This window comes from Pseudophryne corroboree, unplaced genomic scaffold, assembly GCF_028390025.1.
Source record: "Pseudophryne corroboree isolate aPseCor3 unplaced genomic scaffold, aPseCor3.hap2 scaffold_1377, whole genome shotgun sequence".
NCBI lineage: Eukaryota > Metazoa > Chordata > Amphibia > Anura > Myobatrachidae > Pseudophryne > Pseudophryne corroboree.
The window spans coordinates 1-142,085 of NW_026968003.1; the positions used below are offsets into that span (position 1 = coordinate 1).

Here is a 142,085-nt window from a genome sequence, read left to right on the forward strand (position 1 = left end):
AAAAAACAACAACAACAACAATGTTATCATAATTAATGTCATATTTTAGCTTCTGTGGTAATTTTTTACAAGCTAAACACTGCAAGACTGTTTTACAGTTGAAGCAAGGATAAAATATCAACTCTAGTGATGAGACACTTGCTGTAATGACTTCCACCCCATATGGGACTTGGACCCCCTGGCTTAGGAGGGCAGTGACTTATCCATTATGCCAGTGGTGCTTACTGATGTTCTAATTTAAGACTGATAGGTTTTTAATAGTCAATTATTTATTTTTGAGGAAAAAGTGAAGCTGTTTACTGTGTTCTTTGCATTACCAAGTCCAGCAAGAAATGTGCTGGTACTATCCAGAGCTGTCAGTATGGATTATCATGCTATATTGCAGAAAATCAATTTGATGCAACTGCTTTACCAACAGTATGTTAATCTTTTCCATTGCTGTTTTGTTGGCTGACTGAAGGAAGATATGCAGTGCATTTGAACCAAAGCAGATGTGTGCTGACAACTTAAATGCACAATCATGTTTGTGTTTTTTCTTTCTTTCTTCCATCCTTTGTAATATCATATTAAATATTAAGGTAGCAGTTTATAATCAATGACTAATGACATAAGAAAAGGAAAAAAAATAGTATACAAAAATACTCCAGGTGAGGCTTGAACTCACAACCTCGGCATTGCTCAACAGATACCATCTTATAATTACCACACGCTGACCAATTGCGCCACTGGAGCACTTTGCAGCTTTGATTGGTAATGCTAGATGTGGATTTTATTTAATACAATCAGTACAGTCATAAGAATTGAAAAAGAAAATCATTTTTGGTGATGAATGATGAGCAACAAAGGAACATGCATGCCAGATGGTACTTGAATAAGCTGTCCACGGTGATAGAAAAGGTTTAAAAAACAACAACAACAACAACAATGTTATCATAATTAATGTCATATTTTAGCTTCTGTGGTAATTTTTTACAAGCTAAACACTGCAAGACTGTTTTACAGTTGAAGCAAGGATAAAATATCAACTCTAGTGATGAGACACTTGCTGTAATGACTTCCACCCCATATGGGACTTGGACCCCCTGGCTTAGGAGGGCAGTGACTTATCCATTATGCCAGTGGTGCTTACTGATGTTCTAATTTAAGACTGATAGGTTTTTAATAGTCAATTATTTATTTTTGAGGAAAAAGTGAAGCTGTTTACTGTGTTCTTTGCATTACCAAGTCCAGCAAGAAATGTGCTGGTACTATCCAGAGCTGTCAGTATGGATTATCATGCTATATTGCAGAAAATCAATTTGATGCAACTGCTTTACCAACAGTATGTTAATCTTTTCCATTGCTGTTTTGTTGGCTGACTGAAGGAAGATATGCAGTGCATTTGAACCAAAGCAGATGTGTGCTGACAACTTAAATGCACAATCATGTTTGTGTTTTTTCTTTCTTTCTTCCATCCTTTGTAATATCATATTAAATATTAAGGAAGCAGTTTATAATCAATGACTAATGACATAAGAAAAGGAAAAAAAAACAGTATACAAAGATGCTCTAGGTGAGGCTTGAACTCACAACCTCGGCATTGCTCAACAGATACTGTCTTATAAATACCGTGCGCTGACCAATTGCGCCACTGGAGCACTTTGCAGCTTTGATTGGTAATGCTAGATGTGGATTTTATTTAATACAATCAGTACAGTCATAAGAATTGAAAAAGAAAATCATTTTTGGTGATGAATGATGAGCAACAAAGGAACATGCATGCCAGATGGTACTTGAATAAGCTGTCCACGGTGATAGAAAAGGTTTAAAAAAACAACAACAACAACAACAACAACAACAATGTTATCTTAATTAATGTCATATTTTAGCTTCTGTGGTCATTTTTTACAAGCTAAACACTGCAAGACTGTTTTACTGTTGAAGCAAGGATAAAATATCAACTCTAGTGATGAGACACTTGCTGTAATGACTTCCACCCCATATGGGACTTGGACCCCCTGGCTTAGGAGGGCAGTGACTTATCCATTATGCCAGTGGTGCTTACTGGTGTTCTTATTTAAGACTGTTAGGTTTTTAATAGTCAATTATTTATTTTTGAGGAAAAAGTGTAGCTGTTTACTGTGTTCTTTGCATTACCAAGTCCAGCAAGAAATGTGCTGGTACTATCCAGAGCTGTCAGTATGGATTATCATGCTATATTGCAGAAAATCAATTTGATGCAACTGCTTTACCAACAGTATGTTAATCTTTTCCATTGCTGTTTTGTTGGCTGACTGAAGGAAGATATGCAGTGCATTTGAACCAAAGCAGATGTGTGCTGACAACTTAAATGCACAATCATGTTTGTGTTTTTTCTTTCTTTCTTCCATCCTTTTGAATATCATATTAAATATTAAGGTAGCAGTTTATAATCAATGACTAATGACATAAGAAAAGGAAAAAAAAAACAGTATACAAAGATGCTCTAGGTGAGGCTAGAACTCACAACCTCGGCATTGCTCAACAGATACTGTCTTATAAATACAGTGCGCTGACCAATTGCGCCACTGGAGCACTTTGCAGCATTGATTGGTTATGCTAGATGTGGATTTTATTCAATACAATCAGTACAGTCATAAGAATTGAAAAAGAAAATCATTTTTGGTGATGAATGATGAGCAACAAAGGAACATGCATGCCAGATGGTACTTGAATAAGCTGTCCACGGTGATAGAAAAGGTTTAAAAAACAACAACAACAATGTTATCATAATTAATGTCATATTTTAGCTTCTGTGGTCATTTTTTACAAGCTAAACACTGCAAGACTGTTTTACTGTTGAAGCAAGGATAAAATATCAACTCTAGTGATGAGACACTTGCTGTAATGACTTCCACCCCATATGGGACTTGGACCCCCTGGCTTAGGAGGGCAGTGACTTATCCATTATGCCAGTGGTGCTTACTGGTGTTCTTATTTAAGACTGTTAGGTTTTTAATAGTCAATTATTTATTTTTGAGGAAAAAGTGAAGCTGTTTACTGTGTTCTTTGCATTACCAAGTCCAGCAAGAAATGTGCTGGTACTATCCAGAGCTGTCAGTATGGATTATCATGCTATATTGCAGAAAATCAATTTGATGCAACTGCTTTACCAACAGTATGTTAATCTTTTCCATTGCTGTTTTGTTGGCTGACTGAAGGAAGATATGCAGTGCATTTGAACCAAAGCAGATGTGTGCTGACAACTTAAATGCACAATCATGTTTGTGTTTTTTCTTTCTTTCTTCCATCCTTTGTAATATCATATTAAATATTAAGGTAGCAGTTTATAATCAATGACTAATGACATAAGAAAAAGAAAAAAAAACAGTATACAAAGATGCTCACAACCTCGGCATTGCTCAACAGATACCGTCTTATAAGTACCACGCACTGACCAATTGCGCCACTGGAGCACTTTGCAGCTTTGATTGGTAATGCTAGATGTGGATTTTATTTAATACAATCAGTACAGTCATAAGAATTGAAAAAGAAAATCATTTTTGGTGATGAATGATGAGCAACAAAGGAACATGCATGCCAGATGGTACTTGAATAAGCTGTCCACGGTGATAGAAAAGGTTTAAAAAAACAACAACAACAACAACAACAACAACAACAACAATGTTATCTTAATTAATGTCATATTTTAGCTTCTGTGGTCATTTTTTACAAGCTAAACACTGCAAGACTGTTTTACTGTTGAAGCAAGGATAAAATATCAACTCTAGTGATGAGACACTTGCTGTAATGACTTCCACCCCATATGGGACTTGGACCCCCTGGCTTAGGAGGGCAGTGACTTATCCATTATGCCAGTGGTGCTTACTGGTGTTCTTATTTAAGACTGTTAGGTTTTTAATAGTCAATTATTTATTTTTGAGGAAAAAGTGTAGCTGTTTACTGTGTTCTTTGCATTACCAAGTCCAGCAAGAAATGTGCTGGTACTATCCAGAGCTGTCAGTATGGATTATCATGCTATATTGCAGAAAATCAATTTGATGCAACTGCTTTACCAACAGTATGTTAATCTTTTCCATTGCTGTTTTGTTGGCTGACTGAAGGAAGATATGCAGTGCATTTGAACCAAAGCAGATGTGTGCTGACAACTTAAATGCACAATCATGTTTGTGTTTTTTCTTTCTTTCTTCCATCCTTTTGAATATCATATTAAATATTAAGGTAGCAGTTTATAATCAATGACTAATGACATAAGAAAAGGAAAAAAAAAACAGTATACAAAGATGCTCTAGGTGAGGCTAGAACTCACAACCTCGGCATTGCTCAACAGATACTGTCTTATAAATACAGTGCGCTGACCAATTGCGCCACTGGAGCACTTTGCAGCATTGATTGGTTATGCTAGATGTGGATTTTATTCAATACAATCAGTACAGTCATAAGAATTGAAAAAGAAAATCATTTTTGGTGATGAATGATGAGCAACAAAGGAACATGCATGCCAGATGGTACTTGAATAAGCTGTCCACGGTGATAGAAAAGGTTTAAAAAACAACAACAACAATGTTATCATAATTAATGTCATATTTTAGCTTCTGTGGTCATTTTTTACAAGCTAAACACTGCAAGACTGTTTTACTGTTGAAGCAAGGATAAAATATCAACTCTAGTGATGAGACACTTGCTGTAATGACTTCCACCCCATATGGGACTTGGACCCCCTGGCTTAGGAGGGCAGTGACTTATCCATTATGCAAGTGGTGCTTACTGATGTTCTTATTTAAGACTGTTAGGTTTTTAATAGTCAATTATTTATTTTTGAGGAAAAAGTGAAGCTGTTTACTGTGTTCTTTGCATTACCAAGTCCAGCAAGAAATGTGCTGGTACTATCCAGAGCTGTCAGTATGGATTATCATGCTATATTGCAGAAAATCAATTTGATGCAACTGCTTTACCAACAGTATGTTAATCTTTTCCATTGCTGTTTTGTTGGCTGACTGAAGGAAGATATGCAGTGCATTTGAACCAAAGCAGATGTGTGCTGACAACTTAAATGCACAATCATGTTTGTGTTTTTTCTTTCTTTCTTCCATCCTTTGTAATATCATATTAAATATTAAGGTAGCAGTTTATAATCAATGACTAATGACATAAGAAAAAGAAAAAAAAACAGTATACAAAGATGCTCACAACCTCGGCATTGCTCAACAGATACCGTCTTATAAGTACCACGCACTGACCAATTGCGCCACTGGAGCACTTTGCAGCTTTGATTGGTAATGCTAGATGTGGATTTTATTTAATACAATCAGTACAGTCATAAGAATTGAAAAAGAAAATCATTTTTGGTGATGAATGATGAGCAACAAAGGAACATGCATGCCAGATGGTACTTGAATAAGCTGTCCACGGTGATAGAAAAGGTTTAAAAAACAACAACAACAACAACAACAACAACAACAACAATGTTATCTTAATTAATGTCATATTTTAGCTTCTGTGGTCATTTTTTACAAGCTAAACACTGCAAGACTGTTTTACTGTTGAAGCAAGGATAAAATATCAACTCTAGTGATGAGACACTTGCTGTAATTACTTCCACCCCATATGAGACTTGGACCCCCTGGCTTAGGAGGGCAGTGACTTATCCATTATGCCAGTGGTGCTTACTGGTGTTCTTATTTAAGACTGTTAGGTTTTTAATAGTCAATTATTTATTTTTGAGGAAAAAGTGTAGCTGTTTACTGTGTTCTTTGCATTACCAAGTCCAGCAAGAAATGTGCTGGTACTATCCAGAGCTGTCAGTATGGATTATCATGCTATATTGCAGAAAATCAATTTGATGCAACTGCTTTACCAACAGTATGTTAATCTTTTCCATTGCTGTTTTGTTGGCTGACTGAAGGAAGATATGCAGTGCATTTGAACCAAAGCAGATGTGTGCTGACAACTTAAATGCACAATCATGTTTGTGTTTTTTCTTTCTTTCTTCCATCCTTTTGAATATCATATTAAATATTAAGGTAGCAGTTTATAATCAATGACTAATGACATAAGAAAAGGAAAAAAAAAAACAGTATACAAAGATGCTCTAGGTGAGGCTAGAACTCACAACCTCGGCATTGCTCAACAGATACTGTCTTATAAATACAGTGCGCTGACCAATTGCGCCACTGGAGCACTTTGCAGCATTGATTGGTTATGCTAGATGTGGATTTTATTCAATACAATCAGTACAGTCATAAGAATTGAAAAAGAAAATCATTTTTGGTGATGAATGATGAGCAACAAAGGAACATGCATGCCAGATGGTACTTGAATAAGCTGTCCACGGTGATAGAAAAGGTTTAAAAAACAACAACAACAATGTTATCATAATTAATGTCATATTTTAGCTTCTGTGGTCATTTTTTACAAGCTAAACACTGCAAGACTGTTTTACTGTTGAAGCAAGGATAAAATATCAACTCTAGTGATGAGACACTTGCTGTAATGACTTCCACCCCATATGGGACTTGGACCCCCTGGCTTAGGAGGGCAGTGACTTATCCATTATGCAAGTGGTGCTTACTGATGTTCTTATTTAAGACTGTTAGGTTTTTAATAGTCAATTATTTATTTTTGAGGAAAAAGTGAAGCTGTTTACTGTGTTCTTTGCATTACCAAGTCCAGCAAGAAATGTGCTGGTACTATCCAGAGCTGTCAGTATGGATTATCATGCTATATTGCAGAAAATCAATTTGATGCAACTGCTTTACCAACAGTATGTTAATCTTTTCCATTGCTGTTTTGTTGGCTGACTGAAGGAAGATATGCAGTGCATTTGAACCAAAGCAGATGTGTGCTGACAACTTAAATGCACAATCATGTTTGTGCTTTTTCTTTCTTTCTTCCATCGTTTGTAATATCATATTAAATATTAAGGTAGCAGTTTATAATCAATGACTAATGACATAAGAAAAGGAAAAAAAACAGTATACAAAGATGCTCCAGGTGAGGCTTGAACTCACAAGCTTGGCATTGCTCAACAGATACTGTCTTATAAGTACCGCGCGCTGACCAATTGCACCACTGGAGCACTTTGCAGCATTAGTTGGTTTTGCTAGATGTGGATTTTATTCAATACAATCAGTGCAGTCATAAGAATTGAAAAAGAAAATCATTTTTGGTGATGAATGATGAGCAACAAAGGAACATGCATGCCAGATGGCACTTGAATAAGCTGTCCACGGTGATAGAAAAGGTTTAAAAAACAACAACAACAATGTTATTATAATTAATGTCATATTTTAGCTTCTGTGGTCATTTTTTGCAAGCTAAACACTGCAAGACTGTTTTACAGTTGAAGCAAGGATAAAATATCAACTCTAGTGATGAGACACTTGCTGTAATGACTTCCAACTCCGACGGGACTTAAACCCACAAGCACTGGCTTAGGAGAACAGTTCCTTATCCATTATGCCAGTGGTGCTTACTGATGTCCTTATTTAAGACTGATAGGTTTTTAATAGTCAATTATTTATTTTTGAATAAAATTGAAGCTGTTTACTGTGTTCTTTGCATTACCAAGTCCTGGAAGAAATGTGCTGGTACTATCCAGAGCTGTCAGTATGGATTATCATGCTATATTGCAGAAAATCAATTTAATGCAACTGCTTTACCAACAGTATGTTAATCTTTTCCATTGCTGTTTTGTTGGCTGACTGAAGGAAGATATGCAGTGCATTTGAACCAAAGCAGATGTGTGCTGACAACTTAAATGCACAATCATGTTTGTGTTTTTTCTTTCTTTCTTCCATCCTTTGTAATATCATATTAAATATTAAGGTAGCAGTTTATAATCAATGACTAATGACATAAGAAAAGGAAAAAAAATAGTATACAAAGATACTCCAGGTGAGGCTTGAACTCACAACCTCGGCATTGCTCAACAGATACCATCTTATAAGTACCACGCGCTGACCAATTGCGCCACTGGAGCAATTTTCAGCTTTGATTGGTAATGCTAGATGTGGATTTTATTTAATACAATCAGTACAGTCATAAGAATTGAAAAAGAAAATCATTTTTGGTGATGAATGATGAGCAACAAAGGAACATGCATGCCAGATGGTACTTGAATAAGCTGTCCACGGTGATAGAAAAGGTTTAAAAAACAACAACAACAACAACAACAATGTTATCTTAATTAATGTCATATTTTAGCTTCTGTGGTCATTTTTTACAAGCTAAACACTGCAAGACTGTTTTACTGTTGAAGCAAGGATAAAATATCAACTCTAGTGATGAGACACTTGCTGTAATGACTTCCACCCCATATGGGACTTGGACCCCCTGGCTTAGGAGGGCAGTGACTTATCCATTATGCCAGTGGTGCTTACTGATATTCTTATTTAAGACTGTTAGGTTTTTAATAGTCAATTATTTATTTTTGAGGAAAAAGTGAAGCTGTTTACTGTGTTCTTTGCATTACTAAGTCGAACAAGAAATGTGCTGGTACTATCCAGAGCAGTCAGTATGGATTATCATGCTATATTGCAGAAAATCAATTTGATGCAACTGCTTTACCAACAGTATGTTAATCTTTTCCATTGCTGTTTTGTTGGCTGACTGAAGGAAGATATGCAGTGCATTTGAACCAAAGCAGATGTGTGCTGACAACTTAAATGCACAATCATGTTTGTGTTTTTTCTTTCTTTCTTCCATCCTTTGTAATATCATATTAAATATTAAGGAAGCAGTTTATAATCAATGACTAATGACATAAGAAAAGGAAAAAAAAAACAGTATACAAAGATGCTCCAGGTGAGGCTTGAACTCACAACCTCGACATTGCTCAACAGATACTATTTTATAAATACCGTGCGCTGACCAATTGCGCCACTGGAGCACTTTGCAGCATTGATTGGTTATGCTAGATGTGGATTTTATTCAATACAATCAGTACAGTCATAAGAATTGAAAAAGAAAATAATTTTTGGTGATGAATGATGAGCAACAAAGGAACATGCATGCCAGATGGTACTTGAATAAGCTATCCACGGTGATAGAAAAGGTTTAAAAAACAACAACAACAATGTTATCATAATTAATGTCATATTTTAGCTTCTGTGGTCATTTTTTACAAGCTAAACACTGCAAGACTGTTTTACAGTTGAAGCAAGGATAAAATATCAACTCTAGTGATGAGACACTTGCTGTAATGACTTCCAACTCAGACGGGACTTAAACCCACAAGCACTGGCTTAGGAGAACAGTGCCTTATCCATTATGCCAGTGGTGCTTACTGATGTCCTTAATTAAGACTGATAGGTTTTTAATAGTCAATTATTTATTTTTGAATAAAATTGAAGCTGTTTACTGTGTTCTTTGCATTACCAAGTCCTGGAAGAAATGTGCTGGTACTATCCAGAGCTGTCAGTATGGATTATCATGCTATATTGCAGAAAATCAATTTGATGCAACTGCTTTACCAACAGTATGTTAATCTTTTCCATTGCTGTTTTGTTGGCTGACTGAAGGAAGATATGCAGTGCATTTGAACCAAAGCAGATGTGTGCTGACAACTTAAATGCACAATCATGTTTGTGTTTTTTCTTTCTTTCTTCCATCCTTTGTAATATCATATTAAATATTAAGGTAGCAGTTTATAATCAATGACTAATGACATAAGAAAAGAAAAAAAAACAGCATACAAATATGCTCCAGGTAAGGCTTGAACTCACAACCTCGGCATTGCTCAACATATACTGTCTTATAAGAACCGCGCGCTGACCAATTGCACCACTGAAGCACTTTGCAGCATTAGTTGGTTTTGCTAGATGTGGATTTTATTCAATACAATCAGTACAGTCATAAGAATTGAAAAAGAAAATCATTTTTGGTGATGAATGATGAGCAACAAAGGAACATGCATGCCAGATGGCACTTGAATAAGCTGTCCACGGTGATAGAAAAGGTTTAAAAAACAACAACAACAATGTTATCATAATTAATGTCATATTTTAGCTTTTGTGGTCATTTTTTGCAAGCTAAACACTGCAAGACTGTTTTACAGTTGAAGCAAGGATAAAATATCAACTCTAGTGATGAGACACTTGCTGTAATGACTTCCAACTCAGACGGGACTTAAACCCACAAGCACTGGCTTAGGAGAACAGTGCCTTATCCATTATGCCAGTGGTGCTTACTGATGTCCTTAATTAAGACTGATAGGTTTTTAATAGTCAATTATTTATTTTTGAATAAAATTGAAGCTGTTTACTGTGTTCTTTGCATTACCAAGTCCTGGAAGAAATGTGCTGGTACTATCCAGAGCTGTCAGTATGGATTATCATGCTATATTGCAGAAAATCAATTTGATGCAACTGCTTTACCAACAGTATGTTAATCTTTTCCATTGCTGTTTTGTTGGCTGACTGAAGGAAGATATACAGTGCATTTGAACCAAAGCAGATGTGTACTGACAACTTAAATGCACAATCATGTTTGTGTTTTTTCTTTCTTTCTTCCATCCTTTGTAATATCATATTAAATATTAAGGTAGCAGTTTATAATCAATGACTAATGACATAAGAAAAGGGAAAAAAACAGTATACAAAGATGCTCCAGGTGAGGCTTGAACTCACAACCTCGGCATTGCTCAACAGATACTGTCTTATAAGTACCGTGCGCTGACCAATTGCACTACTGGAGCACTTTGCTGCATTGATTGGTTATGCTAGATTTGGATTTTATTCAATACAATCAGTACAGTCATAAGAATTGAAAAAGAAAATCATTTTTGGTGATGAATGATGAGCAACAAAGGAACATGCATGCCAGATGGTACTTGAATAAGCTGTCCACGGTGATAGAAAAGGTTTAAAAAACAACAACAACAATGTTATCATAATTAATGTCATATTTTAGCTTCTGTGGTCATTTTTTACAAGCTAAACACTGCAAGACTGTTTTACTGTTGAAGCAAGGATAAAATATCAACTCTAGTGATGAGACACTTGCTGTAATGACTTCCACCCCATATGGGACTTGGACCCCCTGGCTTAGGAGGGCAGTGACTTATCCATTATGCAAGTGGTGCTTACTGATGTTCTTATTTAAGACTGTTAGGTTTTTAATAGTCAATTATTTATTTTTGAGGAAAAAGTGAAGCTGTTTACTGTGTTCTTTGCATTACCAAGTCCAGCAAGAAATGTGCTGGTACTATCCAGAGCTGTCAGTATGGATTATCATGCTATATTGCAGAAAATCAATTTGATGCAACTGCTTTACCAACAGTATGTTAATCTTTTCCATTGCTGTTTTGTTGGCTGACTGAAGGAAGATATGCAGTGCATTTGAACCAAAGCAGATGTGTGCTGACAACTTAAATGCACAATCATGTTTGTGCTTTTTCTTTCTTTCTTCCATCGTTTGTAATATCATATTAAATATTAAGGTAGCAGTTTATAATCAATGACTAATGACATAAGAAAAGGAAAAAAAACAGTATACAAAGATGCTCCAGGTGAGGCTTGAACTCACAAGCTTGGCATTGCTCAACAGATACTGTCTTATAAGTACCGCGCGCTGACCAATTGCACCTCTGGAGCACTTTGCAGCATTAGTTGGTTTTGCTAGATGTGGATTTTATTCAATACAATCAGTGCAGTCATAAGAATTGAAAAAGAAAATCATTTTTGGTGATGAATGATGAGCAACAAAGGAACATGCATGCCAGATGGCACTTGAATAAGCTGTCCACGGTGATAGAAAAGGTTTAAAAAACAACAACAACAATGTTATTATAATTAATGTCATATTTTAGCTTCTGTGGTCATTTTTTGCAAGCTAAACACTGCAAGACTGTTTTACAGTTGAAGCAAGGATAAAATATCAACTCTAGTGATGAGACACTTGCTGTAATGACTTCCAACTCCGACGGGACTTAAACCCACAAGCACTGGCTTAGGAGAACAGTTCCTTATCCATTATGCCAGTGGTGCTTACTGATGTCCTTATTTAAGACTGATAGGTTTTTAATAGTCAATTATTTATTTTTGAATAAAATTGAAGCTGTTTACTGTGTTCTTTGCATTACCAAGTCCAGGAAGAAATGTGCTGGTACTATCCAGAGCTGTCAGTATGGATTATCATGCTATATTGCAGAAAATCAATTTAATGCAACTGCTTTACCAACAGTATGTTAATCTTTTCCATTGCTGTTTTGTTGGCTGACTGAAGGAAGATATGCAGTGCATTTGAACCAAAGCAGATGTGTGCTGACAACTTAAATGCACAATCATGTTTGTGTTTTTTCTTTCTTTCTTCCATCCTTTGTAATATCATATTAAATATTAAGGTAGCAGTTTATAATCAATGACTAATGACATAAGAAAAGGAAAAAAAATAGTATACAAAGATACTCCAGGTGAGGCTTGAACTCACAACCTCGGCATTGCTCAACAGATACCATCTTATAAGTACCACGCGCTGACCAATTGCGCCACTGGAGCAATTTTCAGCTTTGATTGGTAATGCTAGATGTGGATTTTATTTAATACAATCAGTACAGTCATAAGAATTGAAAAAGAAAATAATTTTTGGTGATGAATGATGAGCAACAAAGGAACATGCATGCCAGATGGTACTTGAATAAGCTGTCCACGGTGATAGAAAAGGTTTAAAAAACAACAACAACAACAATGTTATCTTAATTAATGTCATATTTTAGCTTCTGTGGTCATTTTTTACAAGCTAAACACTGCAAGACTGTTTTACTGTTGAAGCAAGGATAAAATATCAACTCTAGTGATGAGACACTTGCTGTAATGACTTCCACCCCATATGGGACTTGGACCCCCTGGCTTAGGAGGGCAGTGACTTATCCATTATGCCAGTGGTGCTTACTGATGTTCTTATTTAAGACTGTTAGGTTTTTAATAGTCAATTATTTATTTTTGAGGAAAAAGTGAAGCTGTTTACTGTGTTCTTTGCATTACCAAGTCCAACAAGAAATGTGCTGGTACTATCCAGAGCTGTCAGTATGGATTATCATGCTATATTGCAGAAAATCAATTTGATGCAACTGCTTTACCAACAGTATGTTAATCTTTTCCATTGCTGTTTTGTTGGCTGACTGAAGGAAGATATGCAGTGCATTTGAACCAAAGCAGATGTGTGCTGACAACTTAAATGCACAATCATGTTTGTGTTTTTTCTTTCTTTCTTCCATCCTTTGTAATATCATATTAAATATTAAGGAAGCAGTTTATAATCAATGACTAATGACATAAGAAAAGGAAAAAAAAACAGTATACAAAGATGCTCCAGGTGAGGCTTGAACTCACAACCTCGACATTGCTCAACAGATACTATCTTATAAATACCGTGCGCTGACCAATTGCGCCACTGGAGCACTTTGCAGCATTGATTGGTTATGCTAGATGTGGATTTTATTCAATACAATCGGTACAGTCATAAGAATTGAAAAAGAAAATAATTTTTGGTGATGAATGATGAGCAACAAAGGAACATGCATGCCAGATGGTACTTGAATAAGCTGTCCACGGTGATAGAAAAGGTTTAAAAAACAACAACAACAATGTTATCATAATTAATGTCATATTTTAGCTTCTGTGGTCATTTTTTACAAGCTAAACACTGCAAGACTGTTTTACAGTTGAAGCAAGGATAAAATATCAACTCTAGTGATGAGACACTTGCTGTAATGACTTCCACCCCATATGGGACTTGGACCCCCTGGCTTAGGAGGGCAGTGACTTATCCATTATGCCAGTGGTGCTTACTGATGTTCTAATTTAAGACTGTTAGGTTTTTAATAGTCAATTATTTATTTTTGAGGAAAAAGTGAAGCTGTTTACTGTGTTCTTTGCATTACCAAGTCCAGCAAGAAATGTGCTGGTACTATCCAGAGCTGTCAGTATGGATTATCATGCTATATTGCAGAAAATCAATTTGGTGCAACTGCTTTACCAACAGTATGTTAATCTTTTCCATTGCTGTTTTGTTGGCTGACTGAAGGAAGATATGCAGTGCATTTGAACCAAAGCAGATGTGTGCTGACAACTTAAATGCACAATCATGTTTGTGTTTTTTCTTTCTTTCTTCCATCCTTTGTAATATCATATTAAATATTAAGGTAGCAGTTTATAATCAATGACTAATGACATAAGAAAAGAAAAAAAAACAGCATACAAATATGCTCCAGGTGAGGCTTGAACTCACAACCTCGGCATTGCTCAACAGATACCATCTTATAAGTACCACGCGCTGACCAATTGCGCCACTGGAGCAATTTTCAGCTTTGATTGGTAATGCTAGATGTGGATTTTATTTAATACAATCAGTACAGTCATAAGAATTGAAAAAGAAAATAATTTTTGGTGATGAATGATGAGCAACAAAGGAACATGCATGCCAGATGGTACTTGAATAAGCTGTCCACGGTGATAGAAAAGGTTTAAAAAACAACAACAACAACAATGTTATCTTAATTAATGTCATATTTTAGCTTCTGTGGTCATTTTTTACAAGCTAAACACTGCAAGACTGTTTTACTGTTGAAGCAAGGATAAAATATCAACTCTAGTGATGAGACACTTGCTGTAATGACTTCCACCCCATATGGGACTTGGACCCCCTGGCTTAGGAGGGCAGTGACTTATCCATTATGCCAGTGGTGCTTACTGATGTTCTTATTTAAGACTGTTAGGTTTTTAATAGTCAATTATTTATTTTTGAGGAAAAAGTGAAGCTGTTTACTGTGTTCTTTGCATTACCAAGTCCAACAAGAAATGTGCTGGTACTATCCAGAGCTGTCAGTATGGATTATCATGCTATATTGCAGAAAATCAATTTGATGCAACTGCTTTACCAACAGTATGTTAATCTTTTCCATTGCTGTTTTGTTGGCTGACTGAAGGAAGATATGCAGTGCATTTGAACCAAAGCAGATGTGTGCTGACAACTTAAATGCACAATCATGTTTGTGTTTTTTCTTTCTTTCTTCCATCCTTTGTAATATCATATTAAATATTAAGGAAGCAGTTTATAATCAATGACTAATGACATAAGAAAAGGAAAAAAAAACAGTATACAAAGATGCTCCAGGTGAGGCTTGAACTCACAACCTCGACATTGCTCAACAGATACTATCTTATAAATACCGTGCGCTGACCAATTGCGCCACTGGAGCACTTTGCAGCATTGATTGGTTATGCTAGATGTGGATTTTATTCAATACAATCGGTACAGTCATAAGAATTGAAAAAGAAAATAATTTTTGGTGATGAATGATGAGCAACAAAGGAACATGCATGCCAGATGGTACTTGAATAAGCTGTCCACGGTGATAGAAAAGGTTTAAAAAACAACAACAACAATGTTATCATAATTAATGTCATATTTTAGCTTCTGTGGTCATTTTTTACAAGCTAAACACTGCAAGACTGTTTTACAGTTGAAGCAAGGATAAAATATCAACTCTAGTGATGAGACACTTGCTGTAATGACTTCCACCCCATATGGGACTTGGACCCCCTGGCTTAGGAGGGCAGTGACTTATCCATTATGCCAGTGGTGCTTACTGATGTTCTAATTTAAGACTGTTAGGTTTTTAATAGTCAATTATTTATTTTTGAGGAAAAAGTGAAGCTGTTTACTGTGTTCTTTGCATTACCAAGTCCAGCAAGAAATGTGCTGGTACTATCCAGAGCTGTCAGTATGGATTATCATGCTATATTGCAGAAAATCAATTTGGTGCAACTGCTTTACCAACAGTATGTTAATCTTTTCCATTGCTGTTTTGTTGGCTGACTGAAGGAAGATATGCAGTGCATTTGAACCAAAGCAGATGTGTGCTGACAACTTAAATGCACAATCATGTTTGTGTTTTTTCTTTCTTTCTTCCATCCTTTGTAATATCATATTAAATATTAAGGTAGCAGTTTATAATCAATGACTAATGACATAAGAAAAGAAAAAAAAACAGCATACAAATATGCTCCAGGTGAGGCTTGAACTCACAACCTCGGCATTGCTCAACATATACTGTCTTATAAGAACCGCGCGCTGACCAATTGCACCACTGGAGCACTTTGCAGCATTAGTTGGTTTTGCTAGATGTGGATTTTATTCAATACAATCAGTACAGTCATAAGAATTGAAAAAGAAAATCATTTTTGGTGATGAATGATGAGCAACAAAGGAACATGCATGCCAGATGGCACTTGAATAAGCTGTCCACGGTGATAGAAAAGGTTTAAAAAACAACAACAACAATGTTATCATAATTAATGTCATATTTTAGCTTTTGTGGTCATTTTTTGCAAGCTAAACACTGCAAGACTGTTTTACAGTTGAAGCAAGGATAAAATATCAACTCTAGTGATGAGACACTTGCTGTAATGACTTCCAACTCAGACGGGACTTAAACCCACAAGCACTGGCTTAGGAGAACAGTGCCTTATCCATTATGCCAGTGGTGCTTACTGATGTCCTTAATTAAGACTGATAGGTTTTTAATAGTCAATTATTTATTTTTGAATAAAATTGAAGCTGTTTACTGTGTTCTTTGCATTACCAAGTCCTGGAAGAAATGTGCTGGTACTATCCAGAGCTGTCAGTATGGATTATCATGCTATATTGCAGAAAATCAATTTGATGCAACTGCTTTACCAACAGTATGTTAATCTTTTCCATTGCTGTTTTGTTGGCTGACTGAAGGAAGATATACAGTGCATTTGAACCAAAGCAGATGTGTACTGACAACTTAAATGCACAATCATGTTTGTGTTTTTTCTTTCTTTCTTCCATCCTTTGTAATATCATATTAAATATTAAGGTAGCAGTTTATAATCAATGACTAATGACATAAGAAAAGGGAAAAAAACAGTATACAAAGATGCTCCAGGTGAGGCTTGAACTCACAACCTCGGCATTGCTCAACAGATACTGTCTTATAACTACCGTGCGCTGACCAATTGCACCACTGGAGCACTTTGCTGCATTGATTGGTTATGCTAGATTTGGATTTTATTCAATACAATCAGTACAGTCATAAGAATTGAAAAAGAAAATCATTTTTGGTGATGAATGATGAGCAACAAAGGAACATGCATGCCAGATGGCACTTAAATAAGATGTCCACGGTGATAGAAAAGGTTTAAAAAACAACAACAACAATGTTATCATAATTAATGTCATATTTTAGCTTCTGTGGTCATTTTTTACAAGCTAAACACTGCAAGACTGTTTACAGTTGAAGCAAGGATAAAATATCAACTCTAGTGATGAGACACTTGCTGTAATGACTTCTACCCCATATGGGACTTGGACCCCCTGGCTTAGGAGGGCAGTGACTTATCCATTATGCCAGTGGTGCTTACTGATGTTCTTATTTAAGACTGTTAGGTTTTTAATAGTCAATTATTTATTTTTGAGGAAAAAGTGAAGCTGTTTACTGTGTTCTTTGCATTACCAAGTCCAGCAAGAAATGTGCTGGTACTATCCAGAGCTGTCAGTATGGATTATCATGCTATATTGCAGAAAATCAATTTGATGCAACTGCTTTACCAACAGTATGTTAATCTTTTCCATTGCTGTTTTGTTGGCTGACTGAAGGAAGATATGCAGTGCATTTGAACCAAAGCAGATGTGTGCTGACAACTTAAATGCACAATCATGTTTGTGTTTTTTCTTTCTTTCTTCCATCCTTTGTAATATCATATTAAATATTAAGGAAGCAGTTTATAATCAATGACTAATGACATAAGAAAAGGAAAAAAAAAACAGTATACAAAGATGCTCCAGGTGAGGCTTGAACTCACAACCTCGACATTGCTCAACAGATACTATCTTATAAATACCGTGCGCTGACCAATTGCGCCACTGGAGCACTTTGCAGCATTGATTGGTTATGCTAGATGTGGATTTTATTCAATACCATCAGTACAGTCATAAGAATTGAAAAAGAAAATAATTTTTGGTGATGAATGATGAGCAACAAAGGAACATGCATGCCAGATGGTACTTGAATAAGCTGTCCACGGTGATAGAAAAGGTTTAAAAAACAACAACAACAACAATGATATCATAATTAATGTCATATTTTAGCTTCTGTGGTCATTTTTTACAAGCTAAACACTGCAAGACTGTTTTACAGTTGAAGCAAGGATAAAATATCAACTCTAGTGATGAGACACTTGCTGTAATGACTTCCACCCCATATGGGACTTGGACCCCCTGGCTTAGGAGGGCAGTGACTTATCCATTATGCCAGTGGTGCTTACTGATGTTCTAATTTAAGACTGTTAGGTTTTTAATAGTCAATTATTTATTTTTGAGGAAAAAGTGAAGCTGTTTACTGTGTTCTTTGCATTACCAAGTCCAGCAAGAAATGTGCTGGTACTATCCAGAGCTGTCAGTATGGATTATCATGCTATATTGCAGAAAATCAATTTGATGCAACTGCTTTACCAACAGTATGTTAATCTTTTCCATTGCTGTTTTGTTGGCTGACTGAAGGAAGATATGCAGTGCATTTGAACCAAAGCAGATGTGTGCTGACAACTTAAATGCACAATCATGTTTGTGTTTTTTCTTTCTTTCTTCCATCCTTTGTAATATCATATTAAATATTAAGGTAGCAGTTTATAATCAATGACTAATGACATAAGAAAAGAAAAAAAAACAGCATACATAGATGCTCCAGGTGAGGCTTGAACTCACAACCTCGGCATTGCTCAACATATACTGTCTTATAAGAACCGCACGCTGACCAATTGCACCACTGGAGCACTTTGCAGCATTGGTTGGTTTTGCTAGATGTGGATTTTATTCAATACAATCAGTACAGTCATAAGAATTGAAAAAGAAAATCATTTTTGGTGATGAATGATGAGCAACAAAGGAACATGCATGCCAGATGGCACTTGAATAAGCTGTCCACGGTGATAGAAAAGGTTTAAAAAAACAACAACAACAATGTTATCATAATTAATGTCATATTTTAGCTTTTGTGGTCATTTTTTGCAAGCTAAACACTGCAAGACTGTTTTACAGTTGAAGCAAGGATAAAATATCAACTCTAGTGATGAGACACTTGCTGTAATGACTTCCAACTCAGACGGGACTTAAACCCACAAGCACTGGCTTAGGAGAACAGTGCCTTATCCATTATGCCAGTGGTGCTTACTGATGTCCTTAATTAAGACTGATAGGTTTTTAATAGTCAATTATTTATTTTTGAATAAAATTGAAGCTGTTTACTGTGTTCTTTGCATTACCAAGTCCTGGAAGAAATGTGCTGGTACTATCCAGAGCTGTCAGTATGGATTATCATGCTATATTGCAGAAAATCAATTTGATGCAACTGCTTTACCAACAGTATGTTAATCTTTTCCATTGCTGTTTTGTTGGCTGACTGAAGGAAGATATACAGTGCATTTGAACCAAAGCAGATGTGTACTGACAACTTAAATGCACAATCATGTTTGTGTTTTTTCTTTCTTTCTTCCATCCTTTGTAATATCATATTAAATATTAAGGTAGCAGTTTATAATCAATGACTAATGACATAAGAAAAGGGAAAAAAACAGTATACAAAGATGCTCCAGGTGAGGCTTGAACTCACAACCTCGGCATTGCTCAACAGATACTGTCTTATAAGTACCGTGCGCTGACCAATTGCACCACTGGAGCACTTTGCTGCATTGATTGGTTATGCTAGATTTGGATTTTATTCAATACAATCAGTACAGTCATAAGAATTGAAAAAGAAAATCATTTTTGGTGATGAATGATGAGCAACAAAGGAACATGCATGCCAGATGGCACTTAAATAAGATGTCCACGGTGATAGAAAAGGTTTAAAAAACAACAACAACAATGTTATCATAATTAATGTCATATTTTAGCTTCTGTGGTCATTTTTTACAAGCTAAACACTGCAAGACTGTTTTACAGTTGAAGCAAGGATAAAATATCAACTCTAGTGATGAGACACTTGCTGTAATGACTTCTACCCCATATGGGACTTGGACCCCCTGGCTTAGGAGGGCAGTGACTTATCCATTATGCCAGTGGTGCTTACTGATGTTCTTATTTAAGACTGTTAGGTTTTTAATAGTCAATTATTTATTTTTGAGGAAAAAGTGAAGCTGTTTACTGTGTTCTTTGCATTACCAAGTCCAGCAAGAAATGTGCTGGTACTATCCAGAGCAGTCAGTATGGATTATCATGCTATATTGCAGAAAATCAATTTGATGCAACTGCTTTACCAAAAGTATGTTAATCTTTTCCATTGCTGTTTTGTTGGCTGACTGAAGGAAGATATGCAGTGCATTTGAACCAAAGCAGATGTGTGCTGACAACTTAAATGCACAATCATGTTTGTGTTTTTTCTTTCTTTCTTCCATCCTTTGTAATATCATATTAAATATTAAGGAAGCAGTTTATAATCAATGACTAATGACATAAGAAAAGAAAAAAAAAAACAGTATACAAAGATGCTCCAGGTGAGGCTTGAACTCACAACCTCGACATTGCTCAACAGATACTATCTTATAAATACCGTGCGCTGACCAATTGCGCCACTGGAGCACTTTGCAGCATTGATTGGTTATGCTAGATGTGGATTTTATTCAATACAATCAGTACAGTCATAAGAATTGAAAAAGAAAATAATTTTTGGTGATGAATGATGAGCAACAAAGGAACATGCATGCCAGATGGTACTTGAATAAGCTGTCCACGGTGATAGAAAAGGTTTAAAAAACAACAACAACAACAATGTTATCATAATTAATGTCATATTTTAGCTTCTGTGGTCATTTTTTACAAGCTAAACACTGCAAGACTGTTTTACAGTTGAAGCAAGGATAAAATATCAACTCTAGTGATGAGACACTTGCTGTAATGACTTCCACCCCATATGGGACTTGGACCCCCTTGCTTAGGAGGGCAGTGACTTATCCATTATGCCAGTGGTGCTTACTGATGTTCTAATTTAAGACTGTTAGGTTTTTAATAGTCAATTATTTATTTTTGAGGAAAAAGTGAAGCTGTTTACTGTGTTCTTTGCATTACCAAGTCCAGCAAGAAATGTGCTGGTACTATCCAGAGCTGTCAGTATGGATTATCATGCTATATTGCAGAAAATCAATTTGATGCAACTGCTTTACCAACAGTATGTTAATCTTTTCCATTGCTGTTTTGTTGGCTGACTGAAGGAAGATATGCAGTGCATTTGAACCAAAGCAGATGTGTGCTGACAACTTAAATGCACAATCATGTTTGTGTTTTTTCTTTCTTTCTTCCATCCTTTGTAATATCATATTAAATATTAAGGTAGCAGTTTATAATCAATGACTAATGACATAAGAAAAGAAAAAAAAACAGCATACAAAGATGCTCCAGGTGAGGCTTGAACTCACAACCTCGGCATTGCTCAACATATACTGTCTTATAAGAACCGCGCGCTGACCAATTGCACCACTGGAGCACTTTGCAGCATTAGTTGGTTTTGCTAGATGTGGATTTTATTCAATACAATCAGTACAGTCATAAGAATTGAAAAAGAAAATCATTTTTGGTGATGAATGATGAGCAACAAAGGAACATGCATGCCAGATGGCACTTGAATAAGCTGTCCACGGTGATAGAAAAGGTTTAAAAAACATCAACAACAATGTTATCATAATTAATGTCATATTTTAGCTTTTGTGGTCATTTTTTGCAAGCTAAACACTGCAAGACTATTTTACAGTTGAAGCAAGGATAAAATATCAACTCTAGTAATGAGACACTTGCTGTAATGACTTCCAACTCAGACGGGACTTAAACCCACAAGCACTGGCTTAGGAGAACAGTGCCTTATCCATTATGCCAGTGGTGCTTACTGATGTCCTTAATTAAGACTGATAGGTTTTTAATAGTCAATTATTTATTTTTGAATAAAATTGAAGCTGTTTACTGTGTTCTTTGCATTACCAAGTCCTGGAAGAAATGTGCTGGTACTATCCAGAGCTGTCAGTATGGATTATCATGCTATATTGCAGAAAATCAATTTGATGCAACTGCTTTACCAACAGTATGTTAATCTTTTCCATTGCTGTTTTGTTGGCTGACTGAAGGAAGATATACAGTGCATTTGAACCAAAGCAGATGTGTACTGACAACTTAAATGCACAATCATGTTTGTGTTTTTTCTTTCTTTCTTCCATCCTTTGTAATATCATATTAAATATTAAGGTAGCAGTTTATAATCAATGACTAATGACATAAGAAAAGGGAAAAAAACAGTATACAAAGATGCTCCAGGTGAGGCTTGAACTCACAACCTCGGCATTGCTCAACAGATACTGTCTTATAAGTACCGTGCGCTGACCAATTGCACCACTGGAGCACTTTGCTGCATTGATTGGTTATGCTAGATTTGGATTTTATTCAATACAATCAGTACAGTCATAAGAATTGAAAAAGAAAATCATTTTTGGTGATGAATGATGAGCAACAAAGGAACATGCATGCCAGATGGCACTTAAATAAGATGTCCACGGTGATAGAAAAGGTTTAAAAAACAACAACAACAATGTTATCATAATTAATGTCATATTTTAGCTTCTGTGGTCATTTTTTACAAGCTAAACACTGCAAGACTGTTTTACAGTTGAAGCAAGGATAAAATATCAACTCTAGTGATGAGACACTTGCTGTAATGACTTCTACCCCATATGGGACTTGGACCCCCTGGCTTAGGAGGGCAGTGACTTATCCATTATGCCAGTGGTGCTTACTGATGTTCTTATTTAAGACTGTTAGGTTTTTAATAGTCAATTATTTATTTTTGAGGAAAAAGTGAAGCTGTTTACTGTGTTCTTTGCATTACCAAGTCCAGCAAGAAATGTGCTGGTACTATCCAGAGCAGTCAGTATGGATTATCATGCTATATTGCAGAAAATCAATTTGATGCAACTGCTTTACCAAAAGTATGTTAATCTTTTCCATTGCTGTTTTGTTGGCTGACTGAAGGAAGATATGCAGTGCATTTGAACCAAAGCAGATGTGTGCTGACAACTTAAATGCACAATCATGTTTGTGTTTTTTCTTTCTTTCTTCCATCCTTTGTAATATCATATTAAATATTAAGGAAGCAGTTTATAATCAATGACTAATGACATAAGAAAAGAAAAAAAAAACAGTATACAAAGATGCTCCAGGTGAGGCTTGAACTCACAACCTCGACATTGCTCAACAGATACTATCTTATAAATACCGTGCGCTGACCAATTGCGCCACTGGAGCACTTTGCAGCATTGATTGGTTATGCTAGATGTGGATTTTATTCAATACAATCAGTACAGTCATAAGAATTGAAAAAGAAAATAATTTTTGGTGATGAATGATGAGCAACAAAGGAACATGCATGCCAGATGGTACTTGAATAAGCTGTCCACGGTGATAGAAAAGGTTTAATAAACAACAACAACAATGTTATCATAATTAATGTCATATTTTAGCTTTTGTGGTCATTTTTTGCAAGCTAAACACTGCAAGACTATTTTACAGTTGAAGCAAGGATAAAATATCAACTCTAGTAATGAGACACTTGCTGTAATGACTTCCAACTCAGACGGGACTTAAACCCACAAGCACTGGCTTAGGAGAACAGTGCCTTATCCATTATGCCAGTGGTGCTTACTGATGTCCTTAATTAAGACTGATAGGTTTTTAATAGTCAATTATTTATTTTTGAATAAAATTGAAGCTGTTTACTGTGTTCTTTGCATTACCAAGTCCTGGAAGAAATGTGCTGGTACTATCCAGAGCTGTCAGTATGGATTATCATGCTATATTGCAGAAAATCAATTTGATGCAACTGCTTTACCAACAGTATGTTAATCTTTTCCATTGCTGTTTTGTTGGCTGACTGAAGGAAGATATACAGTGCATTTGAACCAAAGCAGATGTGTACTGACAACTTAAATGCACAATCATGTTTGTGTTTTTTCTTTCTTTCTTCCATCCTTTGTAATTTCATATTAAATATTAAGGTAGCAGTTTATAATCAATGACTAATGACATAAGAAAAGGGAAAAAAACAGTATACAAAGATGCTCCAGGTGAGGCTTGAACTCACAACCTCGGCATTGCTCAACAGATACTGTCTTATAAGTACCGTGCGCTGACCAATTGCACCACTGGAGCACTTTGCTGCATTGATTGGTTATGCTAGATTTGGATTTTATTCAATACAATCAGTACAGTCATAAGAATTGAAAAAGAAAATCATTTTTGGTGATGAATGATGAGCAACAAAGGAACATGCATGCCAGATGGCACTTAAATAAGATGTCCACGGTGATAGAAAAGGTTTAAAAAACAACAACAACAATGTTATCATAATTAATGTCATATTTTAGCTTCTGTGTTCATTTTTTACAAGCTAAACACTGCAAGACTGTTTTACAGTTGAAGCAAGGATAAAATATCAACTCTAGTGATGAGACACTTGCTGTAATGACTTCTACCCCATATGGGACTTGGACCCCCTGGCTTAGGAGGGCAGTGACTTATCCATTATGCCAGTGGTGCTTACTGATGTTCTTATTTAAGGCTGTTAGGTTTTTAATAGTCAATTATTTATTTTTGAGGAAAAAGTGAAGCTGTTTACTGTGTTCTTTGCATTACCAAGTCCAGCAAGAAATGTGCTGGTACTATCCAGAGCTGTCAGTATGGATTATCATGCTATATTGCAGAAAATCAATTTGATGCAACTGCTTTACCAACAGTATGTTAATCTTTTCCATTGCTGTTTTGTTGGCTGACTGAAGGAAGATATGCAGTGCATTTGAACCAAAGCAGATGTGTGCTGACAACTTAAATGCACAATCATGTTTGTGTTTTTTCTTTCTTTCTTCCATCCTTTGTAATATCATATTAAATATTAAGGAAGCAGTTTATAATCAATGACTAATGACATAAGAAAAGGAAAAAAAAAACAGTATACAAAGATGCTCCAGGTGAGGCTTGAACTCACAACCTCGACATTGCTCAACAGATACTATCTTATAAATACCGTGCGCTGACCAATTGCGCCACTGGATCACTTTGCAGCATTGATTGGTTATGCTAGATGTGGATTTTATTCAATACAATCAGTACAGTCATAAGAATTGAAAAAGAAAATAATTTTTGGTGATGAATGATGAGCAACAAAGGAACATGCATGCCAGATGGTACTTGAATAAGCTGTCCACGGTGATAGAAAAGGTTTAAAAAACAACAACAACAACGTTATCATAATTAATGTCATATTTTAACTTCTGTGGTCATTTTTTACAAGCTAAACACTGCAAGACTGTTTTACAGTTGAAGCAAGGATAAAATATCAACTCTAGTGATGAGACACTTGCTGTAATGACTTCCACCCCATATGGGACTTGGACCCCCTGGCTTAGGAGGGCAGTGACTTATCCATTATGCCAGTGGTGCTTACTGATGTTCTAATTTAAGACTGTTAGGTTTTTAATAGTCAATTATTTATTTTTGAATAAAATTGAAGCTGTTTACTGTGTTCTTTGCATTACCAAGTCCTGGAAGAAATGTGCTGGTACTATCCAGAGCTGTCAGTATGGATTATCATGCTATATTGCAGAAAATCAATTTGATGCAACTGCTTTACCAACAGTATGTTAATCTTTTCCATTGCTGTTTTGTTGGCTGACTGAAGGAAGATATACAGTGCATTTGAACCAAAGCAGATGTGTAGTGACAACTTAAATGCACAATCATGTTTGTGTTTTTTCTTTCTTTCTTCCATCCTTTGTAATATCATATTAAATATTAAGGTAGCAGTTTATAATCAATGACTAATGACATAAGAAAAGGGAAAAAAACAGTATACAAAGATGCTCCAGGTGAGGCTTGAACTCACAACCTCGGCATTGCTCAACATATACTGTCTTATAAGTACCGTGCGCTGACCAATTGCACCACTGGAGCACTTTGCTGCATTGATTGGTTATGCTAGATTTGGATTTTATTCAATACAATCAGTACAGTCATAAGAATTGAAAAAGAAAATCATTTTTGGTGATGAATGATGAGCAACAAAGGAACATGCATGCCAGATGGCACTTAAATAAGATGTCCACGGTGATAGAAAAGGTTTAAAAAACAACAACAACAATGTTATCATAATTAATGTCATATTTTAGCTTCTGTGGTCATTTTTTACAAGCTAAACACTGCAAGACTGTTTTACAGTTGAAGCAAGGATAAAATATCAACTCTAGTGATGAGACACTTGCTGTAATGACTTCTACCCCATATGGGACTTGGACCCCCTGGCTTAGGAGGGCAGTGACTTATCCATTATGCCAGTGGTGCTTACTGATGTTCTTATTTAAGACTGTTAGGTTTTTAATAGTCAATTATTTATTTTTGAGGAAAAAGTGAAGCTGTTTACTGTGTTCTTTGCATTACCAAGTCCAGCAAGAAATGTGCTGGTACTATCCAGAGCAGTCAGTATGGATTATCATGCTATATTGCAGAAAATCAATTTGATGCAACTGCTTTACCAAAAGTATGTTAATCTTTTCCATTGCTGTTTTGTTGGCTGACTGAAGGAAGATATGCAGTGCATTTGAACCAAAGCAGATGTGTGCTGACAACTTAAATGCACAATCATGTTTGTGTTTTTTCTTTCTTTCTTCCATCCTTTGTAATATCATATTAAATATTAAGGAAGCAGTTTATAATCAATGACTAATGACATAAGAAAAGAAAAAAAAAACAGTATACAAAGATGCTCCAGGTGAGGCTTGAACTCACAACCTCGACATTGCTCAACAGATACTATCTTATAAATACCGTGCGCTGACCAATTGCGCCACTGGAGCACTTTGCAGCATTGATTGGTTATGCTAGATGTGGATTTTATTCAATACAATCAGTACAGTCATAAGAATTGAAAAAGAAAATAATTTTTGGTGATGAATGATGAGCAACAAAGGAACATGCATGCCAGATGGTACTTGAATAAGCTGTCCACGGTGATAGAAAAGGTTTAAAAAACAACAACAACAACAACAATGTTATCATAATTAATGTCATATTTTAGCTTCTGTGGTCATTTTTTACAAGCTAAACACTGCAAGACTGTTTTACAGTTGAAGCAAGGATAAAATATCAACTCTAGTGATGAGACACTTGCTGTAATGACTTCCACCCCATATGGGACTTGGACCCCCTTGCTTAGGAGGGCAGTGACTTATCCATTATGCCAGTGGTGCTTACTGATGTTCTAATTTAAGACTGTTAGGTTTTTAATAGTCAATTATTTATTTTTGAGGAAAAAGTGAAGCTGTTTACTGTGTTCTTTGCATTACCAAGTCCAGCAAGAAATGTGCTGGTACTATCCAGAGCTGTCAGTATGGATTATCATGCTATATTGCAGAAAATCAATTTGATGCAACTGCTTTACCAACAGTATGTTAATCTTTTCCATTGCTGTTTTGTTGGCTGACTGAAGGAAGATATGCAGTGCATTTGAACCAAAGCAGATGTGTGCTGACAACTTAAATGCACAATCATGTTTGTGTTTTTTCTTTCTTTCTTCCATCCTTTGTAATATCATATTAAATATTAAGGTAGCAGTTTATAATCAATGACTAATGACATAAGAAAAGAAAAAAAAACAGCATACAAAGATGCTCCAGGTGAGGCTTGAACTCACAACCTCGGCATTGCTCAACATATACTGTCTTATAAGAACCGCGCGCTGACCAATTGCACCACTGGAGCACTTTGCAGCATTAGTTGGTTTTGCTAGATGTGGATTTTATTCAATACAATCAGTACAGTCATAAGAATTGAAAAAGAAAATCATTTTTGGTGATGAATGATGAGCAACAAAGGAACATGCATGCCAGATGGCACTTGAATAAGCTGTCCACGGTGATAGAAAAGGTTTAAAAAACAACAACAACAATGTTATCATAATTAATGTCATATTTTAGCTTTTGTGGTCATTTTTTGCAAGCTAAACACTGCAAGACTATTTTACAGTTGAAGCAAGGATAAAATATCAACTCTAGTAATGAGACACTTGCTGTAATGACTTCCAACTCAGACGGGACTTAAACCCACAAGCACTGGCTTAGGAGAACAGTGCCTTATCCATTATGCCAGTGGTGCTTACTGATGTCCTTAATTAAGACTGATAGGTTTTTAATAGTCAATTATTTATTTTTGAATAAAATTGAAGCTGTTTACTGTGTTCTTTGCATTACCAAGTCCTGGAAGAAATGTGCTGGTACTATCCAGAGCTGTCAGTATGGATTATCATGCTATATTGCAGAAAATCAATTTGATGCAACTGCTTTACCAACAGTATGTTAATCTTTTCCATTGCTGTTTTGTTGGCTGACTGAAGGAAGATATACAGTGCATTTGAACCAAAGCAGATGTGTACTGACAACTTAAATGCACAATCATGTTTGTGTTTTTTCTTTCTTTCTTCCATCCTTTGTAATATCATATTAAATATTAAGGTAGCAGTTTATAATCAATGACTAATGACATAAGAAAAGGGAAAAAAACAGTATACAAAGATGCTCCAGGTGAGGCTTGAACTCACAACCTCGGCATTGCTCAACAGATACTGTCTTATAAGTACCGTGCGCTGACCAATTGCACCACTGGAGCACTTTGCTGCATTGATTGGTTATGCTAGATTTGGATTTTATTCAATACAATCAGTACAGTCATAAGAATTGAAAAAGAAAATCATTTTTGGTGATGAATGATGAGCAACAAAGGAACATGCATGCCAGATGGCACTTAAATAAGATGTCCACGGTGATAGAAAAGGTTTAAAAAACAACAACAACAATGTTATCATAATTAATGTCATATTTTAGCTTCTGTGGTCATTTTTTACAAGCTAAACACTGCAAGACTGTTTTACAGTTGAAGCAAGGATAAAATATCAACTCTAGTGATGAGACACTTGCTGTAATGACTTCTACCCCATATGGGACTTGGACCCCCTGGCTTAGGAGGGCAGTGACTTATCCATTATGCCAGTGGTGCTTACTGATGTTCTTATTTAAGACTGTTAGGTTTTTAATAGTCAATTATTTATTTTTGAGGAAAAAGTGAAGCTGTTTACTGTGTTCTTTGCATTACCAAGTCCAGCAAGAAATGTGCTGGTACTATCCAGAGCAGTCAGTATGGATTATCATGCTATATTGCAGAAAATCAATTTGATGCAACTGCTTTACCAAAAGTATGTTAATCTTTTCCATTGCTGTTTTGTTGGCTGACTGAAGGAAGATATGCAGTGCATTTGAACCAAAGCAGATGTGTGCTGACAACTTAAATGCACAATCATGTTTGTGTTTTTTCTTTCTTTCTTCCATCCTTTGTAATATCATATTAAATATTAAGGAAGCAGTTTATAATCAATGACTAATGACATAAGAAAAGAAAAAAAAACAGTATACAAAGATGCTCCAGGTGAGGCTTGAACTCACAACCTCGACATTGCTCAACAGATACTATCTTATAAATACCGTGCGCTGACCAATTTCGCCACTGGAGCACTTTGCAGCATTGATTGGTTATGCTAGATGTGGATTTTATTCAATACAATCAGTACAGTCATAAGAATTGAAAAAGAAAATAATTTTTGGTGATGAATGATGAGCAACAAAGGAACATGCATGCCAGATGGTACTTGAATAAGCTGTCCACGGAGATAGAAAAGGTTTAATAAACAACAACAACAATGTTATCATAATTAATGTCATATTTTAGCTTTTGTGGTCATTTTTTGCAAGCTAAACACTGCAAGACTATTTTACAGTTGAAGCAAGGATAAAATATCAACTCTAGTAATGAGACACTTGCTGTAATGACTTCCAACTCAGACGGGACTTAAACCCACAAGCACTGGCTTAGGAGAACAGTGCCTTATCCATTATGCCAGTGGTGCTTACTGATGTCCTTAATTAAGACTGATAGGTTTTTAATAGTCAATTATTTATTTTTGAATAAAATTGAAGCTGTTTACTGTGTTCTTTGCATTACCAAGTCCTGGAAGAAATGTGCTGGTACTATCCAGAGCTGTCAGTATGGATTATCATGCTATATTGCAGAAAATCAATTTGATGCAACTGCTTTACCAACAGTATGTTAATCTTTTCCATTGCTGTTTTGTTGGCTGACTGAAGGAAGATATACAGTGCATTTGAACCAAAGCAGATGTGTACTGACAACTTAAATGCACAATCATGTTTGTGTTTTTTCTTTCTTTCTTCCATCCTTTGTAATTTCATATTAAATATTAAGGTAGCAGTTTATAATCAATGACTAATGACATAAGAAAAGGGAAAAAAACAGTATACAAAGATGCTCCAGGTGAGGCTTGAACTCACAACCTCGGCATTGCTCAACAGATACTGTCTTATAAGTACCGTGCGCTGACCAATTGCACCACTGGAGCACTTTGCTGCATTGATTGGTTATGCTAGATTTGGATTTTATTCAATACAATCAGTACAGTCATAAGAATTGAAAAAGAAAATCATTTTTGGTGATGAATGATGAGCAACAAAGGAACATGCATGCCAGATGGCACTTAAATAAGATGTCCACGGTGATAGAAAAGGTTTAAAAAACAACAACAACAATGTTATCATAATTAATGTCATATTTTAGCTTCTGTGTTCATTTTTTACAAGCTAAACACTGCAAGACTGTTTTACAGTTGAAGCAAGGATAAAATATCAACTCTAGTGATGAGACACTTGCTGTAATGACTTCTACCCCATATGGGACTTGGACCCCCTGGCTTAGGAGGGCAGTGACTTATCCATTATGCCAGTGGTGCTTACTGATGTTCTTATTTAAGGCTGTTAGGTTTTTAATAGTCAATTATTTATTTTTGAGGAAAAAGTGAAGCTGTTTACTGTGTTCTTTGCATTACCAAGTCCAGCAAGAAATATGCTGGTACTATCCAGAGCTGTCAGTATGGATTATCATGCTATATTGCAGAAAATCAATTTGATGCAACTGCTTTACCAACAGTATGTTAATCTTTTCCATTGCTGTTTTGTTGGCTGACTGAAGGAAGATATGCAGTGCATTTGAACCAAAGCAGATGTGTGCTGACAACTTAAATGCACAATCATGTTTGTGTTTTTTCTTTCTTTCTTCCATCCTTTGTAATATCATATTAAATATTAAGGAAGCAGTTTATAATCAATGACTAATGACATAAGAAAAGGAAAAAAAAAACAGTATACAAAGATGCTCCAGGTGAGGCTTGAACTCACAACCTCGACATTGCTCAACAGATACTATCTTATAAATACCGCGCGCTGACCAATTGCGCCACTGGATCACTTTGCAGCATTGATTGGTTATGCTAGATGTGGATTTTATTCAATACAATCAGTACAGTCATAAGAATTGAAAAAGAAAATAATTTTTGGTGATGAATGATGAGCAACAAAGGAACATGCATGCCAGATGGTACTTGAATAAGCTGTCCACGGTGATAGAAAAGGTTTAAAAAACAACAACAACAACGTTATCATAATTAATGTCATATTTTAGCTTCTGTGGTCATTTTTTACAAGCTAAACACTGCAAGACTGTTTTACAGTTGAAGCAAGGATAAAATATCAACTCTAGTGATGAGACACTTGCTGTAATGACTTCCACCCCATATGGGACTTGGACCCCCTGGCTTAGGAGGGCAGTGACTTATCCATTATGCCAGTGGTGCTTACTGATGTTCTAATTTAAGACTGTTAGGTTTTTAATAGTCAATTATTTATTTTTGAGGAAAAAGTGAAGCTGTTTACTGTGTTCTTTGCATTACCAAGTCCAGCAAGAAATGTGCTGGTACTATCCAGAGCTGTCAGTATGGATTATCATGCTATATTGCAGAAAATCAATTTGATGCAACTGCTTTACCAACAGTATGTTAATCTTTTCCATTGCTGTTTTGTTGGCTGACTGAAGGAAGATATGTAGTGCATTTGAACCAAAGCAGATGTGTGCTGACAACTTAAATGCACAATCATGTTTGTGTTTTTCTTTCTTTCTTCCATCCTTTGTAATATCATATTAAATATTAAGGTAGCAGTTTATAATCAATGACTAATGACATAAGAAAAGAAAAAAAAACAGCATACAAAGATGCTCCAGGTGAGGCTTGAACTCACAACCTCGGCATTGCTCAACATATACTGTCTTATAAGAACCGCGCGCTGACCAATTGCACCACTGGAGCACTTTGCAGCATTGATTGGTTTTGCTAGATGTGGATTTTATTCAATACAATCAGTACAGTCATAAGAATTGAAAAAGAAAATAATTTTTGGTGATGAATGATGAGCAACAAAGGAACATGCATGCCAGATGGCACTTGAATAAGCTGTCCACGGTGATAGAAAAGGTTTAAAAAACATCAACAACAATGTTATCATAATTAATGTCATATTTTAGCTTTTGTGGTAATTTTTTGCAAGCTAAACACTGCAATACTGTTTTACAGATGAAGCAAGGATAAAATATCAACTCTAGTGATGAGACACTTGCTGTAATGACTTCCAACTCAAACGGGACTTAAACCCACAAGCACTGGCTTAGGAGAACAGTGCCTTATCCATTATGCCAGTGGTGCTTACTGATGTCCTTAATTAAGACTGATAGGTTTTTAATAGTCAATTATTTATTTTTGAATAAAATTGAAGCTGTTTACTGTGTTCTTTGCATTACCAAGTCCTGGAAGAAATGTGCTGGTACTATCCAGAGCTGTCAGTATGGATTATCATGCTATATTGCAGAAAATCAATTTGATGCAACTGCTTTACCAACAGTATGTTAATCTTTTCCATTGCTGTTTTGTTGGCTGACTGAAGGAAGATATACAGTGCATTTGAACCAAAGCAGATGTGTACTGACAACTTAAATGCACAATCATGTTTGTGTTTTTTCTTTCTTTCTTCCATCCTTTGTAATATCATATTAAATATTAAGGTCGCAGTTTATAATCAATGACTAATGACATAAGAAAAGGGAAAAAAACAGCATACAAAGATGCTCCAGGTGAGGCTTGAACTCACAACCTCGGCATTGCTCAACAGATACTGTCTTATAAGTACCGTGCGCTGACCAATTGCACCACTGGAGCACTTTGCTGCATTGATTGGTTATGCTAGATTTGGATTTTATTCAATACAATCAGTACAGTCATAAGAATTGAAAAAGAAAATCATTTTTGGTGATGAATGATGAGCAACAAAGGAACATGCATGCCAGATGGCACTTAAATAAGATGTCCACGGTGATAGAAAAGGTTTAAAAAACAACAACAACAATGTTATCATAATTAATGTCATATTTTAGCTTCTGTGGTCATTTTTTACAAGCTAAACACTGCAAGACTGTTTTACAGTTGAAGCAAGGATAAAATATCAACTCTAGTGATGAGACACTTGCTGTAATGACTTCTACCCCATATGGGACTTGGACCCCCTGGCTTAGGAGGGCAGTGACTTATCCATTATGCCAGTGGTGCTTACTGATGTTCTTATTTAAGACTGTTAGGTTTTTAATAGTCAATTATTTATTTTTGAGGAAAAAGTGAAGCTGTTTACTGTGTTCTTTGCATTACCAAGTCCAGCAAGAAATGTGCTGGTACTATCCAGAGCTGTCAGTATGGATTATCATGCTATATTGCAGAAAATCAATTTGATGCAACTGCTTTACCAACAGTATGTTAATCTTTTCCATTGCTGTTTTGTTGGCTGACTGAAGGAAGATATGCAGTGCATTTGAACCAAAGCAGATGTGTGCTGACAACTTAAATGCACAATCATGTTTGTGCTTTTTCTTTCTTTCTTCCATCCTTTGTAATATCATATTAAATATTAAGGAAGCAGTTTATAATCAATGACTAATGACATAAGAAAAGGAAAAAAAAACAGTATACGAAGATGCTCCAGGTGAGGCTTGAACTCACAACCTCGGCATTGCTCAACAGATACTATCTTATAAATACCGTGCGCTGACCAATTGCGCCACTGGAGCACTTTTCAGCATTGATTGGTTATGCTAGATGTGGATTTTATTCAATACAATCAGTACAGTCATAAGAATTGAAAAAGAAAATAATTTTTGGTGATGAATGATGAGCAACAAAGGTACATGCATGCCAGATGGTACTTGAATAAGCTGTCCACGGTGATAGAAAAGGTTTAAAAAACAACAACAACAATGTTATCATAATTAATGTCATATTTTAGCTTCTGTGGTCATTTTTTACAAGCTAAACACTGCAAGACTGTTTTACAGTTGAAGCAAGGATAAAATATCAACTCTAGTGATGAGACACTTCCTGTAATGACTTCCACCCCATATGGGACTTGGACCCACTGGCTTGGGAGGGCAGTGACTTATCCATTATGCCAGTGGTGCTTACTGATGTTCTAATTTAAGACTGTTAGGTTTTTAATAGTCAATTATTTATTTTTGAGGAAAAAGTGAAGCTGTTTACTGTGTTCTTTGCATTACCAAGTCCAGCAAGAAATGTGCTGGTACTATCCAGAGCTGTCTGTATGGATTATCATGCTATATTGCAGAAAATCAATTTGATGCAACTGCTTTACCAACAGTATGTTAATCTTTTCCATTGCTGTTTTGTTGGCTGACTGAAGGAAGATATGCAGTGCATTTGAACCAAAGCAGATGTGTGCTGACAACTTAAATGCACAATCATGTTTGTGTTTTTTCTTTCTTTCTTCCATCCTTTGTAATATCATATTAAATATTAAGGTAGCAGTTTATAATCAATGACTAATGACATAAGAAAAGAAAAAATAACAGCATACAAAGATGCTCCAGGTGAGGCTTGATCTCACAACCTCGGCATTGCTCAACATATACTGTCTTATAAGTACCGCGCTCTGACAAATTGCACCACTGGAGCACTTTGCAGCATTAGTTGGTTTTGCTAGATGTGGATTTTATTCAATACAATCAGTACAGTCATAAGAATTGAAAAAGAAAATCATTTTTGGTGATGAATGATGAGCAACAAAGAAACATGCATGCCAGATGGCACTTGAATAAGCTGTCCACGGTGATAGAAAAGGTTTAAAAAACAACAACAACAACAATGTTATCATAATTAATGTCATATTTTAGCTTTTGTGGTCATTTTTTGCAAGCTAAACACTGCAAGACTGTTTTACAGTTGAAGCAAGGATAAAATACCAAATCTAGTGATGAGACACTTGCTGTAATGACTTCCAACTCAGACGGGACTTAAACCCACAAGCACTGGCTTAGGAGAACAGTGCCTTATCCATTATGCCAGTGGTGCTTACTGATGTCCTTAATTAAGACTGATAGGTTTTTAATAGTCAATTATTTATTTTTGAATAAAATTGAAGCTGTTTACTGTGTTCTTTGCATTACCAAGTCCAGCAAGAAATGTGCTAGTGCTATCCAGAGCTGTCAGTATGGATTATCATGCTATATTGCAGAAAATCAATTTGATGCAACTGCTTTACCAACAGTATGTTAATCTTTTCCATTGCTGTTTTGTTGGCTGACTGAAGGAAGATATGCAGTGCATTTGAACCATAGCAGATGCGTGCTGACAACTTAAATGCACAATCATGTTTGTGTTTTTTCTTTCTTTCTTCCATCCTTTGTAATATCATATTAAATATTAAGGTAGCAGTTTATAATCAATGACTAATGACATAAGAAAAGGGAAAAAAACAGTATACAAAGATGCTCCAGGTAAGGCTTGAACTCACAACCTCGGCATTGCTCAACAGATACCGTCTTATAAATACTGCACGCTGACCAATTGCGCCACTGGAGCACTTTGCAGCATTGATTGGTTATGCTAGATGTGGATTTTATTCAATACAATCAGTACAGTCATAAGAATTGAAAAAGAAAATCATTTTTGGTGATGAATGATGAGCAACAAAGGAACATGCATGCCAGATGGTACTTGAATAAGCTGTCCACGGTGATAGAAAAGGTTTAAAAAACAACAACAACAATGTTATCATAATTAATGCCATACTTTAGCTTCTGTGGTCATTTTTTACAAGCTAAACACTGCAAGACTGTTTTACTGTTGAAGCAAGGATAAAATATCAACTCTAGTGATGAGACACTTGCTGTAATGACTTCTACCCCATATGGGACTTGGACCCCCTGGCTTAGGAGGGCAGTGACTTATCCATTATGCCAGTGGTGCTTACTGATGTTCTAATTTAAGACTGTTAGGTTTTTAATAGACAATTATTTATTTTTGAGGAAAAAGTGAAGCTGTTTACTGTGTTCTTTGCATTACCAAGTCCAGCAAGAAATGTGCTGGTACTATCCAGAGCTGTCAGTATGGATTATCATGCTATATTGCAGAAAATCAATTTGATGCAACTGCTTTACCAACAGTATGTTAATCTTTTCCATTGCTGTTTTGTTGGCTGACTGAAGGAAGATATGCAGTGCATTTGAACCAAAGCAGATGTGTACTGACAACTTAAATGCACAATCATGTTTGTGTGTTTTCTTTCTTTCTTCCATCCTTTGTAATATCATATTAAATATTAAGGTAGCAGTTTATAATCAATGACTAATGACATAAGAAAAGGGAAAAAAACAGTATACAAAGATGCTCCAGGTGAGGCTTGAACTCACAACCTCGGCATTGCTCAACAGATACTGTCTTATAAGTACCGTGCGCTGACCAATTGCACCACTGGAGCACTTTGCTGCATTAATTGGTTATGCTAGATTTGGATTTTATTCAATACAATCAGTACAGTCATAAGAATTGAAAAAGAAAATCATTTTTGGTGATGAATGATGAGCAACAAAGGAACATGCATGCCAGATGGCACTTAAATAAGATGTCCACGGTGATAGAAAAGGTTTAAAAAACAACAACAACAATGTTATCATAATTAATGTCATATTTTAGCTTCTGTGGTCATTTTTTACAAGCTAAACACTGCAAGACTGTTTTACAGTTGAAGCAAGGATAAAATATCAACTCTAGTGATGAGACACTTGCTGTAATAAATTCCAACTCAGACGGGACTTAAACCCACAACCACTGGCTTAGGAGTACAGTGCCTTATCCATTATGCCAGTGGTGCTTACTGATGTCCTTATTTAAGACTGATAGGTTTTTAATAGTCAATTATTTATTTTTGAGGAAAAAGTGAAGCTGTTTACTGTGTTCTTTGCATTACCAAGTCCTGCAAGAAATGTGCTAGTGCTATCCAGAGCTGTCAGTATGGATTATCATGCTATATTGCAGAAAATCAATTTGATGCAACTGCTTTACCAACAGTATGTTAATCTTTTCCATTGCTGTTTTGTTGGCTGACTGAAGGTAGATATGCAGTGCATTTGAATCATAGCAGATGCGTGCTGACAACTTAAATGCACAATCATGTTTGTGTTTTTTCTTTCTTTCTTCCATCCTTTGTAATATCATATTAAATATTAAGGTAGCAGTTTATAATCAATGACTAATGACATAAGAAAAGGGAAAAAAACAGTATACAAAGATGCTCCAGGTGAGGCTTGAACTCACAACCTCGGCATTGCTCAACAGATACCGTCTTATAAGTACCGCACGCTGACCAATTGCGCCACTGGAGCACTTTGCAGCATTGATTGGTTATGCTAGATGTGGATTTTATTCAATACAATCAGTACAGTCATAAGAATTGAAAAAGAAAATCATTTTTGGTGATGAATGATGAGCAACAAAGGAACATGCATGCCAGATGGTACTTGAATAAGCTGTCCACGGTGATAGAAAAGGTTTAAAAAACAACAACAACAATGTTATCATAATTAATGTCATATTTTAGCTTCTGTGGTCATTTTTTACAAGCTAAACACTGCAAGACTGTTTTACAGTTGAAGCAAGGATAAAATATCAACTCTAGTGATGAGACACTTGCTGTAATGACTTCCACCCCATATGGGACTTGGACCCCCTGGCTTAGGAGGGCATTGACTTATCCATTATGCCAGTGGTGCTTACTGATGTTCTTATTTAAGACTGTTAGGTTTTTAATAGTCAATTCTTTATTTTTGAGGAAAAAGTGAAGCTGTTTACTGTGTTCTTTGCATTACCAAGTCCAGCAAGAAATGTGCTGTTACTATCCAGAGCTGTCAGTATGGATTATCATGCTATATTGCAGAAAATCAATTTGATGCAACTGCTTTACCAACAGTATGTTAATCTTTTCCATTGCTGTTTTGTTGGCTGACTGAAGGAAGATATGCAGTGCATTTGAACCAAAGCAGATGTGTGCTGACAAGTTAAATGCACAATCATGTTTGTGTTTTTTTTCTTTCTTTCTTCCATCCTTTGTAATATCATATTAAATATTAAGGAAGCAGTTTATAATCAATGACTAATGACATAAGAAAAGGAAAAAAAAAATAGTATACAAAGATGCTCCAGGTGAGGCTTGAACTCACAACCTCGGCATTGCTCAACAGATACTGTCTTATAAATACTGCGTGCTGACCAATTGCACCACTGGATCACTTTGCAGCATTAATTGGTTATGCTAGATGTGGATTTTATTCAATACAATCAGTACAGTCATAAGAATTGAAAAGAAAATCATTTTTGGTGATGAATGATGAGCAACAAAGGAACATGCATGCCAGATGGTACTTGAATAAGCTGTCCACGGTGATAGAAAAGGTTTAAAAAACAACAACAACAATGTTATCATAATTAATGCCATACTTTAGCTTCTGTGGTCATTTTTTACAAGCTAAACACTGCAAGACTGTTTTACTGTTGAAGCAAGGATAAAATATCAACTCTAGTGATGAGACACTTGCTGTAATGACTTCTACCCCATATGGGACTTGGACCCCCTGGCTTAGGAGGGCAGTGACTTATCCATTATGCCAGTGGTGCTTACTGATGTTCTAATTTAAGACTGTTAGGTTTTTAATAGTCAATTATTTATTTTTGAGGAAAAAGTGAAGCTGTTTACTGTGTTCTTTGCATTACCAAGTCCAGCAAGAAATGTGCTGGTACTATCCAGAGCTGTCAGTATGGATTATCATGCTATATTGCAGAAAATCAATTTGATGCAACTGCTTTACCAACAGTATGTTAATCTTTTCCATTGCTGTTTTGTTGGCTGACTGAAGGAAGATATGCAGTGCATTTGAACCAAAGCAGATGTGTGCTGACAACTTAAATGCACAATTATGTTTGTGTTTTTTCTTTCTTTCTTCCATCCTTTGTAATATCATATTAAATATTAAGGTAGCAGTTTATATTCAATGACTAATGACATAAGAAAAGGAAAAAAAAACAGTATACAAAGATGCTCCAGGTGAGGCTTGAACTCACAACCTCGGCATTGCTCAACAGATACCGTCTTATTAGTACCACGCGCTGACCAATTGCGCCACTGGAGCACTTTGCAGCTTTGATTGGTTATGCTAGATGTGGATTTTATTTAATACAATCAGTACAGTCATAAGAATTGAAAAAGAAAATCATTTTTGGTGATGAATGATGAGCAACAAAGGAACATGCATGCCAGATGGTACTTAAATAAGCTGTCCACGGTGATAGAAAAGGTTTAAAAAAACAACAACAACAACAACAACAATGTTATCTTAATTAATGTCATATTTTAGCTTCTGTAGTCATTTTTTACAAGCTAAACACTGCAAGACTGTTTTACTGTTGAAGCAAGGATAAAATATCAACTCTAGTGATGAGACACTTGCTGTAATGACTTCCACCCCATATGGGACTTGGACCCCCTGGCTTAGGAGGGCAGTGACTTATCCATTATGCCAGTGGTGCTTACTGGTGTTCTTATTTAAGACTGTTAGGTTTTTAATAGTCAATTATTTATTTTTGAGGAAAAAGTGAAGCTGTTTACTGTGTTCTTTGCATTACCAAGTCCAGCAAGAAATGTGCTGGTACTATCCAGAGCTGTCAGTATGGATTATCATGCTATATTGCAGAAAATCAATTTGATGCAACTGCTTTACCAACAGTATGTTAATCTTTTCCATTGCTGTTTTGTTGGCTGACTGAAGGAAGATATGCAGTGCATTTGAACCAAAGCAGATGTGTGCTGACAACTTAAATGCACAATCATGTTTGTGTTTTTTCTTTCTTTCTTCCATCCTTTGTAATATCATATTAAATATTAAGGAAGCAGTTTATAATCAATGACTAATGACATAAGAAAAGGAAAAAAAACAGTATACAAAGATACTCCAGGTGAGGCTTGAACTCACAACCTCGGCATTGCTCAACAGATTCTGTCTTATAAATACCGCACGCTGACCAATTGCGCCACTGGATCACTTTGCAGCATTAATTGGTTATGCTAGATGTGGATTTTATTCAATACAATCAGTACAGTCATAAGAATTGAAAAGAAAATCATTTTTGGTGATGAATGATGAGCAACAAAGGAACATGCATGCCAGATGGTACTTGAATAAGCTGTCCACGGTGATAGAAAAGGTTTAAAAAACAACAACAACAACAACAATGTTATCATAATTAATGTCATATTTTAGCTTCTGTGGTCATTTTTTACAAGCTAAACACTGCAAGACTGTTTTACTGTTGAAGCAAGGATAAAATATCAACTCTAGTGATGAGACACTTGCTGTAATGACTTCCACCCCATATGGGACTTGGACCCCCTGGCTTAGGAGGGCAGTGACTTATCCATTATGCCAGTGGTGCTTACTGATGTTCTTATTTAAGACTGATAGGTTTTTAATAGTCAATTATTTATTTTTGAGGAAAAAGTGAAGCTGTTTACTGTGTTCTTTGCATTACCAAGTCCAGCAAGAAATGTGCTAGTGCTATCCAGAACTGTGAGTATGGATTATCATGCTATATTGCAGAAAATCAATTTGATGCAACTGCTTTACCAACAGTATGTTAATCTTTTCCATTGCTGTTTTGTTGGCTGACTGAAGGAAGATATGCAGTGCATTTGAACCATAGCAGATGCGTGCTGACAACTTAAATGCACAATCATGTTTGTGTTTTTTCTTTCTTTCTTCCATCCTTTGTAATATATTAAATATTAAGGAAGCAGTTTATAATCAATGACTAATGACATAAGAAAAGGAAAAAAAAACAGTATACAAAGATGCTCCAGGTGAGGCTTGAATTCACAACCACGGCATTGCTCAACAGATACTGTCTTATAAGTACCGCACTCTGACCAATTGCGCCACTGGAGCACTTTGCAGCATTAATTGGTTATGCTAGATGTGGATTTTATTCAATACAATCAGTACAGTCATAAGAATTGAAAAAGAAAATCATTTTTGGTGAGGAATGATGAGCAACAAAGGAACATGCATGCCAGATGGCACTTGAATAAGCTGTCCACGGTGATAGAAAAGGTTTAAAAAACAACAACAACAATGTTATCATAATTAATGTCATATTTTAGCTTCTGTGGACATTTTTTACAAGCGAAACACTGCAAGACTGTTTTACAGTTGAAGCAAGGATAAAATATCAACTCTAGTGATGAGACACTTGCTGTAATGACTTCCACCCCATATGGGACTTGGACCCCCTGGCTTAGGAGGGCAGTGACTTATCCATTATGCCAGTGGTGCTTACTGATGTTCTTATTTAAGACTGTTAGGTTTTTAATAGTCAATTATTTATTTTTGAGGAAAAAGTGAAGCTGTTTACTGTATTATTTGCATTACCAAGTCCAGCAAGAAAAGTTCTGGTACTATCCAGAGCTGTCAGTATGGATTATCATGCTATATTGCAGAAAATCAATTTGATGCAACTGCTTTACCAACAGTATGTTAATCTTTTCCATTGCTGTTTTGTTGGCTGACTGAAGGAAGATATGCAGTGCATTTGAACCAAAGCAGATGTGTGCTGACAACTTAAATGCACAAACATGTTTGTGTTTTTTCTTTCTTTCTTCCATCCTTTGTAATATCATATTAAATATTAAGGTAGCAGTTTATAATCAATGACTAATGACATAAGAAAAGGAAAAAAACAGTATACAAAAATGCTGCAGGCGAGGTTTGAACTCACAACTTCAGCATTGCTCAACAGATACTGTCTTACAAGTACCACGCGCTGACCAATTGCGCCACTGGAGCACTTTGAAGCATTGATTGGTTATGCTAGATGTGGATTTTATGCAATACAATCAGTACAGTCATAAGAATTGAAAAAGAAAATCATTTTTGGTGATGAATGATGAGCAACAAAGGAACATGCATGCCAGATGGCACTTGAATAAGCTGTCCACGGTGATAGAAAAGGTTTAAGAAACAACAACAACAACAACAACAATGTTATCATAATTAATGTCATATTTTAGCTTCTGTGGTCATTTTTTACAAGCTAAACACTGCAAGACTGTTTTACAGTTGAAGCAAGGATAAAATATCAACTCTAGTGATGAGACACTTGCTGTAATGACTTCCACCCCATATGGGACTTGGACCCCCTGGCTTAGGAGGGCAGTGACTTATCCATTATGCCAGTGGTGCTTACTGATGTTCTTATTTAAGACTGTTAGGTTTTTAATAGTCAATTCTTTATTTTTGAGGAAAAAGTGAAGCTGTTTACTGTGTTCTTTGCATTACCAAGTCCTGCAAGAAATGTGCTGGTACTATCCAGAGCTGTCAGTATGGATTATCATGCTATATTGCAGAAAATCAATTTGATGCAACTGCTTTACCAACAGTATGTTAATCTTTTCCATTGCTGTTTTGTTGGCTGACTGAAGGAAGATATGCAGTGCATTTGAACCAAAGCAGATGTGTGCTGACAACTTAAATGCACAATCATGTTTGTGTTTTTTCTTTCTTTCTTTCGTCCTTTGTAATATCATATTAAATATTAAGGTAGCAGTTTATAATCAATGACTAATGACATAAGAAAAGGAAAAAAAAACTGTATACAAAGATGCTTCAGGAAAGCCTGAACTCATAACCTCGGCATTGCTCAACAGATACTGTCTTATAATTACCGCGCGCTGACCAATTGCGCCACTGGATCACTTTGCAGCATTAATTGGTTATGTTAGATGTGGATTTTATTCAAAGGAAATTTAATTTAGAGTGTTTAACCACTCCAACTCCTGGCGCAAATATTGTATTAAGTTAAATTAATTAATTACACATCAGCTGCAAATACTGAGGGATCGCTAACTCCCCCAAACAACTAGACACAAAATATAAACAAAATGTGTATTTGCGCTTGGTGTATAATTAGTAATAAGATAAAAAGATAAAAATGTCAAAAAATAAATACACAGGTGTCTGCTTGAATCAAAATCAACACACGTGGAACTTGCTGATATAATTAAAAATAAACAAATTTATTAACATACACAATTAAAACCCATCTATAGAGGGAAGCTCAGACACATTCATATGTATTCAGATTACTTTGCCACTTTGTAAAAGAACTTAAAACACTGTAGCTTGTGAATTGCCACAGAGACCTGTATGGTCTAATAGAATCAATTGAACGGATTGCAATAGTTACTTCAGCCTTTAGAAATTGGTTAATACTCCCGTCCTCTATGCTACTGGCGTCCCAGTGCAGAGGTAATGCTGCTGATAATAATTACCTGACCTGCGGGAAGGTTCAGTCTCGCAGCACAGGAGAAACCGGGGAATCTTCTCAGCGTCCGCCGCCGGCACTATCACGGTGCAGATGTCACTGTCCTGGCGGGCGAGTGCAGATGCTGCAGGGGTATGCTGACCTGGCGTCCCGGTAGAAGAGATCCAAGGCTGAATTCAAATCAACCGCTGCATGCGGAAACGGCAAATAGCAATCAGTACGTGTGCAGACTGAGCAGGGAAGATGACGTCAACGCGTTTCGTCCCGTCACACTCGGGACTTCCTCAAGACGATATGGCTCCTTCTGTATTAGCCCGTATTTAACTCCCCATAAGGACCGCCTTTATAATCATTAGAAGCACCAGTGTGCATACATAATTAATTAATTATATTAAACAGCACCTGCTCAGTCTGCACACGTACTGATTGCTATTTGCCGTTTCCGCATGCAGCGGTTGATTTGAATTCAGCCTTGGATCTCTTCTACCGGGACGCCAGGTCAGCATACCCCTGCAGCATCCGCACTCGCCCGCCAGGACAGTGACATCTGCACCGTGATAGTGCCGGCGGCGGACGCTGAGAAGATTCCCCGGTTTCTCCTGTGCTGCGAGACTGAACCTTCCCGCAGGTCGGGTAATTATTATTAGCAGCATTACCTCTGCTCTGGGACGCCAGTAGCATAGAGGACGGGAGTATTAACCAATTTCTAAAGGCTGAAGTAACTATTGCAATCCGTTCAATTGATTCTATTAGACCATACAGGTCTCTGTGGCAATTCACAAGCTACAGTGTTTTAAGTTCTTTTACAAAGTGGCAAAGTAATCTGAATACATATGAATGTGTCTGAGCTTCCCTCTATAGATGGGTTTTAATTGTGTATGTTAATAAATTTGTTTATTTTTAATTATATCAGCAAGTTCCACGTGTGTTGATTTTGATTCAAGCAGACACCTGTGTATTTATTTTTTGACATTTTTATCTTTTTATCTTATTACTAATTATACACCAAGCGCAAATACACATTTTGTTTATATTTTGTGGATTTTATTCAATACAATCAGTACAGTCATAAGAATTGAAAAAGAAAATCATTTTTGGTGATGAATGATGAGCAACAAAGGAACATGCATGCCAGATGGCACTTGAATAAGCTGTCCACGGTGATAGAAAAGGTTTAAAAAACAACAACAACAACAATGTTATCATAATTAATGTCATATTTTAGCTTCTGTGGTCATTTTTTACAAGCTAAACACTGCAAGACTGTTTTACTGTTGAAGCAAGGATAAAATATCAACTCTAGTGATGAGACACTTGCTGTAATGACTTCCACCCCATATGGGACTTGGACCCCCTGGCTTAGGAGGGCAGTGACTTATCCATTATGCCAGTGGTGCTTACTGATGTTCTTATTTAAGACTGTTAGGTTTTTAATAGTCAATTATTTATTTTTGAGGAAAAAGTGAAGCTGTTTACTGTGTTCTTTGCATTACCAAGTCCTGCAAGAAATGTGCTGGTACTATCCAGAGCTGTCAGTATGGATTATCATGCTATATTGCAGAAAATCAATTTGATGCAACTGCTTTACCAACAGTATGTTAATCTTTTCCATTGCTGTTTTGTTGGCTGACTGAAGGAAGATATGCAGTGCATTTGAACCAAAGCAGATGTGTGCTGACAACTTAAATGCACAATCATGTTTGTGTTTTTTCTTTCTTTCGTCCTTTGTAATATCATATTAAATATTAAGGTAGCAGTTTATAATCAATGACTAATGACATAAGAAAAGGAAAAAAAAACTGTATACAAAGATGCTTCAGGAAATCTTGAACTCACAACCTCGGCATTGCTCAACAGATACTGTCTTATAATTACCGCGCGCTGACCAATTGCGCCACTGGATCACTTTACAGCATTAATTGGTTATGTTAGATGTGGATTTTATTCAATACAATCAGTACAGTCATAAGAATTGAAAAAGAAAATCATTTTTGGTGATGAATGATGAGCAACAAAGGAACATGCATGCCAGATGGCACTTGAATAAGCTGTCCACGGTGATAGAAAACGATTAAAAAACAACAACAACAATGTTATCATAATTAATGTCATATTTTAGCTTCTGTGGTCATTTTTTACAAGCTAAACACTGCAAGACTGTTTTACAGTTGAAGCAAGGATAAAATATCAACTCTAGTGATCAGACACTTGCTGTAATGACTTCCACCCCATATGGGACTTGGACCCCCTGGCTTAGGAGGGCAGTGACTTATCCATTATGCCAGTGGTGCTTACTGATGTTCTTATTTAAGACTGTTAGGTTTTTAATAGTCAATTATTTATTTTTGAGGAAAAAGTGAAGCTGTTTACTGTGTTCTTTGCATTATAAAGTCCAGCAAGAAATGTGCTGGCTCTATCCAGAGCTGTCAGTATGGATTATCATGCTATATTGCAGAAAATCAATTTGATGCAACTGCTTTACCAACAGTATGTTAATATTTTCCATTGCTGTTTTGTTGGCTGACTGAAGGAAGATATGCAGTGCATTTGAACCAAAGCAGATGTGTGCTGACAACTTAAATGCACAATCATGTTTGTGTTTTTTTCTTTCTTTCTTCCATCCTTTGTAATATCATATTAAATATTAAGGTAGCAGTTTATAATCAATGACAAATGACATAAGAAAAGGAAAAAAACAGTATACAAAAATGCTCCAGGCAAGGTTTGAACTCACAACTTCAGCATTGCTCAACAGATACTATCTTATAAGTACCACGCGCTGACCAATTGCACCACTGGAGCACTTTGCAGCATTTATTGTTTATGCTAGATGTGGATTTTATGCAATACAATCAGTACAGTCATAAGAATTGAAAAAGAAAATCATTTTTGGTGATGAATGATGAGCAACAAAGGAACATGCATGCCAGATGGCACTTGAATAAGCTGTCCACGGTGATAGAAAAGGTTTAAAAAACAACAACAACAATGTTATCATAATTAATGTCATATTTTAGCTTCTGTGGTCATTTTTTACAAGCTAAACACTGCAAGACTGTTTTACAGTTGAAGCAAGGATAAAATATCAACTCTAGTGATGAGACACTTGCTGTAATGACTTCCACCCCATATGGGACTTGGACCCCCTGGCTTAGGAGGGCAGTGACTTATCCATTATGCCAGTGGTGCTTACTGATGTTCTAATTTAAGACTGTTAGGTTTTTAATAGTCAATTATTTATTTTTGAGGAAAAAGTGAAGCTGTTTACTGTGTTCTTTGCATTACCAAGTCCTGCAAGAAATGTGCTGGTACTATCCAGAGCTGTCAGTATGGATTATCATGCTATATTTCAGAAAATCAATTTGATGCAACTGCTTTACCAACAGTATGTTAATCTTTTCCATTGCTGTTTTGTTGGCTGACTGAAGGAAGATATGCAGTGCATTTGAACCAAAGCAGATGTGTGCTGACAAGTTAAATGCACAATCATGTTTGTGTTTTTTCTTACTTTCTTTCGTCCTTTGTAATATCATATTAAATATTAAGGTAGCAGTTTATAATCAATGACTAATGACATAAGAAAAGGAAAAAAAACAGTATACAAAGATGTTCCAGGTGAGGCTTGAACTCACATCCTCGGCATAGCTAAACAGATGCCGTCTTATAACTACCGCGCGCTGACCAATTGCGCCACTGGAGCACTTTGCAGCATTGTTTGGTTATGCTAGATGTGGATTTTATACAATGCAATCAGTACAGTCATAAGAATTGAAAAAGAAAATCATTTTTGGTAAAGAATGATGAGCAACAAAGGAACATGCTTGCCAGATGGTACTTAAATAAGCTGTCCACGGTGATAGAAAATGTTTAAAAAAAACAACAACAATGTTATCATAATAAATGTCATATTTTAGCTTCTGTGGTCATTTTTTGCAAGCTAAACACTGCAAGACTGTTTTACAGTTGAAGCAAGGATAAAATATCAACTCTAGTGATGAGACACTTGCTGTAATGACTTCCACCCCATATGGAACTTGGACCCCCTGTCTTAGGAGGGCAGTGACTTATCCATTTTGCCAGTGGTGCTTACTGATGTTCTTATTTAAGACTGTTAGGTTTTTAATAGTCAATTATTTATTTTTGAGGAAAAAGGGAAGCTGTTTACTGTGTTCTTTGCATTACCAAGTCCAGCAAGAAATGTGCTGGTACTATCCAGAGCTGTCAGTATGGATTATCATGCTATATTGCAGAAAATCAATTTGATGCAACTGCTTTACCAACAGTATGTTAATCTTTTCCATTGCTGTTTTGTTGGCTGACTGAAGGAAGATATGCATTGCATTTGAACCAAAGCAGATGTGTGCTGACAACTTAAATGCACAATCATGTTTGTGTTTTTTCTTTCTTTCTTCCATCCTTTGTAATATCATATTAGATATTAAGGTAGCAGTTTATAATCAATGACTAATGACATAAGAAAAGGAAAAAAACAGTATATAAAAATGCTGCAGGCGAGGTTTGAACTCACAACTTCAGCATTGCTCAACAGATACTGTTTTATAAGTACCACGCGCTGACCAATTGCGCCACTGGAGCACTTTGCAGCATTGATTGGTTATGCTAGATGTGGATTTTATGCAATACAATCAGTACAGTCATAAGAATTGAAAAAGAAAATCATTTTTGGTGATGAATGATGAGCAACAAAGGAACATGCATGCCAGATGGCACTTGAATAAGCTGTCCACGGTGATAGAAAAGGTTTAAAAACAACAACAACAACAACAACAACAACAATGTTATCATAATTAATGTCATATTTTAGCTTCTGTGGTCATTTTTTACAAGCTAAACACTGCAAGACTGTTTTACAGTTGAAGCAAGGATAAAATATCAACTCTAGTGATCAGACACTTGCTGTAATGACTTCCACCCCATATGGGACTTGGACCCCCTGGCTTAGGAGGGCAGTGACTTATCCATTATGCCAGTGGTGCTTACTGATGTTCTTATTTAAGACTGTTAGGTTTTTAATAGTCAATTATTTATTTTTGAGGAAAAAGTGAAGCTGTTTACTGTGTTCTTTGCATTACCAAGTCCTGCAAGAAATGTGCTGGTACTATCCAGAGCTGTCAGTATGGATTATCATGCTATATTGCAGAAAATCAATTTGATGCAACTGCTTTACCAACAGTATGTTAATCTTTTCCATTGCTGTTTTGTTGGCTGACTGAAGGAAGATATGCAGTGCATTTGAACCAAAGCAGATGTGTGCTGACAACTTAAATGCACAATCATGTTTGTGTTTTTTCTTTTTTTCTTTCGTCCTTTGTAATATCATATTAAATATTAAGGTAGCAGTTTATAATCAATGACTAATGACATAAGAAAAGGAAAAAAAAACTGTGTACAAAGATGCTTCAGGTGAGGAATGAACTCACAAGCTCGGCATTGCTCAACAGATACTATCTTATAAGTACCACGCGCTGACCAATTGCACCACTGGAGCACTTTGCAGCATTTATTGTTTATGCTAGATGTGGATTTTATGCAATACAATCAGTACAGTCATAAGAATTGAAAAAGAAAATCATTTTTGGTGATGAATGATGAGCAACAAAGGAACATGCATGCCAGATGGCACTTGAATAAGCTGTCCACGGTGATAGAAAAGGTTTAAAAAACAACAACAACAATGTTATCATAATTAATGTCATATTTTAGCTTCTGTGGTCATTTTTTACAAGCTAAACACTGCAAGACTGTTTTACAGTTGAAGCAAGGATAAAATATCAACTCTAGTGATGAGACACTTGCTGTAATGACTTCCACCCCATATGGGACTTGGACCCCCTGGCTTAGGAGGGCAGTGACTTATCCATTATGCCAGTGGTGCTTACTGATGTTCTAATTTAAGACTGTTAGGTTTTTAATAGTCAATTATTTATTTTTGAGGAAAAAGTGAAGCTGTTTACTGTGTTCTTTGCATTACCAAGTCCTGCAAGAAATGTGCTGGTACTATCCAGAGCTGTCAGTATGGATTATCATGCTATATTTCAGAAAATCAATTTGATGCAACTGCTTTACCAACAGTATGTTAATCTTTTCCATTGCTGTTTTGTTGGCTGACTGAAGGAAGATATGCAGTGCATTTGAACCAAAGCAGATGTGTGCTGACAAGTTAAATGCACAATCATGTTTGTGTTTTTTCTTACTTTCTTTCGTCCTTTGTAATATCATATTAAATATTAAGGTAGCAGTTTATAATCAATGACTAATGACATAAGAAAAGGAAAAAAAACAGTATACAAAGATGTTCCAGGTGAGGCTTGAACTCACATCCTCGGCATAGCTAAACAGATACCGTCTTATAACTACCGCGCGCTGACCAATTGCGCCACTGGAGCACTTTGCAGCATTGTTTGGTTATGCTAGATGTGGATTTTATACAATGCAATCAGTACAGTCATAAGAATTGAAAAAGAAAATCATTTTTGGTGATGAATGATGAGCAACAAAGGAACATGCTTGCCAGATGGTACTTAAATAAGCTGTCCACGGTGATAGAAAATGTTTAAAAAAAACAACAACAATGTTATCATAATAAATGTCATATTTTAGCTTCTGTGGTCATTTTTTGCAAGCTAAACACTGCAAGACTGTTTTACAGTTGAAGCAAGGATAAAATATCAACTCTAGTGATGAGACACTTGCTGTAATGACTTCCACCCCATATGGAACTTGGACCCCCTGTCTTAGGAGGGCAGTGACTTATCCATTTTGCCAGTGGTGCTTACTGATGTTCTTATTTAAGACTGTTAGGTTTTTAATAGTCAATTATTTATTTTTGAGGAAAAAGGGAAGCTGTTTACTGTGTTCTTTGCATTACCAAGTCCAGCAAGAAATGTGCTGGTACTATCCAGAGCTGTCAGTATGGATTATCATGCTATATTGCAGAAAATCAATTTGATGCAACTGCTTTACCAACAGTATGTTAATCTTTTCCATTGCTGTTTTGTTGGCTGACTGAAGGAAGATATGCATTGCATTTGAACCAAAGCAGATGTGTGCTGACAACTTAAATGCACAATCATGTTTGTGTTTTTTCTTTCTTTCTTCCATCCTTTGTAATATCATATTAGATATTAAGGTAGCAGTTTATAATCAATGACTAATGACATAAGAAAAGGAAAAAAACAGTATATAAAAATGCTGCAGGCGAGGTTTGAACTCACAACTTCTACATTGCTCAACAGATACTGTTTTATAAGTACCACGCGCTGACCAATTGCGCCACTGGAGCTATTTGCAGCATTGATTGGTTATGCTAGATGTGGATTTTATGCAATACAATCAGTACAGTCATAAGAATTGAAAAAGAAAATCATTTTTGGTGATGAATGATGAGCAACAAAGGAACATGCATGCCAGATGGCACTTGAATAAGCTGTCCACGGTGATAGAAAAGGTTTAAAAACAACAACAACAACAACAACAACAATGTTATCATAATTAATGTCATATTTTAGCTTCTGTGGTCATTTTTTACAAGCTAAACACTGCAAGACTGTTTTACAGTTGAAGCAAGGATAAAATATCAACTCTAGTGATGAGACACTTGCTGTAATGACTTCCACCCCATATGGGACTTGGACCCCCTGGCTTAGGAGGGCAGTGACTTATCCATTATGCCAGTGGTGCTTACTGATGTTCTTATTTAAGACTGTTAGGTTTTTAATAGTCAATTATTTATTTTTGAGGAAAAAGTGAAGCTGTTTACTGTGTTCTTTGCATTACCAAGTCCTGCAAGAAATGTGCTGGTACTATCCAGAGCTGTCAGTATGGATTATCATGCTATATTGCAGAAAATCAATTTGATGCAACTGCTTTACCAACAGTATGTTAATCTTTTCCATTGCTGTTTTGTTGGCTGACTGAAGGAAGATATGCAGTGCATTTGAACCAAAGCAGATGTGTGCTGACAACTTAAATGCACAATCATGTTTGTGTTTTTTCTTTCTTTCTTTCGTCCTTTGTAATATCATATTAAATATTAAGGTAGCAGTTTATAATCAATGACTAATGACATAAGAAAAGGAAAAAAAAACTGTGTACAAAGATGCTTCAGGTGAGGAATGAACTCACAAGCTCGGCATTGCTCAACAGATACTGTGTTATAATTACCGCGCGCTGACCAATTGCACCACTGGATCACTTTGCAGCATTTATTGGTTATGTTAGATGTGGATTTTATTCAATACAATCAGTACAGTCATAAGAATTGAAAAAGAAAATCATTTTTGGTGATGAATGATGAGCAACAAAGGAACATGCATGCCAGATGGCACTTGAATAAGCTGTCCACGGTGATAGAAAAGGTTTAAAAAAACAACAACAACAATGTTATCATAATTAATGTCATATTTTAGCTTCTGTGGTCATTTTTTACAAGCTTAACACTGCAAGACTGTTTTACAGTTGAAGCAAGGATACAATATCAACTCTGGTGATGAGACACTTGCTGTAATGACTTCCACCCCATATGGGACTTGGACCCCCTGTCTTAGGAGGGCAGTGACTTATCCATTTTGCCAGTGGTGCTTACTGATGTTCTTATTTAAGACTGTTAGGTTTTTAATAGTCAATTATTTATTTTTGAGGAAAAAGGGAAGCTGTTTACTGTGTTCTTTGCATTACCAAGTCCAGCAAGAAATGTGCTGGTACTATCCAGAGCTGTCAGTATGGATTATCATGCTATATTGCAGAAAATCAATTTGATGCAACTGCTTTACCAACAGTATGTTAATCTTTTCCATTGCTGTTTTGTTGGCTGACTGAAGGAAGACATGCATTGCATTTGAACCAAAGCAGATGTGTGCTGACAACTTAAATGCACAATCATGTTTGTGTTTTTTCTTTCTTTCTTCCACCCTTTGTAATATCATATTAAATATTAAGGTAGCAGTTTATAATCAATGACTAATGACATATGAAAAGGAAAAAAACAGTATACAAAAATGCTCAAGGCAAGGTTTGAACTCACAACTTCAGCATTGCTCAACAGATACTATCTTATAAGTACCACGCGCTGACCAATTGCGCCACTGGAGCACTTTGCAGCATTGATTGGTTATGCTAGATGTGGATTTTATGCAATACAATCAGTACAGTCATAAGAATTGAAAAAGAAAATCATTTTTAGTGATGAATGATGAGCAACAAAGGAACATGCTTGCCAGATGGTACTTAAATAAGCTGTCCACGGTGATAGAAAATGTTTAAAAAAAACAACAACAATGTTATCATAATAAATGTCATATTTTAGCTTCTGTGGTCATTTTTTGCAAGCTAAACACTGCAAGACTGTTTTACAGTTGAAGCAAGGATAAAATATCAACTCTAGTGATGAGACACTTGCTGTAATGACTTCCACCCCATATGGAACTTGGACCCCCTGTCTTAGGAGGGCAGTGACTTATCCATTATGCCAGTGGTGCTTACTGATGTTCTTATTTAAGACTGTTAGGTTTTTAATAGTCAATTATTTATTTTTGAGGAAAAAGTGAAGCTGTTTACTGTGTTCTTTGCATTACCAAGTCCAGCAAGAAATGTGCTGGTACTATCCAGAGCTGTCAGTATGGATTATCATGCTATATTGCAGAAAATCAATTTGATGCAACTGCTTTACCAACAGTATGTTAATCTTTTCCATTGCTGTTTTGTTGGCTGACTGAAGGAAGATATGCATTGCATTTGAACCAAAGCAGATGTGTGCTGACAACTTAAATGCACAATCATGTTTGTGTTTTTTCTTTCTTTCTTCCATCCTTTGTAATATCATATTAGATATTAAGGTAGCAGTTTATAATCAATGACTAATGACATAAGAAAAGGAAAAAAACAGTATACAAAAATGCTGCAGGCGAGGTTTGAACTCACAACTTTAGCATTGCTCAACAGATACTGTCTTATAAGTACCACGCGTTGACCAATTGCGCCACTGGAGCACTTTGCAGCATTGATTAGTTATGCTAGATGTGGATTTTATGCAATACAATCAGTACAGTCATAAGAATTGAAAAAGAAAATCATTTTTGGTGATAAATGATGAGGAACAAAGGAACATGCATGCCAGATGGCACTTGAATAAGCTGTCCACGGTGATAGAAAAGGTTTAAAAAACAACAACAACAACAATGTTATCTTAATTAATGTCATATTTTAGCTTCTGTGGTCATTTTTTACAAGCTAAACACTGCAAGACTGTTTTACAGTTGAAGCAAGGATAAAATATCAACTCTAGTGATGAGACACTTGCTGTAATGACTTCCACCCCATATGGGACTTGGACCCCCTGGCTTAGGAGGGCAGTGACTTATCCATTATGCCAGTGGTGCTTACTGATGTTCTTATTTAAGACTGTTAGGTTTTTAATAGTCAATAATTTATTTTTGAGGAAAAAGTGAAGCTGTTTACTGTGTTCTTTGCATTACCAAGTCCTGCAAGAAATGTGCTGGTACTATCCAGAGCTGTCAGTATGGATTATCATGCTATATTGCAGAAAATCAATTTGATGCAACTGCTTTACCAACAGTATGTTAATCTTTTCCATTGCTGTTTTGTTGGCTGACTGAAGGAAGATATGCAGTGCATTTGAACCAAAGCAGATGTGTGCTGACAAGTTAAATGCACAATCATGTTTGTGTTTGTTTTTTCTTTCTTTCTTCCATCCTCTGTAATATCATATTAAATATTAAGGAAGCAGTTTATAATCAATGACTAATGACATAAGAAAAGGAAAAAAAACAGTATACAAAGATGTTCCAGGTGAGGCTTGAACTCACATTCTCGGCATAGCTAAACAGATACTGTCTTATAACTACCGCGCGCTGACCAATTGCGCCACTGGAGCACTTTGCAGCATTGTTTGGTTATGCTAGATGTGGATTTTATACAATGCAATCAGTACAGTCATAAGAATTGAAAAAGAAAATCATTTTTGGTGATGAATGATGAGCAACAAAGGAACATGCTTGCCAGATGGTACTTAAATAAGCTGTCCACGGTGATAGAAAATGTTTAAAAAAAACAACAACAATGTTATCATAATAAATGTCATATTTTAGCTTCTGTGGTCATTTTTTGCAAGCTAAACACTGCAAGACTGTTTTACAGTTGAAGCAAGGATAAAATATCAACTCTAGTGATGAGACACTTGCTGTAATGACTTCCACCCCATATGGAACTTGGACCCCCTGTCTTAGGAGGGCAGTGACTTATCCATTTTGCCAGTGGTGCTTACTGATGTTCTTATTTAAGACTGTTAGGTTTTTAATAGTCAATTATTTATTTTTGAGGAAAAAGGGAAGCTGTTTACTGTGTTCTTTGCATTACCAAGTCCAGCAAGAAATGTGCTGGTACTATCCAGAGCTGTCAGTATGGATTATCATGCTATATTGCAGAAAATCAATTTGATGCAACTGCTTTACCAACAGTATGTTAATCTTTTCCATTGCTGTTTTGTTGGCTGACTGAAGGAAGATATGCATTGCATTTGAACCAAAGCAGATGTGTGCTGACAACTTAAATGCACAATCATGTTTGTGTTTTTTCTTTCTTTCTTCCATCCTTTGTAATATCATATTAGATATTAAGGTAGCAGTTTATAATCAATGACTAATGACATAAGAAAAGGAAAAAAACAGTATACAAAAATGCTGCAGGCGAGGTTTGAACTCACAACTTTAGCATTGCTCAACAGATACTGTCTTATAAGTACCACGCGCTGACCAATTGCGCCACTGGAGCACTTTGCAGCATTGATTGGTTATGCTAGATGTGGATTTTATGCAATACAATCAGTACAGTCATAAGAATTGAAAAAGAAAATCATTTTTGGTGATGAATGATGAGGAACAAAGGAACATGCATGCCAGATGGCACTTGAATAAGCTGTCCACGGTGATAGAAAAGGTTTAAAAAACAACAACAACAACAACAACAATGTTATCATAATTAATGTCATATTTTAGCTTCTGTGGTCATTTTTTACAAGCTAAACACTGCAAGACTGTTTTACAGTTGAAGCAAGGATAAAATATCAACTCTAGTGATGAGACACTTGCTGTAATGACTTCCACCCCATATGGGACTTGGACCCCCTGGCTTAGGAGGGCAGTGACTTATCCATTATGCCAGTGGTGCTTACTGATGTTCTTATTTAAGACTGTTAGGTTTTTAATAGTCAATAATTTATTTTTGAGGAAAAAGTGAAGCTGTTTACTGTGTTCTTTGCATTACCAAGTCCAGCAAGAAATGTGCTGGTACTATCCAGAGCTGTCAGTATGGATTATCATGCTATATTGCAGAAAATCAATTTGATGCAACTGCTTTACCAACAGTATGTTAATCTTTTCCATTGCTGTTTTGTTGGCTGACTGAAGGAAGATATGCAGTGCATTTGAACCAAAGCAGATGTGTGCTGACAAGTTAAATGCACAATCATGTTTGTGTTTGTTTTTTCTTTCTTTCTTCCATCCTCTGTAATATCATATTAAATATTAAGGAAGCAGTTTATAATCAATGACTAATGACATAAGAAAAGGAAAAAAAACAGTATACAAAGATGTTCCAGGTGAGGCTTGAACTCACATTCTCGGCATAGCTAAACAGATACTGTCTTATAACTACCGCGCGCTGACCAATTGCGCCTCTGGAGCACTTTGCAGCATTGTTTGGTTATGCTAGATGTGGATTTTATACAATGCAATCAGTACAGTCATAAGAATTGAAAAAGAAAATCATTTTTGGTGATGAATGATGAGCAACAAAGGAACATGCTTGCCAGATGGTACTTAAATAAGCTGTCCACGGTGATAGAAAATGTTTAAAAAAAACAACAACAATGTTATCATAATAAATGTCATATTTTAGCTTCTGTGGTCATTTTTTGCAAGCTAAACACTGCAAGACTGTTTTACAGTTGAAGCAAGGATAAAATATCAACTCTAGTGATGAGACACTTGCTGTAATGACTTCCACCCCATATGGAACTTGGACCCCCTGTCTTAGGAGGGCAGTGACTTATCCATTTTGCCAGTGGTGCTTACTGATGTTCTTATTTAAGACTGTTAGGTTTTTAATAGTCAATTATTTATTTTTGAGGAAAAAGGGAAGCTGTTTACTGTGTTCTTTGCATTACCAAGTCCAGGAAGAAATGTGCTGGTACTATCAAGAGCTGTCAGTATGGATTATCATGCTATATTGCAGAAAATCAATTTGATGCAACTGCTTTACCAACAGTATGTTAATCTTTTCCATTGCTGTTTTGTTGGCTGACTGAAGGAAGATATGCATTGCATTTGAACCAAAGCAGATGTGTGCTGACAACTTAAATGCACAATCATGTTTGTGTTTTTTCTTTCTTTCTTCCATCCTTTGTAATATCATATTAGATATTAAGGTAGCAGTTTATAATCAATGACTAATGACATAAGAAAAGGAAAAAAACAGTATATAAAAATGCTGCAGGCAAGGTTTGAACTCACAACTTCAGCATTGCTCAACAGATACTGTCTTATAAGTACCGCGCGCTGACCAATTGCGCCACTGGAGCACTTTGCAGTATTGATTGGTTATGCTAGATGTGGATTTTATGCAATACAATCAGTACAGTCATAAGAATTGAAAAAGAAAATCATTTTTGGTGATGAATGATGAGCAACAAAGGAACATGCATGCCAGATGGCACTTGAATAAGCTGTCCACGGTGATAGAAAAGATTTAAAAAACAACAACAACAACAACAACAACAATGTTATCATAATTAATGTCATATTTTAGCTTCTGTGGTCATTTTTTACAAGCTAAACACTGCAAGACTGTTTTACAGTTGAAGCAAGGATAAAATATCAACTCTAGTGATGAGACACTTGCTGTAATGACTTCCACCCCATATGGGACTTGGACCCCCTGGCTTAGGAGGGCAGTGACTTATCCATTATGCCAGTGGTGCTTACTGATGTTCTTATTTAAGACTGTTAGGTTTTTAATAGTCAATTATTTATTTTTGAGGAAAAAGTGAAGCTGTTTACTGTGTTCTTTGCATTACCAATTCCTGCAAGAAATGTGCTGGTACTATCCAGAGCTGTCAGTATGGATTATCATGCTATATTGCAGAAAATCAATTTGATGCAACTGCTTTACCAACAGTATGTTAATCTTTTCCATTGCTGTTTTGTTGGCTGACTGAAGGAAGATATGCAGTGCATTTGAACCAAAGCAGATGTGTGCTGACAACTTAAATGCACAATCATGTTTGTGTTTTTTCTTTCTTTCTTTCGTCCTTTGTAATATCATATTAAATATTAAGGTAGCAGTTTATAATCAATGACTAATGACATAAGAAAAGGAAAAAAACAGTATACAAAAATGCTGCAGGCGAGGTTTGAACTCACAACTTCAGCATTGCTCAACAGATACTGTTTTATTAGTACCACGCGCTGACCAATTGCGCCACTGGAGCACTTTGCAGCATTGATTGGTTATGCTAGATGTTTATTTTATGCAATACAATCAGTACAGTCATAAGAATTGAAAAAGAAAATCATTTTTGGTGATGAATGATGAGCAACAAAGGAACATGCATGCCAGATGGCACTTGAATAAGCTGTCCACGGTGATAGAAAAGGTTTAAAAAACAACAACAACAACAACAACAATGTTATCATAATTAATGTCATATTTTAGCTTCTGTGGTCATTTTTTACAAGCTAAACACTGCAAGACTGTTTTACAGTTGAAGCAAGGATAAAATATCAACTCTAGTGATGAGACACTTGCTGTAATGACTTCCACCCCATATGGGACTCGGACCCCCTGGCTTAGGAGGGCAGTGACTTATCCATTATGCCAGTGGTGCTTACTGATGTTCTAATTTAAGACTGTTGGGTTTTTAATAGTCAATTATTTATTTTTGAGGAAAAAGTGAAGCTGTTTACTGTGTTCTTTGCATTACCAAGTCCTGCGAGAAATGTGCTGGTACTATCCAGAGCTGTCAGTATGGATTATCATGCTATATTGCAGAAAATCAATTTGATGCAACTGCTTTACCAACAGTATGTTAATCTTTTCCATTGCTGTTTTGTTGGCTGACTGAAGGAAGATATGCAGTGCATTTGAACCAAAGCAGATGTGTGCTGACAACTTAAATGCACAATCATGTTTGTGTTTTTTCTTTCTTTCTTTCGTCCTTTGTAATATCATATTAAATATTAAGGTAGCAGTTTATAATCAATGACTAATGACATAAGAAAAGGAAAAAAAAACTGTGTACAAAGATGCTTCAGGTGAGGCTTGAACTCACAAGCTCGGCATTGCTCAACAGATACTGTGTTATAATTACCGCGCGCTGACCAATTGCACCACTGGATCACTTTGCAGCATTTGTTGGTTATGTTAGATGAGGATTTTATTCAATACAATCAGTACAGTCATAAGAATTGAAAAAGAAAATCATTTTTGGTGATGAATGATGAGCAACAAAGGAACATGCATGCCAGATGGCACTTGAATAAGCTGTCCACGGTGATAGAAAAGGTTTAAAAAACAACAACAACAACAATGTTATCATAATTAATGTCATATTTTAGCTTCTGTGGTCATTTTTTACAAGCTAAACACTGCAAGACTGTTTTACAGTTGAAGCAAGGATACAATATCAACTCTGGTGATGAGACACTTGCTGTAATGACTTCCACCCCATATGGGACTTGGACCCCCTGGCTTAGGAGGGCAGTGACTTATCCATTATGCCAGTGGTGCTTACTGATGTTCTTATTTAAGACTGTTAGGTTTTTAATAGTCAATTATTTATTTTTGAGGAAAAAGTGAAGCTGTTTACTGTGTTCTTTGCATTACCAAGTCCAGCAAGAAATGTGCTGGTACTATCCAGAGCTGTCAGTATGGATTATCATGCTATATTGCAGAAAATCAATTTGATGCAACTGCTTTACCAACAGTATGTTAATCTTTTCCATTGCTGTTTTGTTGGCTGACTGAAGGAAGATATGCAGTGCATTTGAACCAAAGCAGATGTGTGCTGACAACTTAAATGCACAATCATGTTTGTGTTTTTTCTTTCTTTCTTCCACCCTTTGTAATATCATATTAAATATTAAGGTAGCAGTTTATAATCAATGACTAATGACATAAGAAAAGGAAAAAAACAGTATACAAAAATGCTCCAGGTAAGGTTTGAACTCACAACTTCAGCATTGCTCAACAGATACTATCTTATAAGTACCACGCGCTGACCAATTGCGCCACTGGAGCACTTTGCAGCATTGATTGGTTATGCTAGATGTGGATTTTATGCAATACAATCAGTACAGTCATAAGAATTAAAAAAGAAAATCATTTTTGGTGATGAATGATGAGGAACAAAGGAACATGCATGACAGATGACACTTGAATAAGCTGTCCACGGTGATAGAAAAGGTTTAAAAAACAACAACAACAACAACAACAACAACAACAACAATGTTATCATAATTAATGTCATATTTTAGCTTCTGTGGTCATTTTTTACAAGCTAAACACTGCAAGACTGTTTTACAGTTGAAGCAAGGATAAAATATCAACTCTAGTGATGAGACACTTGCTGTAATGACTTCCACCCAATATGGGACTTGGACCCCCTGGCTTAGGAGGGCAGTGACTTATCCATTATGCCAGTGGTGCTTACTGATGTTCTAATTTAAGACTGTTGGGTTTTTAATAGTCAATTATTTATTTTTGAGGAAAAAGTGAAGCTGTTTACTGTGTTCTTTGCATTACCAAGTCCTGCGAGAAATGTGCTGGTACTATCCAGAGCTGTCAGTATGGATTATCATGCTATATTGCAGAAAATCAATTTGATGCAACTGCTTTACCAACAGTATGTTAATCTTTTCCATTGCTGTTTTGTTGGCTGACTGAAGGAAGATATGCAGTGCATTTGAACCAAAGCAGATGTGTGCTGACAACTTAAATGCACAATCATGTTTGTGTTTTTTCTTTCTTTCTTTCGTCCTTTGTAATATCATATTAAATATTAAGGTAGCAGTTTATAATCAATGACTAATGACATAAGAAAAGGAAAAAAAAACTGTGTACAAAGATGCTTCAGGTGAGGCTTGAACTCACAAGCTCGGCATTGCTCAACAGATACTGTGTTATAATTACCGCGCGCTGACCAATTGCACCACTGGATCACTTTGCAGCATTTGTTGGTTATGTTAGATGTGGATTTTATTCAATACAATCAGTACAGTCATAAGAATTGAAAAAGAAAATCATTTTTGGTGATGAATGATGAGCAACAAAGGAACATGCATGCCAGATGGCACTTGAATAAGCTGTCCACGGTGATAGAAAAGGTTTAAAAAACAACAACAACAACAACAACAATGTTATCATAATTAATGTCATATTTTAGCTTCTGTGGTCATTTTTTACAAGCTAAACACTGCAAGACTGTTTTACAGTTGAAGCAAGGATACAATATCAACTCTGGTGATGAGACACTTGCTGTAATGACTTCCACCCCATATGGGACTTGGACCCCCTGGCTTAGGAGGGCAGTGACTTATCCATTATGCCAGTGGTGCTTACTGATGTTCTTATTTAAGACTGTTAGGTTTTTAATAGTCAATTATTTATTTTTGAGGAAAAAGTGAAGCTGTTTACTGTGTTCTTTGCATTACCAAGTCCAGCAAGAAATGTGCTGGTACTATCCAGAGCTGTCAGTATGGATTATCATGCTATATTGCAGAAAATCAATTTGATGCAACTGCTTTACCAACAGTATGTTAATCTTTTCCATTGCTGTTTTGTTGGCTGACTGAAGGAAGATATGCAGTGCATTTGAACCAAAGCAGATGTGTGCTGACAACTTAAATGCACAATCATGTTTGTGTTTTTTCTTTCTTTCTTCCACCCTTTGTAATATCATATTAAATATTAAGGTAGCAGTTTATAATCAATGACTAATGACATAAGAAAAGGAAAAAAACAGTATACAAAAATGCTCCAGGTAAGGTTTGAACTCACAACTTCAGCATTGCTCAACAGATACTATCTTATAAGTACCACGCGCTGACCAATTGCGCCACTGGAGCACTTTGCAGCATTGATTGGTTATGCTAGATGTGGATTTTATGCAATACAATCAGTACAGTCATAAGAATTAAAAAAGAAAATCATTTTTGGTGATGAATGATGAGGAACAAAGGAACATGCATGACAGATGACACTTGAATAAGCTGTCCACGGTGATAGAAAAGGTTTAAAAAACAACAACAACAATGTTATCATAATTAATGTCATATTTTAGCTTCTGTGGTCATTTTTTACAAGCTAAACACTGCAAGACTGTTTTACAGTTGAAGCAAGGATAAAATATCAACTCTAGTGATCAGACACTTGCTGTAATGACTTCCACCCCATATGGGACTTGGACCCCCTGGCTTAGGAGGGCAGTGACTTATCCATTATGCCAGTGGTGCTTACTGATGTTCTTATTTTAGACTGTTAGGTTTTTAATAGTCAATTATTTATTTTTGAGGAAAAAGTGAAGCTGTTTACTGTGTTCTTTGCATTATAAAGTCCAGCAAGAAATGTGCTGGTTCTATCCAGAGCTGTCAGTATGGATTATCATGCTATATTGCAGAAAATCAATTTGATGCAACTGCTTTACCAACAGTATGTTAATCTTTTCCATTGCTGTTTTGTTGGCTGACTGAAGGAAGATATGCAGTGCATTTGAACCAAAGCAGATGTGTGCTGACAACTTAAATGCACAATCATGTTTGTGTTTTTTCTTACTTTCTTTCGTCCTTTGTAATATCATATTAAATATTAAGGTAGCAGTTTATAATCAATGACTAATGACATAAGAAAAGGAAAAAAAACAGTATACAAAGATGTTCCAGGTGAGGCTTGAACTCACATCCTCGGCATAGCTAAACAGATACTGTCTTATAACTACCGCGCGCTGACCAATTGCGCCACTGGAGCACTTTGCAGCATTGTTTGGTTATGCTAGATGTGGATTTTATACAATGCAATCAGTACAGTCATAAGAATTAAAAAAGAAAATCATTTTTGGTGATGAATGATGAGCAACAAAGGAACATGCTTGCCAGATGGTACTTAAATAAGCTGTCCACGGTGATAGAAAATGTTTAAAAAAAACAACAACAATGTTATCATAATAAATGTCATATTTTAGCTTCTGTGGTCATTTTTTGCAAGCTAAACACTGCAAGACTGTTTTACAGTTGAAGCAAGGATAAAATATCAACTCTAGTGATGAGACACTTGCTGTAATGACTTCCACCCCATATGGAACTTGGACCCCCTGTTTTAGGAGGGCAGTGACTTATCCATTTTGCCAGTGGTGCTTACTGATGTTCTTATTTAAGACTGTTAGGTTTTTAATAGTCAATTATTTATTTTTGAGGAAAAAGTGAAGCTGTTTACTGTGTTCTTTGCATTACCAAGTCCAGCAAGAAATGTGCTGGTACTATCCAGAGCTGTCAGTATGGATTATCATGCTATATTGCAGAAAATCAATTTGATGCAACTGCTTTACCAACAGTATGTTAATCTTTTCCATTGCTGTTTTGTTGGCTGACTGAAGGAAGATATGCATTGCATTTGAACCAAAGCAGATGTGTGCTGACAACTTAAATGCACAATCATGTTTGTGTTTTTTCTTTCTTTCTTCCATCCTTTGTAATATCATATTAGATATTAAGGTAGCAGTTTATAATCAATGACTAATGACATAAGAAAAGGAAAAAAACAGTATATAAAAATGCTGCAGGCAAGGTTTGAACTCACAACTTCAGCATTGCTCAACAGATACTGTCTTATAAGTACCACGCGCTGACCAATTGCGCCACTGGAGCACTTTGCAGTATTGATTGGTTATGCTAGATGTGGATTTTATGCAATACAATCAGTACAGTCATAAGAATTGAAAAAGAAAATCATTTTTGGTGATGAATGATGAGCAACAAAGGAACATGCATGCCAGATGGCACTTGAATAAGCTGTCCACGGTGATAGAAAAGGTTTAAAAAACAACAACAACAACAACAACAATGTTATCATAATTAATGTCATATTTTAGCTTCTGTGGTCATTTTTTACAAGCTAAACACTGCAAGACTGTTTTACAGTTGAAGCAAGGATAAAATATCAACTCTAGTGATGAGACACTTGCTGTAATGACTTCCACCCCATATGGGACTTGGACCCCCTGGCTTAGGAGGGCAGTGACTTATCCATTATGCCAGTGGTGCTTACTGATGTTCTTATTTAAGACTGTTAGGTTTTTAATAGTCAATTATTTATTTTTGAGGAAAAAGTGAAGCTGTTTACTGTGTTCTTTGCATTACCAAGTCCTGCAAGAAATGTGCTGGTACTATCCAGAGCTGTCAGTATGGATTATCATGCTATATTGCAGAAAATCAATTTGATGCAACTGCTTTACCAACAGTATGTTAATCTTTTCCATTGCTGTTTTGTTGGCTGACTGAAGGAAGATATGCAGTGCATTTGAACCAAAGCAGATGTGTGCTGACAACTTAAATGCACAATCATGTTTGTGTTTTTTCTTTCTTTCTTTCGTCCTTTGTAATATCATATTAAATATTAAGGTAGCAGTTTATAATCAATGACTAATGACATAAGAAAAGGAAAAAAACAGTATACAAAAATGCTGCAGGCGAGGTTTGAACTCACAACTTCAGCATTGCTCAACAGATACTGTCTTATTAGTACCACGCGCTGACCAATTGCGCCACTGGAGCACTTTGCAGCATTGATTGGTTATGCTAGATGTTTATTTTATGCAATACAATCAGTACAGTCATAAGAATTGAAAAAGAAAATCATTTTTGGTGATGAATGATGAGCAACAAAGGAACATGCATGCCAGATGGCACTTGAATAAGCTGTCCACGGTGATAGAAAAGGTTTAAAAAACAACAACAACAACAATGTTATCATAATTAATGTCATATTTTAGCTTCTGTGGTCATTTTTTACAAGCTAAACACTGCAAGACTGTTTTACAGTTGAAGCAAGGATACAATATCAACTCTAGTGATGAGACACTTGCTGTAATGACTTCCACCCCATATGGGACTTGGACCCCCTGGCTTAGGAGGGCAGTGACTTATCCATTATGCCAGTGGTGCTTACTGATGTTCTTATTTAAGACTGTTAGGTTTTTAATAGTCAATTATTTATTTTTGAGGAAAAAGTGAAGCTGTTTACTGTGTTCTTTGCATTACCAATTCCTGCGAGAAATGTGCTGGTACTATCCAGAGCTGTCAGTATGGATTATCATGCTATATTGCAGAAAATCAATTTGATGCAACTGCTTTACCAACAGTATGTTAATCTTTTCCATTGCTGTTTTGTTGGCTGACTGAAGGAAGATATGCAGTGCATTTGAACCAAAGCAGATGTGTGCTGACAACTTAAATGCACAATCATGTTTGTGTTTTTTCTTTCTTTCTTTCGTCCTTTGTAATATCATATTAAATATTAAGGTAGCAGTTTATAATCAATGACTAATGACATAAGAAAAGGAAAAAAAACTGTGTACAAAGATGCTTCAGGTGAGGCTTGAACTCACAAGCTCGGCATTGCTCAACAGATACTGTGTTATAATTACCGCGCGCTGACCAATTGCACCACTGGATCACTTTGCAGCATTTATTGGTTATGTTAGATGTGGATTTTATTCAATACAATAAGTACAGTCATAAGAATTGAAAAAGAAAATCATTTTTGGTGATGAATGATGAGCAACAAAGGAACATGCATGCCAGATGGCACTTGAATAAGCTGTCCACGGTGATAGAAAAGGTTTAAAAAACAACAACAACAACAATGTTATCATAATTAATGTCATATTTTAGCTTCTGTGGTCATTTTTTACAAGCTAAACACTGCAAGACTGTTTTACAGTTGAAGCAAGGATACAATATCAACTCTGGTGATGAGACACTTGCTGTAATGACTTCCACCCCATATGGGACTTGGACCCCCTGGCTTAGGAGGGCAGTGACTTATCCATTATGCCAGTGGTGCTTACTGATGTTCTTATTTAAGACTGTTAGGTTTTTAATAGTCAATTATTTATTTTTGAGGAAAAAGTGAAGCTGTTTACTGTGTTCTTTGCATTACCAAGTCCAGCAAGAAATGTGCTGGTACTATCCAGAGCTGTCAGTATGGATTATCATGCTATATTGCAGAAAATCAATTTGATGCAACTGCTTTACCAACAGTATGTTAATCTTTTCCATTGCTGTTTTGTTGGCTGACTGAAGGAAGATATGCAGTGCATTTGAACCAAAGCAGATGTGTGCTGACAACTTAAATGCACAATCATGTTTGTGTTTTTTCTTTCTTTCTTCCATCCTTTGTAATATCATATTAAATATTAAGGTAGCAGTTTATAATCAATGACTAATGACATAAGAAAAGGAAAAAAACAGTATACAAAAATGCTCCAGGTGATGTTTGAATTTACAACTTCAGCATTGCTCAACAGATACTGTCTTATAAGTACCACGCGCTGACCAATTGCGCCACTGGAGCACTTTGCAGCATTGATTGGTTATGCTAGATGTGGATTTTATTCAATACAATCAGTACAGTCATAAGAATTGAAAAAGAAAATCATTTTTGGTGATGAATGATGAGCAACAAAGGAACATGCATGCCAGATGGCACTTGAATAAGCTGTCCACGGTGATAGAAAAGGTTTAAAAAACAACAACAACAATGATATCATAATTAATGTCATATTTTAGATTCTGTGGTCATTTTTTACAAGCTAAACACTGCAAGACTGTTTTACAGTTGAAGCAAGGATAAAATATCAACTCTAGTGATGAGACACTTGCTGTAATGACTTCCACCCCATATGGGACTTGGACCCCCTGGCTTAGGAGGGCAGTGACTTATCCATTATGCCAGTGGTGCTTACTGATGTTCTTATTTAAGACTGATAGGTTTTTAATAGTCAATTATTTATTTTTGAGGAAAAAGTGAAGCTGTTTACTGTGTTCTTTGCATTACCAAGTCCAGCAAGAAATGTGCTGGTACTATCCAGAGCTGTCAGTATGGATTATCATGCTATATTGCAGAAAATCAATTTGATGCAACTGCTTTACCAACAGTATGTTAATCTTTTCCATTGCTGTTTTGTTGGCTGACTGAAGGAAGATATGCAGTGCATTTGAACCAAAGCAGATGTGTGCTGACAACTTAAATGCACTATCATGTTTGTGTTTTTTCTTTCTTTCTTCCATCCTTTGTAATATAATATTAAATATTAAGGTAGCAGTTTATAATCAATGACTAATGACATAAGAAAAGGAAAAAAAAACAGTATACAAAGATGCCCCAGGTGAGGCTTGAACTCACAACCTCGGCATTGCTCAACAAATACTGTCTTACAAGAACCATGCGCTGACCAATTGCGCCACTGGAGCACGTTACAGCATTGATTGGTTATGCTAGATGTGGATTTTATTTAATACAATCAGTACAGTCATAAGAATTGAAAAAGAAAATCATTTTTGGTGATGAATGATGAGCAACTAAGGAACATGCATGCCAGATGGCACTTGAATAAGCTCTCCACGGTGATAGAAAAGGTTTAAAAAACAACAACAACAATGTTATCATAATTAATGTCATATTTTAGCTTCTGTGGTCATTTTTTACAAGCTAAATACTGCAAGACTGTTTTACAGTTGAAGCAAGGATAAAATATCAACTCTAGTGATGAGACACTTGCTGTAATGACTTCCACCCCATATGGGACTTGGACCCCCTGGCTTAGGAGGGCAGTGACTTATCCATTATGCCAGTGTTGCTTACTGATGTCCTTATTTAAGACTGATAGGGTTTTAATAGTCAATTATTTATTTTTGAAAAAAATTGAAGCTGTTTACTGTGTTCTTTGCATTACCAAGTCCAGCAAGAAATGTGCTGGTACTATCCAGAGCTGTCAGTATGGATTATCATGCTATATTGCAGAAAATCAATTTAATGCAACTGCTTTACCAACAGTATGTTAATCTTTTCCATTGCTGTTTTGTTGGCTGACTGAAGGAAGATATGCAGTGCATTTGAACCAAAGCAGATGTGTGCTGACAACTTAAATGCACTATCATGTTTGTGTTTTTTCTTTCTTTCTTCCATACTTTGTAATATCATATTAAATATTAAGGTAGCAGTTTATAATCAATGACTAATGACATAAGAAAAGGAAAAAAAAAGTATTCAAAGATGCTCCAGGTGAGGCTTGAACTCACAACCTTGGCATTGCTCAACAGATACTGTTTTATAAGTACCATGCGCTGACCAATTGCGCCACTGGAGCACTTTGCAGCATTGGCTGGTTATGCTAGATGTGGATTTTATTTAATACAATCAGTACAGTCATAAGAATTGAAAAAGAAAATCATTTTTGGTGATGAATGATGAGCAACAAAGGAACATGCATGCCAGATGGCACTTGAATAAGCTGTCCACGGTGATAGAAAAGGTTTAAAAAACAACAACAACAACAACAACAACAACAACAATGTTATCATAATTAATGTCATATTTTAGCTTCTGTGGTCATTTTTTACAAGCTAAACACTGCAAGACTGTTTTACAGTTGATGCAAGGATAAAATATCAACTCTAGTGATGAGACACTTGCTGTAAAGACTTCCACCCCATATGGGACTTGGACCCCCTTGCTTTGGAGGGCAGTGACTTATCCATTATGCCAGTGGTGCTTACCGATGTTCTAATTTAAGACTGTTAGGTTTTTAATAGTCAATTATTTATTTTTGAGGAAAAAGTGAAGCTGTTTACTGTGTTCTTTGCATTACCAAGTCCAGCAAGAAATGTGCTGGTACTATCCAGAGCTGTCAGTATGGATTATCATGCTATATTGCAGAAAATCAATTTGATGCAACTGCTTTACCAACAGTATGTTAATCTTTTCCATTGCTGTTTTGTTGGCTGACTGAAGGAAGATATGCAGTGCATTTGAACCAAAGCAGATGTGTGCTGACAACTTAAATGCACAATCATGTTTGTGTTTTTTCTTTCTTTCTTCCATCCTTTGTAATATCATATTAAATATTAAGGTAGCAGTTTATAATCAATGACTAATGACATAAGAAAAGGAAAAAAACAGTATACAAAAATGCTCCAGGTGATGTTTGAATTTACAACTTCAGCATTGCTCAACAGATACTGTCTTATAAGTACCACGCGCTGACCAATTGCGCCACTGGAGCACTTTGCAGCATTGATTGGTAATGCTAGATGTGGATTTTATGCAATACAATCAGTACAGTCATAAGAATTGAAAAAGAAAATCATTTTTGGTGATGAATGATGAGCAACAAAGGAACATGCATGCCAGATGGCACTTGAATAAGCTGTCCACGGTGATAGAAAAGGTTTAAAAAACAACAACAACAACAATGATATCATAATTAATGTCATATTTTAGATTCTGTGGTCATTTTTTACAAGCTAAACACTGCAAGACTGTTTTACAGTTGAAGCAAGGATAAAATATCAACTCTAGTGATGAGACACTTGCTGTAATGACTTCCACCCCATATGGGACTTGGACCCCCTGGCTTAGGAGGGCAGTGACTTATCCATTATGCCAGTGGTGCTTACTGATGTTCTTATTTAAGACTGATAGGTTTTTAATAGTCAATTATTTATTTTTGAGGAAAAAGTGAAGCTGTTTACTGTGTTCTTTGCATTACCAAGTCCAGCAAGAAATGTGCTGGTACTATCCAGAGCTGTCAGTATGGATTATCATGCTATATTGCAGAAAATCAATTTGATGCAACTGCTTTACCAACAGTATGTTAATCTTTTCCATTGCTGTTTTGTTGGCTGACTGAAGGAAGATATGCAGTGCATTTGAACCAAAGCAGATGTGTGCTGACAACTTAAATGCACTATCATGTTTGTGTTTTTTCTTTCTTTCTTCCATCCTTTGTAATATAATATTAAATATTAAGGTAGCAGTTTATAATCAATGACTAATGACATAAGAAAAGGAAAAAAAAAACAGTATACAAAGATGCTCCAGGTGAGGCTTGAACTCACAACCTCGGCATTGCTCAACAGATACTGTCTTACAAGCACCATGCGCTGACCAATTGCGCCACTGGAGCACTTTGCAGCATTGATTGGTTATGCTAGATGTGGATTTTATTTAATACAATCAGTACAGTCATAAGAATTGAAAAAGAAAATCATTTTTGGTGATGAATGATGAGCAACTAAGGAACATGCATGCCAGATGGCACTTGAATAAGCTCTCCACGGTGATAGAAAAGGTTTAAAAAACAACAACAACAATGTTATCATAATTAATGTCATATTTTAGCTTCTGTGGTCATTTTTTACAAGCTAAATACTGCAAGACTGTTTTACTGTTGAAGCAAGGATAAAATATCAACTCTAGTGATGAGACACTTGCTGTAATGACTTCCATCTCAGACAGACTTGAACTTACAACCACTGGCTTAGGAGAACAGTGCCTTATCCATTATGCCAGTGTTGCTTACTGATGTCCTTATTTAAGACTGATAGGGTTTTAATAGTCAATTATTTATTTTTGAAAAAAATTGAAGCTGTTTACTGTGTTCTTTGCATTACCAAGTCCAGCAAGAAATGTGCTGGTACTATCCAGAGCGGTCAGTATGGATTATCATGCTATATTGCAGAAAATCAATTTGATGCAACTGCTTTACCAACAGTATGTTAATCTTTTCCATTGCTGTTTTGTTGGCTGACTGAAGGAAGATATGCAGTGCATTTGAACCAAAGCAGATGTGTGCTGACAACTTAAATGCACTATCATGTTTGTGTTTTTTCTTTCTTTCTTCCATACTTTGTAATATCATATTAAATATTAAGGTAGCAGTTTATAATCAATGACTAATGACATAAGAAAAGGAAAAAAAAAGTATTCAAAGATGCTCCAGATGAGGCTTGAACTCACAACCTTGGCATTGCTCAACAGATACTGTTTTATAAGTACCATGCGCTGACCAATTGCGCCACTGGAGCACTTTGCAGCATTGGCTGGTTATGCTAGATGTGGATTTTATTTAATACAATCAGTACAGTCATAAGAATTGAAAAAGAAAATCATTTTTGGTGATGAATGATGAGCAACAAAGGAACATGCATGCTAGATGGCACTTGAATAAGCTGTCCACGGTGATAGAAAAGGTTTAAAAAACAACAACAACAACAACAACAACAATGTTATCATAATTAATGTCATATTTTAGCTTCTGTGGTCATTTTTTACAAGCTAAACACTGCAAGACTGTTTTACAGTTGATGCAAGGATAAAATATCAACTCTAGTGATGAGACACTTGCTGTAGTGACTTCCACCCCATATGGGACTTGGACCCCCTGGCTTAGGAGGGCAGTGACTTATCCATTATGCCAGTGGTGCTTACTGATGTTCTTATTTAAGACTGTTAGGTTTTTAATAGTCAATTATTTATTTTTGAGGAAAAAGTGAAGCTGTTTACTGTGTTCTTTGCATTACCAAGTCAAGCAAGAAATGTGCTGGTACTATCCAGAGCTGTCAGTATGGATTATCATGCTATATTGCAGAAAATCAATATGATGCAACTGCTTTACCAACAGTATGTTAATCTTTTCCATTGCTGTTTTGTTGGCTGACTGAAGGAAGATATGCAGTGCATTTGAACCAAAGCAGATGTGTGCTGACAACTTAAATGCACAATCATGTTTGTGTTTTTTCTTTCTTTCTTCCATCCTTTGTAATATCATATTAAATATTAAGGCAGCAGTTTATAATCAATGACTTATGACATAAGAAAAGGAAAAAAAAACAGTATACAAAGATGCTCCAGGTGAGGCTTGAACTCACAACCTCGGCATTGCTCAACAGATACTGTCTTATAAGTACCGTGTGCTGACTAATTGTGCCACTGGAGCACTTTGCAGCATTATTTGGTTATGCTAGATGTGGATTTTATTCAATACAATCAGTACAGTCTTAAGAATTGAAAAAGAAAATCATTTTTGGTGATGAATGATGAGCAACAAAGGAACATGCATGCCAGATGGCATTTGAATAAGCTGTCCACTGTGATAGAAAAGGTTTAAACAACAACAACAACAACAACAACAATGTTATCATAATTAATGTCATATTTTAGCTTCTGTGGTCATTTTTTACAAGCTAAACACTGCAAGACTGTTTTACAGTTGAAGCAAGGATAAAATATCAACTCTAGTGATGAGACACTTGCTGTAATGACTTCCAACTCAGACGGGACTTAAACCCACAACCACTGGCTTAGGAGAACAGTGCCTTATCCATTATGCCAGTGTTGCTTACTGATGTCCTTATTTAAGACTGATAGGGTTTTAATAGTCAATTATTTATTTTTAAAAAAAAATTGAATCTGTTTACTGTGTTCTTTGCATTACCAAGTCCAGCAAGAAATGTGCTGGTTCTATCCAGAGCTGTCAGTATGGATTATCATGCTATATTGCAGAAAATCAATTTGATGCAACTGCTTTACCAACAGTATGTTAATCTTTTCCATTGCTGTTTTGTTGGCTGACTGAAGGAAGATATGCAGTGCATTTGAACCAAAGCAGATGTGTGCTGACAACTTAAATGCACAATCATGTTTGTGTGTTTTCTTTCTTTCTTCCATCCTTTGTAATATCATATTAAATATTAAGGCTACCAGTTTATAATCAATGACTAATGACATAAGAAAAGGAAAAAAAAACTGTATACAAAGATGCTCCAGGTGAGGCTTGAACTCACAACCTCGGCATTGCTCAACAGATACTGTCTTATAAGTACCGCGTGCTGACCAATTGCGCCACTGGAGCGCTTTGCAACATTGATTGGTTATGCTAGATGTGGATTTTATTCAATGCAATCAGTACAGTCATAAGAATTGAAAAAGAAAATCATTTTTGGTGATGAATGATGAGCAACTAAGGAACATGCATGCCAGATGGTACTTAAATAAGCTGTCCACGGTGATAGAAAATGTTAAAAAAAAAACAACAACAATGTTATCATAATAAATGTCATATTTTAGCTTCTGTGGTCATTTTTTACAAGCTAAACACTGCAAGACTGTTTTACAGTTGAAGCAAGGATAAAATATCAACTCTAGTGATGAGACACTTGCTGTAAATAACTTCCAACTCAGACGGGACTTAAACCCACAATCACTGGCTTAGGAGAACAGTGCCTTATCCATTATGCCAGTGTTGCTTACTGATGTCCTTATTTAAGACTGATAGGGTTTTAATAGTCAATAATTTATTTTTGAAAAAAATTGAAGCTGTTTACTGTGTTCTTTGCATTACTAAGTCCAGCAAGAAATGTGCTGGTACTATCCAGAGCTGTCAGTATGGATTATCATGCTATATTGCAGAAAATCAATTTGATGCAACTGCTTTACCAACAGTATGTTAATCTTTTCCATTGCTGTTTTGTTGGCTGACTGAAGGAAGACATGCAGTGCATTTGAACCAAAGCAGATGTGTGCTGACAACTTAAATGCACTATCATGTTTGTGTTTTTTCTTTCTTTCTTCCATACTTTGTAATATCATATTAAATATTAAGGTAGCAGTTTATAATCAATGACTAATGACATAAGAAAAGAAAAAAAAAAGTATTCAAAGATGCTCCAGGTGAGGCTTGAACTCACAACCTTGGCATTGCTCAACAGATACTGTTTTATAAGTACCATGCGCTGACCAATTGCGCCACTGGAGCACTTTGCAGCATTGGCTGGTTATGCTAGATGTGGATTTTATTTAATACAATCAGTACAGTCATAAAAATTGAAAAAGAAAATCATTTTTGGTGATGAATGATGAGCAACAAAGGAACATGCATGCCAGATGGCACTTGAATAAGCTGTCCACGGTGATAGAAAAGGTTTAAAAAACAACAACAACAATGTTATCATAATTAATGTCATATTTTAGCTTCTGTGGTCATTTTTTACAAGCTAAACACTGCAAGACTGTTTTACAGTTGAAGCAAGGATAAAATATCAACTCTAGTGATGAGACACTTGCTGTAGTGACTTCCACCCCATATGGGACTTGGACCCCCTGGCTTAGGAGGGCAGTGACTTATCCATTATGCCAGTGGTGCTTACTGATGTTCTTATTTAAGACTGTTAGGTTTTTAATAGTCAATTATTTATTTTTGAGGAAAAAGTGAAGCTGTTTACTGTGTTCTTTGCATTACCAAGTCCAGCAAGAAATGTGCTGGTACTATCCAGAGCTGTCAGTATGGATTATCATGCTATATTGCAGAAAATCAATATGATGCAACTGCTTTACCAACAGTATGTTAATCTTTTCCATTGCTGTTTTGTTGGCTGACTGAAGGAAGATATGCAGTGCATTTGAACCAAAGCAGATGTGTGCTGACAACTTAAATGCACAATCATGTTTGTGTTTTTTCTTTCTTTCTTCCATCCTTTGTAATATCATATTAAATATTAAGGTAGCAGTTTATAATCAATGACTAATGACATAAGAAAAGGAAAAAAAAACAGTATAAAAAGATGCTCCAGGTGAAGCTTGAACTCACAACCTCGGCATTGCTCAACAGATACTGTCTTATAAGTACCGTGTGCTGACTAATTGTGCCACTGGAGCACTTTGCAGCATTAATTGGTTATGCTAGATGTGGATTTTATTCAATACAATCAGTACAGTCTTAAGAATTGAAATAGAAAATCATTTTTGGTGATGAATGATGAGCAACAAAGGAACATGCATGCCAGATGGCATTTGAATAAGCTGTCCACTGTGATAGAAAAGGTTTAAAAAACAACAACAACAACAACAACAACAACAACAACAACAACAACAACAACAATGTTATCATAATTAATGTCATATTTTAGCTTCTGTGGTCATTTTTTACAAGCTAAACACTGCAAGACTGTTTTACAGATGAAGCAAGTATAAAATATCAACTCTAGTGATGAGACACTTGCTGTAATGACTTCCAACTCAGATGGGACTTAAACCCACAATCACTGGCTTAGGAGAACAGTGCCTTACCCATTATGCCAGTGGTGCTTACTGATGTCCTTATTTAAGACTGATAGGTTTTTAATAGTCAATTATTTATGTTTGAAAAAAATTGAAGCTGTTTACTGTGTTCTTTGCATTACCAAGTCCAGCAAGAAATGTGCTGGTACTATCCAGAGCTGTCAGTATGGATTATCATGCTATATTGCAGAAAATCAATTTGATGCAACTGCTTTACCAACAGTATGTTAATCTTTTCCATTGCTGTTTTGTTGGCTGACTGAAGGAAAATATGCAGTGCATTTGAACCAAAGCAGATGTGTGCTGACAACTTAAATGCACAATCATGTTTGTGTATTTTCTTTCTTTCTTCCATCCTTTGTAATATCATATTAAATATTAAGGCTACAAGTTTATAATCAATGACTAATCACATAAGAAAAGGAAAAAAAAACAGTATACAAAGATGCTCCAGGTGAGGCTTGAACTCACAACCTCGGCATTGCTCAACAGATACTGTCTTATAAGTACCGCGTGCTGACCAATTGCGCCACTGGAGCGCTTTGCAACATTGGTTGGTTATGCTAGATGTGGATTTTATTCAATGCAATCAGTACAGTCATAAGAATTGAAAAAGAAAATCATTTTTGGTGATGAATGATGAGCAACAAAGGAACATGCATGCCAGATGGTACTTAAATAAGCTGTCCACGGTGATAGAAAATGTAAAAAAAAAAAACAACAGCAATGTTATTATAATAAATGTCATATTTTAGCTTCTGTGGTCATTTTTTACAAGCTAAACACTGCAAGACTGTTTTACAGTTGAAGCAAGGATAAAATATAAACTCTAGTGATGAGACACTTGCTGTAATGACTTCCAACTCAGACGGGACTTAAACCCACAATCACTGGCTTAGGAGAACAGTGCCTTACCCATTATGCCAGTGGTGCTTACTGATGTCCTTATTTAAGACTGATAGGTTTTTAATAGTCAATTATTTATGTTTGAAAAAAATTGAAGCTGTTTACTGTGTTCTTTGAATTACCAAGTCCAGCAAGAAATGTGCTGGTACTACCCAGAGCTGTCAGTATGGATTATCATGCTATATTGCAGAAAATCAATTTGATGCAACTGCTTTACCAACAGTATGTTATTCTTTTCCATTGCTGTTTTGTTGGCTGACTGAAGGAAGATATGCAGTGCATTTGAACCAAAGCAGATGTGTACTGACAACTTAAATGCACAATCATGTTTGTGTATTTTCTTTCTTTCTTCCATCCTTTGTAATATCATATTAAATATTAAGGCTACAAGTTTATAATCAATGACTAATGACATAAGAAAAGGAAAAAAGAATTATACAAAGATGCTCCAGGTGAGGCTTGAACTCACAACTTTGGCATTGCTCAACAGATACTGTTTTATAAGTACCATGCGCTGACCAATTGCGCCACTGGAGCACTTTGCAGCATTGGCTGGTTATGCTAGATGTGGATTTTATTTAATACAATCAGTACAGTCATAAGAATTGAAAAAGAAAATCATTTTTGGTGATGAATGATGAGCAACAAAGGAACATGCATGCCAGATGGTACTTAAATAAGCTGTCCACGGTGATAGAAAATGTTAAAAAAAAACCAACAACAATGTTATCATAATAAATGTCATATTTTAGCTTCTGTGGTCATTTTTTACAAGCTAAACACTGCAAGACTGTTTTACAGTTGAAGCAAGGATAAAATATCAACTCTAGTGATGAGACACTTGCTGTAAATAACTTCCAACTCAGACGGGACTTAAACCCACAATCACTGGCTTAGGAGAACAGTGCCTTACCCATTATGCCAGTGGTGCTTACTGATGTCTTTATTTAAGACTGATAGGTTTTTAATAGTCAATTATTTATGTTTGAAAAAAATTGAAGCTGTTTACTGTGTTCTTTGCATTACCAAGTCCAGCAAGAAATGTGCTGGTACTATCCAGAGCTGTCAGTATGGATTATCATGCTATATTGCAGAAAATCAATTTGATGCAACTGCTTTACCAACAGTATGTTATTCTTTTCCATTGCTGTTTTGTTGGCTGACTGAAGGAAGATATGCAGTGCATTTGAACCAAAGCAGATGTGTACTGACAACTTAAATGCACAATCATGTTTGTGTATTTTCTTTCTTTCTTCCATCCTTTGTAATATCATATTAAATATTAAGGCTACAAGTTTATAATCAATGACTAATGACATAAGAAAAGGAAAAAAAACAGTATACAAAGATGCTCCAGGTGAGGCTTGAACTCACAACCTCAGCATTGCTCAACAGATACTGTCTTATAAGTACCGCGCGCTGACCAATTGCACCACTGTAGCGCTTTGCAAAATTGATTGGTTATGCTAGATGTGGATTTTATTCAATGCAATCAGTACAGTCATAAGAATTGAAAAAGAAAATCATTTTTGGTGATGAATGATGAGCAACAAAGGAACATGCATGCCAGATGGTACTTAAATAAGATGTCCACGGTGATAGAAAATGTTTAAAAAAAACAACAACAATGTTATCATAATAAATGTCATATTTTAGCTTCTGTGGTCATTTTTTGCAAGCTAAACACTGCAAGACTGTTTTACAGTCAAAGCAAGGATAAAATATCAATTCTAGTGATGAGACACTTGCTGTAATGACTTCCACCCCATATGGAACTTGGACCCCTGTCTTAGGAGGGCAGTGACTTATCCATTATGCCAGTGGTGCTTACTGATGTTCTTATTTAAGACTGTTAGGTTTTTAATAGTCAATTATTTATTTTTGAGGAAAAAGTGAAGCTGTTTACTGTGTTCTTTGCATTACCAAGTCCAGCAAGAAATGTGCTGGTACTATCCAGAGCTGTCAGTATGGATTATCATGCTATATTGCAGAAAATCAATTTGATGCAACTGCTTTACCAACAGTATGTTAATCTTTTCCATTGCTGTTTTGTTGGCTGACTGAAGGAAGATATGCAGTGCATTTGAACCAAAGCAGATGTGTGCTGACAACTTAAATGCACAATCATGTTTGTGTTTTTTCTTTCTTTCTTCCATCCTTTGTAATATCATATTAAATATTAAGGTAGCAGTTTATAATCAATGACTAATGACATAAGAAAAGGAAAAAAAACAGTATACAAAGATGTTCCAGGTGAGGCTTGAAGTCACATCCTCGGCATTGCTCAACAGATACTGTCTTATAAGTGCCGCCCCACTGGAGCACTTTGCAGCATTAGTTGGTTATGCTAGATGTGGATTTTATTCAATACAATCAGTACAGTCATAAGAATTGAAAAAGAAAATAATTTTTGGTGATGAATGATGAGCAACAAAGGAACATGCATGCCAGATGGCACTTGAATAAGCTGTCCACGGTGATAGAAAAGGTTTAAAAACAACAACAATGTTATCATAATTAATGTCATATTTTAGCTTCTGTGGTCATTTTTTACAATTTAAACACTGCAAGACTGTTTTACAGTTGAAGCAAGGATAAAATATCAACTCTAGTGATGAGACACTTGCTGTAATGACTTCCAACTCAGACAGACTTGAACTTACAACCACTGGCTTAGGAGAACAGGGCCTTATCCATTATGCCAGTGTTGCTTACTGATGTTCTTATTTAAGACTGATAGGGTTTTAATAGTCAATTATTTATTTTTGAAAAAAATTGAAGCTGTTTACTGTGTTCTTTGCATTACCAAGTCCAGCAAGAAATGTGCTGGTACTATCCAGAGCTGTCAGTATGGATTATCATGCTATATTGCAGAAAATCAATTTGATGCAACTGCTTTACCAACAGTATGTTAATCTTTTCCATTGCTGTTTTGTTGGCTGACTGAAGGAAGATATGCAGTGCATTTGAACCAAAGCAGATGTGTGCTGACAACTTAAATGCACTATCATGTTTGTGTTTTTTCTTTCTTTCTTCCATACTTTGTAATATCATATTAAATATTAAGGTAGCAGTTTATAATCAATGACTAATGACATAAGAAAAGGAAAAAAGAAGTATACAAAGATGCTCCAGGTGAGGCTTGAACTCACAACCTTGGCATTGCTCAACAGATACTGTTTTATAAGTACCATGCGCTGACCAATTGCGCCACTGGAGCACTTTGCAGCATTGGCTGGTTATGCTAGATGTGGATTTTATTTAATACAATCAGTACAGTCATAAGAATTGAAAAAGAAAATCATTTTTGGTGATGAATGATGAGCAACAAAGGAACATGCATGCCAGATGGCACTTGAATAAGCTGTCCACGGTGATAGAAAAGGTTTAAAAAACAACAACAACAATGTTATCATAATTAATTTCATATTTTAGCTTCTGTGGTCATTTTTTACAAGCTAAACACTGCAAGACTGTTTTACAGTTGAAGCAAGGATAAAATATCAACTCTAGTGATGAGACACTTGCTGTAGTGACTTCCACCCCATATGTGACTTGGACCCCCTGGCTTAGGAGGGCAGTGACTTATCCATTATGCCAGTGGTGCTTACTGATGTTCTTATTTAAGACTGTTAGGTTTTTAATAGTCAATTATTTATTTTTGAGGAAAAAGTGAAGCTGTTTACTGTGTTCTTTGCATTACCAAGTCCAGCAAGAAATGTGCTGGTACTATCCAAAGCTGTCAGTATGGATTATCATGCTATATTGCAGAAAATCAATATGATGCAACTGCTTTACCAACAGTATGTTAATCTTTTCCATTGCTGTTTTGTTGGCTGACTGAAGGAAGATATGCAGTGCATTTGAACCAAAGCAGATGTGTGCTGACAACTTAAATGCACAATCATGTTTGTGTTTTTTCTTTTTTTCTTCCATCCTTTGTAATATCATATTAAATATTAAGGTAGCAGTTTATAATCAATGACTTATGACATAAGAAAAGGAAAAAAAACAGTATACAAAGATGCTCCAGGTGAGGCTTGAACTCACAACCTCGGCATTGCTCAACAGATACTGTCTTATAAGTACCGTGTGCTGACTAATTGAGCCACTGGAGCACTTTGCAACATTAATTGGTTATGCTAGATGTGGATTTTATTCAATACAATCAGTACAGTCTTAAGAATTGAAAAAGAAAATCATTTTTGGTGATGAATGATGAGCAACAAAGGAACATGCATGCCAGATGGCATTTGAATAAGCTGTCCACTGTGATAGAAAAGGTTTAAAAAACAACAACAACAGCAACAACAACAATGTTATCATAATTAATGTCATATTTTAGCTTCTGTGGTCATTTTTTACAAGCTAAACACTGCAAGACTGTTTTACAGTTGAAGCAAGGATAAAATATTAACTCTAGTGATGAGACACTTGCTGTAATGACTTCCAACTCAGACGGGACTTAAACCCACAATCACTGGCTTAGGAGAACAGTGCCTTACCCATTATGCCAGTGGTGCTTACTGATGTCCTTATTTAAGACTGATAGGTTTTTAATAGTCAATTATTTATGTTTGAAAAAAATTGAAGCTGTTTACTGTGTTCTTTGCATTACCAAGTCCAGCAAGAAATGTGCTGGTACTATCCAGAGCTGTCAGTATGGATTATCATGCTATATTGCAGAAAATCAATTTGATGCAACTGCTTTACGAACAGTATGTTATTCTTTTCCATTGCTGTTTTGTTGGCTGACTGAAGGAAGATATGCAGTGCATTTGAACCAAAGCAGATGTGTACTGACAACTTAAATGCACAATCATGTTTGTGTATTTTCTTTCTTTCTTCCATCCTTTGTAATATTATATTAAATATTAAGGCTACAAGTTTATAATCAATGACTAATGACATAAAAAAAGGAAAAAAAACTGTATACAAAGATGCTCCAGGTGAGGCTTGAACTCACAACCTCGGCATTGCTCAACAGATACTGTCTTATAAGTACCGCGCGCTGACCAATTGCACCACTGGAGCGCTTTGCAACATTGATTGGTTATGCTAGATGTGGATTTTATTCAATGCAATCAGTACAGTCATAAGAATTGAAAAAGAAAATCATTTTTGGTGATGAATGATGAGCAACAAAGGAACATGCATGCCAGATGGTACTTAAATAAGATGTCCACGGTGATAGAAAGTGTTTAAAAAAAACAACAACAATGTTATCATAATAAATGTCATATTTTAGCTTCTGTGGTCATTTTTTGCAAGCTAAACACTGCAAGACTGTTTTACAGTCGAAGCAAGGATAAAATATCAATTCTAGTGATGAGACACTTGCTGTAATGACTTCCACCCCATATGGAACTTGGCCCCACTGTCTAAGGAGGGCAGTGACTTATCCATTATGCCAGTGGTGCTTACTGATGTTCTTATTTAAGACTGTTAGGTTTTTAATAGTCAATTATTTATTTTTGAGGAAAAAGTGAAGCTGTTTACTGTGTTCTTTGCATTACCAAGTCCAGCTAGAAATGTGCTGGTACTATCCAGAGCTGTCAGTATGGATTATCATGCTATATTGCAGTAAATCAATTTGATGCAACTGCTGTACCAACAGTATGTTAATCTTTTCCATTGCTGTTTTGTTGGCTGACTAAAGGAAGATATGCAGTGCATTTGAACCAAAGCAGATGTGTGCTGACAACTTAAATGCACAATCATGTTTGTGTTTTTTCTTTCTTTCTTCCATCCTTTGTAATATCATATTAAATATTAAGGTAGCAGTTTATAATCAATGAGTAATGACATAAAAAAAGGAAAAAAAAACATTATACAAAGCTGCTCCAGGAGAGGCTTGACCTCAAAACCTCGGCATTGCTCAACAGATACTGTATTATAAGTACCACGCGCTGACCAATTGCGCCACTGGAGCACTTTGCAGCATTAATTGGTTATGCTAGATGTGGATTTTATTCAATACAATCAGTACAGTCATAAGAATTGAAAAAGAAAATCATTTTTGGTGATGAATGATGAGCAACAAAGGAACATGCATGCCAGATGGCACTTGAATAAGCTGTCCACTGTGATAGAAAAGGTTTAAAAAACAACAACAACAACAATGTTATCATAATTAATGTCATATTTTAGCTTCTGTGGTCATTTTTTACAAGCTAAACACTGCAAGACTGTTTTACAGTTGAAGCAAGGATAAAATATAAACTCTAGTGATGAAACACTTGCTGTAATGACTTCCAACTTAGACGGGACTTAAACCCACAACCACTGGCTTAGGAGAACAGTGCCTTATCCATTATGCCAGTGGTGCTTACTGATGTCCTTATTTAAGACTGATAGGGTTTTAATAGTCAATTATTTATTTTTGAAAAAAAATTGAAGCTGTTTACTGTGTTCTTTGCATTACCAAGTCCAGCAAGAAATGTGCTGGTACTATCCAGAGCTGTCAGTATGGATTATCATGCTATATTGCAGAAAATCAATTTGATGCAACTGCTTTACCAACAGTATGTTATTGTTTTCCATTGCTGTTTTGTTGGCTGACTGAAGGAAGATATGCAGTGAATTTGAACCAAAGCAGATGTGTGCTGACAACTTAAATGCACAATCATGTTTGTGTGTTTTCTTTCTTCCATCCTTTGTAATATCATATTAAATATTAAGGCTACAAGTTTATAATCAATGACTAATGACATAAGAAAAGGAAAAAAAACAGTATACAAAGATGCTTCAGGTGAGGCTTGCACTCACAACCTCGGCATTGCTCAACAGATACTGTCTTATAAGTACCGCGTGCTGACCAACTACGCCACTGGAGCGCTTTGCGACATTTATTGGTTATGCTAGATGTGGATTTTATTCAATGCAATCAGTACAGTCATAAGAATTAAAAAAGAAAATCATTTTTGGTGATAAATGATGAGCAACAAAGGAACATGCATGCCAGATGGTACTTAAATAAGATGTCCACGGTGATAGAAAATGTTTTAAAAAAACAACAACAATGTTATCATAATAAATGTCATATTTTAGCTTCTGTGGTCATTTTTTGCAAGCTAAACACTGCAAGACTGTTTTACAGTTGAAGCAAGGATAAAATATCAACTCTAGTGATGAGACACTTGCTGTAATGACTTCCAACTCAGACGGGACTTAAACCTACAACCACTGGCTTAAGAGAACAGTGCCTTATCCATTATGCAAGTGGTGTTTACTGATGTCCTTATTTAAGACAGTTTGGTTTTTAATAGTCAATTATTTATTTTTGAAAAAAAGTGAAGCTGTTTACTGTGTTCTTTGCATTACCAAGTCCAGCAAGAAATGTGCTGGTACTATCCAGAGCTGTAAGTATGGATTATCATGCTATATTGCAGAAAATCAATTTGATGCAACTGCTTTACCAACAGTATGTTAATCTTTTCCATTGCTGTTTTGTTTGCTGACTGAAGGAAGATATGCAGTGCATTTGAACCAAAGCAGATGTGTGCTGACAACTTAAATGCACAATCATGTTTGTGTTTTTTCTTTCTTTCTTCAATCCTTTGTAATATCATATTAAATATTAAGGTAGCAGTTTATAACTAATGACATAAGAAAAGGAAAAAAAACAGTATACAAATATGCTCCAGGTGAGGCTTGACCTCACAACCTTGGCATTGCTCAACAGATACTGTCTTATAAGTTTTGCACGCTGACCAATTGCGCCAGTGGAGCACTTTGCAGCATTAATTGGTTATGCTAGATGTGGATTTTATTCAATACAATCAGTACATTCATAAGAATTGAAAAAGAAAATAATTTATGGTGATGAATGATGAGCAACAAAGGAACATGCATGCCAGATGGCACTTGAATAAGCTGTCCACGGTGATAGAAAAGGTTTAAAAAACAACAACAACAACAACAACAATGTTATCATAATTAATGTCATATTTTAGCTTCTGTGGTCATTTTTTACAAGCTAAACACTGCAAGACTGTTTTACAGTTGAAGCAAGGATAAAATATCAACTCTAGTGATGAGACACTTGCTGTAATGACTTCCAACTCAGACGGGACTTAAACCCACAACCACTGGCTTAGGAGAACAGTGCCTTATCCATTATGCCAGTGGTGCTTACTGATGTCCTTATTTAAGACTGTTAGGTTTTTAATAGTCAATTATTTATTTTTGAAAAAAAGTGAAGCTGTTTACTGTGTTCTTTGCATTACCAAGTCCAGCAAGAAATGTGCTGGTACTATCCAGAGCTGTCAGTATGGATTATCATGCTATATTGCAGAAAATCAATTTGATGCAACTGCTTTACCAACAGTATGTTAATCTTTTCCATTGCTGTTTTGTTGGCTGACTGAAGGAAGATATGCAGTGCATTTGAACCAAAGCAGATGTGTGCTGACAACTTAAATGCACAATCATGTTTGTGTTTTTTCTTTCTTTCTTCCATCCTTTGTAATATCATATTAAATATTAAGGTAACAGTTTATAATCAATGAGTAATGACAAAAAAAAGGAAAAAAAAACATTATACAAAGCTGCTCCAGGAGAGGCTTGACCTCACAACCTCGGCATTGCTCAACAGATACTGTATTATAAGTACCACGCGCTGACCAATTGCGCCACTGGAGCACTTTGCAGCATTAATTGGTTATGCTAGATGTGGATTTTATTCAATACAATCAGTACAGTCATAAGAATTGAAAAAGAAAATCATTTTTGGTGATGAATGATGAGCAACAAAGGAACATGCATGCCAGATGGCACTTGAATAAGCTGTCCACTGTGCTAGAAAAGGTTTAAAAAACAACAACAACAATGTTATCATAATTAATGTCATATTTTAGCTTCTGTGGTCATTTTTTACAAGCTAAACACTGCAAGACTGTTTTACAGTTGAAGCAAGGATAAAATATAAACTCTAGTGATGAGACACTTGCTGTAATGACTTCCAACTTAGACGGGACTTAAACCCACAACCACTGGCTTAGGAGAACAGTGCCTTATCCATTATGCCAGTGGTGCTTACTGATGTCCTTATTTAAGACTGATAGGGTTTTAATAGTTAATTATTTATTTTTGAAAAAAAATTGAAGCTGTTTACTGTGTTCTTTGCATTACCAAGTTCAGCAAGAAATGTGCTGGTACTATCCAGAGCTGTCAGTATAGATTATCATGCTATATTGCAGAAAATCAATTTGATGCAACTGCTTTACCAACAGTATGTTATTGTTTTCCATTGCTGTTTTGTTGGCTGACTGAAGGAAGATATGCAGTGAATTTGAACCAAAGCAGATGTGTGCTGACAACTTAAATGCACAATCATGTTTGTGTGTTTTCTTTCTTCCATCCTTTGTAATATCATATTAAATATTAAGGCTACAAGTTTATAATCAATGACTAATGACATAAGAAAAGGAAAAAAAACAGTATACAAAGATGCTCCAGGTGAGGCTTGCACTCACAACCTCGGCATTGCTCAACAGATACTGTCTTATAAGTACCGCGTGCTGACCAACTGCGCCACTGGAGCGCTTTGCGACATTTATTGGTTATGCTAGATGTGGATTTTATTCAATGCAATCAGTACAGTCATAAGAATTAAAAAAGAAAATAATTTTTGGTGATAAATGATGAGCAACAAAGGAACATGCATGCCAGATGGCACTTGAATAAGCTGTCCACTGTGATAGAAAATGTTTTAAAAAAACAACAACAATGTTATCATAATAAATGTCATATTTTAGCTTCTGTGGTCATTTTTTGCAAGCTAAACACTGCAAGACTGTTTTACAGTCGAAGCAAGGATAAAATATAAATTCTAGTGATGAGACACTTGCTGTAATGACTTCTACCCCATATGGAACTTGGACCCCCTGTCTTAGGAGGGCAGTGACTTATCCATTATGCCAGTGGTGCTTACTGATGTTCTTATTTAAGACTGTTAGGTTTTTAATAGTCAATTATTTATTTTTGAGGAAAAAGTGAAGCTGTTTACTGTGTTCTTTGCATTACCAAGTCCAGCAAGAAATGTGCTGGTACTATCCAGAGCTGTCAGTATGGATTATCATGCTATATTGCAGAAAATCAATTTGATGCAACTGCTTTACCAACAGTATGTTAATCTTTTCCATTTCTGTTTTGTTGGCTGACTGAAGGAAGATATGCAGTGCATTTGAACCAAAGCAGATGTGTGCTGACAACTTAAATGCACAATCATGTTTGTGTTTTTTCTTTCTTTCTTCCATCCTTTGTAATATCATATTAAATATTAAGGTAGCAGTTTATAATCAATGACTACTAATGACATAAAAAAAGGAAAAAAAAACATTATACAAAGCTGCTCCAGGAGAGGTTTGAACTCACAACCTCGGTATTGCTCAACAGATACTGTATTATAAGTACCACGCGCTGACCAATTGCGCCACTGGAGCACTTTGCAGCATTAATTGGTTATGCTAGATGTGGATTTTATTCAATACAATCAGTACAGTCATAAGAATTGAAAAAGAAAATCATTTTTGGTGATGAATGATGAGCAACAAAGGAACATGCATGCCAGATGGCACTTGAATAAGCTGTCCACTGTGATAGAAAAGGTTTAAAAAACAACAACAACAATGTTATCATAATTAATGTCATATTTTAGCTTCTGTGGTCATTTCTTACAAGCTAAACACTGCAAGACTGTTTTACAGTTGAAGCAAGGATAAAATATAAACTCTAGTGATGAGACACTTGCTGTAATGACTTCCAACTCAGACGGGACTTAAACCCACAACCACTGGCATAGGAGAACAGTGCCTTATCCATTATACCAGTGGTGCTTACTGATGTCCTTATTTAAGACTGATAGGGTTTTAATGGTCAATTATTTATTTTTGAAAAAAAATTGAAGCTGTTTACTGTGTTCTTTGCATTACCAAGTCCAGCAAGAAATGTGCTGGTACTATCCAGAGCTGTCAGTATGGATTATCATGCTATATTGCAGAAAATCAATTTGATTCAACTGCTTTACCAACAGTATGTTATTCTTTTCCATTGATGTTTTGTTGGCTGACTGAAGGAAGATATGCAGTGCATTTGAACCAAAGCAGATGTGTGCTGACAACTTAAATGCACAATCATGTTTGTGTGTTTTCTTTCTTTCTTCCATCCTTTGTAATATCATATTAAATATTAAGGCTACAAGTTTATAATCAATGACTAATGACATAAGAAAAGGAAAAAAAACAGTATACAAAGATGCTCCAGGTGAGGCTTGCACTCACAACCTCGGCATTGCTCAACAGATACTGTCTTATAAGTACCGCGTGCTGACCAACTGCGCCACTGGAGCGCTTTGCGACATTGATTGGTTATGCTAGATGTGGATTTTATTCAATGCAATCAGTACAGTCATAAGAATTGAAAAAGAAAATCATTTTTGGTGATGAATGATGAGCAACAAAGGAACATGCATGCCAGATGGTACTTAAATAAGATGTCCACAGTGATAGAAAATGTTTAAAAAAAACAACAACAACAATGTTATCATAATAAATGTCATATTTAATCTTCTGTGGTCATTTTTTGCAAGCTAAACACTGCAAGACTGTTTTACAGTCGAAGCAAGGATACAATATCAATTCTAGTGATGAGACACTTGCTGTAATGACTTCCACCCCATATGGAACTTGGACCCCCTGTCTAAGGAGGGCAGTGACTTATCCATTATGCCAGTGGTGCTTACTGATGTTCTTATTTAAGACTGTTAGGTTTTTAATAGTCAATTATTTATTTTTGAGGAAAAAGTGAAGCTGTTTACTGTGTTCTTTGCATTACCAAGTCCAGCAAGAAATGTGCTGGTACTATCCAGAGCTGTCAGTATGGATTATCATGCTATATTGCAGTAAATCAATTTGATGCAACTGCTGTACCAACAGTATGTTAATCTTTTCCATTGCTGTTTTGTTGGCTGACTGAAGGAAGATATGCAGTGCATTTGAACCAAAGCAGATGTGTGCTGACAACTTAAATGCACAATCATGTTTGTGTTTTTTCTTTCTTTCTTCCATCCTTTGTAATATCATATTAAATATTAAGGTAGCAGTTTATAATCAATGAGTAATGACATAAAAAAAGGAAAAAAAAACATTATACAAAGCTGCTCCAGGAGAGGCTTGACCTCACAACCTCGGCATTGCTCAACAGATACTGTATTATAAGTACCACGCGCTGACCAATTGCGCCACTGGAGCACTTTGCAGCATTAATTGGTTATGCTAGATGTGGATTTTATTCAATACAATCAGTACAGTCATAAGAATTGAAAAAGAAAATCATTTTTGGTGATGAATGATGAGCAACAAAGGAACATGCATGCCAGATGGCACTTGAATAAGCTGTCCACTGTGATAGAAAAGCTTTAAAAAACAACAACAACAATGTTATCATAATTAATGTCATATTTTAGCTTCTGTGGTCATTTTTTACAAGCTAAACACTGCAAGACTGTTTTACAGTTGAAGCAAGGATAAAATATAAACTCTAGTGATGAGACACTTGCTGTAATGACTTCCAACTTAGACGGGACTTAAACCCACAACCACTGGCTTAGGAGAACAGTGCCTTATCCATTATGCCAGTGGTGCTTACTGATGTCCTTATTTAAGACTGATAGGGTTTTAATAGTCAATTAATTATTTTTGAAAAAGAATTGAAGCTGTTTACTGTGTTCTTTGCATTACCAAGTCCAGCAAGAAATGTGCTGGTACTATCCAGAGCTGTCAGTATGGATTATCATGCTATATTGCAGAAAATCAATTTGATGCAACTGCTTTACCAACAGTATGTTATTGTTTTCCATTGCTGTTTTGTTGGCTGACTGAAGGAAGATATGCAGTGAATTTGAACCAAAGCAGATGTGTGCTGACAACTTAAATGCACAATCATGTTTGTGTGTTTTCTTTCTTCCATCCTTTGTAATATCATATTAAATATTAAGGCTACAAGTTTATAATCAATGACTAATGACATAAGAAAAGGAAAAAAAACAGTATACAAAGATGCTCCAGGTGAGGCTTGCACTCACAACCTCGGCATTGCTCAACAGATACTGTCTTATAAGTACCGCGTGCTGACCAACTGCGCCACTGGAGCGCTTTGCGACATTTATTGGTTATGCTAGATGTGGATTTTATTCAATGCAATCAGTACAGTCATAAGAATTAAAAAAGAAAATCATTTTTGGTGATAAATGATGAGCAACAAAGGAACATGCATGCCAGATGGTACTTAAATAAGATGTCCACGGTGATAGAAAATGTTTTAAAAAAACAACAACAATGTTATCATAATAAATGTCATATTTTAGCTTCTGTGGTCATTTTTTGCAAGCTAAACACTGCAAGACTGTTTTACAGTTGAAGCAAGGATAAAATATCAACTCTAGTGATGAGACACTTGCTGTAATGACTTCCAACTCAGACGGGACTTAAACCTACAACCACTGGCTTAAGAGAACAGTGCCTTATCCATTATGCAAGTGGTGTTTACTGATGTCCTTATTTAAGACAGTTAGGTTTTTAATAGTCAATTATTTATTTTTGAAAAAAAGTGAAGCTGTTTACTGTGTTCTTTGCATTACCAAGTCCAGCAAGAAATGTGCTGGTACTATCCAGAGCTGTAAGTATGGATTATCATGCTATATTGCAGAAAATCAATTTGATGCAACTGCTTTACCAACAGTATGTTAATCTTTTCCATTGCTGTTTTGTTGGCTGACTGAAGGAAGATATGCAGTGCATTTGAACCAAAGCAGATGTGTGCTGACAACTTAAATGCACAATCATGTTTGTGTTTTTTCTTTCTTTCTTCAATCCTTTGTAATATCATATTAAATATTAAGGTAGCAGTTTATAACTAATGACATAAGAAAAGGAAAAAAAACAGTATACAAATATGCTCCAGGTGAGGCTTGATCTCACAACCTCGGCATTGCTCAACAGATACTGTCTTATAAGTTTTGCACGCTGACCAATTGCGCCACTGGAGCACTTTGCAGCATTAATTGGTTATGCTAGATGTGGATTTTATTCAATACAATCAGTACATTCATAAGAATTGAAAAAGAAAATAATTTATGGTGATGAATGATGAGCAACAAAGGAACATGCATGCCAGATGGCACTTGAATAAGCTGTCCACGGTGATAGAAAAGGTTTAAAAAACAACAACAACAATGTTATCATAATTAATGTCATATTTTAGCTTCTGTGGTCATTTCTTACAAGCTAAACACTGCAAGACTGTTTTACAGTTGAAGCAAGGATAAAATATCAACTCTAGTGATGAGACACTTGCTGTAATGACTTCCAACTCAGACAGGACTTAAACCCACAACCACTGGTTTAGGAGAACAGTGCCTTATCCATTATGCCAGTGGTGCTTACTGATGTCCTTATTTAAGACTGATAGGTTTTTAATAGTCAATTATTTATTTTTGAAAAAAAGTGAAGCTGTTTACTGTGTTCTTTGCATTACCAAGTCCAGCAAGAAATGTGCTGGTACTATCCAGAGCTGTCAGTATGGATTATCATGCTATATTGCAGAAAATCAATTTGATGCAACTGCTTTACCAACAGTATGTTAATCTTTTCCATTGCTGTTTTGTTGGCTGACTGAAGGAAGATATGCAGTGCATTTGAACCAAAGCAGATGTGTGCTGACAACTTAAATGCACAATCATGTTTGTGTTTTTTCTTTCTTTCTTCCATCCTTTGTAATATCATATTAAATATTAAGGTAGCAGTTTATAATCAATGAGTAATGACATAAAAAAAGGAAAAAAAAACATTATACAAAGCTGCTCCACGAGAGGCTTGACCTCACAACCTCGGCATTGCTCAACAGATACTGTATTATAAGTACCACGCGCTGACCAATTGCGCCACTGGAGCACTTTGCAGCATTAATTGGTTATGCTAGATGTGGATTTTATTCAATACAATCAGTACAGTCATAAGAATTGAAAAAGAAAATCATTTTTGGTGATGAATGATGAGCAACAAAGGAACATGCATGCCAGATGGCACTTGAATAAGCTGTCCACTGTGATAGAAAAGGTTTAAAAAACAACAACAACAATGTTATCATAATTAATGTCATATTTTAGCTTCTGTGGTCATTTTTTACAAGCTAAACACTGCAAGACTGTTTTACAGTTGAAGCAAGGATAAAATATAAACTCTAGTGATGAGACACTTGCTGTAATGACTTCCAACTTAGACGGGACTTAAACCCACAACCACTGGCTTAGGAGAACAGTGCCTTATCCATTATGCCAGTGGTGCTTACTGATGTCCTTATTTAAGACTGATAGGGTTTTAATAGTCAATTATTTATTTTTGAAAAAAAATTTAAGCTGTTTACTGTGTTCTTTGCATTACCAAGTTCAGCAAGAAATGTGCTGGTACTATCCAGAGCTGTCAGTATGGATTATCATGCTATATTGCAGAAAATCAATTTGATGCAACTGCTTTACCAACAGTATGTTATTGTTTTCCATTGCTGTTTTGTTGGCTGACTGAAGGAAGATATGCAGTGCATTTGAACCAAAGCAGATGTGTGCTGACAACTTAAACGCACAATCATGTTTGTGTGTTTTCTTTCTTTCTTCCATCCTTTGTAATATCATATTAAATATTAAGGCTACAAGTTTATAATCAATGACTAATGACATAAGAAAAGGAAAAAAAAACAGTATATAAAGATGCTCCAGGTGAGGCTTGAACTCACAACCTCGGCATTGCTCAACAGATATTGTCTTATAAGTACCACGTGCTGACCAACTGCGCCACTGGAGCGCTTTGCGACATTGATTGGTTATGCTAGATGTGGATTTTATTCAATGCAATCAGTACAGTCATAAGAATTGAAAAAGAAAATCATTTTTGGTGATGAATGATGAGCAACAAAGGAACATGCATGCCAGATGGTACTTAAATAAGATGTCCACGGTGATAGAAAATGTTTAAAAAAACAACAACAATGTTATCATAATAAATGTCATACTTTAGCTTCTGTGGTCATTTTTTGCAAGCTAAACACTGCAAGACTGTTTTACAGTCGAAGCAAGGATAAAATATCAATTCTAGTGATGAGACACTTGCTGTAATGACTTCCACCCCATATGGAACTTGGACCCCCTGTCTTAGGAGGGCAGTGACTTATCCATTATGCCAGTGGTGCTTACTGATGTTCTTATTTAAGACTGTTAGGTTTTTAATAGTCAATTATTTATTTTTGAGGAAAAAGTGAAGCTGTTTACTGTGTTCTTTGCATTACCAAGTCCAGCAAGAAATGTGCTGGTACTATCCAGAGCTGTCAGTATGGATTATCATGCTATATTGCAGAAAATCAATTTGATGCAACTGCTTTACCAACAGTATGTTATTCTTTTCCATTGCTGTTTTGTTGGCTGACTGAAGGAAGATATGCAGTGCATTTGAACCAAAGCAGATGTGTGCTGACAACTTAAATGCACAATCATGTTTGTGTTTTTTCTTTCTTTCTTCCATCCTTTGTAATATCATATTAAATATTAAGGTAGCAGTTTATAATCAATGACTAATGACATAAAAAAAGGAAAGAAAACAATTATACAAAGCTGCTCCAAGTGAGGCTTGAACTCACAACCTCGGCATTGCTCAACAGATACTGTCTTATAAGTACCGCGCGCTGACCAATTGCGCCACTGGAGCACTTTGCAGCATTCATTGGTTATGCTAGATGTGGATTTTATTCAATACAATCAGTACAGTCATAAGAATTGAAAAAGAAAATCATTTTTGGTGATGAATGATGAGCAACAAAGGAACATGCATGCCAGATGGCACTTGAATAAGCTGTCCACTGTGATAGAAAAGGTTTAAAAAACAACAACAACAATGTTATCCTAATTAATGTCATATTTTAGCTTCTGTGGTCATTTTTTACAAGCTAAACACTGCAAGACTGTTTTACAGTTGAAGCAAGGATAAAATATCAACTCTAGTGATGAGACACTTGCTGTAATGACTTCCAACTCAGACGGGACTTAAACCCACAACCACTGGCTTAGGAGAACAGTGCCTTATCCATTATGCCAGTGGTGCTTACTGACGTCCTTATTTAAGACTGATAGGTTTTTAATAGTCAATTATTTATTTTTTAAAAAAAGTGAAGCTGTTTACTGTGTTCTTTGCATTACCAAGTCCAGCAAGAAATGTGCTGGTACTATCCAGAGCTGTCAGTATGGATTATCATGCTATATTGCAGAAAATCAATTTGATGCAACTGCTTTACCAACAGTATGTTAATCTTTTCCATTGCTGTTTTGTTGGCTGACTGAAGGAAGATATACAGTGCATTTGAACCAAAGCAGATGTGTGCTGACAACTTAAATGCACAATCATGTTTGTGTGTTTTCTTTCTTTCTTCCATCCTTTGTAATATCATATTAAATATTAAGGTAGCAGTTTATAATCAATGACTAATGACATGAAAAAAGGAAAAAAAACATTATACAAAGCTCCTCCAGGAGAGGCTTTCACTCACAACCTCGGCATTGCTCAACAGATACTGTATTATAAGTACCACGCGCTGACCAATTGCGCCACTGGAGCACTTTGCAGCATTAATTGGTTATGCTAGATGTGGATTTTATTCAATACAATCAGTACAGTCATAAGAATTGAAAAAGAAAATCATTTTTGGTGATGAATGATGAGCAACAAAGGAACATGCATGCCAGATGGCACTTGAATAAGCTGTCCACTGTGATAGAAAAGGTTTAAAAAACAACAACAACAATGTTATCATAATTAATGTCATATTTTAGAATGTCATATTTTAGCTTCTGTGGTCATTTTTTACAAGCTAAACACTGCAAGACTGTTTTACAGTTGAAGCAAGGATAAAATATAAACTCTAGTGATGAGACACTTGCTGTAATGACTTCCAACTCAGACGGGACTTAAACCCACAACCACTGGCTTAGGAGAACAGTGCCTTATCCATTATGCCAGTGGTGCTTACTGATGTCCTTATTTAAGACTGATAGGTTTTTAATAGTCAATTATTTATTTTTGAAAAAAAGTGAAGCTGTTTACTGTGTTCTTTGCATTACCAAGTCCAGCAAGAAATGTGCTGGTACTATCCAGAGCTGTCAGTATGGATTATCATGCTATATTGCAGAAAATCAATTTGATGCAACTGCTTTACCAACAGTATGTTAATCTTTTCCATTGCTGTTTTGTTGGCTGACTGAAGGAAGATATGCAGTGCATTTGAACCAAAGCAGATGTGTGCTGACAACTTAAATGCACAATCATGTTTGTGTTTTTTCTTTCTTTCTTCCATCCTTTGTAATATCATATTAAATATTAAGGTAGCAGTTTATAATCAATGACTAATGACATAAAAAAAGGAAAAAAAACATAATACAAAGCTGCTCCAGGAGAGGCTTGAACTCACAACCTCGGCATTGCTCAACAGATACTGTATTATAAGTACCACGCGCTGACCAATTGCGCCACTGGAGCACTTTGCAGCATCAATTGGTTATGCTAGATGTGGATTTTATTCAATATAATCAGTACAGTCAAAAGAATTGAAAAAGAAAATCATTTTTGGTGATGAATGATGAGCAACAAAGGAACATGCATGCCAGATGGCACTTGAATAAGCTGTCCACTGTGATAGAAAAGGTTTAAAAAAACAACAACAACAATGTTATCATAATTAATGTCATATTTTAGCTTCTGTGGTCATTTTTTACAAGCTAAACACTGCAAGACTGTTTTACAGTAGAAGCAAGGATAAAATATCAACTCTAGTGATGAGACACTTGCTGTAATGACTTCCAACTCAGACGGGACTTAAACCTACAACCACTGGCTTAGGAGAACAGTGCCTTATCCATTATGCCAGTGGTGCTTACTGATGTCCTTATTTAAGACAGTTAGGTTTTTAATAGTCAATTATTTATTTTTTGAAAAAAAGTGAAGCTGTTTACTGTGTTCTTTGCATTACCAAGTCCAGCAAGAAATGTGCTGGTACTATCCAGAGCTGTCAGTATGGATTATCATGCTATATTGCAGAAAATCAATTTGATGCAACTGCTTTACCAACAGTATGTTAATCTTTTCCATTGCTGTTTTGTTGGCTGACTGAAGGAAGATATGCAGTGCATTTGAACCAAAGCAGATGTGTGCTGACAACTTAAATGCACAATCATGTTTGTGTTTTTTCTTTCTTTCTTTCTTCCATCCTTTGTAATATCATATTAAATATTAAGGTAGCAGTTTATAATCAATGACTAATGACATAAAAAAAGGAAAAAAAAACATTATACAAAGCTGCTCATGGAGAGGCTTTCACTCACAACCTCGGCATTGCTCAACAGATACTGTATTATAAGTACCACGCGCTGACCAATTGCGCCACTGGAGCACTTTGCAGCATTAATTGGTTATGCTAGATGTGGATTTTATTCAATACAATCAGTACAGTCATAAGAATTGAAAAAGAAAATCATTTTTGGTGATGAATGATGAGCAACAAAGGAACATGCATGCCAGATGGCACTTGAATAAGCTGTCCACTGTGATAGAAAAGGTTTAAAAAACAACAACAACAATGTTATCCTAATTAATGTCATATTTTAGCTTCTGTGGTCATTTTTTACAAGCTAAACACTGCAAGACTGTTTTACAGTTGAAGCAAGGATAAAATATAAACTCTAGTGATGAGACACTTGCTGTAATGACTTCCAACTCAGACGGGACTTAAACCCACAACCACTGGCTTAGGAGAACAGTGCCTTATCCATTATGCCAGTGGTGCTTACTGATGTCCTTATTTAAGACTGATAGGTTTTTAATAGTCAATAATTTATTTTTGAAAAAAAGTGAAGCTGTTTACTGTGTTCTTTGCATTACCAAGTCCAGCAAGAAATGTGCTGGTACTATCCAGAGCTGTCAGTATGGATTATCATGCTATATTGCAGAAAATCAATTTGATGCAACTGCTTTACCAACAGTATGTTAATCTTTTCCATTGCTGTTTTGTTGGCTGACTGAAGGAAGATATGCAGTGCATTTGAACCGAAGCAGATGTTTGCTGACAACTTAAATGCACAATCATGTTTGTGTTTTTTCTTTCTTTCTTCCATCCTTTGTAATATCATATTAAATATTAAGGTAGCAGTTTATAATCGATGACTAATGACATAAAAAAAGGAAAAAAAAACATTATACAAAGCTGCTCCAGGTGAGGCTTGAACTCACAACCGCGGCATTGCTCAACAGACACTGTATTATAAGTACCACGCGCTGAGCAATTGCGCCACTGGAGCACTTTGCAGCATTAATTGGTTATGCTAGATGTGGATTTTATTCAATACAATCAGTACAGTCATAAGAATTGAAAAAGAAAATCATTTTTGGTGATGAATGATGAGCAACAAAGGAACATGCATGCCAGATGGCACTTGAATAAGCTGTCCACTGTGATAGAAAAGGTTTAAAAAACAACAACAACAATGTTATCATAATTAATGTCATATTTTAGCTTCTGTGGTCATTTTTTACAAGCTAAACATTGCAAGATTGTTTTACAGTTGAAGCAAGGATAAAATATAAACTCTAGTGATGAGACACTTGCTGTAATGACTTCCAACTCAGACGGGACTTAAACCCACAACCACTGGCTTAGGAGAACAGTGCCTTATCCATTATGCCAGTGGTGCTTACTGATGTCCTTATTTAAGACTGATAGGGTTTTAATAGTCAATTACTTATTTTTGAAAAAAAATTGAAGCTGTTTACTGTGTTCTTTGCATTACCAAGTCCAGCAAGAAATGTGCTGGTACTATCCAGAGCTGTCAGTATGGATTATCATGCTATATTGCAGAAAATCAATTTGATGCAACTGCTTTACCAACAGTATGTTATTCTTTTCCATTGCTGTTTTGTTGGCTGACTGAAGGAAGATATGCAGTGCATTTGAACCAAAGCAGATGTGTGCTGACAACTTAAATGCACAATCATGTTTGTGTGTTTTCTTTCTTTCTTCCATCCTTTGTAATATCATATTAAATATTAAGGCTACAAGTTTATAATCAATGACTAATGACATAAGAAAAGGAAAAAAAAACAGTATACAAAGCTGCTCCAGGTGAGGCTTGAACTCACAACCTCGGCATTGCTCAACAGATACTGTCTTATAAGTACCGCGTGCTGACCAACTGCGCCACTGGAGCGCTTTGCAACATTGTTTGGTTATGCTAGATGTGGATTTTATTCAATGCAATCAGTACAGTCATAAGAATTGAAAAAGAAAATCATTTTTGGTGATGAATGATGAGCAACAAAGGAACATGCATGCCAGATGGTACTTAAATAAGATGTCCACGGTGATAGAAAATGTTTAAAAAAAACAACAACAATGTTATCATAATAAATGTCATATTTTAGCTTCTGTGGTCATTTTTTGCAAGCTAAACACTGCAAGACTGTTTTACAGTCGAAGCAAGGATAAAATATCAATTCTAGTGATGAGACACTTGCTGTAATGACTTCCACCCCATATGGAACTTGGACCCCCTGTCTTAGGAGGGCAGTGACTTATCCATTATGCCAGTGGTGCTTACTGATGTTCTTATTTAAGACTGTTAGGTTTTTAATAGTCAATTATTTATTTTTGAAGAAAAAGTGAAGCTGTTTACTGTGTTCTTTGCATTACCAAGTCCAGCAAGAAATGTGCTGGTACTATCCAGAGCTGTCAGTATGGATTATCATGCTATATTGCAGAAAATCAATTTGATGCAACTGCTTTACCAACAGTATGTTAATCTTTTCCATTGCTGTTTTGTTGGCTGACTGAAGGAAGATATGCAGTGCATTTGAACCAAAGCAGATGTGTGCTGACAACTTAAATGCACAATCATGTTTGTGTTTTTTCTTTCTTTCTTCCATCCTTTGTAATATCATATTAAATATTAAGGTAGCAGTTTATAATCAATGACTAATGACATAAAAAAAGGAAAAAAAAAACATTATTCAAAGCTGCTCTAAGTGAGGCTTGAACTCACAACATCGGCATTGCTCAACAGATACTGTCTTATAAGTACCGCGCGCTGACCAATTACGCCACTGGAGCACTTTGCAGCATTAATTGGTTATGCTAGATGTGGATTTTATTCAATACAATCAGTACAGTCATAAGAATTGAAAAAGAAAAACATTTTTGGTGATGAATGATGAGCAACAAAGGAACATGCATGCCAGATGGCACTTGAATAAGCTGTCCACTGTGATAGAAAAGGTTTAAAAAACAACAACAACAATGTTATCCTAATTAATGTCATATTTTAGCTTCTGTGGTCATTTTTTACAAGCTAAACACTGCAAGACTGTTTTACAGTTGAAGCAAGGATAAAATATAAACTCTAGTGATGAGACACTTGCTGTAATGACTTCCAACTCAGACGGGACTTAAACCCACAACCACTGGCTTAGGAGAACAGTGCCTTATCCATTATGCCAGTGGTGCTTACTGATGTCCTTATTTAAGACTGTTAGGTTTTTAATAGTCAATTATTTATTTTTGAAAAAAGTGAAGCTGTTTACTGTGTTCTTTGCATTACCAAGTCCAGCAAGAAATGTGCTGGTACTATCCAGAGCTGTCAGTATGGATTATCATGCTATATTGCAGAAAATCTATTTGATGCAACTGCTTTACCAACAGTATGTTAATCTTTTCCATTGCTGTTTTGTTGGCTGACTGAAGGAAGATATGCAGTGCATTTGAACCAAAGCAGATGTGTGCTGACAACTTAAATGCACAATCATGTTTGTGTGTTTTCTTTCTTTCTTCCATCCTTTGTAATATCATATTAAATATTAAGGTAGCAGTTTATAATCAATGACTAATGACATAAAAAAAGGAAAAAAAAACATTATACAAAGCTGCTCTAGGTGAGGCTTGAACGCACAACCTCGGCATTACTCAACAGATACTGTATTATAAGTACCACACGCTGACCATTTGCACCACTGGAGCACTTTGCAGCATTAGTTGGTTATGCTAGATGTGGATTTTATTCAATACAATCAGTACAGTCATAAGAATTGAAAAAGAAAATCATTTTTGGTGATGAATGATGAGCAACAAAGGAACATGCATGCCAGATGGCACTTGAATAAGCTGTCCACTGTGATAGAAATGGTTTAAAAAACAACAACAACAACAACAACAACAATGTTATCCTAATTAATGTCATATTTTAGCTTCTGTGGTCATTTTTTACAAGCTAAACACTGCAAGACTGTTTTACAGTTGAAGCAAGGATAAAATATCAACTCTAGTGATGAGATACTTGCTGTAATGACTTCCAACTCAGACGGGACTTAAACCCACTACCACTGGCTTAGGAGAACAGTGCCTTATCCATTATGCCAGTGGTGCTTACTGATGTCCTTATTTAAGACTGTTAGGTTTTTAATAGTCAATTATTTATTTTTGAAAAAAAGTGAAGCTGTTTACTGTGTTCTTTGCATTACCAAGTCCAGCAAGAAATGTGCTGGTACTATCCAGAGCTGTAAGTATGGATTATCATGCTATATTGCAGAAAATCAATTTGATGCAACTGCTTTACCAACAGTATGTTAATCTTTTCCATTGCTGTTTTGTTGGCTGACTGAAGGAAGATATGCAGTGCATTTGAACCAAAGCAGATGTGTGCTGACAACTTAAATGCACAATCATGTTTGTGTTTTTTCTTTCTTTCTTACATCCTTTGTATTATCATATTAAATATTAAGGTAGCAGTTTATAATCAATGACTAATGACATAAAAAAAGGAAAAAAAAAACATTATTCAAAGCTGCTCCAAGTGAGGCTTGAACTCACAACATCGGCATTGCTCAACAGATACTGTCTTATAAGTACCGCGCGCTGACCAATTACGCCACTGGAGCACTTTGCAGCATTAATTGGTTATGCTAGATGTGGATTTTATTCAATACAATCAGTACAGTCATAAGAATTGAAAAAGAAAAACATTTTTGGTGATGAATGATGAGCAACAAAGGAACATGCATGCCAGATGGCACTTGAATAAGCTGTCCACTGTGATAGAAAAGGTTTAAAAAACAACAACAACAATGTTATCCTAATTAATGTCATATTTTAGCTTCTGTGGTCATTTTTTACAAGCTAAACACTGCAAGACTGTTTTACAGTTGAAGCAAGGATAAAATATCAACTCTAGTGATGAGACACTTACTGTAATGACTTCGAACTCAGACGGGACTTAAACCCACCACCACTGGCTTAGGAGAACAGTGCCTTATCCATTATGCCAGTAGTGCTTACTGATGTCCTTATTTAAGACTGATAGGTTTTTAATAGTCAATTATTTATTTTTGAAAAAAAGTGAAGCTGTTTACTGTGTTCTTTGCATTACCAAGTCCAGCAAGAAATGTGCTGGTACTATCCAGAGCTGTCAGTATGGATTATCATGCTATATTGCAGAAAATCAATTTGATGCAACTGCTTTACCAACAGTATGTTAATCTTTTCCATTGCTGTTTTGTTGGCTGATTGAAGGAAGATATGCAGTGCATTTGAACCAAAGCAGATGTGTGCTGACAACTTAAAAGCACAATCATGTTTGTGTTTTTTCTTTCTTTCTTCCATCCTTTGTAATATCATATTAAATATTAAGGTAGCGGTTTATAATCAATGACTAATGACATAAAAAAAGGAAAAAAAAACATTATACAGAGCTGCTCTAGGTGAGGCTTGAACTCACAACCTAGGCATTGCTCAACAGATACTGTATTATAAGTACCACATGCTGACCAATTGCACCACTGGAGCACTTTGCAGCATTAATTGGTTATGCTAGATGTGGATTTTATTCAATACAATCAGTACAGTCATAAGAATTGAAAAAGAAAATCATTTTTGGTGATGAATGATGAGCAACAAAGGAATATGCATGCCAGATGGCACTTGAATAAGCTGTCCACTGTGATAGAAAAGGTTTAAAAAACAACAACAACAATGTTATCCTAATTAATGTCATATTTTAGCTTCTGTGGTCATTTTTTACAAGCTAAACACTGCAAGACTGTTTTACAGTTGAAGCAAGGATAAAATATCAACTCTAGTGATGAGACACTTGCTGTAATGACTTCCAACTCAGACGGGACTTAAACCCACTACCACTGGCTTAGGAGAACAGTGCCTTATCCATTATGCCAGTGGTACTTACTGTTGTCCTTATTTAAGACTGTTAGATTTTTAATAGTCAATTATTTATTTTTGAAAAAAAGTGAAGCTGTTTACTGTGTTCTTTGCATTACCAAGTCCAGCAAGAAATGTGCTGGTACTATCCAGAGCTGTAAGTATTTATTATCATGCTATATTGCAGAAAATCAATTTGATGCAACTGCTTTACCAACAGTATGTTAATCTTTTCCATTGCTGTTTTGTTGGCTGACTGAAGGAAGATATGCAGTGCATTTGAACCAAAGCAGATGTGTGCTGACAACTTAAATGCACAATCATGTTTGTGTTTTTTCTTTCTTTCTTTCTTTCTTCCATCCTTTGTAATATCATATTAAATATTAAGGTAGCAGTTTATAATCAATGACTAATGACATAAAAAAAGGAAAAAAAAAACATTATACAAAGCTGCTCCAGGAGAGGCTTTCACTCACAACCTCGGCATTGCTCAACAGATACTGTATTATAAGTACCACGCGCTGACCAATTGCGCCACTGGAGCACTTTGCAGCATTAATAGGTTATGCTAGATGTGGATTTTATTCAATACAATCAGTACAGTCATAAGAATTGAAAAAGAAAATCATTTTTGGTGATGAATGATGAGCAACAAAGGAACATGCATGCCAGATGGCACTTGAATAAGCTGTCCACTGTGATAGAAAAGGTTTAAAAAACAACAACAACAATGTTATCCTAATTAATGTCATATTTTAGCTTCTGTGGTCATTTTTTTACAAGCTAAACACTGCAAGACTGTTTTACAGTTGAAGCAAGGATAAACTATAAACTCTAGTGATGAGACACTTGCTGTAATGACTTCCAACTCAGACGGGACTTAAACCCACAACCACTGGCTTAAGAGAACAGTGCCTTATCCATTATGCCAGTGGTGCTTACTGATGTCCTTATTTAAGATTGATAGGTTTTTAATAGTCAATAATTTATTTTTGAAAAAAAGTGAAGCTGTTTACTGTGTTCTTTGCATTACCAAGTCCAGCAAGAAATGTGCTGGTACTATCCAGAGCTGTCAGTATGGATTATCATGCTATATTGCAGAAAATCAATTTGATGCAACTGCTTTACCAACAGTATGTTAATCTTTTCCATTGCTGTTTTGTTGGCTGACTGAAGGAAGATATGCAGTGCATTTGAACCGAAGCAGATGTGTGCTGACAACTTAAATGCACAATCATGTTTGTGTTTTTTCTTTCTTTCTTCCATCCTTTGTAATATCATATTAAATATTAAGGTAGCAGTTTATAATAGATGACTAATGACATAAAAAAAGGAAAAAAAAACATTACACAAAGCTGCTCCAGGTGAGGCTTGAACTCACAACCTCGGCATTGCTCAACAGACACTGTATTATAAGTACCACGCGCTGAGCAATTGCGCCACTGGAGCACTTTGCAGCATTAATTGGTTATGCTAGATATGGATTTTATTCAATACAATCAGTACAGTCATAAGAATTGAAAAAGAAAATCATTTTTGGTGATGAATGATGAGCAACAAAGGAACATGCATGCCAGATGGCACTTGAATAAGCTGTCCACTGTGATAGAAAAGGTTTAAAAAACAACAACAACAATGTTATCATAATTAATGTCATATTTTAGCTTCTGTGGTCATTTTTTACAAGCTAAACATTGCAAGATTGTTTTACAGTTGAAGCAAGGATAAAATATAAACTCTAGTGATGAGACACTTGCTGTAATGACTTCCAACTCAGACGGGACTTAAACCCACAACCACTGGCTTAGGAGAACAGTGCCTTATCCATTATGCCAGTGGTGCTTACTGATGTCCTTATTTAAGACTGATAGGGTTTTAATAGTCAATTATTTATTTTTGAAAAAAAATTGAAGCTGTTTACTGTGTTCTTTGCATTACCAAGTCCAGCAAGAAATGTGCTGGTACTATCCAGAGCTGTCAGTATGGATTATCATGCTATATTGCAGAAAATCAATTTGATGCAACTGCTTTACCAACAGTATGTTATTCTTTTCCATTGCTGTTTTGTTGGCTGACTGAAGGAAGATATGCAGTGCATTTGAACCAAAGCAGATGTGTGCTGACAACTTAAATGCACAATCATGTTTGTGTGTTTTCTTTCTTTCTTCCATCCTTTGTAATATCATATTAAATATTAAGGCTACAAGTTTATAATCAATGACTAATGACATAAGAAAAGGAAAAAAAACAGTATACAAAGATGCTCCAGGTGAGGCTTGAACTCACAACCTCGGCATTGCTCAACAGATACTGTCTTATAAGTACCGCGTGCTGACCAACTGCGCCACTGGAGCGCTTTGAGACATTGATTGGTTATGCTAGATGTGGATTTTATTCAATGCAATCAGTACAGTCATAAGTATTGAAAAAGAAAATCATTTTTGGTGATGAATGATGAGCAACAAAGGAACATGCATGCCATATGGTACTTAAATAAGATGTCCACGGTGATAGAAAATGTTTAAAAAAAACAACAACAATGTTATCATAATAAATGTCATATTTTAGCTTCTGTGGTCATTTTTTGCAAGCTAAACACTGCAAGACTGTTTTACAGTCGAAGCAAGGATAAAATATAAATTCTAGTGATGAGACACTTGCTGTAATGACTTCCACCCCATATGGAACTTGGACCCCCTGTCTTAGGAGGGCAGTGACTTATCCATTATGCCAGTGGTGCTTACTGATGTTCTTATTTAAGACTGTTAGGTTTTTAATAGTCAATTATTTATTTTTAAGAAAAAGTGAAGCTGTTTACTGTGTTCTTTGCATTACCAAGTCCAGCAAGAAATGTGCTGGTACTATCCAGAGCTGTCAGTATGGATTATCATGCTATATTGCAGAAAATCAATTTGATGCAACTGCTTTACCAACAGTATGTTAATCTTTTCCATTGCTGTTTTGTTGGCTGACTGAAGGAAGATATGCAGTGCATTTGAACCAAAGCAGATGTGTGCTGACAACTTAAATGCACAATCATGTTTGTGTTTTTTCTTTCTTTCTTCCATCCTTTGTAATATCATATTAAATATTAAGGTAGCAGTTTATAATCAATGACTAATGACATAAAAAAAGGAAAAAAAAAACATTATTCAAAGCTGCTCCAAGTGAGGCTTGAACTCACAATATCGGCATTGCTCAACAGATACTGTCTTATAAGTACCGCGCGCTGACCAATTACGCCACTGGAGCACTTTGCAGCATTAATTGGTTATGCTAGATGTGGATTTTATTCAATACAATCAGTACAGTCATAAGAATTGAAAAAGAAAAACATTTTTGGTGATGAATGATGAGCAACAAAAGAACATGCATGCCAGATGGCACTTGAATAAGCTGTCCACTGTGATAGAAAAGGTTTAAAAAACAACAACAATGTTATCCTAATTAATGTCATATTTTAGCTTCTGTGGTCATTTTTTACAAGCTAAACACTGCAAGACTGTTTTACAGTTGAAGCAAGGATAAAATATAAACTCTAGTGATGAGACACTTGCTGTAATGACTTCCAACTCAGACGGGACTTAAACCCACAACCACTGGCTTAGGAGAACAGTGCCTTATCCATTATGCCAGTGGTGCTTACTGATGTCCTTATTTAAGACTGTTAGGTTTTTAATAGTCAATTATTTATTTTTGAAAAAAGTGAAGCTGTTTACTGTGTTCTTTGCATTACCAAGTCCAGCAAGAAATGTGCTGGTACTATCCAGAGCTGTAAGTATGGATTATTATGCTATATTGCAGAAAATCAATTTGATGCAACTGCTTTACCAACAGTACAGTATGTTAATCTTTTCCATTGCTGTTTTGTTGGCTGACTGAAGGAAGATATGCAGTGCATTTGAACCAAAGCAGATGTGTGCTGACAACTTAAATGCACAATCATGTTTGTGTTTTTTCTTTCTTTCTTCCATCCTTTGTAATATCATATTAAATATTAAGGTAGCAGTTTATAATCAATGACTAATGACATAAGAAAAGGAAAAAAAAAAAACATTATACAAAGCTGCTCTAGGTGAGGCTTGAACTCACAACCTAGGCATTGCTCAACAGATACTGTATTATAAGTACCACATGCTGACCAATTGCACCACTGGAGCACTTTGCAGCATTAATTGGTTATGCTAGATGTGGATTTTATTCAATACAATCAGTACAGTCATAAGAATTGAAAAAGAAAATCATTTTTGGTGATGAATGATGAGCAACAAAGGAACATGCATGCCAGATGGCACTTGAATAAGCTGTCCACTGTGATAGAAAAGGTTTAAAAAACAACAACAACAATGTTATCCTAATTAATGTCATATTTTAGCTTCTGTGGTCATTTTTTACAAGCTAAACACTGCAAGACTGTTTTACAGTTGAAGCAAGGATAAAATATCAACTCTAGTGATGAGACACTTGCTGTAATGACTTCCAACTCAGACGGGACTTAAACCCACTACCACTGGCTTAGGAGAACAGTGCCTTATCCATTATGCCAGTGGTACTTACTGTTGTCCTTATTTAAGACTGTTAGATTTTTAATAGTCAATTATTTATTTTTGAAAAAAAGTGAAGCTGTTTACTGTGTTCTTTGCATTACCAAGTCCAGCAAGAAATGTGCTGGTACTATCCAGAGCTGTAAGTATTTATTATCATGCTATATTGCAGAAAATCAATTTGATGCAACTGCTTTACCAACAGTATGTTAATCTTTTCCATTGCTGTTTTGTTGGCTGACTGAAGGAAGATATGCAGTGCATTTGAACCAAAGCAGATGTGTGCTGACAACTTAAATGCACAATCATGTTTGTGTTTTTTCTTTCTTTCTTTCTTCCATCCTTTGTAATATCATATTAAATATTAAGGTAGCAGTTTATAATCAATGACTAATGACATAAAAAAAGGAAAAAAAAAACATTATACAAAGCTGCTCCAGGAGAGGCTTTCACTCACAACCTCGGCATTGCTCAACAGATACTGTATTATAAGTACCACGCGCTGACCAATTGCGCCACTGGAGCACTTTGCAGCATTAATAGGTTATGCTAGATGTGGATTTTATTCAATACAATCAGTACAGTCATAAGAATTGAAAAAGAAAATCATTTTTGGTGATGAATGATGAGCAACAAAGGAACATGCATGCCAGATGGCACTTGAATAAGCTGTCCACTGTGATAGAAAAGGTTTAAAAAACAACAACAACAATGTTATCCTAATTAATGTCATATTTTAGCTTCTGTGGTCATTTTTTTACAAGCTAAACACTGCAAGACTGTTTTACAGTTGAAGCAAGGATAAACTATAAACTCTAGTGATGAGACACTTGCTGTAATGACTTCCAACTCAGACGGGACTTAAACCCACAACCACTGGCTTAAGAGAACAGTGCCTTATCCATTATGCCAGTGGTGCTTACTGATGTCCTTATTTAAGATTGATAGGTTTTTAATAGTCAATAATTTATTTTTGAAAAAAAGTGAAGCTGTTTACTGTGTTCTTTGCATTACCAAGTCCAGCAAGAAATGTGCTGGTACTATCCAGAGCTGTCAGTATGGATTATCATGCTATATTGCAGAAAATCAATTTGATGCAACTGCTTTACCAACAGTATGTTAATCTTTTCCATTGCTGTTTTGTTGGCTGACTGAAGGAAGATATGCAGTGCATTTGAACCGAAGCAGATGTGTGCTGACAACTTAAATGCACAATCATGTTTGTGTTTTTTCTTTCTTTCTTCCATCCTTTGTAATATCATATTAAATATTAAGGTAGCAGTTTATAATAGATGACTAATGACATAAGAAAAGGAAAAAAAACAGTATACAAAGATGCTCCAGGTGAGGCTTGAACTCACAACCTCGGCATTGCTCAACAGATACTGTCTTATAAGTACCGCGTGCTGACCAACTGCGCCACTGGAGCGCTTTGAGACATTGATTGGTTATGCTAGATGTGGATTTTATTCAATGCAATCAGTACAGTCATAAGTATTGAAAAAGAAAATCATTTTTGGTGATGAATGATGAGCAACAAAGGAACATGCATGCCATATGGTACTTAAATAAGATGTCCACGGTGATAGAAAATGTTTAAAAAAAACAACAACAATGTTATCATAATAAATGTCATATTTTAGCTTCTGTGGTCATTTTTTGCAAGCTAAACACTGCAAGACTGTTTTACAGTCGAAGCAAGGATAAAATATAAATTCTAGTGATGAGACACTTGCTGTAATGACTTCCACCCCATATGGAACTTGGACCCCCTGTCTTAGGAGGGCAGTGACTTATCCATTATGCCAGTGGTGCTTACTGATGTTCTTATTTAAGACTGTTAGGTTTTTAATAGTCAATTATTTATTTTTAAGAAAAAGTGAAGCTGTTTACTGTGTTCTTTGCATTACCAAGTCCAGCAAGAAATGTGCTGGTACTATCCAGAGCTGTCAGTATGGATTATCATGCTATATTGCAGAAAATCAATTTGATGCAACTGCTTTACCAACAGTATGTTAATCTTTTCCATTGCTGTTTTGTTGGCTGACTGAAGGAAGATATGCAGTGCATTTGAACCAAAGCAGATGTGTGCTGACAACTTAAATGCACAATCATGTTTGTGTTTTTTCTTTCTTTCTTCCATCCTTTGTAATATCATATTAAATATTAAGGTAGCAGTTTATAATCAATGACTAATGACATAAAAAAAGGAAAAAAAAAACATTATTCAAAGCTGCTCCAAGTGAGGCTTGAACTCACAATATCGGCATTGCTCAACAGATACTGTCTTATAAGTACCGCGCGCTGACCAATTACGCCACTGGAGCACTTTGCAGCATTAATTGGTTATGCTAGATGTGGATTTTATTCAATACAATCAGTACAGTCATAAGAATTGAAAAAGAAAAACATTTTTGGTGATGAATGATGAGCAACAAAAGAACATGCATGCCAGATGGCACTTGAATAAGCTGTCCACTGTGATAGAAAAGGTTTAAAAAACAACAACAACAATGTTATCCTAATTAATGTCATATTTTAGCTTCTGTGGTCATTTTTTACAAGCTAAACACTGCAAGACTGTTTTACAGTTGAAGCAAGGATAAAATATAAACTCTAGTGATGAGACACTTGCTGTAATGACTTCCAACTCAGACGGGACTTAAACCCACAACCACTGGCTTAGGAGAACAGTGCCTTATCCATTATGCCAGTGGTGCTTACTGATGTCCTTATTTAAGACTGTTAGGTTTTTAATAGTCAATTATTTATTTTTGAAAAAAGTGAAGCTGTTTACTGTGTTCTTTGCATTACCAAGTCCAGCAAGAAATGTGCTGGTACTATCCAGAGCTGTAAGTATGGATTATTATGCTATATTGCAGAAAATCAATTTGATGCAACTGCTTTACCAACAGTACAGTATGTTAATCTTTTCCATTGCTGTTTTGTTGGCTGACTGAAGGAAGATATGCAGTGCATTTGAACCAAAGCAGATGTGTGCTGACAACTTAAATGCACAATCATGTTTGTGTTTTTTCTTTCTTTCTTCCATCCTTTGTAATATCATATTAAATATTAAGGTAGCAGTTTATAATCAATGACTAATGACATAAGAAAAGGAAAAAAAAAAAACATTATACAAAGCTGCTCTAGGTGAGGCTTGAACTCACAACCTAGGCATTGCTCAACAGATACTGTATTATAAGTACCACATGCTGACCAATTGCACCACTGGAGCACTTTGCAGCATTAATTGGTTATGCTAGATGTGGATTTTATTCAATACAATCAGTACAGTCATAAGAATTGAAAAAGAAAATCATTTTTGGTGATGAATGATGAGCAACAAAGGAACATGCATGCCAGATGGCACTTGAATAAGCTGTCCACGGTGATAGAAAAGGTTTAAAAAACAACAACAACAATGTTATCCTAATTAATGTCATATGTTAGCTTCTGTGGTCATTTTTTACAAGCTAAACACTGCAAGACTGTTTTACAGTTGAAGCAAGGATAAAATATCAACTCTAGTGATGAGACACTTGCTGTAATGACTTCCAACTCAGACGGGACTTAAACCCACTACCACTGGCTTAGGAGAACAGTGCCTTATCCATTATGCCAGTGGTGCTTACTGATGTCCTTATTTAAGACTGTTAGGTTTTTAATAGTCAATTATTTATTTTTGAAAAAAAGTGAAGCTGTTTACTGTGTTCTTTGCATTACCAAGTCCAGCAAGAAATGTGCTGGTACTATCCAGAGCTGTAAGTATGGATTATCATGCTATATTGCAGAAAATCAATTTGATGCAACTGCTTTACCAACAGTATGTTAATCTTTTCCATTGCTGTTTTGTTGGCTGACTGAAGGAAGATATGCAGTGCATTTGAACCAAAGCAGATGTGTGCTGACAACTTAAATGCACAATCATGTTTGTGTTTTTTCTTTCTTTCTTCCATCCTTTGTAATATCATATTAAATATTATGGTAGCAGTTTATAATCAATGACTAATGACATAAGAAAAGGGAAAAAAAAACAGTATACAAAGAAGCTCCAGGTGAGGCTTGAACTCACAACCTCGGCATTGCTCAACAGATACTGTCTTATAAGTACCGCGCGCTGACCAATTGCGCCACTGGAGCTCTATGCAGCATTAATTGGTTATGCTAGATGTGGATTTTATTCAATACAATCAGTACAGTCATAAGAATTGAAAAAGAAAATCATTTTTGGTGATGAATGATGAGCAACAAAGGAACATGCATGCCAGATGGCACTTGAATAAGCTGTCCACGGTGACAGAAAAGGTTTAAAAAACAACAACAACAATGTTATCATAATAAATGTCACATTTTAGCTTCTGTGGTCATTTTTTACAAGCTAAACACTGCAAGACTGTTTTACAGTTGAAGCAAGGATAAAATATCAACTCTAGTGATGAGACACTTGCTGTAATGACTTCCAACTCAGACGGGACTTAAACCCACAACCACTGGCTTAAGAGAACAGTGCCTTATCCATTATGCCAGTGGTGCTTACTGATGTCCTTATTTAAGACTGATAGGTTTTTAATAGTCAATAATTTATTTTTGAAAAAAAGTGAAGCTGTTTACTGTGTTCTTTGCATTACCAAGTCCAGCAAGAAATGTGCTGGTACTATCCAGAGCTGTCAGTATGGATTATCATGCTATATTGCAGAAAATCAATTTGATGCAACTGCTTTACCAACAGTATGTTAATCTTTTCCATTGCTGTTTTGTTGGCTGACTGAAGGAAGATATGCAGTGCATTTGAACCAAAGCAGATGTGTGCTGACAACTTAAATGCACAATCATGTTTGTGTTTTTTCTTTCTTTCTTCCATCCTTTGTAATATCATATTAAATACTAAGGTAGCAGTTTATAATCAATGACTAATGACATAAGTAAAGGAAAAAAAACATTATACAAAGATGCTCCAGGTGAGGCTTGAACTCTCAACCTTGGCATTGCTCAACAGATACTGTCTTATAAGTTTTGCGCGCTGACCAATTGCGCCACTGGAGCACTTTGCAGCATTAATTGGTTATGCTAGATGTGGATTTTATTCAATACAATCAGTACATTCATAAGACTTGAAAAAGAAAATCATTTTCGGTGATGAATGATGAGCAACAAAGGAACATGCATGCCAGATGGCACTTGAATAAGCTGTCCACGGTGATAGAAAAGGTTTAAAAAACAACAACAACAACAACAACAACAACAACAATGTTATCATAATAAATGTCATATTTTAGCTTCTGTGGTCATTTTTTACAAGCTAAACACTGCAAGACTGTTTTACAGTTGAAGCAAGGATAAAATATCAACTCTAGTGATGAGACACTTGCTGTAATGACTTCGAACTCAGACGGGACTTAAACCCACCACCACTGGCTTAGGAGAACAGTGCCTTATCCATTATGCCAGTGGTGCTTACTGATGTCCTTATTTAAGACTGATAGGTTTTTAATAGTCAATTATTTATTTTTGAAAAAAAGTGAAGCTGTTTACTGTGTTCTTTGCATTACCAAGTCCAGCAAGAAATGTGCTGGTACTATCTAGAGCTGTCAGTATGGATTATCATGCTATATTGCAGAAAATCAATTTGATGCAACTGCTTTACCAACAGTATGTTAATCTTTTCCATTGCTGTTTTGTTGGCTGACTGAAGGAAGATATGCAGTGCATTTGAACCAAAGCAGATGTGTGCTGACAACTTAAATGCACAATCATGTTTGTGTTTTTTCTTTCTTTCTTCCATCCTTTGTAATATCATATTAAATATTAAGGTAGCAGTTTATAATCAATGACTAATGACATAAGAAAAGGAAAAAAAAACAGTATACAAAGATGCTCCAGGTGAGGCTTGAACTCATAACCTCGGCATTGCTCAACAGATACTGTCTTATAAGTACCGCAAGATGACCAATTGCGCCACTGGAGCTCTTTGCAGCTTTAACTGGTTATGCTAGATGTGGATTTTATTCAATACAATCAGTACAGTCATAAGAATTGAAAAAGAAAATCATTTTTGGTGATGAATGATGAGCAACAAAGGAACATGCATGCCAGATGGCACTTGAATAAGCTGTCCACAGTGATAGAAAAGGTTTAGTCCACAGTGATAGAAAAGGTTTAAAAAACAACAACAACAATGTTATCATAATTAATGTCATATTTTAGCTTCTGTGGTCACTTTTTACAAGCTAAACACTGCAAGACTGTTTTACAGTTGAAGCAAGGATAAAATATCAATTCTACTGATGAGACACTTGCTGTAACGACTTCCAACTCAGATGGGACTTAAACCCACAACCACTGGCTTACGAGAACAGTGCCTTATCCATTATGCCAGTGGTGCTTACTGATGTCCTTGTTTAAGACTGATAGGTTTTTAATAGTCAATTATTTATTTTTTGAAAAAATATGAAGCTGTTTACTGTGTTCTTTGCTTTACCAAGTCCAGCAAGAAATGTGCTGGTACTATCCAGAGCTGTCAGTATGGATTATCATGCTATATTGCAGAAAATCAATTTGATGCAACTGCTTTACCAACAGTATGTTATTCTTTTCCATTGCTGTTTTGTTGGCTGACTGAAGGAAGATATGCAGTGCATTTGAACCAAAGCAGATGTGTGCTGACAACTTAAATGCACAATCATGTTTGTGTGTTTTCTTTCTTTCTTCCATCCTTTGTAATATCATATTAAATATTAAGGCTACAAGTTTATAATCAATGACTAATGACATAAGAAAAGGAAAAAAAAACAGTATACAAAGATGCTCCAGGTGAGGCTTGAACTCACAACCTCAGCATTGCTCAACAGATACTGTCTTATAAGTACCGCGCGATGACCAATTGCGCCACTGGAGCGCTTTGCAACATTGATTGGTTATGCTAGATGTGGATTTTATTCAATGCAATCAGTACAGTCATAAGAATTGAAAAAGAAAATCATTTTTGGTGATGAATGATGAGCAACAAAGGAACATGCATGCCAGATGGTACTTAAATAAGATGTCCACGGTGATAGAAAATGTTTAAAAAAAACAACAACAATGTTATCATAATAAATGTCATATTTTAGCTTCTGTGGTCATTTTTTGCAAGCTAAACACTGCAAGACTGTTTTACAGTCGAAGCAAGGATAAAATATCAATTCTAGTGATGAGACACTTGCTGTAATGACTTCCACCCCATATGGAACTTGGACCCCTGTCTTAGGAGGGCAGTGACTTATCCATTATGCCAGTGGTGCTTACTGATGCTCATATTTAAGACTGTTAGGTTTTTAATAGTCAATTATTTATTTTTGAGGAAAAAGTGAAGCTGTTTACTGTGTTCTTTGCATTACCAAGTCCAGCAAGAAATGTGCTGGTACTATCCAGAGCTGTCAGTATGGATTATCATGCTATATTGCAGAAAATCAATTTGATGCAACTGCTTTACCAACAGTATGTTAATCTTTTCCATTGCTGTTTTGTTGGCTGACTGAAGGAAGATATGCAGTGCATTTGAACCAAAGCAGATGTGTGCTGACAACTTAAATGCACAATCATGTTTGTGTTTTTTCTTTCTTTCTTCCATCCTTTGTAATATCATATTAAATATTAAGGTAGCAGTTTATAATCAATGACTAATGACATAAGAAAAGGAAAAAAAAAACAGTACACAAAGATGCTCCAAGTGAGGCTTGAACTCACAACCTTGGGATTGCTCAACAGATACTGTCTTATAAGTTTCGCGCGCTGACCAAATGCGCCAGTGGAGCATTTTGCAGCATTAATTGGTTATGCTAGATGTGGATTTTATTCAATACAATCAGTACATTCATAAGAATTGAAAAAGAAAATCATTTTCAGTGATGAATGATGAGCAACAAAGGAACATGCATGCCAGATGGCACTAGAATAAGCTGTCCACGGTGATAGAAAAGGTTTAAAAAACAACAACAACAATGTTATCATAATAAATGTCATATTTTAGCTTATGTGGTCATTTTTTACAAGCTAAACACTGCAAGACAGTTTTACAGTTGAAGCAAAGATAAAATATCAACTCTAGTGATGAGACACTTGCTGTAATGACTTCCAACTCAGACGGGACTTAAACCCACAACCACTGGCTTAGGAGAACAGTGCCTTATCCATTATGCCAGTGGTGCTTACTGATGTCATTATTTAAGACTGATAGGTTTTTAATAGTCAATTATTTATTTTTGAAAAAAAGTGAAGCTGTTTACTGTGTTCTTTGCATTACCAAGTCCAGCAAGAAATGTGCTGGTACTATCCAGAGCTGTCAGTATGGATTATCATGCTATATTGCAGAAAATCAATTTGATGCAACTGCTTTACCAACAGTATATTAATCTTTTCCATTGCTGTTTTGTTGGCTGACTGAAGGAAGATATGCAGTGCATTTGAACCAAAGCAGATGTGTGCTGACAACTTAAATGCACAATCATGTTTGTGTTTTTTCTTTCTTTCTTCCATCCTTTGTAATATCATATTAAATATTAAGGTAGCAGTTTATAATCAATGACTAATGACATAAAAAAAGGAAAAAAAAAACATTGTACAAAGCTGCTCCAAGTGAGGATTGAACTCACCACCTTGGCATTGCTCAACAGATACTGTCTTATAAGTACTGCGCGCTGACCAATTGCGCCACTGGAGCACTTCGCAGCATTATTTGGTTATGCTAGATGTGGATTTTATTCAATACAATCAGTACATTCATAAGAATTGAAAAAGAAAATCATTTTCAGTGATGAATGATGAGCAACAAAGGAACATGCATGCCAGATGGCACTTAAATAAGCTGTCCACGGTGATAGAAAAGGTTTAAAAAACAACAACAACAATGTTATCATAATAAATGTCATATTTTAGCTTATGTGGTCATTTTTTACAAGCTAAACACTGCAAGACTGTTTTACAGTTGAAGCAAAGATAAAATATCAACTCTAGTGATGAGACACTTGCTGTAATGACTTCCAAATCAGACGGGACTTAAACCCACAACCACTGGCTTAGGAGAACAGTGCCTTATCCATTATGCCAGTGGTGCTTACTGATGTCATTATTTAAGACTGATAGGTTTTTAATAGTCAATTATTTATTTTTGGAAAAAAGTGAAGCTGTTTACTGTGTTCTTTGCATTACCAAGTCCAGCAAGAAATGTGCTGGTACTATCCAGAGCTGTCAGTATGGATTATCATGCTATATTGCAGAAAATCAATTTGATGCAACTGCTTTACCAACAGTATATTAATCTTTTCCATTGCTGTTTTGTTGGCTGACTGAAGGAAGATATGCAGTGCATTTGAACCAAAGCAGATGTGTGCTGACAACTTAAATGCACAATCATGTTTGTGTTTTTTCTTTCTTTCTTCCATCCTTTGTAATATCATATTAAATATTAAGGTAGCAGTTTATAATCAATGACTAATGACATAAAAAAAGGAAAAAAATAACATTATATAAAGCTGCTCCAAGTGAGGATTGAACTCACCACCTCGGCATTGCTCAACAGATACTGTCTTATAAGTACCGCGCGCTGACCAATTGCGCCACTGGAGCACTTTGCAGCATTAATTGGTTATGCTAGATGTGGATTTTATTCAATACAATCAGTACATTCATAAGAATTGAAAAAGAAAATAATTTTCAGTGATGAATGATGAGCAACAAAGGAACATGCATGCCAGATGGCACTTGAATAAGCTGTCCACGGTGATAGAAAAGGTTTAAAAAACAACAACAACAATGTTATCATAATAAATGTCATATTTTAGCTTATGTGGTCATTTTTTACAAGCTAAACACTGCAAGACTGTTTTACAGTTGAAGCAAAGATAAAATATCAACTCTAGTGATGAGACACTTGCTGTAATGACTTCCAACTCAGACGGGACTTAAACCCACAACCACTGGCTTAGGAGAACAGTGCCTTATCCATTATGCCAGTGGTGCTTACTGATGTCATTATTTAAGACTGATAGGTTTTTAATAGTCAATTATTTATTTTTGAAAAAAAGTGAAGCTGTTTACTGTGTTCTTTGCATTACCAAGTCCAGCAAGAAATGTGCTGGTACTATCCAGAGCTGTCAGTATGGATTATCATGCTATATTGCAGAAAATCAATTTGATGCAACTGCTTTACCAACAATATATTAATCTTTTCCATTGCTGTTTTGTTGGCTGACTGAAGGAAGATATGCAGTGCATTTGAACCAAAGCAGATGTGTGCTGACAACTTAAATGCACAATCATGTTTGTGTTTTTTCTTTCTTTCTTCCATCCTTTGTAATATCATATTAAATATTAAGCTAGCAGTTTATAATCAATGACTAATGACATAAAAAAAGGAAAAAAAAACATTATACAAAGCTGCTCCAAGTAAGGGTTGAACTCACCACCTCAGCATTGCTCAACAGATACTGTCTTATAAGTACCGCGCGCTGACCAATTGCGCCACTGGAGCACTTTGCAGCATTAATTGGTTATGCTAGATGTGGATTTTATTCAATACAATCAGTACATTCATAAGAATTGAAAAAGAAAATAATTTTCAGTGATGAATTATGAGCAACAAAGGAACATGCATGCCAGATGGCACTTGAATAAGCTGTCCACGGTGATAGAAAAGGTTTAAAAAACAAAAACAACAATGTTATCATAATAAATGTCATATTTTAGCTTATGTGGTCATTTTTTACAAGCTAAACACTGCAAGACTGTTTTACAGTTGAAGCAAAGATAAAATATCAACTCTAGTGATGAGACACTTGCTGTAATGACTTCCAACTCAGACGGGACTTAAACCCACAACCACTGGCTTAGGAGAACAGTGCCTTATCCATTATGCCAGTGGTGCTTACTGATGTCATTATTTAAGACTGATAGGTTTTTAATAGTCAATTATTTATTTTTGAAAAAAAGTGAAGCTGTTTACTGTGTTCTTTGCATTACCAAGTCCAGCAAGAAATGTGCTGGTACAATCCAGAGCTGTCAGTATGGATTATCATGCTATATTGCAGAAAATCAATTTGATGCATCTGCTTTACCAACAGTATATTAATCTTTTCCATTGCTGTTTTGTTGGCTGACTGAAGGAAGATATGCAGTGCATTTGAACCAAAGCAGATGTGTGCTGACAACTTAAATGCACAATCATGTTTGTGTTTTTTCTTTCTTTCTTCCATCCTTTGTAATATCATATTAAATACTAAGGTAGCAGTTTATAATCAATGACTAATGACATAAGTAAAGGAAAAAAAACATTATACAAAGATGCTCCAGGTGAGGCTTGAACTCTCAACCTTGGCATTGCTCAACAGATACTGTCTTATAAGTTTCGCGCGCTGACCAATTGCGCCACTGGAGCACTTTGCAGCATTAATTGGTTATGCTAGATGTGGATTTTATTCAATACAATCAGTACATTCATAAGAATTGAAAAAGAAAATCATTTTCGGTGATGAATGATGAGCAACAAAGGAACATGCATGCCAGATGGCACTTGAATAAGCTGTCCACGGTGATAGAAAAGGTTTAAAAAACAACAACAACAACAACAACAACAACAACAACAACAACAATGTTATCATAATAAATGTCATATTTTAGCTTCTGTGGTCATTTTTTACAAGCTAAACACTGCAAGACTGTTTTACAGTTGAAGCAAGGATAAAATATCAACTCTAGTGATGAGACACTTGCTGTAATGACTTCGAACTCAGACGGGACTTAAACCCACCACCACTGGCTTAGGAGAACAGTGCCTTATCCATTATGCCAGTGGTGCTTACTGATGTCCTTATTTAAGACTGATAGGTTTTTAATAGTCAATTATTTATTTTTGAAAAAAAGTGAAGCTGTTTACTGTGTTCTTTGCATTACCAAGTCCAGCAAGAAATGTGCTGGTACTATCTAGAGCTGTCAGTATGGATTATCATGCTATATTGCAGAAAATCAATTTGATGCAACTGCTTTACCAACAGTATGTTAATCTTTTCCATTGCTGTTTTGTTGGCTGACTGAAGGAAGATATGCAGTGCATTTGAACCAAAGCAGATGTGTGCTGACAACTTAAATGCACAATCATGTTTGTGTTTTTTCTTTCTTTCTTCCATCCTTTGTAATATCATATTAAATATTAAGGTAGCAGTTTATAATCAATGACTAATGACATAAGAAAATGAAAAAAAACAGTATACAAAGATGCTCCAGGTGAGGCTTGAACTCATAACCTCGGCATTGCTCAACAGATACTGTCTTATAAGTACCGCAAGATGACCAATTGCGCCACTGGAGCTCTTTGCAGCTTTAACTGGTTATGCTAGATGTGGATTTTATTCAATACAATCAGTACAGTCATAAGAATTGAAAAAGAAAATCATTTTTGGTGATGAATGATGAGCAACAAAGGAACATGCATGCCAGATGGCACTTGAATAAGCTGTCCACAGTGATAGAAAAGGTTTAGTCCACAGTGATAGAAAAGGTTTAAAAAACAACAACAACAATGTTATCATAATTAATGTCATATTTTAGCTTCTGTGGTCACTTTTTACAAGCTAAACACTGCAAGACTGTTTTACAGTTGAAGCAAGGATAAAATATCAATTCTACTGATGAGACACTTGCTGTAACGACTTCCAACTCAGATGGGACTTAAACCCACAACCACTGGCTTACGAGAACAGTGCCTTATCCATTATGCCAGTGGTGCTTACTGATGTCCTTGTTTAAGACTGATAGGTTTTTAATAGTCAATTATTTATTTTTTGAAAAAATATGAAGCTGTTTACTGTGTTCTTTGCTTTACCAAGTCCAGCAAGAAATGTGCTGGTACTATCCAGAGCTGTCAGTATGGATTATCATGCTATATTGCAGAAAATCAATTTGATGCAACTGCTTTACCAACAGTATGTTATTCTTTTCCATTGCTGTTTTGTTGGCTGACTGAAGGAAGATATGCAGTGCATTTGAACCAAAGCAGATGTGTGCTGACAACTTAAATGCACAATCATGTTTGTGTGTTTTCTTTCTTTCTTCCATCCTTTGTAATATCATATTAAATATTAAGGCTACAAGTTTATAATCAATGACTAATGACATAAGAAAAGGAAAAAAAAACAGTATACAAAGATGCTCCAGGTGAGGCTTGAACTCACAACCTCAGCATTGCTCAACAGATACTGTCTTATAAGTACCGCGCGATGACCAATTGTGCCACTGGAGCGCTTTGCAACATTGATTGGTTATGCTAGATGTGGATTTTATTCAATGCAATCAGTACAGTCATAAGAATTGAAAAAGAAAATCATTTTTGGTGATGAATGATGAGCAACAAAGGAACATGCATGCCAGATGGTACTTAAATAAGATGTCCACGGTGATAGAAAATGTTTAAAAAAAACAACAACAATGTTATCATAATAAATGTCATATTTTAGCTTCTGTGGTCATTTTTTGCAAGCTAAACACTGCAAGACTGTTTTACAGTCGAAGCAAGGATAAAATATCAATTCTAGTGATGAGACACTTGCTGTAATGACTTCCACCCCATATGGAACTTGGACCCCCTGTCTTAGGAGGGCAGTGACTTATCCATTATGCCAGTGGTGCTTACTGACGTCCTTATTTAAGACTGATAGGTTTTTAATAGTCAATTATTTATTTTTTTAAAAAAGTGAAGCTGTTTACTGTGTTCTTTGCATTACCAAGTCCAGCAAGAAATGTGCTGGTACTATCCAGAGCTGTCAGTATGGATTATCATGCTATATTGCAGAAAATCAATTTGATGCAACTGCTTTACCAACAGTATGTTAATCTTTTCCATTGCTGTTTTGTTGGCTGACTGAAGGAAGATATGCAGTGCATTTGAACCAAAGCAGATGTGTGCTGACAACTTAAATGCACAATCATGTTTGTGTGTTTTCTTTCTTTCTTCCATCCTTTGTAATATCATATTAAATATTAAGGTAGCAGTTTATAATCAATGACTAATGACATGAAAAAAGGAAAAAAAACATTATACAAAGCTCCTCCAGGAGAGGCTTTCACTCACAACCTCGGCATTGCTCAACAGATACTGTATTATAAGTACCACGCGCTGACCAATTGCGCCACTGGAGCACTTTGCAGCATTAATTGGTTATGCTAGATGTGGATTTTATTCAATACAATCAGTACAGTCATAAGAATTGAAAAAGAAAATCATTTTTGGTGATGAATGATGAGCAACAAAGGAACATGCATGCCAGATGGCACTTGAATAAGCTGTCCACTGTGATAGAAAAGGTTTAAAAAACAACAACAACAATGTTATCATAATTAATGTCATATTTTAGAATGTCATATTTTAGCTTCTGTGGTCATTTTTTACAAGCTAAACACTGCAAGACTGTTTTACAGTTGAAGCAAGGATAAAATATAAACTCTAGTGATGAGACACTTGCTGTAATGACTTCCAACTCAGACGGGACTTAAACCCACAACCACTGGCTTAGGAGAACAGTGCCTTATCCATTATGCCAGTGGTGCTTACTGATGTCCTTATTTAAGACTGATAGGTTTTTAATAGTCAATTATTTATTTTTGAAAAAAAGTGAAGCTGTTTACTGTGTTCTTTGCATTACCAAGTCCAGCAAGAAATGTGCTGGTACTATCCAGAGCTGTCAGTATGGATTATCATGCTATATTGCAGAAAATCAATTTGATGCAACTGCTTTACCAACAGTATGTTAATCTTTTCCATTGCTGTTTTCTTGGCTGACTGAAGGAAGATATGCAGTGCATTTGAACCAAAGCAGATGTGTGCTGACAACTTAAATGCACAATCATGTTTGTGTTTTTTCTTTCTTTCTTCCATCCTTTGTAATATCATATTAAATATTAAGGTAGCAGTTTATAATCAATGACTAATGACATAAAAAAAGGAAAAAAAAACATAATACAAAGCTGCTCCAGGAGAGGCTTGAACTCACAACCTCGGCATTGCTCAACAGATACTGTATTATAAGTACCACGCGCTGACCAATTGCGCCACTGGAGCACTTTGCAGCATCAATTGGTTATGCTAGATGTGGATTTTATTCAATATAATCAGTACAGTCAAAAGAATTGAAAAAGAAAATCATTTTTGGTGATGAATGATGAGCAACAAAGGAACATGCATGCCAGATGGCACTTGAATAAGCTGTCCACTGTGATAGAAAAGGTTTAAAAAAACAACAACAACAATGTTATCATAATTAATGTCATATTTTAGCTTCTGTGGTCATTTTTTACAAGCTAAACACTGCAAGACTGTTTTACAGTAGAAGCAAGGATAAAATATCAACTCTAGTGATGAGACACTTGCTGTAATGACTTCCAACTCAGACGGGACTTAAACCTACAACCACTGGCTTAGGAGAACAGTGCCTTATCCATTATGCCAGTGGTGCTTACTGATGTCCTTATTTAAGACAGTTAGGTTTTTAATAGTCAATTATTTATTTTTTGAAAAAAAGTGAAGCTGTTTACTGTGTTCTTTGCATTACCAAGTCCAGCAAGAAATGTGCTGGTACTATCCAGAGCTGTCAGTATGGATTATCATGCTATATTGCAGAAAATCAATTTGATGCAACTGCTTTACCAACAGTATGTTAATCTTTTCCATTGCTGTTTTGTTGGCTGACTGAAGGAAGATATGCAGTGCATTTGAACCAAAGCAGATGTGTGCTGACAACTTAAATGCACAATCATGTTTGTGTTTTTTCTTTCTTTCTTTCTTCCATCCTTTGTAATATCATATTAAATATTAAGGTAGCAGTTTATAATCAATGACTAATGACATAAAAAAAGGAAAAAAAAACATTATACAAAGCTGCTCATGGAGAGGCTTTCACTCACAACCTCGGCATTGCTCAACAGATACTGTATTATAAGTACCACGCGCTGACCAATTGCGCCACTGGAGCACTTTGCAGCATTAATTGGTTATGCTAGATGTGGATTTTATTCAATACAATCAGTACAGTCATAAGAATTGAAAAAGAAAATCATTTTTGGTGATGAATGATGAGCAACAAAGGAACATGCATGCCAGATGGCACTTGAATAAGCTGTCCACTGTGATAGAAAAGGTTTAAAAAACAACAACAACAATGTTATCCTAATTAATGTCATATTTTAGCTTCTGTGGTCATTTTTTACAAGCTAAACACTGCAAGACTGTTTTACAGTTGAAGCAAGGATAAAATATAAACTCTAGTGATGAGACACTTGCTGTAATGACTTCCAACTCAGACGGGACTTAAACCCACAACCACTGGCTTAGGAGAACAGTGCCTTATCCATTATGCCAGTGGTGCTTACTGATGTCCTTATTTAAGACTGATAGGTTTTTAATAGTCAATAATTTATTTTTGAAAAAAAGTGAAGCTGTTTACTGTGTTCTTTGCATTACCAAGTCCAGCAAGAAATGTGCTGGTACTATCCAGAGCTGTCAGTATGGATTATCATGCTATATTGCAGAAAATCAATTTGATGCAACTGCTTTACCAACAGTATGTTAATCTTTTCCATTGCTGTTTTGTTGGCTGACTGAAGGAAGATATGCAGTGCATTTGAACCGAAGCAGATGTTTGCTGACAACTTAAATGCACAATCATGTTTGTGTTTTTTCTTTCTTTCTTCCATCCTTTGTAATATCATATTAAATATTAAGGTAGCAGTTTATAATCGATGACTAATGACATAAAAAAAGGAAAAAAAAACATTATACAAAGCTGCTCCAGGTGAGGCTTGAACTCACAACCGCGGCATTGCTCAACAGACACTGTATTATAAGTACCACGCACTGAGCAATTGCGCCACTGGAGCACTTTGCAGCATTAATTGGTTATGCTAGATGTGGATTTTATTCAATACAATCAGTACAGTCATAAGAATTGAAAAAGAAAATCATTTTTGGTGATGAATGATGAGCAACAAAGGAACATGCATGCCAGATGGCACTTGAATAAGCTGTCCACTGTGATAGAAAAGGTTTAAAAAACAACAACAACAATGTTATCATAATTAATGTCATATTTTAGCTTCTGTGGTCATTTTTTACAAGCTAAACATTGCAAGATTGTTTTACAGTTGAAGCAAGGATAAAATATAAACTCTAGTGATGAGACACTTGCTGTAATGACTTCCAACTCAGACGGGACTTAAACCCACAACCACTGGCTTAGGAGAACAGTGCCTTATCCATTATGCCAGTGGTGCTTACTGATGTCCTTATTTAAGACTGATAGGGTTTTAATAGTCAATTACTTATTTTTGAAAAAAAATTGAAGCTGTTTACTGTGTTCTTTGCATTACCAAGTCCAGCAAGAAATGTGCTGGTACTATCCAGAGCTGTCAGTATGGATTATCATGCTATATTGCAGAAAATCAATTTGATGCAACTGCTTTACCAACAGTATGTTATTCTTTTCCATTGCTGTTTTGTTGGCTGACTGAAGGAAGATATGCAGTGCATTTGAACCAAAGCAGATGTGTGCTGACAACTTAAATGCACAATCATGTTTGTGTGTTTTCTTTCTTTCTTCCATCCTTTGTAATATCATATTAAATATTAAGGCTACAAGTTTATAATCAATGACTAATGACATAAGAAAAGGAAAAAAAAACAGTATACAAAGCTGCTCCAGGTGAGGCTTGAACTCACAACCTCGGCATTGCTCAACAGATACTGTCTTATAAGTACCGCGTGCTGACCAACTGCGCCACTGGAGCGCTTTGCAACATTGTTTGGTTATGCTAGATGTGGATTTTATTCAATGCAATCAGTACAGTCATAAGAATTGAAAAAGAAAATCATTTTTGGTGATGAATGATGAGCAACAAAGGAACATGCATGCCAGATGGTACTTAAATAAGATGTCCACGGTGATAGAAAATGTTTAAAAAAAACAACAACAATGTTATCATAATAAATGTCATATTTTAGCTTCTGTGGTCATTTTTTGCAAGCTAAACACTGCAAGACTGTTTTACAGTCGAAGCAAGGATAAAATATCAATTCTAGTGATGAGACACTTGCTGTAATGACTTCCACCCCATATGGAACTTGGACCCCCTGTCTTAGGAGGGCAGTGACTTATCCATTATGCCAGTGGTGCTTACTGATGTTCTTATTTAAGACTGTTAGGTTTTTAATAGTCAATTATTTATTTTTGAAGAAAAAGTGAAGCTGTTTACTGTGTTCTTTGCATTACCAAGTCCAGCAAGAAATGTGCTGGTACTATCCAGAGCTGTCAGTATGGATTATCATGCTATATTGCAGAAAATCAATTTGATGCAACTGCTTTACCAACAGTATGTTAATCTTTTCCATTGCTGTTTTGTTGGCTGACTGAAGGAAGATATGCAGTGCATTTGAACCAAAGCAGATGTGTGCTGACAACTTAAATGCACAATCATGTTTGTGTTTTTTCTTTCTTTCTTCCATCCTTTGTAATATCATATTAAATATTAAGGTAGCAGTTTATAATCAATGACTAATGACATAAAAAAAGGAAAAAAAAAACATTATTCAAAGCTGCTCCAAGTGAGGCTTGAACTCACAACATCGGCATTGCTCAACAAATACTGTCTTATAAGTACCGCGCGCTGACCAATTACGCCACTGGAGCACTTTGCAGCATTAATTGGTTATGCTAGATGTGGATTTTATTCAATACAATCAGTACAGTCATAAGAATTGAAAAAGAAAAACATTTTTGGTGATGAATGATGAGCAACAAAGGAACATGCATGCCAGATGGCACTTGAATAAGCTGTCCACTGTGATAGAAAAGGTTTAAAAAACAACAACAACAATGTTATCCTAATTAATGTCATATTTTAGCTTCTGTGGTCATTTGTTACAAGCTAAACACTGCAAGACTGTTTTACAGTTGAAGCAAGGATAAAATATAAACTCTAGTGATGAGACACTTGCTGTAATGACTTCCAACTCAGACGGGACTTAAACCCACAACCACTGGCTTAGGAGAACAGTGCCTTATCCATTATGCCAGTGGTGCTTACTGATGTCCTTATTTAAGACTGTTAGGTTTTTAATAGTCAATTATTTATTTTTGAAAAAAGTGAAGCTGTTTACTGTGTTCTTTGCATTACCAAGTCCAGCAAGAAATGTGCTGGTACTATCCAGAGCTGTCAGTATGGATTATCATGCTATATTGCAGAAAATCTATTTGATGCAACTGCTTTACCAACAGTATGTTAATCTTTTCCATTGCTGTTTTGTTGGCTGACTGAAGGAAGATATGCAGTGCATTTGAACCAAAGCAGATGTGTGCTGACAACTTAAATGCACAATCATGTTTGTGTGTTTTCTTTCTTTCTTCCATCCTTTGTAATATCATATTAAATATTAAGGTAGCAGTTTATAATCAATGACTAATGACATAAAAAAAGGAAAAAAAAACATTATACAAAGCTGCTCTAGGTGAGGCTTGAACTCACAACCTCGGCATTACTCAACAGATACTGTATTATAAGTACCACACGCTGACCATTTGCACCACTGGAGCACTTTGCAGCATTAGTTGGTTATGCTAGATGTGGATTTTATTCAATACAATCAGTACAGTCATAAGAATTGAAAAAGAAAATCATTTTTGGTGATAAATGATGAGCAACAAAGGAACATGCATGCCAGATGGCACTTGAATAAGCTGTCCACTGTGATAGAAATGGTTTAAAAAACAACAACAACAACAACAACAACAACAATGTTATCCTAATTAATGTCATATTTTAGCTTCTGTGGTCATTTTTTACAAGCTAAACACTGCAAGACTGTTTTACAGTTGAAGCAAGGATAAAATATCAACTCTAGTGATGAGATACTTGCTGTAATGACTTCCAACTCAGACGGGACTTAAACCCACTACCACTGGCTTAGGAGAACAGTGCCTTATCCATTATGCCAGTGGTGCTTACTGATGTCCTTATTTAAGACTGTTAGGTTTTTAATAGTCAATTATTTATTTTTGAAAAAAAGTGAAGCTGTTTACTGTGTTCTTTGCATTACCAAGTCCAGCAAGAAATGTGCTGGTACTATCCAGAGCTGTAAGTATGGATTATCATGCTATATTGCAGAAAATCAATTTGATGCAACTGCTTTACCAACAGTATGTTAATCTTTTCCATTGCTGTTTTGTTGGCTGACTGAAGGAAGATATGCAGTGCATTTGAACCAAAGCAGATGTGTGCTGACAACTTAAATGCACAATCATGTTTGTGTTTTTTCTTTCTTTCTTCCATCCTTTGTATTATCATATTAAATATTAAGGTAGCAGTTTATAATCAATGACTAATGACATAAAAAAAGGAAAAAAAAAACATTATTCAAAGCTGCTCCAAGTGAGGCTTGAACTCACAACATCGGCATTGCTCAACAGATACTGTCTTATAAGTACCGCGCGCTGACCAATTACGCCACTGGAGCACTTTGCAGCATTAATTGGTTATGCTAGATGTGGATTTTATTCAATACAATCAGTACAGTCATAAGAATTGAAAAAGAAAAACATTTTTGGTGATGAATGATGAGCAACAAAGGAACATGCATGCCAGATGGCACTTGAATAAGCTGTCCACGGTGATAGAAAAGGTTTAAAAAACAACAACAACAACAACAACAACAACAACAACAACAACAATGTTATCATAATAAATGTCATATTTTAGCTTCTGTGGTCATTTTTTACAAGCTAAACACTGCAAGACTGTTTTACAGTTGAAGCAAGGATAAAATATCAACTCTAGTGATGAGACACTTGCTGTAATGACTTCGAACTCAGACGGGACTTAAACCCACCACCACTGGCTTAGGAGAACAGTGCCTTATCCATTATGCCAGTGGTGCTTACTGATGTCCTTATTTAAGACTGATAGGTTTTTAATAGTCAATTATTTATTTTTGAAAAAAAGTGAAGCTGTTTACTGTGTTCTTTGCATTACCAAGTCCAGCAAGAAATGTGCTGGTACTATCTAGAGCTGTCAGTATGGATTATCATGCTATATTGCAGAAAATCAATTTGATGCAACTGCTTTACCAACAGTATGTTAATCTTTTCCATTGCTGTTTTGTTGGCTGACTGAAGGAAGATATGCAGTGCATTTGAACCAAAGCAGATGTGTGCTGACAACTTAAATGCACAATCATGTTTGTGTTTTTTCTTTCTTTCTTCCATCCTTTGTAATATCATATTAAATATTAAGGTAGCAGTTTATAATCAATGACTAATGACATAAGAAAAGGAAAAAAAAACAGTATACAAAGATGCTCCAGGTGAGGCTTGAACTCATAACCTCGGCATTGCTCAACAGATACTGTCTTATAAGTACCGCAAGATGACCAATTGCGCCACTGGAGCTCTTTGCAGCTTTAACTGGTTATGCTAGATGTGGATTTTATTCAATACAATCAGTACAGTCATAAGAATTGAAAAAGAAAATCATTTTTGGTGATGAATGATGAGCAACAAAGGAACATGCATGCCAGATGGCACTTGAATAAGCTGTCCACAGTGATAGAAAAGGTTTAGTCCACAGTGATAGAAAAGGTTTAAAAAACAACAACAACAATGTTATCATAATTAATGTCATATTTTAGCTTCTGTGGTCACTTTTTACAAGCTAAACACTGCAAGACTGTTTTACAGTTGAAGCAAGGATAAAATATCAATTCTACTGATGAGACACTTGCTGTAACGACTTCCAACTCAGATGGGACTTAAACCCACAACCACTGGCTTACGAGAACAGTGCCTTATCCATTATGCCAGTGGTGCTTACTGATGTCCTTGTTTAAGACTGATAGGTTTTTAATAGTCAATTATTTATTTTTTGAAAAAATATGAAGCTGTTTACTGTGTTCTTTGCTTTACCAAGTCCAGCAAGAAATGTGCTGGTACTATCCAGAGCTGTCAGTATGGATTATCATGCTATATTGCAGAAAATCAATTTGATGCAACTGCTTTACCAACAGTATGTTATTCTTTTCCATTGCTGTTTTGTTGGCTGACTGAAGGAAGATATGCAGTGCATTTGAACCAAAGCAGATGTGTGCTGACAACTTAAATGCACTATCATGTTTGTGTGTTTTCTTTCTTTCTTCCATCCTTTGTAATATCATATTAAATATTAAGGCTACAAGTTTATAATCAATGACTAATGACATAAGAAAAGGAAAAAAAAACAGTATACAAAGATGCTCCAGGTGAGGCTTGAACTCACAACCTCAGCATTGCTCAACAGATACTGTCTTATAAGTACCGCGCGATGACCAATTGTGCCACTGGAGCGCTTTGCAACATTGATTGGTTATGCTAGATGTGGATTTTATTCAATGCAATCAGTACAGTCATAAGAATTGAAAAAGAAAATCATTTTTGGTGATGAATGATGAGCAACAAAGGAACATGCATGCCAGATGGTACTTAAATAAGATGTCCACGGTGATAGAAAATGTTTAAAAAAAACAACAACAATGTTATCATAATAAATGTCATATTTTAGCTTCTGTGGTCATTTTTTGCAAGCTAAACACTGCAAGACTGTTTTACAGTCGAAGCAAGGATAAAATATCAATTCTAGTGATGAGACACTTGCTGTAATGACTTCCACCCCATATGGAACTTGGACCCCCTGTCTTAGGAGGGCAGTGACTTATCCATTATGCCAGTGGTGCTTACTGATGTTCTTATTTAAGACTGTTAGGTTTTTAATAGTCAATTATTTATTTTTGAGGAAAAAGTGAAGCTGTTTACTGTGTTCTTTGCATTACCAAGTCCAGCAAGAAATGTGCTGGTACTATCCAGAGCTGTCAGTATGGATTATCATGCTATATTGCAGAAAATCAATTTGATGCAACTGCTTTACCAACAGTATGTTAATCTTTTCCATTGCTGTTTTGCTGGCTGACTGAAGGAAGATATGCAGTGCATTTGAACCAAAGCAGATGTGTGCTGACAACTTAAATGCACAATCATGTTTGTGTTTTTTCTTTCTTTCTTCCATCCTTTGTAATATCATATTAAATATTAAGGTAGCAGTTTATAATCAATGACTAATGACATAAAAAAAGGAAAGAAAAAAATTATACAAAGCTGCTCCAAGTGAGGCTTGAACTCACAACCTCGGCATTGCTCAACAGATACTGTCTTATAAGTACCGCGCGCTGACCAATTGCGCCACTGGAGCACTTTGCAGCATTCATTGGTTATGCTAGATGTGGATTTTATTCAATACAATCAGTACAGTCATAAGAATTGAAAAAGAAAATCATTTTTGGTGATGAATGATGAGCAACAAAGGAACATGCATGCCAGATGGCACTTGAATAAGCTGTCCACTGTGATAGAAAAGGTTTAAAAAACAACAACAACAATGTTATCCTAATTAATGTCATATTTTAGCTTCTGTGGTCATTTTTTACAAGCTAAACACTGCAAGACTGTTTTACAGTTGAAGCAAGGATAAAATATCAACTCTAGTGATGAGACACTTGCTGTAATGACTTCCAACTCAGACGGGACTTAAACCCACAACCACTGGCTTAGGAGAACAGTGCCTTATCCATTATGCCAGTGGTGCTTACTGACGTCCTTATTTAAGACTGATAGGTTTTTAATAGTCAATTATTTATTTTTTAAAAAAAGTGAAGCTGTTTACTGTGTTCTTTGCATTACCAAGTCCAGCAAGAAATGTGCTGGTACTATCCAGAGCTGTCAGTATGGATTATCATGCTATATTGCAGAAAATCAATTTGATGCAACTGCTTTACCAACAGTATGTTAATCTTTTCCATTGCTGTTTTGTTGGCTGACTGAAGGAAGATATGCAGTGCATTTGAACCAAAGCAGATGTGTGCTGACAACTTAAATGCACAATCATGTTTGTGTGTTTTCTTTCTTTCTTCCATCCTTTGTAATATCATATTAAATATTAAGGTAGCAGTTTATAATCAATGACTAATGACATGAAAAAAGGAAAAAAAACATTATACAAAGCTCCTCCAGGAGAGGCTTTCACTCACAACCTCGGCATTGCTCAACAGATACTGTATTATAAGTACCACGCGCTGACCAATTGCGCCACTGGAGCACTTTGCAGCATTAATTGGTTATGCTAGATGTGGATTTTATTCAATACAATCAGTACAGTCATAAGAATTGAAAAAGAAAATCATTTTTGGTGATGAATGATGAGCAACAAAGGAACATGCATGCCAGATGGCACTTGAATAAGCTGTCCACTGTGATAGAAAAGGTTTAAAAAACAACAACAACAATGTTATCATAATTAATGTCATATTTTAGAATGTCATATTTTAGCTTCTGTGGTCATTTTTTACAAGCTAAACACTGCAAGACTGTTTTACAGTTGAAGCAAGGATAAAATATAAACTCTAGTGATGAGACACTTGCTGTAATGACTTCCAACTCAGACGGGACTTAAACCCACAACCACTGGCTTAGGAGAACAGTGCCTTATCCATTATGCCAGTGGTGCTTACTGATGTCCTTATTTAAGACTGATAGGTTTTTAATAGTCAATTATTTATTTTTGAAAAAAAGTGAAGCTGTTTACTGTGTTCTTTGCATTACCAAGTCCAGCAAGAAATGTGCTGGTACTATCCAGAGCTGTCAGTATGGATTATCATGCTATATTGCAGAAAATCAATTTGATGCAACTGCTTTACCAACAGTATGTTAATCTTTTCCATTGCTGTTTTGTTGGCTGACTGAAGGAAGATATGCAGTGCATTTGAACCAAAGCAGATGTGTGCTGACAACTTAAATGCACAATCATGTTTGTGTTTTTTCTTTCTTTCTTCCATCCTTTGTAATATCATATTAAATATTAAGGTAGCAGTTTATAATCAATGACTAATGACATAAAAAAAGGAAAAAAAAACATAATACAAAGCTGCTCCAGGAGAGGCTTGAACTCACAACCTCGGCATTGCTCAACAGATACTGTATTATAAGTACCACGCGCTGACCAATTGCGCCACTGGAGCACTTTGCAGCATCAATTGGTTATGCTAGATGTGGATTTTATTCAATATAATCAGTACAGTCAAAAGAATTGAAAAAGAAAATCATTTTTGGTGATGAATGATGAGCAACAAAGGAACATGCATGCCAGATGGCACTTGAATAAGCTGTCCACTGTGATAGAAAAGGTTTAAAAAAACAACAACAACAATGTTATCATAATTAATGTCATATTTTAGCTTCTGTGGTCATTTTTTACAAGCTAAACACTGCAAGACTGTTTTACAGTAGAAGCAAGGATAAAATATCAACTCTAGTGATGAGACACTTGCTGTAATGACTTCCAACTCAGACGGGACTTAAACCTACAACCACTGGCTTAGGAGAACAGTGCCTTATCCATTATGCCAGTGGTGCTTACTGATGTCCTTATTTAAGACAGTTAGGTTTTTAATAGTCAATTATTTATTTTTTGAAAAAAAGTGAAGCTGTTTACTGTGTTCTTTGCATTACCAAGTCCAGCAAGAAATGTGCTGGTACTATCCAGAGCTGTCAGTATGGATTATCATGCTATATTGCAGAAAATCAATTTGATGCAACTGCTTTACCAACAGTATGTTAATCTTTTCCATTGCTGTTTTGTTGGCTGACTGAAGGAAGATATGCAGTGCATTTGAACCAAAGCAGATGTGTGCTGACAACTTAAATGCACAATCATGTTTGTGTTTTTTCTTTCTTTCTTTCTTCCATCCTTTGTAATATCATATTAAATATTAAGGTAGCAGTTTATAATCAATGACTAATGACATAAAAAAAGGAAAAAAAAACATTATACAAAGCTGCTCATGGAGAGGCTTTCACTCACAACCTCGGCATTGCTCAACAGATACTGTATTATAAGTACCACGCGCTGACCAATTGCGCCACTGGAGCACTTTGCAGCATTAATTGGTTATGCTAGATGTGGATTTTATTCAATACAATCAGTATAGTCATAAGAATTGAAAAAGAAAATCATTTTTGGTGATGAATGATGAGCAACAAAGGAACATGCATGCCAGATGGCACTTGAATAAGCTGTCCACTGTGATAGAAAAGGTTTAAAAAACAACAACAACAATGTTATCCTAATTAATGTCATATTTTAGCTTCTGTGGTCATTTTTTACAAGCTAAACACTGCAAGACTGTTTTACAGTTGAAGCAAGGATAAAATATAAACTCTAGTGATGAGACACTTGCTGTAATGACTTCCAACTCAGACGGGACTTAAACCCACAACCACTGGCTTAGGAGAACAGTGCCTTATCCATTATGCCAGTGGTGCTTACTGATGTCCTTATTTAAGACTGATAGGTTTTTAATAGTCAATAATTTATTTTTGAAAAAAAGTGAAGCTGTTTACTGTGTTCTTTGCATTACCAAGTCCAGCAAGAAATGTGCTGGTACTATCCAGAGCTGTCAGTATGGATTATCATGCTATATTGCAGAAAATCAATTTGATGCAACTGCTTTACCAACAGTATGTTAATCTTTTCCATTGCTGTTTTGTTGGCTGACTGAAGGAAGATATGCAGTGCATTTGAACCGAAGCAGATGTTTGCTGACAACTTAAATGCACAATCATGTTTGTGTTTTTTCTTTCTTTCTTCCATCCTTTGTAATATCATATTAAATATTAAGGTAGCAGTTTATAATCGATGACTAATGACATAAAAAAAGGAAAAAAAAACATTATACAAAGCTGCTCCAGGTGAGGCTTGAACTCACAACCGCGGCATTGCTCAACAGACACTGTATTATAAGTACCACGCGCTGAGCAATTGCGCCACTGGAGCACTTTGCAGCATTAATTGGTTATGCTAGATGTGGATTTTATTCAATACAATCAGTACAGTCATAAGAATTGAAAAAGAAAATCATTTTTGGTGATGAATGATGAGCAACAAAGGAACATGCATGCCAGATGGCACTTGAATAAGCTGTCCACTGTGATAGAAAAGGTTTAAAAAACAACAACAACAATGTTATCATAATTAATGTCATATTTTAGCTTCTGTGGTCATTTTTTACAAGCTAAACATTGCAAGATTGTTTTACAGTTGAAGCAAGGATAAAATATAAACTCTAGTGATGAGACACTTGCTGTAATGACTTCCAACTCAGACGGGACTTAAACCCACAACCACTGGCTTAGGAGAACAGTGCCTTATCCATTATGCCAGTGGTGCTTACTGATGTCCTTATTTAAGACTGATAGGGTTTTAATAGTCAATTACTTATTTTTGAAAAAAAATTGAAGCTGTTTACTGTGTTCTTTGCATTACCAAGTCCAGCAAGAAATGTGCTGGTACTATCCAGAGCTGTCAGTATGGATTATCATGCTATATTGCAGAAAATCAATTTGATGCAACTGCTTTACCAACAGTATGTTATTCTTTTCCATTGCTGTTTTGTTGGCTGACTGAAGGAAGATATGCAGTGCATTTGAACCAAAGCAGATGTGTGCTGACAACTTAAATGCACAATCATGTTTGTGTGTTTTCTTTCTTTCTTCCATCCTTTGTAATATCATATTAAATATTAAGGCTACAAGTTTATAATCAATGACTAATGACATAAGAAAAGGAAAAAAAAACAGTATACAAAGCTGCTCCAGGTGAGGCTTGAACTCACAACCTCGGCATTGCTCAACAGATACTGTCTTATAAGTACCGCGTGCCGACCAACTGCGCCACTGGAGCGCTTTGCAACATTGTTTGGTTATGCTAGATGTGGATTTTATTCAATGCAATCAGTACAGTCATAAGAATTGAAAAAGAAAATCATTTTTGGTGATGAATGATGAGCAACAAAGGAACATGCATGCCAGATGGTACTTAAATAAGATGTCCACGGTGATAGAAAATGTTTAAAAAAAACAACAACAATGTTATCATAATAAATGTCATATTTTAGCTTCTGTGGTCATTTTTTGCAAGCTAAACACTGCAAGACTGTTTTACAGTCGAAGCAAGGATAAAATATCAATTCTAGTGATGAGACACTTGCTGTAATGACTTCCACCCCATATGGAACTTGGACCCCCTGTCTTAGGAGGGCAGTGACTTATCCATTATGCCAGTGGTGCTTACTGATGTTCTTATTTAAGACTGTTAGGTTTTTAATAGTCAATTATTTATTTTTGAAGAAAAAGTGAAGCTGTTTACTGTGTTCTTTGCATTACCAAGTCCAGCAAGAAATGTGCTGGTACTATCCAGAGCTGTCAGTATGGATTATCATGCTATATTGCAGAAAATCAATTTGATGCAACTGCTTTACCAACAGTATGTTAATCTTTTCCATTGCTGTTTTGTTGGCTGACTGAAGGAAGATATGCAGTGCATTTGAACCAAAGCAGATGTGTGCTGACAACTTAAATGCACAATCATGTTTGTGTGTTTTCTTTCTTTCTTCCATCCTTTGTAATATCATATTAAATATTAAGGTAGCAGTTTATAATCAATGACTAATGACATAAAAAAAGGAAAAAAAAACATTATACAAAGCTGCTCTAGGTGAGGCTTGAACTCACAACCTCGGCATTACTCAACAGATACTGTATTATAAGTACCACACGCTGACCATTTGCACCACTGGAGCACTTTGCAGCATTCGTTGGTTATGCTAGATGTGGATTTTATTCAATACAATCAGTACAGTCATAAGAATTGAAAAAGAAAATCATTTTTGGTGATGAATGATGAGCAACAAAGGAACATGCATGCCAGATGGCACTTGAATAAGCTGTCCACTGTGATAGAAATGGTTTAAAAAACAACAACAACAACAACAACAATGTTATCCTAATTAATGTCATATTTTAGCTTCTGTGGTCATTTTTTACAAGCTAAACACTGCAAGACTGTTTTACAGTTGAAGCAAGGATAAAATATCAACTCTAGTGATGAGATACTTGCTGTAATGACTTCCAACTCAGACGGGACTTAAACCCACTACCACTGGCTTAGGAGAACAGTGCCTTATCCATTATGCCAGTGGTGCTTACTGATGTCCTTATTTAAGACTGTTAGGTTTTTAATAGTCAATTATTTATTTTTGAAAAAAAGTGAAGCTGTTTACTGTGTTCTTTGCATTACCAAGTCCAGCAAGAAATGTGCTGGTACTATCCAGAGCTGTAAGTATGGATTATCATGCTATATTGCAGAAAATCAATTTGATGCAACTGCTTTACCAACAGTATGTTAATCTTTTCCATTGCTGTTTTGTTGGCTGACTGAAGGAAGATATGCAGTGCATTTGAACCAAAGCAGATGTGTGCTGACAACTTAAATGCACAATCATGTTTGTGTTTTTTCTTTCTTTCTTCCATCCTTTGTATTATCATATTAAATATTAAGGTAGCAGTTTATAATCAATGACTAATGACATAAAAAAAGGAAAAAAAAAACATTATTCAAAGCTGCTCCAAGTGAGGCTTGAACTCACAACATCGGCATTGCTCAACAGATACTGTCTTATAAGTACCGCGCGCTGACCAATTACGCCACTGGAGCACTTTGCAGCATTAATTGGTTATGCTAGATGTGGATTTTATTCAATACAATCAGTACAGTCATAAGAATTGAAAAAGAAAAACATTTTTGGTGATGAATGATGAGCAACAAAGGAACATGCATGCCAGATGGCACTTGAATAAGCTGTCCACTGTGATAGAAAAGGTTTAAAAAACAACAACAACAATGTTATCCTAATTAATGTCATATTTTAGCTTCTGTGGTCATTTTTTACAAGCTAAACACTGCAAGACTGTTTTACAGTTGAAGCAAGGATAAAATATCAACTCTAGTGATGAGACACTTACTGTAATGACTTCGAACTCAGACGGGACTTAAACCCACCACCACTGGCTTAGGAGAACAGTGCCTTATCCATTATGCCAGTAGTGCTTACTGATGTCCTTATTTAAGACTGATAGGTTTTTAATAGTCAATTATTTATTTTTGAAAAAAAGTGAAGCTGTTTACTGTGTTCTTTGCATTACCAAGTCCAGCAAGAAATGTGCTGGTACTATCCAGAGCTGTCAGTATGGATTATCATGCTATATTGCAGAAAATCAATTTGATGCAACTGCTTTACCAACAGTATGTTAATCTTTTCCATTGCTGTTTTGTTGGCTGATTGAAGGAAGATATGCAGTGCATTTGAACCAAAGCAGATGTGTGCTGACAACTTAAAAGCACAATCATGTTTGTATTTTTTCTTTCTTTCTTCCATCCTTTGTAATATCATATTAAATATTAAGGTAGCGGTTTATAATCAATGACTAATGACATAAAAAAAGGAAAAAAAAACATTATACAGAGCTGCTCTAGGTGAGGCTTGAACTCACAACCTAGGCATTGCTCAACAGATACTGTATTATAAGTACCACATGCTGACCAATTGCACCACTGGAGCACTTTGCAGCATTAATTGGTTATGCTAGATGTGGATTTTATTCAATACAATCAGTACAGTCATAAGAATTGAAAAAGAAAATCATTTTTGGTGATGAATGATGAGCAACAAAGGAATATGCATGCCAGATGGCACTTGAATAAGCTGTCCACTGTGATAGAAAAGGTTTAAAAAACAACAACAACAATGTTATCCTAATTAATGTCATATTTTAGCTTCTGTGGTCATTTTTTACAAGCTAAACACTGCAAGACTGTTTTACAGTTGAAGCAAGGATAAAATATCAACTCTAGTGATGAGACACTTGCTGTAATGACTTCCAACTCAGACGGGACTTAAACCCACTACCACTGGCTTAGGAGAACAGTGCCTTATCCATTATGCCAGTGGTACTTACTGTTGTCCTTATTTAAGACTGTTAGATTTTTAATAGTCAATTATTTATTTTTGAAAAAAAGTGAAGCTGTTTACTGTGTTCTTTGCATTACCAAGTCCAGCAAGAAATGTGCTGGTACTATCCAGAGCTGTAAGTATTTATTATCATGCTATATTGCAGAAAATCAATTTGATGCAACTGCTTTACCAACAGTATGTTAATCTTTTCCATTGCTGTTTTGTTGGCTGACTGAAGGAAGATATGCAGTGCATTTGAACCAAAGCAGATGTGTGCTGACAACTTAAATGCACAATCATGTTTGTGTTTTTTCTTTCTTTCTTTCTTCCATCCTTTGTAATATCATATTAAATATTAAGGCTACAAGTTTATAATCAATGACTAATGACATAAGAAAAGGAAAAAAAACAGTATACAAAGATGCTCCAGGTGAGGCTTGAACTCACAACCTCGGCATTGCTCAACAGATACTGTCTTATAAGTACCGCGTGCTGACCAACTGCGCCACTGGAGCGCTTTGAGACATTGATTGGTTATGCTAGATGTGGATTTTATTCAATGCAATCAGTACAGTCATAAGTATTGAAAAAGAAAATCATTTTTGGTGATGAATGATGAGCAACAAAGGAACATGCATGCCATATGGTACTTAAATAAGATGTCCACGGTGATAGAAAATGTTTAAAAAAAACAACAACAATGTTATCATAATAAATGTCATATTTTAGCTTCTGTGGTCATTTTTTGCAAGCTAAACACTGCAAGACTGTTTTACAGTCGAAGCAAGGATAAAATATAAATTCTAGTGATGAGACACTTGCTGTAATGACTTCCACCCCATATGGAACTTGGACCCCCTGTCTTAGGAGGGCAGTGACTTATCCATTATGCCAGTGGTGCTTACTGATGTTCTTATTTAAGACTGTTAGGTTTTTAATAGTCAATTATTTATTTTTAAGAAAAAGTGAAGCTGTTTACTGTGTTCTTTGCATTACCAAGTCCAGCAAGAAATGTGCTGGTACTATCCAGAGCTGTCAGTATGGATTATCATGCTATATTGCAGAAAATCAATTTGATGCAACTGCTTTACCAACAGTATGTTAATCTTTTCCATTGCTGTTTTGTTGGCTGACTGAAGGAAGATATGCAGTGCATTTGAACCAAAGCAGATGTGTGCTGACAACTTAAATGCACAATCATGTTTGTGTTTTTTCTTTCTTTCTTCCATCCTTTGTAATATCATATTAAATATTAAGGTAGCAGTTTATAATCAATGACTAATGACATAAAAAAAGGAAAAAAAAAACATTATTCAAAGCTGCTCCAAGTGAGGCTTGAACTCACAATATCGGCATTGCTCAACAGATACTGTCTTATAAGTACCGCGCGCTGACCAATTACGCCACTGGAGCACTTTGCAGCATTAATTGGTTATGCTAGATGTGGATTTTATTCAATACAATCAGTACAGTCATAAGAATTGAAAAAGAAAAACATTTTTGGTGATGAATGATGAGCAACAAAAGAACATGCATGCCAGATGGCACTTGAATAAGCTGTCCACTGTGATAGAAAAGGTTTAAAAAACAACAACAACAATGTTATCCTAATTAATGTCATATTTTAGCTTCTGTGGTCATTTTTTACAAGCTAAACACTGCAAGACTGTTTTACAGTTGAAGCAAGGATAAAATATAAACTCTAGTGATGAGACACTTGCTGTAATGACTTCCAACTCAGACGGGACTTAAACCCACAACCACTGGCTTAGGAGAACAGTGCCTTATCCATTATGCCAGTGGTGCTTACTGATGTCCTTATTTAAGACTGTTAGGTTTTTAATAGTCAATTATTTATTTTTGAAAAAAGTGAAGCTGTTTACTGTGTTCTTTGCATTACCAAGTCCAGCAAGAAATGTGCTGGTACTATCCAGAGCTGTAAGTATGGATTATTATGCTATATTGCAGAAAATCAATTTGATGCAACTGCTTTACCAACAGTACAGTATGTTAATCTTTTCCATTGCTGTTTTGTTGGCTGACTGAAGGAAGATATGCAGTGCATTTGAACCAAAGCAGATGTGTGCTGACAACTTAAATGCACAATCATGTTTGTGTTTTTTCTTTCTTTCTTCCATCCTTTGTAATATCATATTAAATATTAAGGTAGCAGTTTATAATCAATGACTAATGACATAAGAAAAGGAAAAAAAAAAAACATTATACAAAGCTGCTCTAGGTGAGGCTTGAACTCACAACCTAGGCATTGCTCAACAGATACTGTATTATAAGTACCACATGCTGACCAATTGCACCACTGGAGCACTTTGCAGCATTAATTGGTTATGCTAGATGTGGATTTTATTCAATACAATCAGTACAGTCATAAGAATTGAAAAAGAAAATCATTTTTGGTGATGAATGATGAGCAACAAAGGAACATGCATGCCAGATGGCACTTGAATAAGCTGTCCACTGTGATAGAAAAGGTTTAAAAAACAACAACAACAATGTTATCCTAATTAATGTCATATTTTAGCTTCTGTGGTCATTTTTTACAAGCTAAACACTGCAAGACTGTTTTACAGTTGAAGCAAGGATAAAATATCAACTCTAGTGATGAGACACTTGCTGTAATGACTTCCAACTCAGACGGGACTTAAACCCACTACCACTGGCTTAGGAGAACAGTGCCTTATCCATTATGCCAGTGGTACTTACTGTTGTCCTTATTTAAGACTGTTAGATTTTTAATAGTCAATTATTTATTTTTGAAAAAAAGTGAAGCTGTTTACTGTGTTCTTTGCATTACCAAGTCCAGCAAGAAATGTGCTGGTACTATCCAGAGCTGTAAGTATTTATTATCATGCTATATTGCAGAAAATCAATTTGATGCAACTGCTTTACCAACAGTATGTTAATCTTTTCCATTGCTGTTTTGTTGGCTGACTGAAGGAAGATATGCAGTGCATTTGAACCAAAGCAGATGTGTGCTGACAACTTAAATGCACAATCATGTTTGTGTTTTTTCTTTCTTTCTTTCTTCCATCCTTTGTAATATCATATTAAATATTAAGGTAGCAGTTTATAATCAATGACTAATGACATAAAAAAAGGAAAAAAAAAACATTATACAAAGCTGCTCCAGGAGAGGCTTTCACTCACAACCTCGGCATTGCTCAACAGATACTGTATTATAAGTACCACGCGCTGACCAATTGCGCCACTGGAGCACTTTGCAGCATTAATAGGTTATGCTAGATGTGGATTTTATTCAATACAATCAGTACAGTCATAAGAATTGAAAAAGAAAATCATTTTTGGTGATGAATGATGAGCAACAAAGGAACATGCATGCCAGATGGCACTTGAATAAGCTGTCCACTGTGATAGAAAAGGTTTAAAAAACAACAACAACAATGTTATCCTAATTAATGTCATATTTTAGCTTCTGTGGTCATTTTTTTACAAGCTAAACACTGCAAGACTGTTTTACAGTTGAAGCAAGGATAAACTATAAACTCTAGTGATGAGACACTTGCTGTAATGACTTCCAACTCAGACGGGACTTAAACCCACAACCACTGGCTTAAGAGAACAGTGCCTTATCCATTATGCCAGTGGTGCTTACTGATGTCCTTATTTAAGATTGATAGGTTTTTAATAGTCAATAATTTATTTTTGAAAAAAAGTGAAGCTGTTTACTGTGTTCTTTGCATTACCAAGTCCAGCAAGAAATGTGCTGGTACTATCCAGAGCTGTCAGTATGGATTATCATGCTATATTGCAGAAAATCAATTTGATGCAACTGCTTTACCAACAGTATGTTAATCTTTTCCATTGCTGTTTTGTTGGCTGACTGAAGGAAGATATGCAGTGCATTTGAACCGAAGCAGATGTGTGCTGACAACTTAAATGCACAATCATGTTTGTGTTTTTTCTTTCTTTCTTCCATCCTTTGTAATATCATATTAAATATTAAGGTAGCAGTTTATAATAGATGACTAATGACATAAAAAAAGGAAAAAAAAACATTACACAAAGCTGCTCCAGGTGAGGCTTGAACTCACAACCTCGGCATTGCTCAACAGACACTGTATTATAAGTACCACGCGCTGAGCAATTGCGCCACTGGAGCACTTTGCAGCATTAATTGGTTATGCTAGATATGGATTTTATTCAATACAATCAGTACAGTCATAAGAATTGAAAAAGAAAATCATTTTTGGTGATGAATGATGAGCAACAAAGGAACATGCATGCCAGATGGCACTTGAATAAGCTGTCCACTGTGATAGAAAAGGTTTAAAAAACAACAACAACAATGTTATCATAATTAATGTCATATTTTAGCTTCTGTGGTCATTTTTTACAAGCTAAACATTGCAAGATTGTTTTACAGTTGAAGCAAGGATAAAATATAAACTCTAGTGATGAGACACTTGCTGTAATGACTTCCAACTCAGACGGGACTTAAACCCACAACCACTGGCTTAGGAGAACAGTGCCTTATCCATTATGCCAGTGGTGCTTACTGATGTCCTTATTTAAGACTGATAGGGTTTTAATAGTCAATTATTTATTTTTGAAAAAAAATTGAAGCTGTTTACTGTGTTCTTTGCATTACCAAGTCCAGCAAGAAATGTGCTGGTACTATCCAGAGCTGTCAGTATGGATTATCATGCTATATTGCAGAAAATCAATTTGATGCAACTGCTTTACCAACAGTATGTTATTCTTTTCCATTGCTGTTTTGTTGGCTGACTGAAGGAAGATATGCAGTGCATTTGAACCAAAGCAGATGTGTGCTGACAACTTAAATGCACAATCATGTTTGTGTGTTTTCTTTCTTTCTTCCATCCTTTGTAATATCATATTAAATATTAAGGCTACAAGTTTATAATCAATGACTAATGACATAAGAAAAGGAAAAAAAACAGTATACAAAGATGCTCCAGGTGAGGCTTGAACTCACAACCTCGGCATTGCTCAACAGATACTGTCTTATAAGTACCGCGTGCTGACCAACTGCGCCACTGGAGCGCTTTGAGACATTGATTGGTTATGCTAGATGTGGATTTTATTCAATGCAATCAGTACAGTCATAAGTATTGAAAAAGAAAATCATTTTTGGTGATGAATGATGAGCAACAAAGGAACATGCATGCCATATGGTACTTAAATAAGATGTCCACGGTGATAGAAAATGTTTAAAAAAAACAACAACAATGTTATCATAATAAATGTCATATTTTAGCTTCTGTGGTCATTTTTTGCAAGCTAAACACTGCAAGACTGTTTTACAGTCGAAGCAAGGATAAAATATAAATTCTAGTGATGAGACACTTGCTGTAATGACTTCCACCCCATATGGAACTTGGACCCCCTGTCTTAGGAGGGCAGTGACTTATCCATTATGCCAGTGGTGCTTACTGATGTTCTTATTTAAGACTGTTAGGTTTTTAATAGTCAATTATTTATTTTTAAGAAAAAGTGAAGCTGTTTACTGTGTTCTTTGCATTAC

At 35.7% G+C, this 142,085-nt stretch overlaps 46 non-coding genes across 46 annotated transcripts; all 46 read right to left on the minus strand.

The window, feature by feature from the left end:
* Positions 1-7,867: 7,867 nt before the first annotated feature.
* Positions 7,868-7,960, minus strand: TRNAI-UAU (transfer RNA isoleucine (anticodon UAU)). The gene is given in 2 exon segments: positions 7,868-7,903; positions 7,923-7,960. It is a non-coding gene; the product is annotated as a tRNA-Ile (tRNA).
* An 816-nt stretch (positions 7,961-8,776) lies between these two features.
* Positions 8,777-8,869, minus strand: TRNAI-UAU (transfer RNA isoleucine (anticodon UAU)). The gene is given in 2 exon segments: positions 8,777-8,812; positions 8,832-8,869. It is a non-coding gene; the product is annotated as a tRNA-Ile (tRNA).
* Positions 8,870-10,582: 1,713 nt separating this feature from the next.
* On the minus strand, positions 10,583-10,675 carry TRNAI-UAU (transfer RNA isoleucine (anticodon UAU)). The gene is given in 2 exon segments: positions 10,583-10,618; positions 10,638-10,675. It is a non-coding gene; the product is annotated as a tRNA-Ile (tRNA).
* A 1,708-nt stretch (positions 10,676-12,383) lies between these two features.
* TRNAI-UAU (transfer RNA isoleucine (anticodon UAU)) lies at positions 12,384-12,476 on the minus strand. The gene is given in 2 exon segments: positions 12,384-12,419; positions 12,439-12,476. It is a non-coding gene; the product is annotated as a tRNA-Ile (tRNA).
* An 809-nt stretch (positions 12,477-13,285) lies between these two features.
* Positions 13,286-13,378, minus strand: TRNAI-UAU (transfer RNA isoleucine (anticodon UAU)). Its single transcript is given in 2 exon segments — positions 13,286-13,321; positions 13,341-13,378. It is a non-coding gene; the product is annotated as a tRNA-Ile (tRNA).
* An 805-nt stretch (positions 13,379-14,183) lies between these two features.
* TRNAI-UAU (transfer RNA isoleucine (anticodon UAU)) lies at positions 14,184-14,276 on the minus strand. The gene is given in 2 exon segments: positions 14,184-14,219; positions 14,239-14,276. It is a non-coding gene; the product is annotated as a tRNA-Ile (tRNA).
* An 809-nt stretch (positions 14,277-15,085) lies between these two features.
* TRNAI-UAU (transfer RNA isoleucine (anticodon UAU)) lies at positions 15,086-15,178 on the minus strand. Its single transcript is given in 2 exon segments — positions 15,086-15,121; positions 15,141-15,178. It is a non-coding gene; the product is annotated as a tRNA-Ile (tRNA).
* Positions 15,179-17,785: 2,607 nt separating this feature from the next.
* Positions 17,786-17,878, minus strand: TRNAI-UAU (transfer RNA isoleucine (anticodon UAU)). The gene is given in 2 exon segments: positions 17,786-17,821; positions 17,841-17,878. It is a non-coding gene; the product is annotated as a tRNA-Ile (tRNA).
* A 1,712-nt stretch (positions 17,879-19,590) lies between these two features.
* Positions 19,591-19,683, minus strand: TRNAI-UAU (transfer RNA isoleucine (anticodon UAU)). Its single transcript is given in 2 exon segments — positions 19,591-19,626; positions 19,646-19,683. It is a non-coding gene; the product is annotated as a tRNA-Ile (tRNA).
* Positions 19,684-20,490: 807 nt separating this feature from the next.
* Positions 20,491-20,583, minus strand: TRNAI-UAU (transfer RNA isoleucine (anticodon UAU)). The gene is given in 2 exon segments: positions 20,491-20,526; positions 20,546-20,583. It is a non-coding gene; the product is annotated as a tRNA-Ile (tRNA).
* A 1,711-nt stretch (positions 20,584-22,294) lies between these two features.
* On the minus strand, positions 22,295-22,387 carry TRNAI-UAU (transfer RNA isoleucine (anticodon UAU)). The gene is given in 2 exon segments: positions 22,295-22,330; positions 22,350-22,387. It is a non-coding gene; the product is annotated as a tRNA-Ile (tRNA).
* Positions 22,388-23,193: 806 nt separating this feature from the next.
* TRNAI-UAU (transfer RNA isoleucine (anticodon UAU)) lies at positions 23,194-23,286 on the minus strand. The gene is given in 2 exon segments: positions 23,194-23,229; positions 23,249-23,286. It is a non-coding gene; the product is annotated as a tRNA-Ile (tRNA).
* An 810-nt stretch (positions 23,287-24,096) lies between these two features.
* Positions 24,097-24,189, minus strand: TRNAI-UAU (transfer RNA isoleucine (anticodon UAU)). The gene is given in 2 exon segments: positions 24,097-24,132; positions 24,152-24,189. It is a non-coding gene; the product is annotated as a tRNA-Ile (tRNA).
* Positions 24,190-25,893: 1,704 nt separating this feature from the next.
* TRNAI-UAU (transfer RNA isoleucine (anticodon UAU)) lies at positions 25,894-25,986 on the minus strand. Its single transcript is given in 2 exon segments — positions 25,894-25,929; positions 25,949-25,986. It is a non-coding gene; the product is annotated as a tRNA-Ile (tRNA).
* An 806-nt stretch (positions 25,987-26,792) lies between these two features.
* Positions 26,793-26,885, minus strand: TRNAI-UAU (transfer RNA isoleucine (anticodon UAU)). Its single transcript is given in 2 exon segments — positions 26,793-26,828; positions 26,848-26,885. It is a non-coding gene; the product is annotated as a tRNA-Ile (tRNA).
* A 1,714-nt stretch (positions 26,886-28,599) lies between these two features.
* TRNAI-UAU (transfer RNA isoleucine (anticodon UAU)) lies at positions 28,600-28,692 on the minus strand. The gene is given in 2 exon segments: positions 28,600-28,635; positions 28,655-28,692. It is a non-coding gene; the product is annotated as a tRNA-Ile (tRNA).
* Positions 28,693-30,400: 1,708 nt separating this feature from the next.
* Positions 30,401-30,493, minus strand: TRNAI-UAU (transfer RNA isoleucine (anticodon UAU)). The gene is given in 2 exon segments: positions 30,401-30,436; positions 30,456-30,493. It is a non-coding gene; the product is annotated as a tRNA-Ile (tRNA).
* Positions 30,494-33,100: 2,607 nt separating this feature from the next.
* Positions 33,101-33,193, minus strand: TRNAI-UAU (transfer RNA isoleucine (anticodon UAU)). The gene is given in 2 exon segments: positions 33,101-33,136; positions 33,156-33,193. It is a non-coding gene; the product is annotated as a tRNA-Ile (tRNA).
* An 806-nt stretch (positions 33,194-33,999) lies between these two features.
* TRNAI-UAU (transfer RNA isoleucine (anticodon UAU)) lies at positions 34,000-34,092 on the minus strand. Its single transcript is given in 2 exon segments — positions 34,000-34,035; positions 34,055-34,092. It is a non-coding gene; the product is annotated as a tRNA-Ile (tRNA).
* Positions 34,093-36,701: 2,609 nt separating this feature from the next.
* On the minus strand, positions 36,702-36,794 carry TRNAI-UAU (transfer RNA isoleucine (anticodon UAU)). The gene is given in 2 exon segments: positions 36,702-36,737; positions 36,757-36,794. It is a non-coding gene; the product is annotated as a tRNA-Ile (tRNA).
* Positions 36,795-37,605: 811 nt separating this feature from the next.
* Positions 37,606-37,698, minus strand: TRNAI-UAU (transfer RNA isoleucine (anticodon UAU)). Its single transcript is given in 2 exon segments — positions 37,606-37,641; positions 37,661-37,698. It is a non-coding gene; the product is annotated as a tRNA-Ile (tRNA).
* Positions 37,699-39,405: 1,707 nt separating this feature from the next.
* Positions 39,406-39,498, minus strand: TRNAI-AAU (transfer RNA isoleucine (anticodon AAU)). Its single transcript is given in 2 exon segments — positions 39,406-39,441; positions 39,461-39,498. It is a non-coding gene; the product is annotated as a tRNA-Ile (tRNA).
* Positions 39,499-67,146: 27,648 nt separating this feature from the next.
* TRNAT-UGU (transfer RNA threonine (anticodon UGU)) lies at positions 67,147-67,239 on the minus strand. Its single transcript is given in 2 exon segments — positions 67,147-67,182; positions 67,202-67,239. It is a non-coding gene; the product is annotated as a tRNA-Thr (tRNA).
* Positions 67,240-68,042: 803 nt separating this feature from the next.
* On the minus strand, positions 68,043-68,135 carry TRNAI-UAU (transfer RNA isoleucine (anticodon UAU)). Its single transcript is given in 2 exon segments — positions 68,043-68,078; positions 68,098-68,135. It is a non-coding gene; the product is annotated as a tRNA-Ile (tRNA).
* A 1,725-nt stretch (positions 68,136-69,860) lies between these two features.
* Positions 69,861-69,953, minus strand: TRNAT-UGU (transfer RNA threonine (anticodon UGU)). The gene is given in 2 exon segments: positions 69,861-69,896; positions 69,916-69,953. It is a non-coding gene; the product is annotated as a tRNA-Thr (tRNA).
* An 808-nt stretch (positions 69,954-70,761) lies between these two features.
* Positions 70,762-70,854, minus strand: TRNAI-UAU (transfer RNA isoleucine (anticodon UAU)). The gene is given in 2 exon segments: positions 70,762-70,797; positions 70,817-70,854. It is a non-coding gene; the product is annotated as a tRNA-Ile (tRNA).
* Positions 70,855-72,587: 1,733 nt separating this feature from the next.
* On the minus strand, positions 72,588-72,680 carry TRNAI-UAU (transfer RNA isoleucine (anticodon UAU)). The gene is given in 2 exon segments: positions 72,588-72,623; positions 72,643-72,680. It is a non-coding gene; the product is annotated as a tRNA-Ile (tRNA).
* Positions 72,681-73,490: 810 nt separating this feature from the next.
* On the minus strand, positions 73,491-73,583 carry TRNAI-UAU (transfer RNA isoleucine (anticodon UAU)). Its single transcript is given in 2 exon segments — positions 73,491-73,526; positions 73,546-73,583. It is a non-coding gene; the product is annotated as a tRNA-Ile (tRNA).
* A 1,747-nt stretch (positions 73,584-75,330) lies between these two features.
* TRNAI-UAU (transfer RNA isoleucine (anticodon UAU)) lies at positions 75,331-75,423 on the minus strand. The gene is given in 2 exon segments: positions 75,331-75,366; positions 75,386-75,423. It is a non-coding gene; the product is annotated as a tRNA-Ile (tRNA).
* Positions 75,424-76,234: 811 nt separating this feature from the next.
* Positions 76,235-76,327, minus strand: TRNAI-UAU (transfer RNA isoleucine (anticodon UAU)). The gene is given in 2 exon segments: positions 76,235-76,270; positions 76,290-76,327. It is a non-coding gene; the product is annotated as a tRNA-Ile (tRNA).
* A 2,590-nt stretch (positions 76,328-78,917) lies between these two features.
* On the minus strand, positions 78,918-79,010 carry TRNAI-UAU (transfer RNA isoleucine (anticodon UAU)). The gene is given in 2 exon segments: positions 78,918-78,953; positions 78,973-79,010. It is a non-coding gene; the product is annotated as a tRNA-Ile (tRNA).
* A 1,721-nt stretch (positions 79,011-80,731) lies between these two features.
* TRNAI-UAU (transfer RNA isoleucine (anticodon UAU)) lies at positions 80,732-80,824 on the minus strand. Its single transcript is given in 2 exon segments — positions 80,732-80,767; positions 80,787-80,824. It is a non-coding gene; the product is annotated as a tRNA-Ile (tRNA).
* A 10,730-nt stretch (positions 80,825-91,554) lies between these two features.
* Positions 91,555-91,647, minus strand: TRNAI-UAU (transfer RNA isoleucine (anticodon UAU)). Its single transcript is given in 2 exon segments — positions 91,555-91,590; positions 91,610-91,647. It is a non-coding gene; the product is annotated as a tRNA-Ile (tRNA).
* Positions 91,648-92,451: 804 nt separating this feature from the next.
* TRNAI-UAU (transfer RNA isoleucine (anticodon UAU)) lies at positions 92,452-92,544 on the minus strand. The gene is given in 2 exon segments: positions 92,452-92,487; positions 92,507-92,544. It is a non-coding gene; the product is annotated as a tRNA-Ile (tRNA).
* A 1,728-nt stretch (positions 92,545-94,272) lies between these two features.
* On the minus strand, positions 94,273-94,365 carry TRNAI-UAU (transfer RNA isoleucine (anticodon UAU)). The gene is given in 2 exon segments: positions 94,273-94,308; positions 94,328-94,365. It is a non-coding gene; the product is annotated as a tRNA-Ile (tRNA).
* A 2,627-nt stretch (positions 94,366-96,992) lies between these two features.
* On the minus strand, positions 96,993-97,085 carry TRNAI-UAU (transfer RNA isoleucine (anticodon UAU)). The gene is given in 2 exon segments: positions 96,993-97,028; positions 97,048-97,085. It is a non-coding gene; the product is annotated as a tRNA-Ile (tRNA).
* A 6,253-nt stretch (positions 97,086-103,338) lies between these two features.
* TRNAI-UAU (transfer RNA isoleucine (anticodon UAU)) lies at positions 103,339-103,431 on the minus strand. The gene is given in 2 exon segments: positions 103,339-103,374; positions 103,394-103,431. It is a non-coding gene; the product is annotated as a tRNA-Ile (tRNA).
* Positions 103,432-106,957: 3,526 nt separating this feature from the next.
* On the minus strand, positions 106,958-107,050 carry TRNAI-UAU (transfer RNA isoleucine (anticodon UAU)). The gene is given in 2 exon segments: positions 106,958-106,993; positions 107,013-107,050. It is a non-coding gene; the product is annotated as a tRNA-Ile (tRNA).
* Positions 107,051-109,671: 2,621 nt separating this feature from the next.
* Positions 109,672-109,764, minus strand: TRNAI-UAU (transfer RNA isoleucine (anticodon UAU)). Its single transcript is given in 2 exon segments — positions 109,672-109,707; positions 109,727-109,764. It is a non-coding gene; the product is annotated as a tRNA-Ile (tRNA).
* Positions 109,765-115,134: 5,370 nt separating this feature from the next.
* TRNAI-UAU (transfer RNA isoleucine (anticodon UAU)) lies at positions 115,135-115,227 on the minus strand. The gene is given in 2 exon segments: positions 115,135-115,170; positions 115,190-115,227. It is a non-coding gene; the product is annotated as a tRNA-Ile (tRNA).
* A 5,389-nt stretch (positions 115,228-120,616) lies between these two features.
* On the minus strand, positions 120,617-120,709 carry TRNAI-UAU (transfer RNA isoleucine (anticodon UAU)). The gene is given in 2 exon segments: positions 120,617-120,652; positions 120,672-120,709. It is a non-coding gene; the product is annotated as a tRNA-Ile (tRNA).
* A 2,627-nt stretch (positions 120,710-123,336) lies between these two features.
* Positions 123,337-123,429, minus strand: TRNAI-UAU (transfer RNA isoleucine (anticodon UAU)). Its single transcript is given in 2 exon segments — positions 123,337-123,372; positions 123,392-123,429. It is a non-coding gene; the product is annotated as a tRNA-Ile (tRNA).
* A 5,388-nt stretch (positions 123,430-128,817) lies between these two features.
* TRNAI-UAU (transfer RNA isoleucine (anticodon UAU)) lies at positions 128,818-128,910 on the minus strand. Its single transcript is given in 2 exon segments — positions 128,818-128,853; positions 128,873-128,910. It is a non-coding gene; the product is annotated as a tRNA-Ile (tRNA).
* Positions 128,911-130,639: 1,729 nt separating this feature from the next.
* On the minus strand, positions 130,640-130,732 carry TRNAI-UAU (transfer RNA isoleucine (anticodon UAU)). The gene is given in 2 exon segments: positions 130,640-130,675; positions 130,695-130,732. It is a non-coding gene; the product is annotated as a tRNA-Ile (tRNA).
* Positions 130,733-136,983: 6,251 nt separating this feature from the next.
* TRNAI-UAU (transfer RNA isoleucine (anticodon UAU)) lies at positions 136,984-137,076 on the minus strand. Its single transcript is given in 2 exon segments — positions 136,984-137,019; positions 137,039-137,076. It is a non-coding gene; the product is annotated as a tRNA-Ile (tRNA).
* A 4,435-nt stretch (positions 137,077-141,511) lies between these two features.
* On the minus strand, positions 141,512-141,604 carry TRNAI-UAU (transfer RNA isoleucine (anticodon UAU)). The gene is given in 2 exon segments: positions 141,512-141,547; positions 141,567-141,604. It is a non-coding gene; the product is annotated as a tRNA-Ile (tRNA).
* Between the last annotated feature and the right edge of the window lie 481 nt (positions 141,605-142,085).